Source organism: Lycorma delicatula, chromosome 13 (assembly GCF_047948215.1).
Source record: "Lycorma delicatula isolate Av1 chromosome 13, ASM4794821v1, whole genome shotgun sequence".
Lineage (NCBI taxonomy): Eukaryota > Metazoa > Arthropoda > Insecta > Hemiptera > Fulgoridae > Lycorma > Lycorma delicatula.
In genome coordinates this window covers 23,253,156-23,397,334 of record NC_134467.1, presented here as the reverse complement: position 1 = coordinate 23,397,334, position 144,179 = coordinate 23,253,156, and the positions used below count along the sequence as shown (strand labels likewise).

The following is a 144,179-nucleotide window of genomic DNA, read 5'->3' as shown; positions in this document are numbered from 1 at the left end:
AGACATGTTGCAGAAATGCTAAAGTAATCATACTGACAGTCATCTGATGCAAAATGTTATCAATGACTTCACTTTTTTTGTGAACGTTCACCTTCAGTTATTGTTAGTGCAATTTTAAAAATACGGTAGTGTAGAGGGTTTTATATTTGTACAGCATTAAACGTTATAAAAAATGTATGTTTAAAAATGTTCATTTAAAGGTTTTTTAATTTCTGTATAAAAAACCCATGATCCTCTCTAACTTGGTTGCCTAAATAGGGATTAAGCACATGTTAGGTCTCGTATAAAATACCAAGCTGTCTAACCAGAATCTAGACCCTTCAGGGCTCAGATAAACCCAGGTGAATCTTAGCCTACCCCATGGCTGCAGATGTCGCTTCGCTAGCCATTCCCAATTTACCTGGACTGGCACCCTGGAGACCGCAAAGTTTGCTTAGGTTGTCATCCACTCAGAGGGCTACACCTTCTAGTCCTTCGCATTGTATGTTATCCTCATGGTTGTGAGAATAATACTGATAAATAATAATTATATTATTCTTGCTTTACAGAAACCTGAAAAAGAAACTAAATTACAAAATAGAGAATAATAAAAATTGGTAACTAAAGTACACATACCTTTGACGACAAAAAATTCATAACTTATTTCTTTGCAATGGCAACAGAAATATAGTAATGAAGTAAAAGGATTAATCTATATTTTCCTTAATGAATATCTTTAATCCACAACTTCACCCACCCTGGGAGCTACAGACTCGGTTGAAGGATTAAAACCTTCTCTGGGATAACACGAGTTTATCCTGCAAATTCGAAAATAATCGGTCATTTGGTTCTTGCATGATGCGTTAACAAACGAACTATTTATATATATATATATATATAAATATGTAGTACATTTCCAAATAATCATGATCTGGAGAGTGTACCATGCAAAAAGTTGAGTGATTCATGCAAAAGTTAGCTTTTAACCTTCTAAAAAATACCCTGTTTGAATTTTGAAAATCGAACAATTGTTTGCAGAGATGTTACAAGAGCACCACATTGCACCTCCCAAAACAGCGCCGTAGGGGCACCCTGATTGTTACCCGTTAATGTTAATGATCGGTCTAGTTTCCCACGAGGTGCACGTATAACTCACCACTCTAGCCTCATACGCAGTCTCCACAGGAAGCCTATTATTGTTAAACAGAAATTTTTTTAATTATTTAATATTATTCGTATTTGTAATGTTATTCAGTTGACTGATACGAATCATCAGTTCAAACCCAGCTCAAACAGTGATACAGAGTCACAGTTCATTAATTCAATTCATTAAAGTTTGTGCTTCAACTGGCAAATCTCCAATACTACATACATATACTCATATGCATATTTTTTCTACAACAGAAAGATATCAAAAAACCTCAATATGCTGAGAAACACGGGTAAAAATTTGGTTGCAATTGATAGAGTAGTTTTTCTGTTTATCCTGAACAAACAAAAACGCTCTTCCTCTTTGTATAATAGTATTGATATAGATAGGAAGTGTTATCAACAAGTACTGCTTTGTTGGGGTGAATTAATTTGAAGTTCTTCCAAAAAATCTTTTAATTTGAAAGTTGTTTAAAAAAATTACAGATAGCTAGCATGAGTATATAAATGTAAATGTAAATATATAAATAAGAAATACGAGTGGGAATCTCATAAACAACCCAACAGCTGTTTTTAATGCGAATAGATTTTTTTAACAACTTTATGTATTCATTCAGAACAAATATATTTTGCTGCTTTGTAAAATTAGATGCTAACATTTTTATAATTAAACTATTAATATCCCCCAATATCTTCATCTTTTGCATACCATCTAATTCATAAACTACATACAATGGTGACTTCACTTGTCATAAAGTACTTGTGTAGCTATTTATAATTATTATTGCTTTACATCTATTCTCAAACTTGAATATTTTCTGGATCTATGGAAAATAGCTGAAACCAACCAAACTAGGTAAACCACCTAATGATATAACATCATATCGGCCAATTAGCATGCGAGTTGTGTGGTGGTAACAGGCCCACTAGACACAAACAACATAGTGCTTTCTAGAGTCGTGAAGTAGACTATCATCGTGAAGGCAATCATCTATATCGTCTGTCATCTGGTGGGTGGTTGTTTTTTTTCATGTTGCTGGATTTTGGAATTGAAATCTTACCTCGAAATTGTGGTAATTTAATAATCTTTTGATGTACTTCTATAATTTTTCAATTGTCTTTGGCGTTAAGGCTAATTTTCCATTTTTATCCTCAAGCAAAGGGCTGGGTAATTTGTATTTTGAATCGTTGGATAAAGATTTCTCAACGAAACAGTATAATTAAAAAATAAATCTTTGTGACTAACAATATTACATATACTTTGTTCTTAAATAATTCTTAATTATAAGTAGATCTATATTGTTTTTGAATCTTATGGAAGTTTTTATTATTAATAATTGTGATAATAAGTTATCCGCTGTGATAACCACTTTGAAAATTAAGTTTTTTTATAAATATTTTTGGTACATGATAATCAACAATATTGTTAATACATAACTGCAATTCCTTAAAAAAATTTGTTTATCTGTGGTTAATATCAAATCCCTTTCAGGCATGGCATTTCTTTTATGCTACAAAATTCAGTTTCCATGTTCCATGTACAAACTTCAAGGTTATGTAGCAATATAAAAAAATAAGTATTATTTACAATCAAACTCTCATTTAGTAAATCTTGAATGTTACAAAATTAATATTTTTATATCTGGTAAGATTTTATGAGGTATAAAATTAGAATTCAAAATCTTAGATGACGTTATCTCTAAGGTAAATGATATTTATCATGATAAAAAAATTTCAGCATAGGCAATATTAACATTAATATGAGTAAGATTAGAAAAAACAAAATCATGAGAATTACCTCAAGAGTTTTATCAATTATTTGATTGTAAAAGATTACTATTTTTAAAGAATCTGTAAGGTGAGTAGCAGTATTTTTTGATAACACGTAGCAAAACCCGGCATCTTAACGTCACCTAATAATAATACTAATAATGTAACTGTGGCTGCACTATTTATGTAAGTATTAAGCGATTTAAAGGTGTGATTTATTTTTATTTCATAAATTATATAAACAGTCATAAACATATTTACTTTCAAGCATTCATATTTTGCTTTTTGTTACAGCAAGTAGATTTACTGCAGCTGGAAGAGGAACTGCTTGATGTTAGTAACTGTGATATTGACAAAGATCCTTTAGCAGTTGAAGAGACTGACTTAGTAAAATCAGAAAATTTTAAAGTTGAAAATAAAGCGGTAAGAGTGTGAGATTTTACATACAGTGGAACACCAATTATCCAGATAGACCTGGCAAAGCCAAATCTTGATAATTTAAAAGAGTTTTATCATATAAACTGCATATATAATTTTATATTTAATGGGTAAGACATAAGCAAAAAAAAAAAATTAAATGAAAAAGTAAACATATTTAAGAAGAAATTTGGAAAATGAAAGTACAGTGTTCTACGTAAGAAAAAAGATGTATAGTAATATGGTACAAAAAATAGTATAAAAATTTACTTTTATAATTAGTTCTACAAAGGCCAGTTATATATTTTTGCTAAATTAATTGCAAAAAAGGCAGTTAAAAAATCCAGTATAAATATTGATAAAAATAAGTGGTATTAAAGCAAGGATTTGCTTGAATAGTAATTAAATTTTTCAAATAATGTACTAGTTTTAAGTTCCTTTGTCTGGATTTTAAGCAGTCCAGTTATTATCTGGAAAATTGGTGTCCCAATGTATTATCTTTTCATTACTATTATTATTATCTAGTATGTAAATTTTGGATTACATCCGATCCATTTCTTAACTCATATGTATTATTATTATTATTATTATTTCTGATTATTACCTCTTAGGAAAGCATGTGAACTTAACCATCATGGCTCTACTTCCTTCTCTTTATAAAACCTCTTCATCTGTTCACTATGTTTCTTCTTCCTCTCCTCAGTCTATCTTCCTATTGCTTGTCGTTTTTGCTGTTGTTCAATTTTCCTATTTCTAATTTCATCCCTAAATTTTTTACCTTCTCGACTGCGGTCACTTCGTAAGCATTAGTAGTAGATTAAGTGACCCCCCCTCCACCGTTATAAATGAAAATACATTGTGGTCGTGATTGGTGTTGCGGGTGGTTATGAAAATTTAACATTATCGATTTTTTAATTTATAATTTATACTACACTAAATTTCTTCATAATTCACCCATCCTGAAAAAAAATTGGGTAACATTTTATTGATTGTAAATTTTTCAGAGGAGTTTATCAATGTCTTCCATTCAACAAAGTTAATAAAGAAAAACCATTAACGTTTCTTGGAAACTGATTTTTGAGAACGGAGGGCAGAAAAAAATAATAAAACTGATTATTTAATTTTTTAACTCTTATTTGGTTTATTTAAACTTGTAATAATAACTTAACCTTAAACCATTATGATAAATTACCCTCATCCCAAAAAATATATTTTAGGTAACTTATTTCATGTATAATTATTTTTCCACAATGTAATAACCGTTGCTAGGAAAGAATAAAAGCTTTCTTTTCAAGCACTTTGCTACTGCAATTAATGGCGTTAATTTTAAATTTAATGCGTTTAAGATGAATAATTTTATTTTGTTTATGTATAGTTTTTAATAAAATGTTGGGAAATTTGTATTTATTATATCTTTTTTTTTTTGTCTTCATTCATTTGACTGGTTTGATGCAGCTCTCCAAGATTCCCTATCTAGTGCTAGTCGTTTCATTTCAGTATACCCTCTACATCCTACATCCCTAACAATTTGTTTTACATATTACAAACGTGGCCTGCCTACACAATTTTTTCCTTCTACCTGTCCTTCCAATATTAAAGCGACTATTCCAGGATGCCTTAGTATGTGGCCTATAAGTCTGTCTCTTATTTTAACTACATTTTTCCAAATGCTTCTTTCTTCATCTATTTGCCGCAATACCTCTTCATTTGTCACTTTATCCACCCATCTGATTTTTAACATTCTCCTATAGCACCGCATTTCAAAAGCTTCTAATCTTTTCTTCTCAGATACTCCGATCGTCCAAGTTTCACTTCCATATAAAGCGATGCTCCAAACATACACTTTCAAAAATCTTTTCCTGACATTTAAATTAATTTTTGATGTAAACAAATTTTATTTCTTACTAAAGGCTCGTTTCGCTTGTGCTATTCGGCATTTTATATCGCTCCTGCTTCGTCCATCTTTAGTAATTCTACTTCCCAAATAACAAAATTCTTCTACCTCCATAATCTTTTCTCCTCCTATTTTCACACTCAGTGGTCCATCTTTGTTATTTCTACTACATTTCATTACTTTTGTTTTCTTCTTGCTTATTTTCATGCGATAGTTCTTGCGTAGGACTTCATCTATGCCGTTCATTGTTTCTTCTAAATCCTTTTTATTCTCGGCTAGAATTACTATATCATCAGCAAATCGTAGTATCTTTATCTTTTCACCTTGTACTGTTACTCCGAATCTAAATTGTTCGTTAACATCATTAACTGCTAGATCCATGTAAAGATTAAAAAGTAACGGAGATAGGGAACATCCTTGTCAGACTCCCTTTCTTATTACGGCTTCTTTCTTATGTTCTTCAATCGGTTCATCGGTTCGAATCCGACTTCATTCCCTTTTTAAAAAAAAAAAAAAATGGAAATTAAGAAGTTATTAATGAAATAAAATTTTATATACTTTCAATTAAAAAAAAATATGGATATGTAATTTAACAGACGTACAAGGATGTCTTGTAATGTCCACATCAGTTATTATTTGTTGAAAATGTAACGATAAAGAAACTAATTACTGTATAAACTTGGGGACATACTTTTCTGCTTGATTTCATCTACGTCGTTTATAAAAAATATAATAAATTAATATATTAAAAATAATTTAATAGATAAATAAATTTATCTAATGTTATTATTTATTATTTTTATGTATTTAAACAAAATAGTACACGATAGGTTTAATACATTGCGTTTGTCAATATAATTATTTAAAAAGTATTTTAATTATGCACTTGAAAAAATATACAACTATTTGATTTTGAAATATGTAGCATAGAATAAAAATATTATTTATTGGTTATTACGAAGAATTATTAGAAAACAATAATCAATTATTGATCTAAACAATACTAATTAATGAAAAAGAGTTAAAAGAACCATACCATTTAAAGATAGAAAATTCCTTCAAAATATTAAAAGTCCAGCATAATAAAATAAATGCCGTGACGAATTGGGAAGGATTTTTTTATATAAAGAAAAAATATATGGAATATATATATGTGTATAAGTTATGTCTATTCATAAAAATGAATATTATTGGAAAACTACTTTTAATTTATTATACTTATAAATTTTACTAAATATAAACTTATATACAACTTATAAACTTTATATACAACGGATCGTGTACTACGAAAAGATGTACAATAATTGTGCAAAGGTCAGAAATTACACTAAGACAATTAATAGAATTAATGTATTTCAAGGAACAATACACCTAATTCCCAAATAAAACATTCGGCGGCTGCTGATTTGCAGTCTCAAGTATTTCTCAATTAAGTATTTTACAATACGATACATATATAACAATAATCAGTAAAAGTAACTATAATTATAAAACCCGTATAGATATTTGTTTAGCAACAGCATTCTGATTTTTAAAGGGTGACAAATTATTAAAATTCATTTTATCTAAGGGTGACAAATTATTAAAATTCATTTTATCTAAATCTAATCTTTTTTTTGAAGTTTATAAACAATTCTGACTGTTCAGACTTGTCAAAAATGAATTCATTAATATCTAAAAATTTGGGATGCCCGAAACTTTAGGACATATTAGGATTTTAGGGTTATCCCTAGAATTAATCTATACTATTATTTAAGAGAAAGATATTTTTTTTGTTCCGGATAAAAAAAACTACATGATCAATATCAACCAAATTTTTACCCCTGTTTGTCATTATTGAGAAGCTTTTTAGATATATTTCCTCTAAAAAATTTGGAAAAAGTATATATATTTTTTAGCAGTGGGAATTTTCCGATTGAAGAACAAACTTCAATGAATTGAATTAATAAATTGTGAACTGTAAATGTGTATCCTTGTATGAGCTGGGTTTGAACACAATGATTGATTATGAGTATCTAAAACCCAATTTCAAGATTATTTGAAATTCCAAGTTCGAAGGGTTAAAATAATTTTTTTTTGAAATTCGAATTTAAAAGGATTAAAAATAGATTTTTGAATTTTTTTCGAAAACCTGGTATTTTTTAATTTCAATGGTGAGTGCAATCTTCATATCAGAGCTGAAGAAGGTAAAAAAAAATTTGAGGAATGAATCTAATTTTTCCCAATCACGACTACAGTAAACGAGATATTAAGTAGATTTGGTCTTGGAAATACTCTGCAAATAAATATTTAAAAACCAATTTTGGGTTTTTTAAATTCCGGTTTTTTTTAAGGGGTGGAAAGGGCTGTGTCCCAACACAGTCGTTGCCACCGTTACTGTATGTGTGACAGGCTGCAGTTACATACCGTTACTTGATTAATAAACATAAAATTAAAAGATTGACCGCTACGGCAAACGAAAGAAATAACACATCGCGGGCGAAGCTGCGATGAAGAATAGTAATATATTGTCCTTGAAGCGTTTTCACTATTTTTATCTTCTAATTTACTATTTTTATTTTTCCTTTTGCGGTAGAATCGCTAAAAGATATTATATTACTGGGATCCACCGAATCAAATTTTAATTAACTTCTAAAAGTACATAATTACAATTCTTATCTGTATTACTAGATTTAATAAATTTTTGATAATTTATTTCTGGATTAGATATTAATTTAGTGTAATATCAATATATTAACTACTTAGACCTATAATTTTTTACCTTTCTGCTTCTAATTTTTTCTGTAACATGTACGTATTTCAATTCTGATATAATTATGATGTATTCTACATCTATTTTTGTTGGAACAGAAAAAAGTTATACAAATATAGTCTATTTCTTCTACGTTTGGCGATTTAAGAAAATAAATTATATCCTTAAAACTATTTTTAATAAATTCTAAAATTCAACAATTTTCACCAATTTTTTTTTTTGTTTCAATGAAAATCCATTTACATATTATTTGGAATCTTTTTCTATTTCACTCATTTACTCCTAACCGATTGAATACTAGGTTTCAGCGTTGCTAGTCTACTAAAAGAAGTTTAAAATATTATTACACAAATTATTTCACCGATTAGTAAAATCTATTAAATTTCCTAATACAGTAAAAAAAAATTATTTTATTCGTTTTTAGGTTTGATGATTTATTGCTAGATTTGAGTGTACAAATATATATATAAATGAACACAATCGGAACTTTGATAAAACATTAACAGAATGAACATTACGGATCTTCACAAAATTTAACTAAATTTTCACAATCCATTTACCCTTCTTCAATTTCCAAATTATCATTTTTAACATATTCCTTTCTCACGTTTACCCTCTTCTTCACCCTTTCATTCCCCCATTTCTCTTTACAATTTCCTTTTCTCACCTTTCCGCTTTTATTTTTTCTCTTCCTCCTTTCCATTTTGTTTTCCTTGTTTTCCCTTTTTTTTCTTTCCCATTTTTTTTCTTCTCTATTTACCTTCTTCCCGTTTACTTTTTTTATGCCTTTATGTCTTAAAAATAGCACTGTTTTTAAAAAAAAAGCATATGTTTACCTGTTTCGGATGTATTAGCTTAGGTATATAAATAGTAGGCACATAAAAACACGCGCGTATTTGAATACAACCTTGTTTAAAAATTTCAATACAGTTGGTGAAGAGTTTTTGGAGTTTTAAATTTTGAACAAACGAATATTTATATTTTTATTTATATAGATGAACAACTTATCACTGAATTCTTTAAAACTTTCTTGTATTAAAATTAACTGCTTTATTGATCTAATTAATAATATCTATATTAACAAAGTATTGATTATTAATTTCACTTAAAATATCATGCTGTTTATAATTATTTATTACGATTAATAATTTATGCGGTTGTTTAGCGGCAGTTTATACTTTATACCGAATCGCTTTATCTTTTCTCGAAGAAACGGTAAATCTATGAGCATACGTATCTTAGTTTAATTTATGTTACAGTTATATACATTAAAAGATTATAAAAACAAAAATAAAATACAAAATGTCTGTTTTTTGTGTTTTTAGATTTTTAAACGAAGAGATAATGGTTCAAATTAAATTGGTGTTAATAATATTACGATTCCTTAGTATTATATATTGGGAAGCTTTCTGTAGACAAAAATGAAGATGATGCGTCTTCATCTTACATATAATCATATATTCCTTATATACATATATCTTCATATTTGCAATATAAATACCGGCAGAGATAAATCGGGTATTTATGAGTTAAAGACAAAACTCAAAAAGAGCTTTTATTTAAATAAAAATCAAAATGGTAAAACCTAAGCGCATCAAATTTCAAGTATATTTTGTTGAATTTTTTAAACCGCTTTTGCTATCTACTCGGGAAGAAAATATTTAAAAATGTATGTATTTTTGTAATTTTAAGCGCCATAACTTTAACAGTTTGTAAGTTAATCGTACAAGAGTCACACACCATAATAATTTAGCCTTCTGTAAGAATAACAAACATCGTTTCAGGTTTAATAGCAAAAGCGACGAATGAATTCATTCAAGTATATAATTACATTTCAGAATTCTAAGGCAATCGAAATGCAATTAATATTTACCATTACAAACCTTAATTCGGTTCACCAATAATGTCAAAGGAAGCCATCCTAACTTTTACTTCAACTGACTTTATTTGCTTCACATTCATAAGAATGAATGGGGTAGATAATGTAAGGGAGGAAAAAATTCTTTTTTTCATGATTCAGCAATATAAGTTCGAAGTTTGTCCATACGGATTAGAAATGGAAAAAAAATTGAAAATTTTCCGTAAAGTGATTGTTGAAAGAAATACTAAGTTTTCTTTTCTGTGTGTCACAATTGAGTAATATAGTATAATAAAATATTTGGGGTTTTTTTAAAATAATAAAAAAAAATATTTTTTTTTAAATTGCACAATATTGCGACATTTAAATGTTGGTTTCATCATACGTCTGTTTGCAATTTTTAATGCAGGTAAAGTAAATACATATGTATTTATCTTTTACGTAAGAAACATACTTTATTTTCACAAAATTCAGTATAAAAGGAGGTGCTGCAATGATTAAATTACGATTTGCATCTGCTCCGGCTTACTACTGAAGTGTATTGTAGTTCACGTAATTATTATTTTTATTATGTAACTGCTAATATTCAACATATTTAATTTACAAAATTTATTAACATTATTACAATAATAAATTAATATTTAAGTTAATATTATAATTTAATATTTAAGTTAACATGATTTATTATTATTTAATTTATAACTTATAATTTTTTAATGTTTGATGTACATTGAAACGAATAAATAAACTTATATATATATATATATATATATATATATATATGAAGTGAATTTTGCTATTCCTTAAGCAGACTATACAAGTCAAAACGTACGATGTTCATTCATTTATAGGGTTTTCTTCGGCTTCATTTTTATTGTCATTAAATGTTTCTTTTTTTCAAAGTTAAAATTAATAATCGGTTAGGATTAACTCCTAACCGATATAATATTAGGTTTCAGCGTTGCTAGTATACAAAAAAAAAGAAGTTTAAAATATTATTACACAAATTATTTCACCGATTAATAAAATGTATTAAATTTCCTAATTCAGTAAAAAAATTATTCAAATTTTTATTCGTTTCTAGATTTGAAGATTTATTGCTAGATTTGAGTATATAAATATATATATAAATGAACACAATTGGAAGTTTGATAAAACATTAACAGAATGAACATTACGGAACTTCACAACATTTAAGCACCTTTTCAATTTCCATTTACCCCTTTACAATTTCCCAGTTTTCATTTTTACCATATTCCTTTACCACGTTTTCCCTTTTCTTCCCCCTTTCATTCCCCCGTTTCTCTTTATCATTTCCTCTTTCCCACCTTTCCGCTTTTCTTTTGTTTCTTCCTCCTTTCCATTTCGTTTTCCTTTTTCCTCTTTCCCATTTTTCCTTCTTCTCTTTTTACCTTCTCCCGTTTACTTTTTTTTTGCCTTTACGTCTTACAGATAGCACTGTTTTTTTCAATAAAAGCATGTGTTTACCTGTCTTGTATTTATTAGCTTAGGTATATAAATAGTTGGCATATAAAAACACGCGCGTATTCGAATACAACGTTGTTTAAAAATTTCAATACAGTTGGTGAAGAGCTTTCGGAGATTTAAGTTTTTGAACAAACGAATATTTATATAGATGCACAACTTATTACTTAATTCTTTAAAACTATCTTGTATTAAAATTAACTGCTTTATTGATTAATTAATAATATCTATATTAACAAAGTATTGATTATTAATTTCACTTAAAATATCTTGCTGTTTATAATTATTTATTACGATTAATGATTTATGCGGTTGTTTAATGGCAGTTTATACTTTATACCGAATCGCTTTATCTTTTCATGAAGAAACGGTAAATCTATGAGCATTAGTATCTTAGTTTAATTTATGCTACAGTTATATAAATTAAAAGATTATAAAAACGAAAATAAAATACAAAATGTTTTTTGTTTTTAGATTTTTAAACGAAGAAAAAATGGTTCAAATTAAATTGGTGTTAATAATATTACTTTCTGTCGTTTACTATAATGAAGGTAAATAATTCTAATTCATATTACAAAAATTTAAACAGTAGTAAAGAAAACCTTTAATCCCGTAACACAAAATCAAACGAACGGAACAATTATTATTTCCTGCTATCATAGTTCTAGAAGAGCGATCTCAGAACGATTTTGATCGCGAACCCCAAAAACGCAAATAATTAATAATTTTACCCCATATAATGTAATATAAATATATATATATATATATTTATATATATATATATAGATTTTTTTAAATTTGTTGTCAAGATCCGACTTATTTTTTTATTTGAAACAATATAGGTACATTGAAATTACATTTAAAATTTATATTTTGCACCATTTGAAATTTAATGTGAGCATTTGATTGCATTTGTTTAGCAACATCAAAAAATCTGGTTTGATGTCCTCTGTTACTGCAATTTGAAGATCTGGTTTTAAATTTAATTTATTTCTGTGTTTGGTTTTCATTGCTGTTATTACAAAAAAAGCTACTTTATACACGTATGTAGGAACAAAAAGTAAGATTACATTCGTCGCTATGTTTACGAAATCTGGATATTCGGTTTGCAATTCCACCCAACAATTAGAAATAAATTTTTCTTTAAAATTTAGATAATGAATAATGAAAATTGAAATATTTTAAAGATCTATTCAAGAAGTAAAAATTTTCAATAAGAGAACCGGATTAGCACAAATAAAACCGGTACATTGTGCTTTTCAGATAGACATAACATTAATGATCTCAAGGGTAGAAATTTCGTTAATGATAACGATAGAATTTCTGTTCCATGTACTATGAAATTTCTGGGTGTTTTATACGATGGTAAATTCTCTTCAGATGAAAAAGTTGACGTAATAATCTGATAAGAAAATCAAACCGTACTGTTTTGCCTTGAAATGCCATAATACAAAACTATGCCTTAATATCTGTTTTAAATATGTAATATGCTTACGTGTTTCCTGTCTGAAGTGTATATCACCTCATTCATGCCTTCAAAAATACAGAAACATTTCAAAAACGGAATACAGGCTGCCAGAATATTGTTACTTACATAATAAAAAAAAAATATTATTTTTACTTGTCAACTATATAATTACAAATTGTTTTTTGTATGTAAAGCAAACTAGTCCAATCCATTCTCAATTTCTGCAGGATTTGGTTATTCCTGACTTCCTTGTAATAAAAAAAAGAAGGTTTTAGCGCTGAAACAATGTTGAAGGATGTATGATGGTTTTACTTATTTCTTTGTGTTTTCAGAGTAACCGTATTATGATTTATGTATACGGTCGTAATGGCCGTATACATTAATCGTATAGTCTTATATATAAAGGGTTTAGTTTTGGCTGGGATTGAGGAAGAGGCTTTATATTTTTGAATTTTATCTAACGGAAAATGATTATCTCATTTAATTTGATTTCTCTTAGTTATAAAATATATTTTCTCATTTTCACCTTACTCTAATTCCCATAAAATTTTTTTTTCGTTTCTTTATTCATATTCTATTCCTTGTAATTCGATTATTTCATTACATTAAAATTAACCATTGGTTTTGCATTTAGGAAATTTCATTTAATAGTGAGAAATAATAAGCTCAATTTTTTTAGTTTTTCTTCGTCAGTATTCTTTTATTTTAATACCTACGGTTTAGTTTAACCGATTTGTATTGAACGTTGAATGATTACTTTTGATTACGATGCATTGCTTTTATTTAATTTCGGTTATAATTTGTCAACCCGGACACCATATGTTCCGTATCTCATATTTTTATTTTGATAGAATAATATATTACACAACTGTTTTTTGTACGCATACATACTCTATTGATGCATTTAATTTTCCACCTAAATTATAATCTGTAGAGGGTCAAACCGTCATTAGCCAGTTAGTTACATATTTTTCTCGGCAAACCCGGGTTGGTGGTAGATACAATCGAAGAATCTAATAGTTTTTTCTCAGCGAAATGAATTTATTGATGTATTTTGTTTGGTTTCAGCTGAAGACCAACTTGCTATCGATAAAAAAGATTGGGAGACCTATTATTCAACAAAAAAAGAATATATTACTGACATTATTTACACAAAGGATTTATATGATACGCAGTTAAGCTGTTATCTTTGTATCCTTAGAGAAATAAATATACAATTAGAAACAATTAAATATATATACGCTGGAAATAAAAATCACATTTCAGATTTTAAAAGTAACATTGAAAACATTAAGAAAGATTTCGGAGATATCGTATTAGCATGTGAAAATGGAATGCCGACTGATACCACAGAAACATATTTTGAAAAATTTGTTACAACACATTATAATCAATTTAAAATTTATTACGGTTTTCAATTATGCACAGACAAATTTTCTAGAAATAATGGTAAGTATTCTTTTTGTATAACTGTATTTCTATTATTAAGCATATTATTTTATTAATATCATCCTATCAACAGGAAATTTCTTCCTAATTTACTTACAGAACCCGTTGATTAATATATATGTTATGGTGATTTTGATTAATTTTGGTGTTTATGCGTAAAAACGGATGAACTTGATTAATCATAATCCAATTTTGGAGAATTTAATAAACATACCGGTCACTTTACATACTCTCCATACTAATATATTTTACATATTAAAATAACAACTATAAGTAGTAATTCCTGAATTTTATATTTAAATAATCAAAACATTATTGTTAAGTAGTTGAGGTAAGCGAGCGGCGGGTTATATTATGTTAGATAATCATAATCTAAACAAACAGAACCTACGAAAGCTAATATCGGCTAATTAATGTTAATTATACAAATTATATATATATTATTCTCAAAAATTGGTGGTGATTGATCATATTCAACAGTAATTATGCGTAATCAGCGGATTAATCAAATATATCGTAACGTATACACGTGTGAAGTCGTTACATTCAGATGTATGTATAATTTTAATATTTACAGAAAGGTTTAGGATAGAATAGAAAAAATAAAACATGAACAATGTATTACGTAAAATTTTGTTGGGGTTTTAAACGGATGATTTTCACGTACGGCTAAAAAACATAAATTCTCTCTGTTGAAAATTCTATTTCGTTTTACTAAAGGGGACCGGGTTGATTTGTATTTAACGGCTGTTTTTAAATAAATAACAAAAAACATAAATAAATTAAAAACAAATGATTAAAACGTCAGGAAAAAGGCAAATATTTATATTAGGAATCACAAAAAAAAGAAGGAATAATTGCAATATTTACCCCAGTAATATTACAAAAGAAGGTTGAACTAATATACAAATCCAAACAACGCCGGTACAAGCATGGAAATAGTTGTTGAAGAAAAAAAATTCGGCTGTATGAAATATCGAAATGACATTTACCGTCGTAATCATAAAAACATTTCCTTGGGGTTTAACGAGTGTTAAGCGTCCAGATTTTTGGGTAACACAGGAAATACGTGGATATTCAATATTTTATGATTCTTTGTAATCTTGTCTTACTTAAAAGGAACAAATTCTACCCACAGTAAAAATGAGAAAATCTCATCCTTTCGTTTCCCAACCAAATATTATTAATAGGATGTTCGTATGTCTTTTCAGGCGTTCATTCAAAGAATCATAGTCGCATCAGTTAATCGTCGTTTTTACGTTTCTAGATGATGCACTAATCATGAGAAATGCAATGTAAATCTAGTGAATATGTTTGAGCACTCCCCCCAGATCAGTGGACGTTCCGCCTAATGACCAATTCAACTCTGTGGACTTTTTGAAACCACAGCTTTAACATTTTCAATATTTTATGGAATACCTATTCATCTTTCAACGTCTGTGATATTTTTTTTTAACCTATATCTTCATAATTTCCTACCCACGATATTATTGCAAACATCTTATTATTACGATTACACGAAACTGAACGTCACCCGGGTAGGTGTTCGTTTATAAATGTAAGGCTATTATAATCTATTTCCAAGCGTACCGACATTCTTTTCAAAATTTCCTATTTCTTGGGAACATCTTGATCACCGATTCCAAAATCCCAAATCGATCAGATCTTCAGAGTAACGCAGGAAATACCTGAATGTTCAATCTTTTATAATTCTTTATAATCGTGTCGTTTCAAAACATTCTTCTATTTATTGAAAAGAAACAACTTCTACCCACACATATAAAAATTGTCGACAACGTTTAATATTCTGATGGGTACTTCTTACATGAGAAGGATTATTATCGCTTATAATAGTTTATTCTCAAGTCGATAATCGATTACATCACTCGTTCTAATGAGATAAATAAAGAATTTTATGTTTTACAGTTTTGTGCAACTATATATTTATGTTGACATAATTTAAACATATATAGAAATTTACTGAAACAGAAAAAAAACAACGTAATAGCTTTCTATTAATCCTAACTACTGGTTTTCTTATTCTTTACCGTAGGAAAAGAATACAACAATTCTTCTTCTAGAAAAAAGGAAATAATTTTACAGCACCTATAATATCATCATAAGACCATATCTTCTAAAAATTTCGTTGAATCCACGATTATACAAAGAAAGATTTTTTCTTCCGTCTACAAACATCTGAATTTCCAACTAAATTATTCCATAACTGTAGCAGATCCTTTTCCTTCTTATAGTGGATGTTTTGTATTATAAAGGCGTCTCCTTTTTTAATTCTTCGAAATTAAAAATGATCAGATTTCCTTTTTTATGCTCGAGTAAGAGGAAATATGTTCAGTTAAGATAATCTATATGCAATTTACTGGTTAAAACAATACTAAAGAACATAAAATTTACCGTGAAAATGGCAAACTATATATGAATAATGGAAGTATAATGGAGCATAATCTAGAAAAAAGTTTTCTGCCGGTATCGAACGATGAATTCTTTGTTAGGTTCCTCTACAATGACCTCTTTAAACATGTGAATCTGTGAAAGTAACAAATTCACAAATGAATCTAATTTATCATCCTCCGAACGAAGTCAGAGATGTTACTTGTTGCGATCGGTAGGATCCATTGTGAGTTCGCAATGGGTGAACTTTTTAGGAAACAGATTGTCATTAAATTGTTATTAAAAATATTAATATTAATTAATATTAAATAATATATATAATATATTAATATATATATATATTATATATTAATATTAAATAATATTAATTGTTATTAATATTATTATAAGTCATAATATTATTATGACTTCTCAAAGAGCACCTAAAGCGTCTAAAAGGAGGGTTGTTGCGTTTTCGGTTTTGTCGTCGATATTATATGCTGTTCTGGTATGGTGGCCTTCAGTACGGATAAAGAAGAACTTGGCACGCTTAGTTAGGACCCATAGGAGACTGTTGCTTGGCGTGGTTTCCGAGTACAGGACAGTCTCCTATGAGGCGTTATGCGTTTTATCAGGAGTGCCTCCAATCGACCTTATGGCTCATTTCAGTGTCGAAAGAGATCAAGGCGTTGAAGTTCATGAAGCGAGGCATAGGCTAATAGAGAGATGGCAGGAGAGATGGAGGACAGCAGGCCCTGGAGACAGGACCAGAAGGCTAATCCCCGATCTAAGGAACTGGATATATAGAAAACACGGTGAAATAAACTTTTACACGTCACAGTATTTTACAGGACACGGTAGTTTTAATTACTATCTGCATAGAGTCGGTAGAAGGGAAACTGCAGCCTGCATGTACTGTGACTGTGATGATGATGTCGAACATACTTTCACTGTATGTCATAAGTGGAGGTAAGAGACAGACGGTATTGACCTGTCATCTGATGGAACTGGGAGACTAAGCAATAGCATGTTAAACAGTGAAGAAACTTGGAAAAAAGTTGAGTTGGTCATCAAAAGAATACTTACGCAGAAAAACAACGATGAGAGGAGACTAGGATTTTAAACTTTAGCATAGGGCAGGGTGGACAGCCTCAGTGGTGAGGGCTGACATGCCGAGGTGTGTCGGTTCCGATGATCCACTGGGGACTCCTAAGGGTTTTTTTCGTTAGGTTAATATCAAGATCTGAGAAGTCCCAATCGCCACGTCACGACAGTACATGGTATTGACGTGGCGATATACGGATGGGGCAAAAGAACTCAAAAGAACTGACCGGTGGGCCGACCTGCCATGCCGGACTTATAGCCGGTAAGTGGGAAAGCCCATTAGAGTAGAACAGGCACTCCTCTGGTGGCGCAATACCAACCAGTCGGACCGGCCCAGGGGAGTAGATTTAAAAAAGAAAAAAGAAAAAAAAAAAAAAGATTGTTTCTCCTCTGAAAGGGCCTATCTAAGTTGTCTGCATCGTCGTTGAATCTATCTCCTAGATGCCGTCAAAGTTTACTTTTTCATTTAGTTTTATTTATTCAAAATACGTATTTTGTTTAAAAAAAATCATTGATAATAACTATTTCAGGTTATATTGGAAAGGAAAATGGAATTTCTAATTTTCCCCCTATGTAAAAAAATGTTTATTACAGTTTTATAGGCATCAAAGATGAATGATACGCATAATCCCTGTTATGTCAGTAATGTTTTTTGTCAAAAAAGAAGAAGAATTTACAGATAAATAAAATAGTTTTAGTTTTTCCACTATCGCCTCTTTGTTCTAAGTTACTTACCACTGAAATGATTGACGATTATAAGTCTCGTTTAAAATGTTAGATGTTATTGTACTTTATATATATATATATATACATATTATTTATTTTGCAGCCAAATATGATGAATTTGATAATATAAGATATCGTTATGAAGATGATTATCTTAGTTACATGATTATTCAAAAAAGACCTGAATTAAATGAACAGAATAAAAATTGTTTGATTTGTATACGAGATTTTGTAGATTTTGAAGTAGGAAGGTGGATAGAAATTGAAACATACCTACGTCCTAAGGTTGCGACTGACACGATATCAATGGGACAATATTGGCCCGTATTGACAGATATATATAGAAATTACAAAAGGTATATTAATAAAGTGCAGACATGGATTACTACATGTTTAAGTAATTCAACAAAGGATGTTAAGGAAACATTTGAAACAGGACCTGAAATTCAAAAAAAAAAACCATTAATATCAAAGGGAAAAAGTGACGGAATGGAGGAATGCATAAATTATTATATTCCTAAAGGTAAGTAAAATTAAACGTAACGTTAAGATTATATATCAAAGAATAGAGAGTTCATTTGGTCCGCAGATGTTGACTGATCTCGACAGGCGACTGAAACGACCTGTCTACCCAGTTCATTCTTCCGTTGACTAAACCATAAGCGGTGTCGATCGTACTTTAGACGCTGTAGGAAGTACTACATCGCATTTGTATTTCTGTTTATTCATTCTTAGCTTTACCGTGTAACAACAAAGCGATACGCACAATTTACTTAGCTACCTGAACTTCAGTTTAATGTTTCGGATCTCAGCCCTTAGATAAGGTTCAATCTGAATTTATATTCTTATAATATTTTCCAGTTACACCAGTAAATATCTAAAATTGATAAATTGTGATAATTTTCATGATTTCTGTCCTTTTTACACCCTACTTATTAATAAAATCGGTTCTAAATTTACGGATTCGCGTCGTGCAAAAATTCAAATAATTAAATTAATATTTAAGAAATATTAAAATTAAAATTCTATAATACATTATCGGATAGTACTTCAGCAAAGCTATTGACGCTTAGTCAAAAACAAAATCTGGTTTTAAGATATCTAAATAAGAAGACCGAACTTCAAATTCGTTAACTGAACTATCACTTAAAATATTAGAATTTATTTTCAGCTAAGAGTAGTAATTAATAATGTAAAAAACCATCCCGTTTTGGAAGTCGTTGGCATTCTAATACTACTGATAAATAACATTTTGGATGGATTTCGAGGCTTGGAGGATAATTTAGGTTTGAGAGTGACGTCATCGTTTTTATCTACAAAATTGTTGATTATGAAAAAGTACATTGAACGGTGAATTCGTACTCTGAATATTTGACCCGTAAACAGGATTTTAATAAGTTTCATTAGCGATCAAGTAATAAATTCCGCTCCAGAATATTTATATAACAGAAATTCTAACCTACACTAGAAAGATGCTACTAGTAAAATATTAAATAAAAAAGAATCCTGGGTTCCGTTTTTAGTGCTGTGATTAATTATTGGGCATCCTGACCCCCGTAGGGTAACACATTCGCCTTGTGAAAATCCCCGTCGTCACTTTACCCACTCAGTTACTAGCTGTAACGGACTTTATGAAAGATCATAACAAGGCAGTATTGCTTGTTAAAAAAAAATTTTCTATTGATATTGATTAACCAGTTATTAAACTTGTCTCAATGCGGTCGTGGAAATGGGAAAATTTACATTAAGGAGACCTCTAAGAATATAGTATGTAGTAAAGAATTAGCGATTTTAAAATTATTATACAGAAAAATTGAATGGTGTAGTGTAAATTATAGTGTGTCCTTAATAACTGCAACGCATTTTTTAAAATTTAATCGGAATGTATGTACATTTGAAAATTTTTTAACATTTTCTACTTATATCGATGTCACGATAGAACATTTTTTAATTATTTGCGAGATCGGTTCTGATGAATTTTCTTTAGTTATTTTTTTAATTATTTTAGAATGAGTTTTTTTTAGTTTTTCTCTTTATATATTTACGTGTACTGATTTAGAAATCCATACGTAAAATAGAATAATAACTCGGTTTGACTCTTTGAGCGCATTACGAAATACCACTGGTTCGATTTTAATTTAACTTTGCAGATTTGTTCCTTAAATCTGTTTGGTTATTAATTCCGATTAGAATTATCGTGATGTTGTTAATGGGGTTTACGATATTAAAGAAATTTAACTCATTAAATCTTTGTTACCTTGGTAACAGGAAAACAATGATGTAAAATGATTGATTTTGTTTTTTAATACTTATAAGTAAAATATTTAATATTTTATTTTTATTAATATTAACATAGCATATTTAGCCAATATTTAAGCATGTTGATCAATTATTTTTATTGTAGAGATAAGAATATTATAAAGTATCAAATATTAAAAAAAAATGCCTTCACAAAATTAAACTATTTTTCCTTATAATTTAATTTCTGCTTAAAAAATACTTTATCTCGATCCTCTAAGTGCTTCATTTAGTGATTCCCAGTCAACAATGAACGAGATCGCTTCAAGTTTTGCTGCGTCTACAGTAGGAGTATATTATCTACAGAATGGGGGAAACGTTGCAGGAAAGAGATCCTTTCATGCTTTAATAGTTACTTAGCAATATTATTCTTATAATAATCAGAATAACGAACAAAGCGTGGTGCAGTGGTGGAGGGCCTTGACAAGACGGTGTAGAGCTGATGTAGGTATCGAACATCGGTTATCCTGTAACAATTTAACACCAGATAAATGTTTAAATTTATATCCTGTTCGTTCTTTTTTATGTAATATTAATTCGTTTTACGCATTGTTGAAATGTTTTCCTTCTCTTTAATAAACTGTTACGTTAATTTTACCAAATTACGTTATGTTGGTGTGAACAAATGTTATCGATCATCGATAATCTCCAGGTAATCATCTATCGAGGAAAACATGAAAATAAAATTAGTATTTCTCTATTTAACATAATTAGTGTCTTTAAATTTTATTTATATTTTTTTTTATAAATTATATTTTTCTTTGCTTTTCAGTAAAGTACAGTAATTTATTAGCTTCTACAGGGAACACAGAAAGGGCTGGTGATCAAGTTAAATTTAAGCCAACTGACCTCATTAAGCTAATGAATGATTTATAAGTAACTTTACGTGGAATCTCGATTACATGAAAAATACGAATTAAATATTTAATTAGGAATTCGAATTTCTTGTTGAATGTGTAATTTGAAACTGATAATAAATAAAAAGCAAAAAAGAAATTTTCTAATTTAATGTATTTATCAACTTTCCTGATTATTAATTATATACCTTTCAATCTGTTTTGTTTACATTTTCTTCTGCTCTTAAAAAAAAAAATAAGATCCTGTTTTTAATTATTTATTTTTACAATAAAGATATTTAGAAATGTAAGTTTTTAAAATTAAGAAATTGAATAATTTTGTTGATTTTCCTAAACATGCGACCGATCAAAGCGCCGCTTTAGATTTAATTTCAACAATCGATACGATTTTAAAACAGGATCATATAAAAATAATCGCAACCGGCATTGCTATATTACTGCCTAAATAATATAGAGCGCAAATAAGACCTAGATTGCGTATGGCGATCAGCATCGACTGTACCTGGTGAATTCACCAGGTACAGTCGATGCTGATTACCGAAGTGATATTAAAGTCGGACTTATTAATTTGTGCGTTAAGGATTTTACAGTGCAGAGGGGAATGAGAATCGCGCAAACGATAATATCTAAATAGAAACGCATATTCCGGACGGAAAGTGAAATACTAGATGAAACTGAACGTAATGATAAGGGTTTTGGTTTGACTGCTGTGACCTATACTGATAAACTTATCATCAAGGCGGCGTCGAATACAATGTTTATTAATGTAAAAACCAAGATCTTGATTTTTATTTTATTTAACATTAACAACAATTATAATATTTATTTATAAAAAATGATTAATATATTTTATTTGCAAATGTTTATATAATAAAGAATCATTAATGGCGCTCGGGAAAGCGGGCTAAATATGGGAAGTTTGCTTGTAAAAGGCTATCTATTAGAGTGAGTGATCGGGGTTTAGAACACGTGATCAGAATGCTGCTCTCTGCACACTGACAAAAGTGGTTTGGTGCGCTTTGGTGTCTACTAGCACTGGCACGTCAATCAAGCTCATACATTCACTCAAGTAAGAATACCGCCGGGTGCGGTCATGTACATTTAGTCTAAGGTGACTTATTGGTCTAATGTGACCATTCTAGAGTCGGATCCCACTTGGATCGGTCATGATTTGTTTAATGTAACATTTCATTCCAGTGCAGAATAGTTTTATTTTGTAGTCTGAAGTCTAATGTGGCTTACAGTATTTATTGATAATCTTCAATTGTATAATTTTGACTAATGTGTCATATTATTCGTTAATAGAATGTGACTTTTATTTTCCATATTCAAAAAATGTCTTATGTTACAAATTAAACCAAATATGAAAAATTTTGCGAAATACAGGAATCAATAAAGCCTATATTTAGAAATAAAGATGACGAATTTTGTGAAAATAATTCCCATGAAAACATTTTTTTAAAAAATCAGGTCGAGTAGTCGTAAGAAATCGATCCGTTTATATCGCGAGGCGTTGGAAAAGTCACTATCACACGTTGATTCGTGGCTTCTAAACTAGGAAAGTAAGTTAAAGAAAAGCAAAGGTCTAACGTAAAAATATGTCAGATTCATGAAATAATAAACTGGTCTTGGTCATATACCAGGCACTGGAGATTTACAATCGACCGGGTGGAAACCATGATAACCACCCAATCATCTCCACAGAACTGGAATATATATATATATATATATATATATTGTAAAGGTTTCCTAAACAAGGTCAAGGAATTATTATCCATGATGGAATGAAAGATTTAAAGGAAAACGGCTCTCTTTCTCGGAATAGTCCAGTTTCTTCATTGTATCTGCTTCATGATAATAACGCTCGCAACACGTTCGGTGGTCGTCTTAATTATGATTTTAAAGATGAATTGATTTTTCTACTGAAGGCAAATTTAATAGAACTTATATTCAAGAAAGAATATGAGCGGCTACAACATGGCGGGCTTCAACCGATACGTTCATCTTGTTTTGACAATGACACTGTATTGTCATTGTAATAACGACAGTTAGATCGGTTCTTATCGATGCTTAAAGTTATTTTCTTAAGGTTAACGTATCCAAACAACTGATGATCCGATTACCTAGGAAATTTGTTCTTGTAACTCGTATCTTTGTTAATGTGATTGTTGATTAAACAGAGCCGTTTACTGTTCACTGTTGACATAGTAGATGACCAAGTAAGATGACAGCTACTGCTTACGAAGCAATAATTATTAGTCTAGAAATCAACATTCATATAGATTTAGCCGGGGCCTTAAGCGGAAAATTCATATGGTAGTTCTGTGACAATATATTTCAAAGTGATGTTTGTTTTTAAATATATAAGGTGAACATCATCATGAAATGATAATGGTTAATATTGTGTCGAACCTTTTGCCGTAATATGATCAAATTTCGATAAATTATTAAGATAAATGAGATATCCTATGTTTTGTTTCTAGTGAGGAAATTTATTGGTTCTTTATTCCATCTTCCTCCCTCATTTTGGAGGGCTTCAGAGGAAGACTCGATTAAAATTCGTGAAATATCATTTGTGTAGAATTGCTACAAAATCTTCCTATCGTTTGAAGAACTAAATACGATTCTTGGACAAATAAACTCTTGGTTAAATTGTCGTCCTAACTATAGGTTTTTCTTTGACTTACGCTCATTTCATATATTTTTCATGTAACTTGCTGTTACACCACTTTTCCTTATACTTGATCCGTTTTTTCAATTATTTTAGTTAATAAAAGATTAACTATGACAATATTCGGGGTTACATGTAAGTATAATGGATCCTGAAGCGATTCCTTAGTACGATATATTTGGTAGCTTTCTGTAGACAATAATGAAGACGGCTTCGTTTTATATATAATCATATATTGCTTATATACATATATCTTCATATTTGTAAAATAAATCTACCGACAGAGGTAAATCGGGTATTTTCGAGTTAAAGTTAAAACTCAAAAAGAGTTTTTATTTAAATAGAAATCAAAATGGTAAAACCTTAACCCATGAAATTTCAAGTATATTGTGTTGAGTTTTTTAAACGGCTTTTGCCATCTACTCGGGAAGAAAATATTTAAAAATGTATATATTTTTCTAATTTCAAGCGATATTACTTTAAAAGTTTGTAAGTTAATCGTACAAGAGTCACACACCATAATAATATAGCTTTCTTTAAGATTAACAAACATCGTTCCAGGTTTACTAGCAAAATCGACAAATGAATTCATTCAAATATATAATTATATAATTATCGAAATGCAGGTAATATTTAGCACTACAAGCCTTAATTCGGTTCACCAATAATGTCAAACGAAGCCACCCTAACTTTTACTTCACCTGACTTTATTTGCTTCACATTCATAAGAATGAACGGGATAGATAATGTAAGGGAAGAAAACATTTTTTTTTAATGATTCAACAATACAAGTTCGAAGTTTGTCCATGCGGATTAGAAATGGAAAATAACTGAAAATTTTCTGTAAAGTGATTGTTGAAACAAATACTAAGTTTTCTTTCCTGTGTGTCACAATTGAGTAATATAATATAATAAAATATTTGGGGTTTTTTTTTTAAATAAGAAAAAATTATTGTTTTTAAAATTGCACAATATAGCGAAATTTAAACGATATACGTTGTTTTCATCAAACGTCTATTTTTATCTTCTTTAATGCAGGCAAAGTAAGTACCTTTTTAATTATGCGAAATACACGTCAGTATATACATTCTGACGTCGCACAGAAACTATTCAAAATGGATATAGGGATATTTAATATGTATCTATCTTTTACGTAAGAAACGTACTTTATTTTCACAAAAATCAGTATAAAAGGAGGTGCTGCAATGATTAATTTACGATTTGCATCTTCTCCGGCTAACTAGTGAAGCCTATTGGAGTTCACGTAATTATTATTTTTATTATGTTACTGCTAATATTCAACATATTTAATTTACAAATTCTATTAACATTATTGCAATAATAAAATAAATTTTAATTTAATAATAATTTAATATTTAAGTTAACATGATTTACTATTATTTAATTTATATCTTATTATTTTTTAATGTTTGATGTACATTGAAACGAATAAATAAACTTTTATATTCATATATATGTATATATATATGTACGTATATATGTACATACATATATATATATATATATATGTATGTATATATATATATATATATATATATATATATATATATATATACATACATACAAAGTTTCTATATTAAAGAAAACAATTAAGCGGAATATACACAAGAGTAAAAAAATTAAAATGGCTGACACGTCGATATTTTAATCTTAAATTTTTTATTATTCCTCAGTTTTATCAAACGATATTTTATTTCCTAAAATGTGTAGTCGTCACACTTCCTGTGACGAGTTGGAAAGGATTTTTTTTTGGACATAGAATATATATTTATAAGTTATGTCTATTCATAAAAATGAATATTATTAAAAAATTACTTTTAATTTATTATACTTCTAAATTTTATTAAAATAGATATATATGGTTATATATTAATAATAATTAATATTGGATATGTCTTCCAAGAAACTTTATATACAACGGATCGTGTACTACAAAGAGACGAACAATAATTGTGCTAAGGACAAAAATTACACTAAGACAATTATTAGAATTAATGTATGTATTTCAAGGAACAATACACCTAATACCCCAAATAAAATATTCGGCGGCTGCTGATTTGCAGTCACAGGTATTTCTTAATTGAGTATTTTACAATACGATAACTAAAACTAAATGGTGAAAACTTATTCAAATCCATTTATCTATATCTAATGTTTTTTTTTTTGAAGTTTGTAAACAATTTGACTGACTGACTTACTGTTTTTTTATGAAAAGGAAGGATTTTTTTATGTAAAAAAAATATATGGAATATATATATGTATATATATATGTATAAGTTATGTCTATTCATAAAAATGAATAATATTAAAAAACTACTTTTAATTTATTATACATTAAAAGCCGTATAGATACTTCATTACAACAGCATTCCGTTTTTTAACCAGTGACAAATTATTCAAATCCATTTTATCTAAATCTAATGTTTTTAAGTTTATAAACAATTCTTGTCAAAAATGAATTCATTAATATCTAAAAATTTGGGATGCCCGAAAATTTAGGACATATTAGGATTTTACGGTTATCCCTACAATTAATCTACACTATTATTTAAGAGAAAGATGTTTTTTTTTATTCCCGATAAAAAAAAATTACATGGTCAATAGCAACCTAATATTTACCCCTGTTTGTCATTATTGAGAAGGTTTTTAGATATATTTCCTCTAAAAAATTTGGAAAAAGTATATATATTTTTTAGCAGTGGGAATTTTCCGATTGAAGAACAAACTTCAATGAATTGAATTAATAAATTGTGAACTGTAGGTGTGTATCCTTGTATGAGCTGGGTTTGAACACAATGATTGATTATGAGTATCTAAAACCCAATTTCTAGATTATTTGAAATTCCATGTTCGAAGGGTTAAAATAATTTTTTTTTTAAATTCGAATTTAAAAGGATTAAAAATAGATTTTTGAATTTTTTTCGAAAACCTTATATTTTTAATTTCAATGGTGAGTGCAATCTTCATATCAGAGCTGAAGAAGGTAAAAAATATTTGAAGAGTGAATGTAATTTATCCCAATCCCGACTTCAGTAAACGAATTATTCAGTAGATTTGGTCTTGGAAATACTCTGCAGATAAATATTTAACGGCAATGCCGCAATACTTTTGCGGCAGAATCGCTAAAAGATATTACATTATTGGTATTCACTTAATGAAATTTTGATTAACTTCAAAAAGTACATAATTACAATTATTATCTGTATTACTAGATTGAATAAATTTTTGATAATTTATTTCTTGATGTGATATTAATTTAGTATGTTACTATCAATATATTTACTACTTAGACCTATAATTTTTGACTTTTGTAATTCTAATATTTGCCGTAACATGTTCGTATTTAAATTTTGATATAATTTTAATATATTCTGCATTTCTTTTTGCCGGAACACAAAACAAATTATAAAAAAGTATAGTCTTTTTGTTCTACAATTGGCGATTTAAAAAACAATTACAATCTTAAAACTATTTTTAATAAATTCTAAAAATCACCAATTTTTTTTTTGTTCCTGTGAAAATCCATTTTCATACTATTTGGAATATTTTTCTATTTCACTAATTAACTTCTAACCGATATCATGCTAGGTTTCAGCGTTACTAGTCTACAAAATTTGATCGAATTCTCAATACCTTAAACGAAGTTTAAAATATTATTACACAAATTATTTCACTGATTAATCTATTAAGTTTCCTAATACAGTAAAAAAAAAAATTTATTTTACTCCTTTTTAGATTTGATGATTTATTGCTAGATTTGAGTGTATAAATATATATATAAATGAACACAATTGGATGTTTGATAAAACATTAACAGAATGAACATTACGGAACTTCACAAAATTTAACTAACTTTTTACATTCCATTTACCCATTTCAATTTCCAATTTGAATTTCCAAAATAAAAGAAGTTTAAAATATTATTACACAAATTATTTCAACGATTAATAAAATCTATTAAATTTTCTAATTCGGTAAAAAAATTCTTCAAATTTTTATTTGTTTCTGGCTGACCAAACAATGCTTCGATATTGCTAGAATCGAATATATAAATGAACAAAATTGAAAGGTTTGATAAAACATTAACAAAATGAACATTACGGACTTCACAAAATTTAACCACCTTTTCATTTCCCATTCCCTTTCCGCTTTTCTTTTTTCTCCATTTCGTTTTCCTTGTTTTCCCATTTTTCCTTCTTCTCTTTTTACCTTCTTAATCTTCTAAATACCTTCTTAAACATGTGTTTACCTGTCTCGGATGTATTAGCTTAACTATATAAATAGTAGGCATATAAAAACACGCGCGTATTCAAATAAAACGTTGTATAAAAATTTCAATACAGTTGGTTAAGAACTTTCAGAGATTTAAGTTTTTCAACAAAAGAACATTTATATATTTATTTAGGTAATTACTTAAAACTATCTTTTATTAAAATTAACTGCTTTATTGAATTAATTAATAATATCTATATTACCAAAGTATTTGTTATTTATTTGACTTAAAATATCATCCTATTTATAATTATTTATTACGATTAATGGTTTATATGGTTGTTTAGCGGCAGTTCATATTTTCAACCGAATCGCTGTCGTTTACTATAATGAAGGTAAATATTTCTTATTTATATTACAAAAATTTAAACAGTAGTAAAGTAAACGTTTAACCCCGTAACACAAAATCTGAACGGAACAATTATTACTTTCCTGCTATCATAGATCATAGATTTTTCGATTGCCGTAGAATTGTGAAATGTAATTATATATTTGAATGAATTCATTCGTCGCTTTTGCTAGTAAACCTGGAACGATGTTTGTTATTCTAACAGAAAGCTATATTATTATGGTGTGTGAATCTTGTACGATTAACTTACAAATTGTTATACTTATGGCGCTTAAAATTACAAAAATATGTACATTTTTAAATATTTTCTTCCCGGAAAAGCGGTTTAATAAACTCAACACAATGTACTTGAAATTTCATGCGCTTAGGTTTTACCATTTTGATTTCTATTTAAATAAAACTCTTTTTGAGTATTGTCTTTAACTCGAAAATACCCGATTTATCCGTAAAACCCTCTACCGTTAGGTTTATTTTACAAATATGAAGATATATGTATATAACCAATATATGATTATATGTAAGATCATCTTCATTTTTGCCTACAGAAAACTTCCCAATATATAGTACAAAGGAATCGCTTCAGGATCCATTATTCTTACATGTAACCCCTAATAGTGTCATAGTTAATCTTTTATTAATTAAAATAATTGAAAAAAACGAATCAAGTATAACGAAAAGTACTGTAATAACAATTTATAGGAAAAATATATGGGACAGCGGAACATATTATAGAATGAGCGTAAGTCAAAGCAAAACCTACAGTTAGGACGATAATTTAATCAAGATTTTATTTGTCCAAGAATCGTATTTAGTTCTTCAAAGGATAGGAAGATTATTAAGCAATTCTACACAAATGATATTATACGAATTTTAATCGACCGTCCCTCTGAAGCTTTCCAAAATGAGGGAGGAAGATGGAATAAAGAAGCAATAAATTTCCTTACTAGAAACAAAACGTACGATATCTCATTTATCTTCACTTAATAATTTATCAAAATTTGAACGTATTACGGCAAACCGATCGACACAATATTAAGCATTATCATTTCATGATCATTATCACCTTATATATTTAAAAACAAACATCACTTTCAAATATGTGTCTTTTCCAACGCCTCGTGATATAAACGGGACGATTTTTTACGACTACTCGACCTGATTTTTTTAAAAAATATTTTCATGGAAATTATTTTCACAAAATTCGTCATCTTTATTTCTAAATATAGGCTTTATTGATTCCTGTATTTCGTAAATTTTTCATGTTTAGTTTAATTTGTAACATAAGACTTTTTTAAATATCGAAAATAAAGTTCACATTCGACTGATGAATAAATTGACACATTAATCAAATTTATACAATTGTATTATTATCATCAATAGTGTAATCATCAAAAGTATTATTATCAATAAATACTGTAAGCCACATTAGACTTCAGGCTACAAAATAAAACTATTCTGCACTAGAACGAAATGTTACATTAAACAAATCATGACCGCTCCAAGTGGGATCCGACTCTAGAACGGTCACATTAGACCAGTAAGTCGCCTTCGACTAAATGTGCATGAGCGCACCCAGCGGCATTCTTACTTGAGTGAATGTATGAGCTTGACCCTCGTGCCAGTGCTAGTAGACAGCAAAACGGATCATAAATCGCCTCAATTAGACACGGAACAGAGATAATCTTACGTAAATGAGAATAATTTACATACATATAACATAAATTTAATTAAAATTATTTCAATTGTGTTCCTGGCAATATAACGCAAATTGGGTTAGTGGTAAAGATATCGACAGCTATCGGACAAGAGATAACCTGAACAGCGTCTCGTGAAACAATTCATTAATCACAGGTGACGAATGAATAAAAAGAAGACACTGGTTTCATAAAAAAGTATTACTGTAATGTTTAAAATGAATAATGGCATAGAAAATACCTTCATAAATGAGTGCATGGTTCTAAAATTCCCTCCTGCTACCATATGGATAACCCACACACCAAAGAACGCATTAAACGTCTTCTTTGCATTATACTGAGAGTACTACTCGATTCAAAGATTCTCATCAGAATAAAACCCCGATATGTCAGAAAGGACATATTAATGGAAAGACTTATTATCGCGCAGGAACTTTTCTTTTTATTGTTGGCGGTTATTACGTGTGGAATCCACAAATTAAATAGTTTCCGCACCCGAAAAATGGTTACCATTCCACAACTCGATCTGTTTCCTTGAGTTTCATTCGACCATAAAATCCATAAGCAGTGATTTTACAACGAGTGAGCAATTGCAACCGCATCAGCAATTTGAATTGGAATATTCAGAGAAGGATCGATAATACACTGCACTGCAGACAATGTTTAGACCGTGTGTTTTCTATTCCTGCGTCACTGCAAAGAAAAACGACTTTGTGTCTGAAATTACTTTAGAATACCTCGATCATAATCCGCATGCAACCTGGCCTCTATAATTGAAATAAAGCTTATGGCCTCCGTAAATATTTTAAAGCTCCTGATATATGCAAAAAATACCTTGCGCATATAGTAGCACCCTCTTTGCCCATGGCAGAACCAAAGCCAAACTGATAGTCAATCAGCAACGCTCATTCAAACGGAATTACATTACCTTATCTAAAACATTACCAACTACTGGCAAGAGGGTCACAAGCATATCAAAACTCAGAACTAGGTTCTTGTCACCTACTTTGAAGAAAATTTTTAGGTTAACACGATCCAACAAACAGTTAAAAAATAGGCAAAAACCACTTTTGTCAGTATGCGGACACAAACACCCTAACAACCGGACAGACAAGAATCAAATCCAGGGACAGTAGATATAGATGACGGCTAGATGCACAGCAGCCAATCAGAGACCAGTATTCTGAACAGGTGACCTAAGCCCCGCTCAGTCCCTCTAAATCTTAAAATCTTACCGATTGTTGAAATTATCTCTAAACCGGCGTTTTGATCGGTCGCATGTTTAGGAAAACCAACGAAATTATTCAATTTCTTAATTTTAAAAACTTACATTTCTAAATATCTATATTTAAAAAAAATAATAAAAAATAAACCCAAAAAACCTTCATTTTTTTTAAGAGCAGAAGTAAATGCAAACAAAATAGATTGAAAGCTATTTTATGATAAATCAGGAAAGGTGAAAAATACATTAAATTAGAAAATTTCGTTTTATTTTTTTTACTTTTTATTTATTTTCAGTTTCATATTACATATTTAACAAGAAATTCGAATTATTAATAAAATATTTAATTCGAATTTTTCATATAATCGAGTTTCCACGTAGAGTTACTTATTAATAAGTAATTTGGTGTATGAGCTCAGTTACCTTAGTTTCAACTTCATTTTCAGCGTTTACCTTTTTCCCTGTAGAAGCTAATAAATTTCTGTATCTCTCTGAAAAGGAAAACAAAAATATTATTTATAAAAAAAAAAAAAAACACTAATAAAATTGAAAGACACTAATTATGCTAAATAGAGAGAAACCAATTTTATTTTCATATCTCGACGATAGAAGATTATCTGGAGATTATCAATTTCCGATAACACTTGTTCACACCAACATGATGAAATTTGGTAAAATTAACGTAACTGTTTATTAAAGAGAAGTAAAACATTTAATCAATGCTACGACGAATAAAAAAAAACTATAAGGAATAATACTTTTCTTTTGTGAAGGCATTTTTTTTCTTCTCGTTACAATAACAATAAATAAAAAAACATGCCTAAATATTGGCTAAATATGCTAAGTTAAAAGAATATTATTAAAAGTAATATATTAAATATTTTACTTATAAGCGTTAAAAAACAAAATCCATCATTTTACGTCATTGTTTTCCTGTTACCGACTAGCAGTTGTTTGATAGAAATGAAAAATTTTGTTAGTTTGGCGGTAGTACAAGTTTTAATGACTGTAATGGTTTTAATCTAACCGACTACCCGTTTGGCTAGGGGTCTGGTTGGGCGCTTGCTTCCCCAAGATAGGCGTTTTGGCATCTAGACCCGACTAGTTTAACTATTAGTTTTCAGAATAGAAGTAGATTGTATTAAGAACTGTGTGATAGAGCTGCGGTGTGTAGATGGAATCACTAGATTGTTTTTGACATAGTACGAATGAATTTGTAAATCCGCAGGATAAAACTTACGTGTTTACGAAAAACACTTTTTTAATGGATAAGAAAATAGAATTTGTATATTTTCAGTAGACTCAATTAAATAAATATTTGATATTGCAGTTTAGTTTAAAATGTTGTTAAGGAAAATAACTATTTTCGAGTAATTTGATTTTATAGATAGACAAGAGGAACGCGCTTCCGCGAAAGGATTAGCGAGTTAGGTGCGAGTGCCACATATTAAACTAGTTGAGCGAAATTGCAAGAAGCCTAAAACAAAGGCGGCAGTAAAGGGGAAAGAACAAACTGATGGAAATACCTGTCCAGACATCTGCATCTTTGGCATCGTGTAAGATGCCAGATTGATGACTCTGGTAGCTAATGAGGTTTGGCAGTCGAAAAGTCGATCTTTCATAAAGTCTGTTACAGCTAGTAACTGAGTGGGTAAAGTGAAGACGGGGATTTTCAGAAGGCAGATATGTTGCCTTACCGGGGTCAGGATGACCAATAATTAATCACAGCACTGAAAACGCAGCCGAGGATTCTTTTTTATTTAATATTTTACTAGTAGCATCTTTCTAGTATAGGTTAGAATAATATTCTATGAATATTCTGGGCGGACATTATTAATTTATCGCTAATGAAACTTATTCAAATCCTGTTTTTCACGTCAATTATTCACAGTATTAATTCACCCTTCAATGTATCCGATAATGTATTACAGAATTTTAATTTTAATTTTTATTAAATGAATTTAATACTTTGTAATTTTGTACGACACGAGTCCGTAACCTTTGATATGATTTTGTTAATCAGTATGGTTTAATTAATCCGAATCATGAAATTTAACACAATTTATCAATTTTAGATATTTACTGGTGTAATTGGAAAATATTATATGAATATAAATTCAGTTTGAGCCTTCTCTTATGGCTGAGATCTAAAACATTAAACTGAAGTTCATGTAGCTAAATAAACTGTGCGTATCGCTTTGTTGTTACACGGTAAAGCTAAGAATGAGTAAACAGAAATACAAACGCGCTGTATTACTGCCTGCAGCGTCTAAAGTACAGCGCTTATAGTATAGTTAACGGAAGAATGAACTGGGTAGAAAGGACTTTTCAGTCGCCTGTCAAGATCAGTCAACATCTGCGAACCAAATGAACTCTCTATGCTTTGACAATTATATTAATATTCATTAATACAATGATATATACATTCCTCCATTCTTTCACTTTTTCCGTATGATATTAACGGGTTTATTTTTTGAAATTTTGGTCCTGATTGAAAATTTTTCGTAACATCGTATGTTGAAGTACTCGAACATGTAGTGATCCATGACTGCACTGCATCAATATACCTGTTATAGTTTTTAAATATATCTCTTATGGTGTCCCGGAGTTCACCTGTTATATTTTTACCGGAAAATATAGAATAACGTACTGTTGGTTCAATTTCATTCCAACTTTGTAGTTCATAATTTACAAAATCTTTAATACAATTCATACAATTTTTATTCGAAACATTTGCATCAAGTTGATTTTGAAAAATCATGTGACTAAGATAATCATCTTCATAACGCTAGAGGACAAAAAACTTGTTTCCTAAAAAGGGCCGTTTGTGAACACACAGTGGTACATGCTACCGATCGCAGCAAGTAACATATTTGACTTCATTCGGAGGATGATAAATTAGATTTATTTCTGAATTTCTTACTTTTACAGATTCACATGTTTAAAGAGGCCATTGTAGAGGAACCTAACAACGAATTCATCGTTCGATACCGGCAGAAAATTTTTTTTCTAGAAAATGCTTTCCATTATTCATATATAGTCTGCCATTTTTACAGCACATTCTTCATTATTGTTTTAAAAGTATATCCTGGTTTTATATATACTTTGGAAAAGAGTTTTACCTTCCATATCTAGCATTCTGCATTACGTTCTCTTCTCCTGTAAACCAGTAAATTGCATACAGGTTAACTGAACGGATTTCCTCTTACAGGAGCATAAAAACGGAAATCTGATCATTTTTAATTTCGAAGAATCAAAAAAGGCGACGCCTTTATAATACAAAACATTCACTATAAGAAGGAAAAGAATCTACTCAGTAATTTGCATAATGTCGTCAAATTAAAAGCCGAGGTAAAACCCCAAGTAAGCATTAAAAATATGAAATGTTGAAGATTCAATAATGTGCTGTAGAGAAACAAACAGTAAACAGGGAGTTTTTAAATCATTTACAGAAAGAATATATCTGAGGTGCATTTATGGAATAATTTTGTTGGAAATTCAGTATTTTGTACAAATATCTTTCCTCGTTTGCTCGTTGATTCAGTTCAAATATACGAAATTTTAAGAAGGCATGGTCTTCTTTCGGAGTGATTCTTCTTCAGTCCATCCGCTGGTGTACTTTCGGTACCACGACCTATGGGCTAGCAGGAGTGCGCCTACCAGAGCTCTAGTTATTTGCAGGGAGAAATGCGGCCCGTTCTGCGTAGGGAGTCTCATATGCTTATGGTCTCTTCGTGGGACGGTGTGGGGTGATGTCTGCTAATTTCTTTTGAAGGGTGCAGTTCAACAAAGATCGCTATGCCGGGTAAGCATATGTTAAAATTGGCAGGACGTATAGCCGAAAAATGAGCAATTTGGTCGCCAGTGGATATGGGCTGGCACTGTTCATTACTGGGTTTAGTTAGACCCTGACGGCCTTTACCCTTTGGGTCACATATTTAACATGTCCTCCTAAGGTAAGCCGTTTGTCCAGGACTGTTCCCAGGTACTTAACTGTTTTCCCAAAGAGGATTTTCTCTCCTGAGTTTTCCAGCTGCCTGGCTGGAGCACATGTCTTGTACGTGAACATCACTGCCACCGATTTTTTACCGTTGACCTTGATTCTCCACATATCGAGCCCACATACCTAATAGATCCAGTTGCCGTTGGAGTCTCTCGATCGCGTTAACTACACTTCCGGATTCAGATAATATGCCGTGTTGTCTGCGTGTAGAGCTGTATTGACTCTTTCCGACAGCGGCATATCGTTGACGTAGGCCGTGTACAAGAACGGCGAAAGCACTGCTCCTTGGGGGACTACAGCGACTACGTCTGTGGTGGAGAAGACTGTCCCCCCTACGAGTACAACAAATTGTCGGTCTATTAAATAAGACATTATCAATCTTTCGTAGCGGCAGGGAATCGTTGTATGTGGGAGTTTATATAGCAAGCCGCTATGCCAAACTTTATCAAGGCTGTAGCCACATCTAGAATACGGTTGCAGTTACCGCTTTTCTATTTAGGCCTCCGACAAGATTGTCGATTATTTTAACCAGTTGGAGGGTCACGAGTGGCCCTCCCTCAACCAAAATTGCTCAGGCCGTACTCGTTTTCCAAAATGTCGCCTATGTCTCTCCAGAAAAATCCTTTCGAATAGGCTTTGACAACACCGGTAATAAGGGAATCGGCCTGCAACTCTGGGAAAAGAGCAGACTTTTCCCAGGTTTGGGTACGCATACTACCTTTCCAGTTTTCCAGCAATTCGGAATATATCCATCGTAGAAAATTGACGTGAATATTATTCGGGGTAGGTGATTGTCCTTTATCCACCGTCATCGTGGCCCTTCGCCCTTTTGCTCGTTCAGCTGCTCCTTATAATAAGGATAGCCCCTGTATTTTGCCGGGTGCGGCCTTTTACAGTTTGCATACGAGGCATGCTCTTCGCGCGGCTTCAAACACGTCGTCGTGTCGTGGTCTCGCCCACATTTCACGCAGAGCTGTGCTCTGCGGCAATAGTTCAACGAGTGGCCGAACTTATGACATCTGTGGCATTTGGGGCGGACCCCCGCGAGACACAAATGCGGTCATCTTAATTCTACGATAGAATAAGTTTTTCAAGTGATAAATGCCTCTAGTGGCATCGTTCATTTTAAGGCGACGAGGCACGTGGTGGTCTCCCTTCCGTCCCTCGTCATCAGGTTTTTAATTGAAACAGCCTCGTAACTGAACGAGGTCAGCTCCTCTTTTACCTCTTCCGGGGTGGCCCCATAAGGGATGCCCCGGATAACCACTTTGAGCTACCTATCTTTTGGGAGCTGAAAGGAGTGAAAGGCGACTCCCTTAGAATGCAGAAAACGCTGTACTTGTCTGATGTCGCCTTCGCTGCTTAGCTGCAGCCTTACAGAGAGCCCGGTACTTTTGGCTACTAGGCGCCCTCTTATGGCGGAGATTGCTCTCGGCAGCGTTGCCCACTCCTTGCAGCAGTCTAAAATTATAGGTGGGATTTTCTCCCGCCTAGTACCGGCGGTTGCGAGGAACTTCCATCGCTAACCTCCATGTGGCAACTGTCGTTTCAGAGCTGGCCCTCGTAGTGTTCGGCTCCTCGGAGGGCTGATCACCCGTGGTTACCGACCTACGCTTAAAAGTGTTCTTGTTTTCACACCGTAATCCTCTCCTCCATCAGAAAACTCCGGGCGGGAGAACGAGAGAGAGAAGGACAAGTTCGGATTAGATAGCTTTCAATTAAGAAAGAATCGTCTGAAGAGTACTGCTAAAATTTAAATTAATATTAAGTTAATTAACTATTTTTGACTTCGATGAAAGATCTGTCGTAGAAAATTTAAAATAAAAGTAAAAAGGTTAATCTAGCAGTAAAATTACTTGTAAAAGTTCAATTATATTCACCAATAAAATATTAATTTATAAATAATAAACAAGTATTACAAGTATTAACTTATAGATACAAATAAAAGTAGAAAGTTATTAAACCATTGTTTAAAACTTACGCGGTCGTTGGGAATAGCTTTGTTATGTGGTTGAGGGCGTGGTTAGATGTCCTAAAGGGATGTTGATAAAGTCACATGGTGAAGGACACAGGTGGCGGGAAACGAAGCAGAACACTAACACACAAGCACTATTAACACACATTAACGCAGGAGCACTATTTAACACAACCTTTCACGTTCACTTCTCAACAGAGTCTTCAGAGTATGTAAAGTGACCGGTATGTTTATTAAATTCTCCAAAATTTGATTATGATTAATCAAATTCATCCGTGTTTATGCATAAACACCAAAATTAATCAAATTTTCCATACCATATATATTAATTAATGGGTTCTGTAGGTAAATTAAGAAGAAAGTTTTGATCGATAGGATAATAGTAATATAAAAATATGCTTAATAAATAATTCCCGTTATACAAAAAGAATACTTACATTATGCTCTACTAAATAAACTCATGCATTCTTCAACATCGAATGGTTTATTTGGTTGAAGTGATGCTTTGTAATGTGTTGTAGTATAAATCTCATAAAATGTCTTTCTGGTATTAGTCGGCATGCCTTTATCACATAAATTGTGCCAATCTTCGAATCTCTCCTTAAAAAATTTCATGTCAGATTTAAATTTCTTAACTTTTTCTCTCTGATCATTTGATAAAATATTAATTAATTCTAATTTTTTGTTTATTTCAGCATCTATACAAAGATAACAGCTTATCTGTGTATGATATAAATGCGACCTGTTTAATAAGTCAGTTATATGTTGTTTTACATATAAAAAATATAACTTCCACTGGGCTTTATCGATAGGAGATAGGACTATAGCTGAAAGCAAACAAAATACATCAATAAATTCATTTCGCTGAGAAAAACTATTAGATTCTTCGGTTGTAACTACCGTCAACCCGTGTTTGCCGAGAAAAATGTATAACTAACCGTCTAATTACAATTTGGCCCTCTACCGATTATAATTTACGTGGAAAATTAAATTAATCAATACAGTATGTTAGCGTGCAAAAAAGAATCGTGTAAAATATTATTTTATTAAAATAAAAATATGAGATTCGGAACATATGATGTTTATGTCCGGATTGACAAATTACAACCGAAATTAAATAAAATCAATGCATCGTAATTAAAACGTAATCATTCAACGTTCCATAGCTTATTATTTCTCACTATTAAATGACATATCCTAAATGCAAAACCAATGGTTAATTTAAATGTAATGAAGTAATCTAATTACAAGGAAATGAGTTTGAATAAAGAAACAAAAAAAATATATTTTTTGGGAATAAGAGTAAGGTGAAAATGAGAAAATATATTTTAAAACTAAGAGAAATCAAATTAACTGAGGAAATCATTTTCCCTTTGATAAAATTCAAAAATATAAAGTCTCTTCCTCAATCCCAGCCAAAAACGAAACCCATTATGTATACGATTTATGTATACGGCCGTAATGGCTATATACATATATCATAATTCGGTTACTCTGAAAACACAAAGAAAATAAGTAAAACCGTCATAGATCCTTCCACTCTGTTTTAGCGCTAAAACTTTTTTTTATTACAAGGAACTATGGAATAATCAAGGCAGCAGAAATGGAGATTGGATTGGACTAGTTTACTTTATATACAAAGAACAATTTATAATTATATAGTTGACAAAGTAAAAATAATATTTTTTTTTTATTATAAAAGTAAAAATATTCTGGCAGCCTGTTTCCCGTTTTGAAATATCTCTTTGACGGCTTGAATGAGGTGGTACACACTTTGGACGGAATTCACGTAAGCATAATTCATATTTAAAAAAAAAATATTAAGGCATAGTTTTGTATTATGATGATTCAAGGGAAAACAGTACGGTTTGAATTTCTTATAAGATTATTACGTCAATTTTTTCATCTTAGAGCATTTACCATGGTATAAAACACCCAGAAATTTCGGAGTACATGGAACAGAAATTCTATCGTTATCATTACCGAAAATTCTACCCATTTCTACTTCTTGAATAGATCTTTAAAATGTCTCAATTTTCATTATTACTTATTGTAGTAATTCCATTTTCATGTAAAACGCAACCCAACAAAAATAACCCATTTAAACAAAACTGATGTGCTATATTTAGTGCAATTTATTATAAATATTACCACTATTTGTGCAAAACAATATTTTCATCAAGTATTTTTATAACAATTTTTGAAAGTGTCCACGATCTTCAGCAATGCATGCCTTTAAATATATATAAAGAAGACAGGAAAGTCAACTTTTGAACCGTACACATTCCGTTTTCTCGTAATTCTTGATTTATATTGGCTTTCAGTTCTTTAATTTTGTGTTGATTATATTTGATAACACAACTATCAGATTAATTCACAAAAAAATTTGGTTTTATTTATGAAAATTTCTCCTTAGGTCCTTATCGGCTTGAAATATATCAAAATGTTCAATATCAGTCGACGCAGTAATTTCATTTTCATTTGAAACGCAACCCAAAAAAAGAAACCAATTTAAAGAAAAACAATGTTTAATGTGTATTCAATGCAGTTATTAATAAATACTACATCTATTTGTAAAAGACAATGTTGAGGTCAAATTATTTTATAACAAGCATTGAAATAACCACCATTTTCAGCATTACAAGCTCTTAACATTTTTCATATTTCGTGTAACCGTTCCAAGTGTAACTCTTCTAATTTCTGGGAATTCTTTAGTTATGCTGGATTCAGTTCTTCAACGGGGCGTGGAGTATGTTTCAATACACAAACGTTTAGATATGCCAAAAAAAAAATCTGCAGGAGAAAGATCGGATGACGTAGCTCTCCATATGTACATATTTCTCTTTCTCAGAACGTCCATCGTTGCTCTTTCCGTCTTCCATGCGACTCCCTCTTGTTGAATCAACAAATTTATCATTTAATTTTAAATTGTTAATAAGTTGGTTAACAATTTTTTCGTAGAGGACTGCTGTAAGTGTATTTTTAAAGAATATGGGGCCGATTAATCTTCGCCTGGAAATTGCATATCACTCACCAATTTTCTGTGGTTGTACTGATCGTAAATAGAAGGTGTGAGGATTTTTGGATTACCATTAGGCATCGTTCCAACTATTAACTACTCAAATTAAACGAAGTTTCATCTACAAAAAAATGCTCCCCTTAATAAACAGATTAAACAACTGACAGTAGTAGAGACTAAGAGTATAATCAACCGGGTGCCATTCATGTGGTACTTGAATTAGGTACGACGTAAGTTAACAAGTAAGTGTAGCGAAGTATGTAACCTTTCTTTTTGATCCTACATACGTGTATAAATAGTCTTTTCTGTAATAACAGCAATTAAAACCAAATACAGAAATAAATTAGATTTAAAACCACATCATTAATTTGCAGTAACAGAGGACATCAAACCTGATTTTTTGATGTTGCTAAACAAATACAATCAAATTCTCTCGTTAAATTCCAATGCAAAAAATAAATTTGAAATGTAATTTGAATGAAGCTATATTGTTTCAAATAAATAAATAGCTGGATTATATATATATATATATTTATATTATATTTTATGGGGTAAAATGAATAATTTTTGCGTCTTTGGGGTTCGCGATCAAAATCGTACTGAGATCGCTCTTCTAGATCTATGATAGCAGGAAAGTAATAATTGTTCCGTTCAGATTTTGTGTTACGGGGTTAAACGTTTTCTTTACTACTGTTTTAATTATTGTAATATAAATTAGAAATATTTACCTTCATTATAGTAAACGACACAAAGTAATATTATTGACACCAATTTAATGTGAAACATTTTCTCTTCGTTTAAAATCTAAAAAAAAATAACAGACGTTTTATATATATATATATTTTTTTTTTTTATAATCTTTTAATTTATATAACTGTAGCGTAAATTATACTACGATACAGATTTACCGTTTCTTCGAGAAAAAATAAAGCGATTTGGTTGAAAGTATGAACTGCCGCTAAACAACCGCATAAATTATTATTCGTAATAAATAATTATAAACAGCATGATATTTTAAGTCAAATAAATACAAATACTTTGTTAATATAGATATTATTAATTAATTCAATAAAGCAGTTAATTTTAATAGAAGGTAGTTTTAAAGAAATACATAAATAAAAATATAAATGTTCGTTTGTTCAAAAACTTAAATCTCCGAAAGTTCTTCACCAACTGTATTGAAATTTTTAAGCAATGGTGTATTTTAATACACGCGTGTTTTTATATGCCTACTATTTATATAGTGAAGTTAATTCATCCGAGACAGGTAAACAGATGCTTAAGAAGTTATTAAGAAGATTAAGAAGGTAAAAAAGAGAAGAAGGAAAAATGGGAAAACAAGGAAAACGAAATGGAAAGAAGAAAGAGAAAAAAGAAAAGCAGAAAGGTGGGAAAAGGAAATGGTAAAGAGAAATAATAGAAGGAGAAATAGGGGAATATGGGGGAAAACGTGGGAAAGGAGGAAGGTAAAGATGAAAATTGGGAAATTGAAAAGTGTGAATGGGAAAGTGAAAAGGTGGTTAAATTTTGTGAAGTCCGTAATATTCATTTTGTTAATGTTTTATCAAACTTTCAATTGTGTTCATTTATATATTCAATTCTAGCAATATCGAAGCATTGTTTGGTCAGCCAGAAACAAATAAAAATTTGAAGAATTTTTTTACCGAATTAGGAAATTTAATAGATTTTATTAATCGGTGAAGTAATTTGTGTAATAATATTTTAAACTTCGTTTAAGATATTGAGAATTCGATCAAATTTTGTAGACTAGTAACACTGAAACCTAGTATGATATCGGTTAGGAGTTAATCAGTGAAATAGATAAAGATTCCAAATAATATGTAAATGGATTTTCACTGGAACAAAGAAAAAATTGGTGAAAATTGGTGAATTTTAGAATTTATTAAAAATAGTTTTAAGGACATAATTTATTTACTTAAATCGCCAGTCGTAGAACAAATAGACAATACTTTTTTATAACTTATTTTCTGTTCCGGGAAAAAGAGATGCAGAATATATTAATATTATATCAAAAGTGAACGACGAACATGTTACAGCAAATATTAGAATTACAAAAGTCAAAAATTATTGGTCTAAGTAGTAAATATATTGATAATATCTATACTAAATTAATATCGCATCAAGAAATAAATTATCAAAAATTTATTCAATCTAGTAATACTGATAATATTTGAAATTATGTACTTTTAGAAGTTAATCAAAATTTGATTAAGTGAATACCAGTAGTATAATATCTTTTGATAATTTTGCCCCAAAAAGAAAAAAGAAAAATTGTAAATTAGAAGAAAAAAATAGCGAAAACGTTTCAAGGACAATATATTACTACTCTTTGTGGCAGTTTCGCGACGAAATTTCAATGGTGAATGCAACCATTGAAATTAAAAAAATATCAGGTTTTCGGAAAAATTCAAAAATCTATTTTTAATCCTTTTAAATCGGAATTTCAAAAAAAAATTATTTTAACACTTCGAACTTGGAATTTCAAATAATCTAGAAATTGGGTTTTAGATACTCATATTCAGTCATTCTGTTCAAACCCAGCTCACACAAGGATAGACACTTACAGTACACAATTTATTAATTCAATTCATTGAAGTTATATATATACTTTTTTCCAAATTTTTAAGATGAAATATATCTACAACAGGGGTGACAAACAGGGGTAAAAATTAGGTTGCTATTGACCATGTAATTTTTTTTTATCCGGAACAAAAAAAACATTTCTCTTAAATAATAGTATAGATTAATTGTACGGATAACCCTAAAATCCTAATATGTCCTAATGTTTCGGGTATCCAAAATTTTTAGATATTAATGAGTTAATTTTTGACAAGGATCAACAGTCAGAATTGTTTACAAACTTCAAAAAAAATTAGATTTAGATAAAATGGATTTGAATAATTTGTCACCCGTTAAAAAACAAAATGCTGTTCCTAATCAAAAATATACGGCATTTATAATTGTATTTACTTTTAGTAATCGTATTGTAAAATACTCAATTAAGAAATACCAGTGACTGCAAATCAGCAGCCGCCGAATATTTTATTTGGGGTATTAGGTGTATTGTTCCTTGAAATACATTAATTCTAATAATTGTCTTAGTGTAATTTTTGTCCTTAGCACAATTATTGTTCGTCTCTTTGTAGTACACGATCCGTTGTATATAAAGTTTTTTGGAAGACATATCCAATATTAATTATTATTAATATATAACCATATATATCTATTTTAGTAAAATTTAGAAGTATAATAAATTAAAAGTAAGTTTTTAATAATATTCATTTTTATGAATAGACATAACTTATAAATCACGGCATTTATTTTATTATGCTAGAATTTTTATATTTTGAAGGAATTTTCTAACGAATAACATATAAATATATATATTCTATATACAAAAAAAATCCTTTCCACCTCGTCACAGGAAGGTGCACAATTAGATATTACAGCAGCCCTGAATACAAAATTTCAACATTCTACGGCTAATTGTTTTTTAATTATGCGAGATACACCCAGTCATGCGAGATACACGTCAGTACATACGTTTTGACGTCATACCGAAACTATTCAAAATGGATATAGGGATGGTCAAAACGCATATTACCGTTGAATTCTGAAAACCTAAATTTTTCCGATCGCAATACTTCTTTTACTTCGTATAAAGAAGTAATATAAGAAGTCATTTTGTTTTCAAAGAAATACTTCACATTTTAGGAAATAAAATATCGTTTGATAAAACTAAGGAATAATAAAATATTTAAGATTAAAATATTGACGTGTCAACCATTTTAATGTTTACTCTCTTGTGTATATTCCGCTTAATTGTTTTCTTTAATATATAAACTTTGTATGTATATATATATATAAGTTTATATATTCGTTTCAATGTTCATCAAACATTTAAAAAAATAATAAGATATAAATTAAATAATCATGTTTACTTAAATATTAAATTATTATGAAATAAAATCATATTTTATTATTGCAATAATATTAATAAATTTTATAAATTAAATATGTTGAATATTAGCAGTAACATAATAAAAATAATAATTACGTGAAATCCAATACACTTCAGTAGTTAGCCGGAACAGATTCAAATCGTAAATTAATCATTGCAGCACCTCCTTTTATACTGAATTTTGTGAAAATAAAGTACGTTTCTTACGTAAAAGATAGGACATATTAAATATCCCTATATCCATTTTGAATAGTTTCTGTGCGACGTCAGAACGTATATACTGACGTGTATTTCGCATAATTAAAAAGGTACTTACTTTGCCTGCATTAAAGAAGATAAAAATAGACGTTTGATGAAAACAACGTATTTCGTTTAAATGTGTTATATTGTGCAATTTTAAAAAGAATAACTTTTTCTTTTTATTTAAAAAAAACCCAAATTTTTTATTATATTATATTATTCAATTGTGACACACAGGAAAGAAAATTTAGTAATTGTTTTAACAATCACTTTACGGAAAATTTTCAATACTTTTCCATTTCTAATCAGCATGGACGTCGAACTTGTGTTGTTGAATCATCGAAAAAAAATTTTCTTCCCTTCATTATCTACCCCGTTCATTCTTATGAATGTGGAGCAAATAAATTCAGTTGAAGTAAAAGTTAGTGTGCCTTCCTTTGACATTATTGGTGATCCGAATTAAGGCTTGTAGTGCTAAATATTAACTGCATTTCGATTGCTGTAGAATTGTGAAATGTAATTATATATTTGAATGAATTCATTCGTCGCTTTTGCTAGTAAACCTGAAACGATGTTTGTTATTCTTACAGATGGCTAAATTATTATGGTGTGTGACTCTTGTACGATTAACTTACAAACTGTTAAAGTTATGGCGCTTAAAATTACAAAAATATATACATTTTTAAATATTTTCTTCCCGAGTAGATAGCAAAATCGGTTTATAAAACTCAACACAATATACTTGAAATTTGATGCGCCTAGGTGTTACCATTTTGATTTCTATTTAAATAAAACACTTTTTGAGTATTGTCTTTAACTCGAAAATACCCGATTTATCCGTAAAACCCTCTACCGGTAGATTTATTTTACAAATATGAAGATATATGTATATAACCCATATATGATTATATGTAAGATCATCTTCATTTTTGCCTACAGAAAGCTTCCCAATATATAATACTAAGGAATCGCTTCAGGATCTATTATACTTACATGTAACACCGAATAGTGTCATAGTTAATCTTTTATTAATTAAAATAATTGAAAAAACGAATAAAGTATAACGAAAAGTACTGTAATAACAATTTATAGGAAAAATATATGGGACAGCGAACATATTATAGAATGAGCGTAAGTCAAAGAAAAACCTATAGTTAGGACGATAATTTAACCAACAGTTTATTTGTCCGAGAATCGTATTTAGTTCTTCAAAGGATAGGATTTTGTAGCAATTCTACACAAATGATATTTCACGAATTTTAATTGAGCCTCCCTCTGAAGACCTCCAAAATGAGGGAGGAAGATGGAATAAAGAACCAATAAATTTCCTCACTAGAAGCAAAACATAGGTTATCTCATTTATCTTCACTTTATAATTTATCGAAATTTGATCATATTACTGCAAAAAGTTAGACACAATATTAACCATTATAATTTCATGATCATTATCACCTTATATAATTAAAAAGAAACATCACTTTGAAATATATTGTCACAGAACAGGCATATGAATTTTCCGCTCAAGGCCCCGGCTAAATCTATATGAATGTTGATTTCTAGACTAATAAATATTGCTTTGTAAGCATTATCTGTCATCTTACTAGGTCGTCTACTATGTCAACAGTAAACAGTAAACGGATCAGTTTAATCAACAACCACATAACAAAGATGCGAGTAACAAGAACAAACATCCTAGGTAATCGGATCATCAGTTGTTTGGAACAATGGAACATATCAGTTGTTTGTAAGAAAATAACTTCAAGCATCGATAAAAACCGATCTACCTGTCGTTATTACAATGTACAGTGTCATTGTCAAAACAAGATGAACGTATCGGTTGAAGGCCGCCATGTTGTAGCCGCTCATATTCTTTCTTGAATATAAATTCTATTAAATTTTCATTCATTAGAAAATCAATTCATCTTTAAAATCATAATAAAGGCGACCACCTAACGGGAGCGTTATTATCATGAAGCAGATACAATGAAGAAACTGGACTATTCCGAGAAAGAGAGCCGTTCTCCTTTAAATCCTTCATTCCATCATGGATATTAATTCCTTGACCTTGTTTAGGAAAGCTTTACAATATATATATATATATTCCAGTTCTGTGGAGATGATTGGGCGGTTATCATGGTTTCCACCCGGTCGATTGTAAATCTCCAGTGCGTCATATATGACCAAGACCAGTTTATTATTTCATAAATCTGACATATTTTTACGTTAGACCTTTGCTTTTCTTTAACTTACTTTCCTAGTTTAGAAGCCGCGAATCAACGTTTGATAGTGACTTTTCCAACGCCTCGTGATATAAACGGATCGATTTCTTACGACTACTCTACCTGATTTTAAAAAAAAAATGTTTTCATGGGAATTATTTTCACAAAATTCGTCATCTTTATTTCTAAATATAGACTTTATTGATTCCTGTATTTCGCAAAATTTTTCATATTTGGTTTAATTTGTAACATAAGACATTTTTTGAATATGGAAAATAAAAGTCACATTCTATTAACGAATAATATGACACATTAGTCAAAATTATACAATTGAAGATTATCAATAAATACTGTAAGCCACATTAGACTTCAGACTAAAAAATAAAACTATTCTGCACTGGAATGAAATGTTACATTAAACAAATCATGACCGATCCAAGTGGGATCCGACTCTAGAATGGTCACATTAGACCAAGAAGTCACCTTAGACTAAATGTACATGACCGCACCCGGCGGTATTCTTACTTGAGTGAATGTATGAGCTTGACTGACGTGCCAGTGCTAGTAGACACCAAAGCGCACCAAACCACTTTTGTCAGTGTGCAGAGAGCAGCATTCTGATCACGTTTCTATACCCCGATCACTCACTCTAATAGATAGCCTTTTACAAGGAAACTTCCCATATTTAGCCCGCTTTCCCGAGCGCCATTAATGATTCTTTATTATATAAACATTTGCAAATAAAATATATTAATCAATTTTTATAAATAAATATTATAATAGTTGTTAATGTTAAATAAAATAAAAATCAAGATCTTGGTTTTACATTAATAAACATTGTATTCGACGCCGCCTTGATTATAAATTTATCAGTATAGGTCACAGCAGTCGAACCAAAACCCTTATCATTACGTTCAGTTTCATCTAGTATTTCACTTTCCGTCCGGAATATGCGTTTCTATTTAGATATTATCGTTTGCGCGAATCTCATTCCCCTCTGCACTGTAAAATCCTTACCGGCCCAATTAATAAGTCCGACTTTAATTTCACCTCGGTAATCAGCATCGACTGTACCTGGTGAATTCACATCTGTAAAGCCATAGCTTATCGCCATACGCAATCTAGGTCTTATTTGCGTTCTATATTTTTTAGGCAGTAATATAGCAATGCCGGTTGCGATTATTTTTATATGATCCTGTTTTAAAATCGTATCGATTGTTGAAATTAAATCTAAAGCGGCGCTTTGATCGGTCGCATGTTTAGGAAAATCAACGAAATTATTCAATTTCTTAATTTTAAAAACTTACATTTCTAAATATCATTATTGTAAAAATAAATAATTAAAAACAGGTTCTTATTTTTTTTTTTAAGAGCAGAAGAAAATGTCAACAAAATAAATTGAAATCTATATTATTAATAATAAGGAAAGTTGATAAATACATTAAATTAGACATTTCTTTTTTACTTTTTATTTATTATCAATTACATATTACACATTCAACAAGAAATTTGAATTCCTAATTAAATATTTAATTCGTATTTTTCATGTAATCGAGATTCCACGTAAAGTTACTTATAAATCATTCATTAGCTTAATGAGGTCAGTTGGCTTAAATTCATCTTGATCACCAGCCGTTACTGTTTTCCCTGTAGAAGCTAATAAATTACTGTACTTTACTGAAAAGCAAAGAAAAATATAATTTATAAAAAAAAAAAATAAATACAATTTAAAGACACTAATTATGTTAAATAGAGAAATACTAATTTTATTTTCTTGTTTTCGACGATAGATGATTGTCTGGAGATTATCGATGTTCGATAACACTTGTTCACACCGACATAATGTAATTTGGTTAAATTAACGAAACTGTTTTTTAAAGAGTAGTTAAACATTTCAACAATGCGTAAAACGAATTACTATTACATTAAAAAAAACGAACAGGATATAAATTTAAACATTTATCTGGTGTTAAATTGTTACACGGTGATCGATGATCGATACCTACATCAGCTCTACACCGTCTTGTCAAGGCCCTCCACCACTGGACCACGCTTTGTTCGTTATTCTCAATATTATAAGAATAATATTGCTAAGTAACTATTAAAGCATCAAAGGATCTCTTTCCTGCAACGCTTCTTGAGATAATACACCCCTACTGTAGACGCAGATACAGCTGAAGCGATTCGTTCAGTGTTGAGTGACAATCACTCATTTAAGCAGTTAGAGGATCGAGATAAATTCTTTTTTTAAGCAGAAATTAAATAATAAGGAAAAATATTTTAATTTTGTGATGGCAATATTTTTAATATTTGATACTTTATAATATTCTTATCTCTAAAATAAAAATGAATAATCAACATCCTTAAATATTGGCTAAATATGCTAAGTTAAGTTAATATTAATAAAAATAAAATATTTTACTTATAAGCATTAAAAAACAAAATAAATCATTTTACATCATTGTTTTCCTGTTACCAAGGTAACAAAGATTTAATGAGTTAAATTGCTTTAATATCATAAACCTCATTAACAACATCGTTATAATTCTAATCGGAATTAATAACCAAACAGATTTAAGTAACAAATCTGCAAAGTTTAATTAAAATCGATCCAGTGGTATTTCTTAATGCACTCAAAGGGTCAAACCGAGTTATTATTTTATTATACGTATCGATTTCTAAATCAGTACACGTAAATATAACCGATCTCGTCTCATCAGAATCGATCATGACATCGATATTAGTAGAGAATGTTAAAAAATTATCAAATGTACATATATTCCGATAAATAAAAAAAAGACGTTGCCGTTTTTAAGGATGCACTATAATTTTCACTCTAATATTCAATTATTCTGTATAATAATTTTAAAATCACTAAACGTTTAGATATTGCTTAGAAGGATGAGATGAATTATTTGTAGAGCGTGCAAAAATGCCGTGCCTGACCGGGATTCGAACCCCAGATCGCCGGATTGAAAGCCCGACGCTACCACTCGCGCTAAAGAGAATCAATATACCTGAACAATATATTCAAGATAGGTAACCGTAATTAAATCGGGTATGAAAAGTATGTCGTTATAAATTCATTTTATTGATAATAATTTAATTAAGTTCAATCGTGAAAATAACGGTTTCATGCCGAATAAAATTTGTACACGCAAAATTTTTTATAATTTAAAAATTTAAGTTAGTTGAGTTAGTTGAGAGAGCCACAAATTAAAGTAGATGTTCGAAATTCCAAGAAGCTTAAAACAAGGGGGGCAGTAAAGGGGAAAGAATACACTGATGGAAATACTTGTCCAGACATTTGCATCTTTGGCATCGTGAAAGATGCTAGATTGATGTCTGCGGTAGGTAATCAGGTTTGGTAATCGAAAAGTCGATCTTTCATAAAGTCTGTTACAGCTAGTAACTGAGTGGGTAAAGTGAAGACGAGGATTTTCAGAATGCGGATATGTTCCGTTACGGTGGTCAGGATGAGCAATAATTAATCACAGTACTAAAAACGCAACCCACGATTCTTTTAAAATTAATATTTTACTAGTAGCATCTTTCTAGTGTAGGTTGGAATTTTTGTTATATAAATATTCTGGGACGGAATTTATTGATTGATCGCTAATGAAACTTATTAAAATCCTGTTTACCCGTAAAATATTCACAGTACGAATTCACCGTACAATGTACTTTTTCATAATCAACAAATTTGAAGATAAAAACGATGACGTCTCTCTCAAACCTAAATTGTCTTCCTAGCCTCGAAATCCATCCAAAATGTTATTTACCAGTAGTATTAGAATGCCAACGACTTCCAAAATGGGATGGTCTTTTACATTATTAATTACTCTTAGCTGAAAATAAATTCTAATATTTTAAGTGATAGTTCAATCAACGAATTTGAAGTTCAGGATTCTTATTTAGGTAATTTTTAAACCAGATTTTTTTTTTGACGAGATGGCTCTGACAAATTATTTCTTTTTCTGATTAAGCGTCAATAGCTTTGCTGAAGTACTATCCGATAATGTATTATAGAATTTTAATTTTAATATTTGTTAAATGAATTTAATTATTTGTATTTTTGCACGACACGAGTCCAAAACTTTAGATCCGATTTTATTAATAAGTACGGTGTATAAAGTACCGAAATCATGAAAATATTCAGAATTTATCAATTTTAGATATTTACTGGTGTAACTGGAAAATATTAAAAGAACATAAATTCAGATTGAACCTTATCTAAGGGCTGAGATCCAAAACATTAAACTGAAGTTCAGGTAGCTAAGTAAATTGTGCGTATCGCTTTGTTGTTACACGGTAAAGCTAAGAATGAATAAACAGAAATACAAATGCGATGTAGTACTTCCTACAGCGTCTAAAGTACGATCGACACCGCTTATGGTTTAGTTAACGGAATAATGAACTGGGTAGACAGGTCGTTTCAGTCGCCTATCGAGATCAGTCAACATCTGCGGACCAAATGATCTCTCTATTCTTTGACAAATAATCTTAACGTTACGTTTAATTTTACTTACCTTTAGCAATATAATAATATATACATTCCTCCATTCTTTCACTTTTTCCGTGTGATATTAATGGTTTTTCTTTTTGAAATGAAGGTCCTGATTCAAATTCTTTCGTAACATCGTTTGTTGAATTACTCAAACATGTTGTGATCCATGTCTGCACTTTTTTAGTATACCTTTGATAATTTGTATATATATCTGTCAATACGGCCCAATACTCTACTTTTGATGTAATGTCACCCTCATACCTAGGAGGTAGTTTTGCCTCAATTTCTATCCACCTTCCTATTTCATACTCTACAAAATCTCGAATACAAATCAAACAATTTTTATTCAATTTATTTACTTCAGGTTGAGTTTGAAAAATCATGTAACTAAGATAATGATCTTCATAACGTTGTCTTATTTTTTCAAATTGTATATATGTGGCTGCAAAATAAAAAATATGTATTTACATAAAGTACAATAACATCTAAAATTTTAAACAGACTTATAATCCTCAGTCATTTCAGTGGTAAGTAACTTAGAACAAAAAGGCGGTAAGGGAAAAACTAAAACTATTTTATTAATCTGTAAATTTTTCTTCTTTTTTGACAAAAAACATTATTGACATAACAAGGATAATGTGTCCGGTTTATCTTTAATGCGGATAAAACTGCAATAAACTTTGTTTTTACATAGGGGAAAAATTAGAAATGTCATTTTCTATTCAAAATTACCTGAAATAGTTATTACCAATGACTTTTTTAAGCAAAATACGGTTCTTTTCATTTCATTTCAAACTGAAAATCTTTTCTAAATAAACGATCAGATTTTCAGTCATGTGATCGTTTTTGTAGTCTTTTCGCGAGCGGTCCTATGAATAAATAACAATAAATGAAAAAGTACACTTTGACGGCATCTAGGAGATAGATTCAACGACGCCGCAGCCACCTTAGATAGGCCCTGCTACAGGAGAAACAATCTGTTTCCTAAAAAGAGCTGTTTGTGAACACATAGTGATATATCCTATCGATCACAGCAAGTAACATATTTGATATCATTCAGAGGATGATAAATTAGATTCATTTCTGAATTTAATATTTTTACAGATTCACATGTTTAAAGAGGCCATTGTAGAAGAACCTAACAAAGAATTCATCGTTCGATACCGGCAGAAAATTGTTTTTCTAGAAAATGGTTTCCATTATTCATATATAGCCTACCATTTTCGCGGTAAATTTTATGTTCTTTAGTTATTGTTTTATGCATATAGATTATCTTAACTGAACAGATTTCCTCTAACTCGAGCTTAAAAAAGGAAATCTAATCATTTTTAATTTCGAAGAATTAAAAAAGGCGAAGCCATTACAATACAAAACATCCACTATAAGAAGGAAAAAAATCTGCTCAGTAATTTGCATAATGTCGTCAAATTAAAACCCGAGGTAAAACCCAAAGTAAGCATTAAAAATATGAAATGATGAAGATTAAAAAATGTGCTAAAGAGAAACAAACAGTAAACAAGTTGTTTTTAAATAATTTATCAGAAGGAATAAATGTGAGGTGCAATTATGGATTAATTTAGTTGGAAATTCAGAATTTTGTACACGGAAGAAAAAATCTTTCCTCGTATGCTCGTGGATTCAATTCAAATATACGAAATTTTAAAAAGACATGGTCTTAAAATTATTTTAAAGATTTACTTTTTTCTAGAAGAAGAATTGTTGCAATCTTTTCCCACGTTAAAGAATAAGAATTCCAGTAGCTTTATTAATTAAAAACTATTCATTTTATTGTTTTATCTGGTACAGTAAATTTATTTATATGTTTAGATTATGTCAACATAAATATATAGTTGCACGAAACTGTAAAATATAAAGTTCGTTATTTATCTCATTAGAACGAGTGATGTAATCGATTAGCGACTTGACACTATACTATTATAAGCGATAATACTCTTTCTCGTGTAAGAAGTACCCGTCAGAATATTAAATGTTTTCGACAATTTTTGTTTGTTAGGGTAGAAGTTGTTTCTTTTCAATAAGTAGGAGAATGTTTTGAAACGACACGATTATAAAGAATTATAAAAGATTGAACATCCAGGTATTTCCTGCGTTACTCTGAAGATCTGATCGCTTTGATTTTGGAATCGGAGATCAAGATGTTCCCATGAAATAGGAAATTTTGAAAAGAATGTTGGTCACTTGGAAATAGATTATAATAGCCTTTTTTTTATAAACGAACACCTACCCGGGTGACGTTCATTATCGTATAATCGTGATAATACGACGTTTGCAATAATATCGTGGGTAGGCAATTATGAAGATATAGGTAAAAAAAAATATTACAGACGTTGTAAGGTGAATAGGTATTCCATAAAATATTGAAGATGTTCGAGCTGCGGTTTCAAAAAGTCCACACAGTTGAATTCGTCATCAAGCGGAACGTCCACAGATCTGGCGGGAGTGCTCACACATATTCACTAGATTTACATTACATTTCGCACGAGTAGTTCATCGTCTAGAAAAATAAACTCGACGATTACTTGATGCCACTACTGATTCTTTGAATGAACGCCTGAAAAGATTCTATTAACAATATTTGGTTGGGAAACGAAAGGACGAGATTTTCTCATTTTTACTGTGGGTAGAAGTTGTTCCTTTTAAATAAGACAAGATTACAAAGAATTATAAAATATTGAATATCCACGTATTTCCTGTGTTTCCCAAAAATCTGGTCGCTTAACACTCGTTAAACCCCACGGCAATGTTTTCATGATTATGACGGTAAATCTCATTTCGATATTTGATACAGCCGAATTTTTTTTCTGCAACAACTATTTCCATGCTTGTACCGGCGTTGTTTGGATTTGTATATTAGTTCAACCTTCTTTTGTAATATTACTGGTGTAAATATTGCAATTATTACTTTTTTTTGTGATTCCTAATAACAATATTTGCCTTTTTCCTGACGTTTTTATCATTTGTTTTTAATTTATTTATGTTCTTTATTTATTTTTTTGTTGTTTATTTAAAAACAGCCGGTAAATACAAATCAACCCGGCCCCTTTTAGTAAAACGAAATAGAATTTTTAACATAGAGAATTTATCATTTTTAGCCGTACGTGAAAATCATCTGTTTGAAACCCAAATAAAATTTTACGTAATGCATCATTCATGTTTTATTTTTTTAATTCTATCCTAAATCTATCTTTATATATTAAAATTATATATACATCTGAATGTAACGACTTCCAGGTGTACACGTTACGATATATTTGATTATTGATCCGCTGATTACGCGTAATTAATGTTGAATATAATCAATCACCTCCTATTTTTGAGAATAATATATATATATATATATATATATATATATATATATATATATATAATTGTATATGTAACATTAATTAGCCGATATTAGCTTTCGTAGGTTCTGTTTGTTTAGATTATGATTATCTAACATAATATAACCCGCCGCTCGCTTACCTCAACTACTTAACAATAATGTTTTGATTATTTAAATATAAAATTCAGGAATTACTACTTATAGTTGTTATTTTAATATGTAAAATATATTAGTATGGAGAGTATGTAAAGAGACCGGTATTAAATTCTCCAAAATTTGTTTATGATTAATCAAATTCATCCTTTTTTACGCATAAACACCAAAATTAATCAAAATCACCATAACATATATATTATTTAATTGGTTCTGTAGGTAAATAAAGAAGGAATTTCCTGTTGATAGGATAATAGTAATAAAATAATATGCTTAATAATAGAAATACAGTTATAGAAAAAGAATACTTACTTATTTTACTAGAAAATGTTTTTATGCATGAATAAACAAGGAACCCGTAATGGTTTTGTAATGATGCTTTGTAATGTGCTGTAGAATAAATTTCAAAAAATGTTAGTGTAATATCAGTCGGCATGCCTTTTTCACATGATAATACAAAACCTTCGTAATTATTCTTAACGTATTCCATGTCAGCTTTAATATTTTCAACAGTTTCTGATTTTCCATAATATAAAATTTTAATTAATTCTAACTGTCTATTTATTTCATTGAGTAGACAAAGATAACAGCTTCTCCGTGTGTGATATAAATCCTGTGTGTAAATTATGTCAGTAATATCTTTTTTTTTGGTTAAAAAATAGGTCTTCCAATCGTCTTTATTGGTAGAAAATTTGTCTTCAGCTAAAAGCAAAAAAATACATCAATAAGTTCATTTCGCTAAGAAAAAACTATTAGATTCTTCAATGGTAACTACCATAGACTCCAGTTTGCCGAGAAAAAATATGTAACTAACTGGCTAAAGACGGTTTGGCTCTCTACAGACCATAATTTAGGTGGAAAATTAAATGCATCAATAGAGTATGTATGCGTACAAAAAAGAGTTGTGTAAAATATTATTCTATCAAAATAAATATATGAGATACGGAACATATGGTGTCCGGGTTGACAAATTATAACCGAAATTAACTAAAATCAATGCATCATAATCAATAGTAATCATTCAACGTTCTATACAAATCGGTTAAACTAAGCCGTAGGTATTAAAAAAAAAAGAATACTGAAGAAGAAAATATAAAGAAATTGAGCTTATTATTTCTCATTATTAAATGAAATTTCCTAAATGCAAAACCAATGGTTAATTTTAATGTAATGAAAACATCGAATACAAGGAATAGAGTGAATAAAGAAACGAAAAAAAAACATTTTATGGGAATTAGAGTATGGTGAAAATGAGAAAATATAATTTATGACTAAGAGAAATCAAATTAATTGAGGAAATCATTTTCCCTTAAATAAAATTTAAAAATATAAAAACTCTTCCTCAATCCCAGCCAAAACTAAACCCATTACGTATATTAGTATACGATTTATGTATACGGCCGTAATGGTCGTATATAATCGACACGAAAGAAAAAACAATATTAGAATCTGAATTTTAAAGGAAAATGTCTTTCTAATTGGTGGGTAGAATTGCAAATAGCTTTCTTTGTGATAACAGCAATTAAAACCAAATACAAAAAATAAATTAAATTTAAAACCAGATCTTCAAATTGCAGTAACAGAGGACATCAAACCACATTTTTTGATGTTGCCAAACAAATACAATCAAATGGTCACATTAAATTTCAAATGGCGCAAAATATAAATTTGAAATGTAATTTCAATGTTGCTATATTGTTTCAAATAATTAAATAGCTTTGTTCTTGACAACACATTTAAATATATATATATTTATATTATATTATATAGGGTAAAATTAATAAATATTTGCATGTTTGGGGTTCGCGATCAAAATCGTTATGAGATCGCTCTTCTAGAACTATGATAGAAGAAATTAATAATTGTTCCGTTCCTTTGATTTTGTGTTGCGGGATTAAAGGTTTTCTTTCCTACTGTTTAAATTTTTGTAATATAAATTAGAATTATTTACCTTCATTATAGTAAACGACAGAAAGTAATATTATTAACACAAATTTAATGTAAACCATTTTCTCTTCGTTTAAAAATCTAAAAAAAAAACAAAAAAACAGACATTTTGTATTTTATTTTCGTTTTTATAATCTTTTAATTTATATAATTGTAGCATAAATTAAACTAGATACGTATGCTCATAGATTTACCGTTACTTCGAGAAAAAATAAAGCGATTCCGGTATAAAGTATAAACTGCCGCTAAACAACCGCATAAATCATTAATCGTAATAAATAATTATAAACAGCATGATATTTTAAGTGAAATTAATAATCAATACTTTGTTAATATAGATATAATTAATTAATCAATAAAGCAGTTAATTTTAATACAAGAAAGTTTTAAAGAATTCAGTGATAAGTTGATCATCTACATAAATAAAAATAAAAATATTCGTTTGTCAAAATTTAAATCTCCGAACGTTCTTCACGAACTGTATTGAAATTTTTGAACAAAGTTGTATTCGAATACGCGCGTGTTTTTATATGCCTACTATTTGCATACCTAAGTTAATACATCCGAGACAGGTAAGCTTATGCTTTTTTTTTTGAAAAACAGTGCTATTTGTAAGACGTAAATGCAATAAAAAAAGTAAACGGGTAGAAGGTAAAAAGAGAAGAAGGAAAAATGGGAAAGAAAAAAAAAGGGAAAACAAGGAAAACGAAATGGAAAGGAGGAAGAGAAAAAGAAAAGCGGATAGGTGGGAAAAGGAAATGTTAAAAAGAAATAATAGAATGAGATATGTTGGAATGAAATGGGCCGGAAGAGGGAAAATGTGGGAAAGGAATATGGTAAATCTGAAAATTGGGAAATTGAAAAGGGGTAAATGGAAAGTAAGAAGTTAGTTAAATTTTTTGAAGTTCCGTAATGTTCATTTTGTTAATGTTTTTTCATTGTTAATATTAGGGTAATTTCTGTCCTTTGTACAATTATTGTTCGTCTCTTTGTAGTACACGACCCGTTGTATATAAAGTTTATTGGAAGGCATTTCCAGTAATAATAATTATTAATATAAAACCATGTACATCTATTTTAGTAAAATTTAGAAGTACAATAAATTAAAAGTATTTTTTTAATAATATTCATTTTTATGAATAGACATAACTTAAATATATATAAATCGTTTCCAACTCATCAAGGCATTTATTTTATTATGCTCAAAGGAATTTTCTATCTTTAAATGGTATGTTTCTTTTAACTCTTTTTCAATAATTAGTATTGTTTAGATCAATAATTGTTTATTGTTTTCTCATAATTCTTCGTAATAACCAATAAATAATATTTGTATTATATACTACATATTTCAAAATCAAATAGTTGTATATTTTTTCAAGTGTATAATTAAAATATGTTTTAAATAATTATATTGAGAAAAGCAATGTATAAAACCTATATTATACTATTTTATTTAAATAAATAATAATATTAGATAAATTTATTTATCTATTAAAATATTTTAAAAATATTAATAAAATAAATTTTTTTTAAAAATATTAATTATATTTTTTATAAACGACGTAGGTGAAATCCGGCAGAATAATATGTTCTTTTCAGTAATTCGTTTCTTTATCGATAGATTTTCAACAAATAATGTATATATATATTTATTTTTTTTAACGAAACTACATAACATTTTATTTTATTATGTTTATATATATATATATATTTTTTTTTAATTTATTTTATTATTAAGTGGTTAATACAATAACCAATTTTTATGTAACAACTAAAGATATTATTAGGTTTTTTTTTCTAATAGTTATAATAGTAGTACAATTATAAAAATTAATTTAACAAATTTAAACTATATATTTAAAAAACTAATGAACAAATTATTTCTTAAATATTTGTTATTTATCAGGTTTAGTAACTAAAACTATATTTAAGAAACAAAACTAAACTTAATTACAACAACTAATAACACAATTAATATCTTGTTGCAACAATTACATGCAGAAAATAAATAACTAAGCTTTAACCATTCAACTATACATTTATATTGATTTATAATAATTATCAACATTAAAATAACTACAATTTATACTGGCAGTCCAGACAATTATGATTTAATTATCTGGACTGCCAGTATAAATCCAACATGAATCCTATTAGTACGTAATTACGGTATAGTTAATATCCACTCAAGGAGAAGTTTTTTAAATGATTTTTTCATTTTTACTTTATTGAGGTGATTCGGTAAAGAATTAAGTAATGCAGGAACAACATACTTCTTTAATCGTTTACCATTGTATCCACTTTCTACATTTACTCTGTATTCGCGGTTGTAAAAGTTTTAAAAATAATTAAGAATTTAAATAGACCTCTAGCTAACAGAAACCTTGTAAGATTATTTAAATTGGTGTCATAATTTTTATCAGAATAATAACGAGCAATATCTTTTAGGGTCCTATTTTGTATTAATTTTATTTTATTTATGAGATATTCGGCGGCTGATCTCCTTGTTGTCAAGCCGTATCGAATAACAGATTCAAACAAAGATGAATAAAGTAAGCGTTTACAGTTAATTGGTAATAGGGGTGAGATGTGGTGGAATTTCATAGCAACCACCATAAAAATTTCATAAATAACTTCTTAATTTTCCATCTAAAAAAAAAGTTAAAGGAAAAAAAATGAAGTCGGAGACAAACCGATGTGCCTTCCCTTTCTAAAATCCAAATATTTCATTAATTAAATTTTTCATTTGGTTATAACTCCGGAAGCAATTATCGTTGAAAAGCATTACTGCAGTTACGAAAAATTCTAAAATCCAATTTTTTTTAGTTTTGCCTTTATTGGAAACTTTTTGTGCACTCGATTGCAATCAAAAAAGATAAGTGCAGATCTAGATTTTACAGCAGCCCTAAATACAACATTTCAACATTCTACGGCTAATCCTTTTTTAATTATGTGAGATACACACAGTCATGCGAGATACACGTCAGTACATACGTTCTGAAGTCATACCGAAACTATTCAAAATGGATATAGGGATGGTCAAAACGCATATTACCGTTGAATTCTGAAAACCGAAATTATTCCGATCACATACTTTTTTACTTCGTATAAGGAAATAAAATAAGAAGTAATTTTACTTTCAAAGAACTACTTCATATTTCATGAAATAAAATATCGTTTGATAAAACTAAGAACTAATAAAAAATTTAAGATTCCAATATTGACGTGTCAGCCATTTTAATTTTTTTACTCTTGTGTATATTGCGCTTCATTGTTTTCTTTAATATATAAACTTTGTATGTATATATATATATATATATATAAGTTTATATATTCGTTTCAATGTTCATCAAACATTTAAAAAAATAATAAGATATAAATTAAATAATCATGTTAACTTAAATATTAAATTATTATGAAATAAAATCATATTTTATTATTGCAATAATATTAATAAATTTTGTATATTAAATATGTTTAATATTAGCAGTAACATAATAAAAATAATAATTACGTGAAATCCAATACACTTCAGTAGTAAGCCGGAGCAGATGCAAATCGTAAATTAATCATTGCAGCACCTCCTTTTATACTGATTTTTGTGAAAATAAAGTACGTTTCTTACGTAAAAGATAGGTACATATTAAATATCCCTATATCCATTTTGAATAGTTTCTGTGCGACGTCAGAACGTATATACTGACGTGTATTTCGCATAATTAAAAAGGTACTTACTTTGCCTGCATTAAAGAAGATAAAAATAGAAAGTTTGATGAAAACAACGTATATCGGTTAAATTTCGCTATATTGTGCAATTTAAAAAAAAAAAATTTCTTATTATTTAAAAAACCCCAAATATTTTATTATACTATATTACTCAATTGTGACACACACGAAAGAAAACTTAGTTATTTGTCTCAACAATCACTTTACGGAAAATTTTCACTTTTTTCCATTTCTAATCCGCATGGACTAACTTCGAACTTGTATTGTTGAATCGTCGAAAAATATTTTTCTTCCCTTACAACGTTCATTCTTATGAATGTGAAGCAAATAAAGTAATGTGAAGTAAAAGTTAAGTGGCTTCCTTTGATATTATTGGTGAACCGAATTAAGGTTTGTAAAGGTAAATATTATCTGCCTTTCGATTGCCTTAGAATTCTGAAATGTAATTATATATTTGAATGAATTCATTAGTCGCGATTGCTAGTAAACCTGGAACGATGTTTGTTATTCTTACAGAAACCTATATTATTATGGTGTGTGACTCTTGTACGATTAACTTACAAACTTGTAAAGTTATGGCGCTTAAAATTACAAAAATATATACATTTTAAAAATATTTTCTTCCCGAGTAGAGAGCAAAAGTGATTTAAAAAGCTCAACACAATATACTTGAAATTTTATGCGCTTAGGTTTTACTCTATAATAAAAGCTCTTTTTGAGTTTTGTCTTTAACTCGAAAATACCCGATTTACCCGTAAAAACCTCTGCTGGTAGATTTATTTTACAATTATGAAGATATAACCAATATATTATTATATGTAAGATGAAGACGCAGCATCTTCAGTTTTGTCTACAGAAAGCTTCCCAATATATAGTACAAAGGAATCGCTTCAGGATCCATTATACTTACATGTAACCCCTAATAGTGTCATAGTTAATCGTTTATTAATTAAAATAATTGAAAATACGGATCATGCATAAGGAAAAGTACTGTAATAGCAACTTACAGGAAAAATATATGATATGATCGTAAGTCAAAGAAAAACCTACAGTTAGGACGACAATTTAATCAAGAGTTCATTTGTCCAAGAATCGTATTTAATTCTTCAAAGGATAGGAAGATTTTATAGCAATTCTACACAAATGATATTTCACGAATTTTATCTCGTCTTCCTATGAAGCCCTACAAAATGAGGGAGGAAATTGGAATAAAGAACCAATAAATTTCCTCACTAGAAACAAAACATACAAAATCTCATTTATCTTCACTTAAGAAACAAATAGTATCCAGTTTTCTACGTAATAATCACAAATAAATAGTATCATCTTGAAGTCGTGGCCGAGTGGTACCTTTATCTTGTGTCGATAAAGATGGAAAGAATATTATAGTCGACGGTAATGCTTAGAAATTAGCGATGAAAAAATTTACAACCGTACAGCAAACAAAAATACGAAACTTCTATTTTGAAAATCACCACCCGTTAATTGAAAAGAACCATGCATACCATCATCATTTCTGATTACGATAAAGTCCTTCGGAAACAGTGATTCACCCATCTGCTGGTAGATCGCGTTCAGCCGGGACAGATGCAAACATTCTACGGGTGCAAGAAAGTGTCGAGGAGGCACCGACAATGTCGACTCGAAGACGATCCTATCAAATCAGAGTACCTCGCACGTCATTGCAGCACATTTTGCAAGGTTTTCATACCATTTATCAAGATTTTTACACATACCATTTGACCAGGAGAGGCACTAACACCTGCCGATTATCAACAAAGACTACACTATTCGATACGATTTCAACAATTGTCTCGGGAAGAATAGACACTTATTCACAAGACTATAATATCTGATTATTTCTCGTTTTCATCTAAACAGGATTTTCAACAGACACATTTGCAGAATTTAGAGCATCGAAAATCCAAGAACTGTACACCAACGCGAGTTCCATTCTCTAAGTTTTTTTCTTCCTGTACCACTGCACTTGATCAACAGTTAAGCATGGCTCAGTGCTGGGCACGTCCTAGAAACTCAAACAAGGAACGCCGGTTGGATCTCTTTTTTTTGTTTTTTGACAAAAGAAGAGATTTTTTTTGTTTTTTGTTTTTTGACTAGCGGGTGTACACCATTTCTGGCTTATCCCCGTCCGTTTCCGGTCTTATCTATGCCCACTCAAGCGGGGGTACAGCATAATTGGCTTTCCCACACCGACTCGGGTCTTTTCTTTAATCATTTAACCAAGTGAGGTAACACCAGTACTGGTTTCCCCCACCAACTCGAATCTTTCATTTCCCAGTAATCCCCAACGTTCAAGTGATCTCGGAAGGACAGGGCATCCGGAGTCAACCCACTTCACCGCTGCCTACCATCGAAGCAAGGTCAGACGAACGGCGACTCCATGAGAGGCTCTCGTCTTGGAGAACTGGAAGGGATTGAGCCCACTCTCCCCTGATTTGACCAGCTCCTGGCTTATTCTGGTCGAGATATCTAGAAGAACAGTGTACTTAAATAAGGCGCAAGCTATCCATCAATTGAATCACAATATTCATGAAGAACTTAACGTACTACAATCAGCGACACCTACGGCTTCTATGTAAATTGCCGTGAAAACAGCTTGTCTTTGAGAGTCTAGTAAAGGATATCAATTAAACGATATGATTTTCCAGATATCATAAATACAAATTGCCCAACATTTTATTAAAAACTATACATAAAAAAATAAAATTATTTATCTTAAACGCATTGAAGATAAAATTAACGCCGTTAATTGCAGTAGCAAAGGACTTAAAAAGAAAGCTTTTATTCTTTTCTAACAACAGTTATTACATTTTGGAAAAAATATTATACATGAAATAAGTTACCTAAAAAATATATTTTTAGGGATGAGGATAATTTATGATAATGTTTAAAGGTAAAGTTATTATTACAAGTTTAAATAAACCAAATAACAGTTAAAAAATTAAATAATCACTTTTATTTATTTTTTTCTGATCTCCGTCCTCAAAAATCAGTTTCCAAGAAAAGTTAATGGTTTTTCTTTATTAACTTTGTTGAATGAAAAACATTGATAACTCCCCTGAAAAGTACAATCAATAAAATATAACCTATTTTTTTTTTTTTCAGGATGGGTGAATTATGAAGAAATTTTATTGTAATACAAATTAAAAAATCGATGTTGTTAATTTTTCATACCCCCCCCCCCAATCACATTCTTGACTACAACGTATTTTCTTTTGTAAGGGGGGGCTATTTACTTTACTACTAATGCTTACGTAGATATTACATAATAGGCTAAAAAATATATAAAAATATAATTATTTGCTTTTTCGATTTTTGGAGAAGGGGAAATTTAGGGCTAAATTTTTTTAAATGGTTAAATATGGAGCCCAAATCCATGTACTAAGCTTAATATAAAACGGGATCATATTGGCAAGATTAAAAGATAAACGATATGAACTATATCCCTTGAAGGAAAAATTATGGTGCTCATTTAAAAATTGGGAATCGGGTGTTTTGCAGATATTTAAATTTTAGGATCCACCTAGTTCATCTAGAGCATTAATTCTCAAATTTTTTCGCCCACTGCAAATATTGAGAATCAATAATATTTTTGCGCCCCCCTAATTTTTAAAATTACTATCTGTTTAAAATAATAATTGCAATTTCTTTTTTAAAATTCCTTTTTTTAAAACAAACTACAGTTATTGTTTGTAAAAGTAGCATACGACACTTCTACAAGCAATATTTCTGAGTTGAAACTTACATTATTAAAATATATTTAATCATATATAATCACATTTAAACACATTTGGATTTAAACATATTATCTTGCACTTGGACTCTGTATATGCGATTCATTGTACGGAAATTTTCAGTCTACTTTTGAAGCAGTTCCTCTAATCCATTCGCTCAGAAATTTTTCATACAGGTTTGCTCTTGATAGTAACACATGATACCGACATTTTCAAGTCGCTAAGTTGCGATAATTAGAGAAAACAATGACCCTTAATAAAATTAAAAATTCGCCCTTTGAATTTGTTTGACCTCGTTTACATGCATATTTTGTTAGTTAAAGAATTATTCATATTTGTGAAATTGTGGTTTCAATCGATTAATTGGAACGAAAGTATTTTTTCTACGGCTGAAACAAAATTTCAAATTTCATAGAACAGTTACATTCAATATTTATGTCTGTTGATTTAAGATACTTATGAGCTGGTAAAAAATGTAATTATTCCTATTCGATCAAAAGTGAAAAGTGTGCATTTTCCCTGCGTATTAACAATCTAAGATCAAAATCACTTTAAAATTACAAAAAAAAAAACATCAAAAAGATACAAAAAAAATCTAAAAATTAATTTTCCTGCCGACAAAACTTAAATCCATGAGGGCACAGAAGGTGAAAAAAAAAATTGCCAGCAACTTTTGTTAAATTATGGCTGGAGTTTGGAAATCTGGGTATTTATTTGTTGCATTGAGTGCCATTACTGACTGGTTGAGTGAATAATTGCATGAGATTTTAATTTGTGAGACCACAGACCTAATATTTGTGCTGCTTGTGATGTTTGAAGTGTATATGATAACACACAGTAATATTTAATATATATGATCTTTTGTAAGCGCTTATACTCTTCTCTGCGGTATTGGAAAGTAGAAAGAAGCATGAAAACTTTGATTACCACTCTAACCCTTGCTAGCACAGTTGTAATGTATAACCTTATGAATACTAAAAAGTAAAAAATATAGTAAATTGGTGAAATAAATTTAAAAACACCATTCTTAAATTAAAACTATTAAAAGGATAAATAAATTAAGCACGGTACCTCAGAATGAGTTTGACAACTAGCTTTGATAGTAATATTAAGTTTTGTTGTGAGATTTTGATTTATTTGCTAATTTTTTCATATTCGTGATGAATGATCTACAGTGGGAGACAAAGATTTGTATGTTGATATGAGCACGCCACTGTTTGTCCATTTATCAATCATATGAAAGAATTGGAAAATATCAAATCTTTAATTTGAAGCTATGAAATTAATTTTTACGTTTAAGTGCGTTGAATATAAGAGTGGTTCTTAAAGTGTTTTTTTTTATATATTTTTTTTTTATTTGATTGATATTAGGTTGTAAGTAAACCTTTCTTTAAAAATCGAATTTCTTAATCGCTTTACTCTACATCCATTATATTCATAATTCATTTTAAATTCATTTTGCATAGCAGTTTACGTATTTGTTTCAAATATTTTTTCTATGTAATCTCTTGATACTTCGATTTAACTTGCAAATGTAATAATTATGATGTATTCGCTTAATATTATGAAGTAATCTAAAAACAAATTCTGAATGTATAACTTTAAAAACGCCAATGACAAAATTGATATACTTTCCTGGCGTTGGTTATTTATTCTTATACAGTAGAAAAATAAATATACGTGAAACAGTCACCTAGGATTATGATTTTGTTGTAGGGGTAATTAATGATGAAATTTTATTATAAAATTAGTTGTGAGTTAATATAACATTATTTTTTTATAAATACAACCAGTATTTTTCAATTTTTATCGTCTCCCTCATACCTTGCATTACCTGAGGTAGCTTCCTGAGACAATAGACAGCGTGGATAGGTAGATTTCTGGACGGCTCAGTGGTTGCAGCGTCATAGGTCATTCGGGGTTTACATCTGTCCCATCAGAAAGGTCGCGACGCCAGTGCGAGACAGCAGAAGCATTACGCTGATGTAACAGACAAGCGTGAGACTAGTCAAGCTTCGAACCAGCTTGAGTTTATTTTCGTAAACAAGCCTGAGGGATCTACTAAGACTAGTAGACAATTCATTGAGGATTTCCAGGTCGCTCTTCGTAGAGACAGGAAAATTTACAAGATCAGAAAAATTAAAGATACAAGCAAGGGTCATGTAGTGGTTGAGAATGACAAGGAGACAGTCCAAGTCATCTAGAAGTCTGCTGAGGTAAAGAAGCTCGAGGTTAAGTTCGACCCGAAACGAAAGCGTTGGCCCCGGGTCATTGTCTCCGACATTGAGAGCAGGCTATCCGATGAGGAGGTTCTATCTCTAGTGAGGGAGCAGAACACCGAAATGGATGAGGCTTAATTCAGAAGCGAGTGTAGGATCCTCTTCAAGACTGGTAGGCTTGATGCCCAACGGTATAACGGCGGTTTTGAAATTGGCGCTGATCTCTTTAAGAAGTTTGTGTCTGAGGGTAGTTTGCACGTTGATCTTATGTCTTCTAGTGTTAAGGAGTACGAGGATGTGCTTCAAGTGCTGTCGTTTTAGTCGCAAAGCCAAATTCTGAGTGTATGCGTCAGTCTGTGCGCATTGTGGCGCAGTCTATGTCATTATGTCCGTCATGCGTCAACTCTAAACCGTTGCGCAGAGAGTGCATGCATTCGGTCAAAAATAAGGACTGTGGCTGTCACTTACGTGGGATAGAATTGTATTTCAATTCCTTGGATAGTTAGTATCCTTCGTTGAAGTTTGGTGTGTACGCAGAGTTAGCAAATTTGTTCTTGTGAGTCTCGGGGTTGTTTTCAACTACGCCTATCTCAAGCTGGGTGATCTTCCAGGTCATTTATTGGGTATTCTGTGAATTGTAATCCATCTCTTCTCTGATGGGGAACGCTGTAGGTTTACCTGTACGACATCAAATCGCTTTTTTGGCAACATAAAATTTTGACCTCGGACTTTTAGTGGTAAAACTCTGTTAGCAGAGATTTTACCGCTTTGGACAAGAGTGGATCTGTCCTTGTTTTGCTAGTCTCATTCTGAGAATGAGATGCCGTTCTTACTGATGGTGTGGTTCTGGTAGAGTTTAGATTTCCTTGCGGTTTCTGCGGTTGTTGTTACATGACTAGTCTTCTGCTTCTCTAACCAGTGTCGGCGTTAGTGTATACGTTTTACTGTTTAGGATCTCGGGTAGCTAGGGCTCCGCCCAGGCAATTAAACTGGCAAGAGATAGGCGTGCTAGACACCGGCCTCAGTTAGATTTTTAGTTTCAATGGAGGTTGTGCGCGGAGAGCTTACTCCCGACCATGATTTACTAACTTAGCATGGCGATTGGTCGAAATCGAGTGCACACTTATTAAAGGGATATTAAGTTAAATGCTGGTTGCGATCAACCTAGTGTTAATCGGAAACGGTCCTCAAAAGTCGAGCTGTAGTGGGAAACTAGAAATAGTACTCAGCTCCGGACGGACCAGACCTGAGGTCCCATAATTCCCATAATTAACAATATCTTGTTGCTGTTAGACTGAATTTTGCTGTTTGATATGCTTTCCTGGTATACTTGTTGCTTCTATACGAATTGGGTATTAATAATTTAAGCCTTTAAAGTGGTAGTAGGCGCGGGGTCTTCGATTTCCGCGGGTAGACTTCTAGCGTTGTTCCTGAGGGCTGCGTTGTAATATTGGGTGTCTGTTGCTTTCTTCAGAAGGCAAAAAAACGTTTACTGGAGCGAAATTACTGATGTAGATATACCTCGGGCCATTTGGATCGGTGTCATCTCAAGAGGCCGGACTGAGCGCTGTGGAATATGATCAGTTTGTGGGCAAGAAGGTGTCCTCCGTTAGCCACAACTAGTAAGATACGGCCGGGGTGGTGTAGCGACTAGACACGCTACGAGGCGGTATCTTATCCCCTCAGGGCGCAATCGAGATGTAAGATCAGAAAGAGGAACACAGAACTGTGCCAGTATTGTGATGACTCCCAATACTGAATACAGAACCATGAAGAAGAGTTGAAAAATATCAGTTTAAATTTTGTAGAATCAAAATGAATATTTCATACCAGAATTTAATAACCTAAATGTCATCGTTTTCATACGTCATGGATAAGGCTCACTGGCCTGTTCCTGCATCACCGCTTTCTTGGGCATTTTATATCTCTTCTACCCCTCGGTGTGTATCTCCCAATACTGAATACAGAACCATGAAGAAGAGTTGAAAAATATCAGTTTAAATTTTGTAGAATCAAAATGAATATTTCATACCAGAATTTAATAACCTAAATGTCATTGTTTTCATACGTCATGGATAAGGCTCACTGGCCTGTTCCTGCATCACCGCTTTCTTGGGCATTTTATATCTCTTCTACCCCTCGGTGTGTATCTCCCAATACTGAATACAGAACCATGAAGAAGAGTTGAAAAATATCAGTTTAAATTTTGTAGAATCAAAATGATTATTTCGTACCAGAATTTAATAACCTAAATGTCATCGTTTTCATACGTCATGGATTAGGCTCACTGGCTTGTTCCTGCATCATCGCTTTCTTGGGCATTTTATATCTCTTCTACCACTCGGTTTGTATCTCCATACTTGAGAAGGAAGTTGCAAAGAGGCATACGAATCAAAAGATCACTCAATCATTTATGATATTTCTTATTTATAATATTGCCGTATTCGGTCTACTCGAGTACATTTTTTGACCGCTCTCAAAAACGTCATCTCAGGAGCCTGAATACGTGACTCATCCCAACTTAGCAGAATTCACACTTAACTACTTTAGGTAAGAATAGACACGGCCATTGTTTTTTTAGAATCATAACTGCGTATCCTCTTTGGCCTGTTTCCCGAACATTCTGCGTACTGAACCACAGACTCACTCAAATCGGCTCACCTTCTTATCGACATTTGTATTTCTGTCGTATAAGATATCAAAAACAAGATTATTAAAAACTCGTACTTGTTCCGAGAACTGTCCTTCCAAGATTATTTTCGAGCGTACGGGCCATTTACCTTTAAATGTCATTATTAAGTTGTAGAACGAGTACGGAAAGTATTAAGGAATCGTGTGGTGCAGATGATGAAATGAACTATAACATTTTCTTCTTGAACCGTTAAATTTTAATTTGTTACATAAGAAATTTTTTGAATATCGAAAATAAAAGTCACATTCGACTAACGAATAATATGACACATTAGTCAAAATTATACAATTGAACATTATCAATAAATACTGTAAGCCACATGAGACTTCATACTACAAAATAAAACTATTCTGCATAAGAATGAAATGTTACATTAAACAAATCATGACCGCTCCAAGTGGGATCCGACTCTAGAACGGTCACATTAGACCAGTAAGTCGCCTTCGACTAAATGTGCATGAGCGCACCCAGCGGTATTCTTACTTGAATGAATGTATTAGCCTGACTCTCGTGCCAGCGCTAGTAGACACCAAAGAGCATCATAAGTCGCCTCAAATAGGAACGGAACAGTGATAATCTTACGCAAATGAGAATAATTTACGTACATATTACATAAATGTAATTAAAATTATTTCAATTGTGTTTCTGGCAATATAACTCAAATTGGGTTAGTGGTAAAGATATCGACAGCTATAGGAGAAGAAATAACCTGAACAGCGTCTCGTGAAACAGTTCATTAATCACAGGTGACGAATGAACAAAAAGAAGACACTGGTTTCATAAAAAAGTATTACTGTAATGTTTAAAATGAATTATGGTCTCGAAAATACCTTCATATATGGTTCTAAAATTCACGCCTGCTACCATATGGATAACCCCTACACCAAAGAACGCATTAAACGTCTTCTTTGCATTATACTGAGAGTACTACTCGAATCAAAGATTCTCATCAGAATAAAACCCCGATATGTCAGAAAGTTCATATTAAGGGAAAGACTTAATATCGCGCCGGAACTTTTATTTTTTTGCTGGTGGTTATTACGTGTGGAATCCAAAAATTAGATAGTTTCCGTTCATCCCCTGAAGAATTATATAAACGGTAGTTACCGGAGGCTAAACAAGAAAAAGAAAAGATAGTTTCCGTACCCGAAAAATTGTTACCTTTTCATAACTCGATCTGTTTCCTTGAGTTTCATTCGACCAGAAAATCTATAAGCTGTGATTTTACAACGACTGAGCAATCTCAACCGCATCAGCGATTTGAATTGGAATATCCAGAGGTGGATTGATAATACACTGCACTGCAGACATGTTTACACTGAGTGTTTTCTATTCCAGCGTCACTCCCAAGAAGAACGACTTTGTTTCCGAAATAACTTTCGAGTACCTCGATCTTAATTCCCATGCAACCTGGCCTTTGTAATTGAAAAAAAGGAGTTGGCATCGAAAAATTTTTAAAGACCCTGATATATCCAAAATATACCTTGCACATATAATAGCACCCTCTGTGCCCATGGCTGAACCAAATCCATACTGATAGTCAATCAGCAAATTTTTTTTTTTTTTTAAACGCTCATTCAAACAGAAGTACAGTACCTTATCTAAAACATTACCAACTACTGGCAAGAGCGTCAATGGCATGTAAAAAATCAGAACGAGGTTCTTGTCACCAACTTTGAAGAGAATTTTGAGATTTACACGTTCCAACAAACAGTTAAAAAAGTAGGCAAAAACCACTTTCGTCAGTATGCGGACACAAACAGCCTAACAACTGGACAGAACAAGAATCAAATCCAGGGACAACAGATGCAGATGACCGCTTGACGCACAGCAGCCAATCAGAGACCAGTATTCTGATCAGGTGACCTAAGCCCCGCTCACTCCCTCTAAATATAAAATCAGTCGAACCAAAACCATTGTTATTACGTTCAGTTTCATCTAGTGTTTCACTTTTCCGTCAACGATAGGCGTTTTTATTTAGATATTATCATTTGCGCGATTCTCATTCCCAACTGCACTGTAAAATCCTTATAGCCCAAATTAATAAGACGACTTTAATTTCGCCATGGTAATCAGCATCGACTGTACCTGGTGAATTGACATCTGTAAAGCTATAGCTTATCGCCATAACCAATCTAGGTATTATTTGCGCTTTATATTTTTTATGCAGTGAAATAGCAATGCCGGTTGCGATTATTTTTCTTTCACCCGGTTTTAAAATCTTAACCAACTCTTTGATCGGTCGTATATTTAGGATAATCAACGAAATTATTCAATTTCTTAATTTTAAAAACTTACATTTCTAAATATCATATACTTCTAAAAAATTAAAAAAACAAATCCGAAAAACCTTCATTTTTTTAAGAGCAGTAGAAAATGCAAACAAAACAGATTGAAAGCTATTTTATGATAAATCAGGAAAGGTGAAAAATACATTAAATTAGAAAATTTCGTTTTATTTTTTTTTACTTTTTATTTATTATCGATTTCATATTATTTATTTAACAAGAAATTCGAATTACTAATAAAATATTTATTTCGAATTTTTCATATAATCGAGTTTCCACGTAGAGTTACTTATTAATAAGTAATTTGGCGTATGAGCTCAGTTACCTTAGTTTCAACTTCATTTTCAGAGTTTACCTTTTTCCCTGTAGAAGCTAATAAATTTCTGTATCTCTCTGAAAAGTAAAGAAAAATATTATTTATAAAAAAAAAAAAAAAAAAAACATTAATAAAATTGAAAGACACTAATGATGCTAAATAGAGAGATACTAATTTTATTTTCATATCTCGACGATAGAAGATTATCTGCAGATTATCAATTTCCGATAACACTTGTTCACACCAACATGATGAAATTTGGTAAAATTAACGTAACTGTTTATTAAAGAGAAGTAAAAAATTTAATCAATGCTAAGACGAATTACTATAACATAAAAAAAACTATAAGGAACAATACTTTTCTTTTGTGAAGGCATTTTTTTTCTTATCTTTGCAATAAAAATAAATAAAAAACATAAATATTGGCAAAATATGCTAAGTAAAAAAAAAATATTATTAAAACTAAAATATTAAATATTTTACTTATAAGCGTTAAAAAACAAAATCCATCATTTTACGTCATTGTTTTCCTGTTACCGACTAGCAGTTGTTTGATAGAAATGAAAAATTGTGTTAGATTGGCGGAAGTACTAGTTTTAATGACTGTAATGGTTTTAATCTAACCGACTACCCGTTTGACTAGGGGCCTGGTTGGGCGCTTCCTTCCCAAAGATAGGCGTTTTGGCATCTAGACCCGACTAGTTTAGCTATTAGTTTTAAGAATAGAAGTAGATTGTATTAAGAACTGTGTGATAGAGCTGCGGTGTGTCGATGGAATCACTAGATTGTTTTTGACAAAGTACGAATAAATTTGGAAATCCGCAGGATAAAACTTACGTGTTTACGAAAAACACTTTTTTAATGGATGAGAGAATAGAATTTGCATTTTTTCAGTATACTCAATTAAATAAATATTTGATATTGCAGTTTAGTTTAAAATGTTGTTAAGGAAAATAACTATTTTCGAGTAATTTGATTTTATAGATAGACAAGGGGAACGCGCTTCCGCGAAAGGATTAGCGAGTTAGATGCGAGTGCCACATATTAAACTAGTTGAGCGAAATTGCAAGAAGCCTAAAACAAAGGCGGCAGTAAAGGGGAAAGAACAAACTGATGGAAATACCTGTCCAGACATCTGCATCTTTGGCATCGTGTAAGATGCCAGATTGATGACTCTGGTAGCTAATGAGGTTTGGCAGTCGAAAAGTCGATCTTTCATAAAGTCTGTTACAGCTAGTAATTGAGTGGGTAAAGTGAAGACGGGGATTTTCAGAAGGCGGATATGTTGCCTTACGGGGGTCAGGATGACCAATAATTAATCACAGCACTGAAAACGCAGCCGAGGATTCTTTTTTATTTAATATTTTACTAGTAGCATCTTTCTAGTATAGGTTAGAATAATATTCTATGAATATTCTGGGCGGACATTATTAATTTATCGCTAATGAAACTTATTCAAATCCTGTTTTTCACGTCAAATATTCACAGTATTAATTCACCCATCAATGTATCCGATAATGTATTATAGAATTTTAATTTTAATTTTTATTAAATGAATTTAATAATTTGTAATTTTGTACGACACGAGTCCGTAACCTTTGATATGATTTTGTTAATTAGTATGGTTTAATTAATCCGAATCATGAAATTTATCACAATTTCTCAATTTTAGATATTTACTGGTGTAACTGGAAAATATTATAAGAATATTAATTCAGTTTGAGCCTTCTCTTATGGCTGAGATCTAAAACATTAAACTGAAGTTCAGGTAGCTAAGTAAACTGTGAGTATCGCTTTGTTGTTACACGGTATAGCTAAGAATGTGTAAACAGAAATATAAACGCGCTGTATTACTGCCTACAGCGTCTAAAGTACAGCGCTTGTGGTATAGTTAACGGAAGAATGAACTGGGTAGACAGGACGTTTCAGTCGCCTGTCAAGATCAGTCAACATCTGCGATGTTGACTCTCTATGCTTTGACAAATAATCTTACATTACGTTTAATTTTACTTACTTTCATTAATATAATGATATATACATTCCTCCATTCTTTCACTTTTTCCGTGTGATATTAATGGGTTTATTTTTTGAAATTCAAGTCCTGATTGAAAATTTTTCATAATATCGTTTGTTGAAGTACTCGAACATGTAGTGATCCATGACTGCACTGCATCAATATACCTGTTATAGTTTATAAATATATCTCTCATAGTGTCCTGGTGTTCAGCTGTTATCATTTTACCGTAATTCAAAGAAGAACGTACTGTTGGTTCAATTTGATACCACCTATGTTGTTCATAATTTACAAAATCTTTAATACAATTCATACAATTTTTATTCGAAACATTTGCATCAACTTGATTTTGAAAAATCTCGTGACTCAGATAATCATCTTGATAACGTTGTTTTATTTTATCAAAATCCGTAATACTGGCTGCAAAATAAAAAAAAAAAATAATGTATATATATATAGAAGTACAATAACATCTAAAATTTTAAACGAGACTTATAATCCTCAGTCATTTGTGTGGTAAATTACAACAAAGAAACGATAAGGGAAAAACTATAACTATTTTATTTATCTGTAAATTTTTCTTCTTTATTGACAAAAAACAGTATTGGCATAACGGGTATTATGCGTCCCGTTCATCTTTGATGCCGATAAAACTGTAATAAATTTTTTTACATTGGGGAAAAATTTGAAATTGCATTTTCCTTTTCAATATAACCTGAAATAGTTATTATCAATGAATTTTTTAAGAAAAATACGAGTATTTTCATTTCTTTTCATAGTAAAAATGTTTTCTGAATAAACGATCAGATTTTCAGTCATCTGATCGTTTTTGTAGTCTTTTCGCGAGCCGTATTTTGAATAAATAACAATAAATGAAAAAGGAAACTTTGACGGCATGTAGGAGATAGATTCAACGACGCCGCAGCCACCTTAGATTGGCCCTGCCAGAGGAGAAACAATCTGTTTCCTAAAACTGTTTCCTAAGGGCCGTTTGTGAACTCACATTGGTATATCCTACCGATCGCAGCAATTAACATATTTGTTAATTGCTACGATCGGTATTCATTTCGGAATTTGTTACTTTCACAGATTCACATGTTTAAAGAGGCCATTGTAGAGGAACCTAACAAAGAATTCATCGATCGATACCGGCAGAAAATTTTCTTTTCTTGAAACACCTTTCCATTATTCATATATAGTCTGCCATTTTCACAGTACATTTTGCGTTCTTCAGTATTGTTTTAACCGTATGTCCTGGTGTTACGTGTACACTGGAAAAGAGTTTTAGCGTCCATGTCTAGCATTCTGCATTACGTTCTCTTCTCCTGTAAACCAGTAAATTGCATAACGATTATGTTAACTGAACAGATTTCCTCTTACACGAGCATAAAAAAGAAAATCTGATCATTTTTAATTTCGAAGAATTAAAAAAGGCGACGCCATTACAATACAAAACATCCACTATAAGAAGGAAAAGAATCTGCTCAGTAATTTGCATAATGTCCTCAAATTAAAACCCGAGATAAAACCCCAAGTAAGCATTAAAAATATGAAATGTTGAAGATTCAAAAATGTGCTAAAGAGAAACAAACAGTAAACAGGAAGTTTTTAAATCATTTATCAGAAATAATAAATCTGAGGTGCATTTATGGAATAATTTAGTTGGAAATTCAGAATTTTGTACACGGAACTAAAATTCTTTCCTCGTATGCTCGTGGATTCAGTTCAAATATACGAAATTTTAAGAAGGCATGGTTTTCTTCCGGCGTGATTCCCCTTTAGTTCATCTGCTGGAGTACTTTCGGTACCAGGACCTATGGGCTAGCAGGAGTGCGCCAGAGCTCTAGTTATTTGGAGGGAGAAATGCGCCCGGTTCTCCGTAGGGAGTCGCATATGCTGACTAAATAGAATTATGGTCTCTTCGTCGGACAGTGTGGGGTGATGTCTGTTAATTTCTTTTGAAGCGTGGAGTTCAACAAAACTCAACAAAAAGCGGATAGTTCAAGCGGAAGTTCAACAAAAGCGGATATGGGCTTGCACTGTTCATTATTGGGTATAGTGAGGTCCTGACGACCTTTGCCCTTTGGGTCACATATTTAACATGTTCTGCTATGGTAAGCCGTTTGTCCAGGACTACTACTAGATACTTGACTGTTTTCTCAAAGGGGATTTCCTCTCCTGAGATTTCCAGTTGCCTGGCTGGAGCACATGTCTTGTACGTGAACATCACTGCCACCAATTTTTCACCGTTGACCTTGATTCTCCACATATCGAGCCAAGGCTCTAATAGATCAAAGTTGCCGTTGGAGTCCCTCGATCGAGTAATCTACACTTCCGGATTCATAATAATATGCCGTGTTGTCTGCGTATAGAGCTGTTTTGACTTCTTCCGTCAGAGGTATATCGTTGACGTAGGCCGTCTACAAAAACGGCGAAAGCACTGCTCCTTTAGGGAACCCAGCGACTACGTCTCTGGTGGAGGAGATTGTTCTCCCTACGCGTACAACAAATTATCGGTCTAGTAAATAAGACCGTATCAATCTGACATAGCAGCAGGGAATCGTCATATGTGCGAGTTTATACAGCAAGCCGCTATGCTATTCCAGCAATTCGGAAAATATCCAACGTACAAAATTGACGTGAATATTACGGTTATGGTCTCTATAAGAGCCGGCGGATCATTCCGAAATGCGCGGGCAGCGATCCCGTCAACAATTGGAGTCTAGTCGGGGCGTGTGGCTTTGATTGCAGCGGAAACCTCCGCCTCAGTGACTTTGTCTAATTCTAGTGGGGCGTCCTCCACCTGTACTAAGTAATCTACGAGAAAGTACTCCACCTCGGTTGTGTGGTCGTCGTTCGTGGCCGGAGGAGGGTTTAGAATAAGTTGGTTCTCCAGTGTGTCGGCGAAAACTTCCGCCCTGTCCGCCTCCGAATATGCCAAAAAGCCTTGTTGCCCCACAACCGGGTGGCGGGGCTTCTTTCCTTCTCGTAGTTTTTTGTTTAGCCTAAACACCGAGGAGTGATCGTCTGAGAGCGAAGCGAGGTATTCATTCCATGAATCCTCTCGATGTTGTGCCAGTAGCTGTTTCACTCTCTCCGTTTGAATATAAAAAGCCCTTTTATCATCGGGGGACAGGATGATTCGGTATCTCCTCCTCAGTTGGCGCTTTTCTCCTATAGCATCAGAGACGTGAGGTGGAAGATTATTACGGATAGGCCTCGTGGTCTTTTCCGTAGAGCTGTTTGGCAGAGCCTCGGTCATTGACGATGTGACGCGTTCGACCGTGTCGTCGATTTCCTCCGGTGTATCAAGAGTTCAGTATTCGCTGGTTTGTAATCCCGTTGGAGAGTTACATACAACCTTTTCCAACTTACTGATCTTCGGCGTATAGTTGGGGGGTCTCGGCCGCGCCCTACTTGGCCTAACTCCAATAATAGAGGAGAGTGGTCCGAGCTGAGTTCTTTTATCGATTCAGTCATGACCGAAGTTGTTACCGCCTTCATGATTGCGATTTCGAGTACATCAGGTCTCGATCTGCCCGTTTGATGAACGAAGGAGGGCACCTCGGGGCCTATGATGACTAGCCAGCGTGCTCGTGCCCTTCCGTATAGCAATCTGTCATTTGCACTTGTCAGATTGTTATTCCAAGACTCGTGCTTAGCGTCGCCCATGAATATCATGGGCCCATCCCAATTTTCTAGCACGGCATCTAGATCTGCACCGGGTATTGCTGAGTTTGGCTTCTTATAAGCTGAAATCAGCCGATACACCGTGGCTAGATAATCCACATGTACACGTCTGCTCCATTACGTTAGTGTTGAAGTCAACCCGCGTGTGTATACGGCGTCTGCAGACTTAAATTTCGGTTCCGCCGCTGGCAGGTCGTCCGGGTCGTACTGGCCTATCCGTCCTATACGTAAAGTAATTCCGAATGGTCAGTTATTTGTTTGCGTTCAGACACGTTTTAGACAACAGTATCACGTCTGTTAGTGGATCCTCGGCCAGACGGCATAGTTCTGCCGTTTAGCCTACTACTGGATTGGCGTTCCACTGTAGCAATCTGAGAGTTTGCCTAACCATGCCTAGATAGCAGGTTCATGAGGCACTCTATAATGGACTGATTGCAGTCCTTAAGAGATTTTGCTTGCACCAGGCGGGGCAATATTGCTATAATTTCCGGTAGGACATATTTAATTGTCACTTGTGACAAGAAATCCTTGCCGGAACTCTCCTTCGGGAGTGCGGTTATATTTATTTTGCCGCTGCAGGGGCCGGGAGTCGTTAACGCCTTTTTGGTGGGGCGTGGGCATCTGGGACCTTGGTGTGTTTTCAAGACGTCGTACGTTTGGCACCCGCCCTCTTTGATTTTGCCGATTGTTCGCCTGCCTTTTTTCCCTGCGGAGCACGCTTATTTGGCTTTTTTGCTTCCACCTTTCTCGTAACTATTGCCGGTTTAGGTTTGTTGGTGTCGGGGTAAGTGATTGTCCTTTATCCACCGTCATCGTTGCCGTCGGTAAAACTACCTGTGTCTGGGGGCTCGGTTTTCTCCTTCCGGCAACTCGTGTCCAGCTACGTCCGTCAGTAACAGCGCACGTTTTCTGAGTGTCCTTTTGCTCGTTCAGCTGCTCCTTATAATAAAAACAGCCCCTGTAATTGGCCGGGTGCAGCCTTTTACATTTTGCACACGAGACAGGCTCTTCGCGCGGCTACAAACACGTCGCCGTGTCGTGGTCTCCACCACATTTCACACAGACCTGTGCCGTGCGGCAATAGTTCAACGAGTGTCCGAACTTTTGGCATCTGTGGCATTTTGGGCGGACGCCGCGAGACACAAATGTGGTTATCTTAATTCTACAATAGAATAAGTTTTTCACGTCATAAATGCCTCTGGTGGCAGCGTTCGTTTTAAGGTGACGAGGCACATGGTGGTTTTCCTTCTGTCCCTCGTCGTCAGCTTATTAACTGAAAGTGCCTCGTAACCAAGCGAGGTCAACTCCTCTTTTACCTCTTCCGGGTTGGCCCCATAAGGGATGCCCCGGATAACCACTTTGAGCTACCTATCGTTTGGGAGTTGAAAGGAGTGAAAGGCGACTCGCTTAGAATGCAGAAAACGCTGTACTTCTCTGAAGTCGCCTTCGCTGCTTAGCTGCAGCCTTACAGAAAGCCCGCTCTGTAGTTTTGGCTACCAGGCGCCCTCTGATAATGGCGGAGATTGCTCTCGCCAGCGTTGGCCACTCCTTGGGGCAGTCCAACATGATAGGTGGGATTTTCTCCCGCCTAGTACCGGTGATTGCAAGGAATTACCATCGCTAACCTCCATGGTCCAGAAAGGCTCCTGGAATAGACGGAATACCTGTAGAATTGCTGCGCAGTGCAGGTGAGGAAGCGATTGATAGATTATACAAACTGGTGTGTAATATTTATGAAAATGGGGAATTTCCATCAGACTTCAAAAAAAGTGTTATAGTTATGATACCAAAGAAAGCAGGGACAGATAAATGTGAAGAATACAGAACAATTAGTTTAACTAGTCATGCATCAAAAATCTTAACTAGAATTTTATACAGAAGAATTGAGAGGAGAGTGGAAGAAGTGTTAGGAGAAGACCAATTTGGTTTCAGGAAAAGTATAGGGACAAGGGAAGCAATTTTAGGCCTCAGATTAATAGTAGAAGGAAGATTAAAGAAAAACAAACCAACATACTTGGCGTTTATAGACCTAGAAAAGGCTTTCGATAACGTAGACTGGAATAAAATGTTCAGCATTTTAAAAAAATTAGGGTTCAAATACAGAGATAGAAGAACAATTGCTAACATGTACAGGAACCAAACAGCAACAATAACAATTGAAGAACATAAGAAAGAAGCCCTAATAAGAAAGGGAGTCCGACAAGGATGTTCCCTATCGCCGTTACTTTTTAATCTTTACATGGAACTAGCAGTTAATGATGTTAAAGAACAATTTAGATTCGGAGTAACAGTACAAGGTGAAAAGATAAAGATGCTACGATTTGCTGATGATATAGTAATTCTAGCCGAGAGTAAAAAGGATTTAGAAGAAACAATGAACGGCATAGATGAAGTCCTACGCAAAAACTATCGCATGAAAATAAACAAGAACAAAACAAAAGTAATGAAATGTAGTAGAAATAACAAAGATGGACCCCTGAATGTGAAAATAGGAGGAGAAAAGATTATGGAGGTAGAAGAATTTTGTTATTTGGGAAGTAAAATTACTAAAGATGGACGAAGCAGGAGCGATATAAAATGCCGAATAGCACAAGCTAAACGAGCCTTCAGTAAGAAATATAATTTGTTTACATCAAAAATGAAGTTAAATGTCAGGAAAAGATTTTTGAAAGTGTATGTTTGGAGTGTCGCTTTATATGGAAGTGAAACTTGGACAATCGGAGTATCTGAGAAGAAAAGATTAGAAGCTTTTGAAATGTGGTGCTATAGGAGAATGTTAAAAATCAGATGGGTGGATAAAGTGACAAATGAAGAGGTATTGCGGCAAATAGATGAAGAAAGTAGCATTTGGAAAAATATAGTTAAAAGAAGAGACAGACTTATAGGCCACATACTAAGGCATCCTGGAATAGTCGCTTTAGTATTGGAAGGACAGGTAGAAGGGAAAAATTGTGTAGGCAGGCCACGTTTGGAGTATGTAAAACAAATTGTTGGGGATGTAGGATGTAGAGGGTATACTGAAATGAAACGTCTAGCACTAGATAGGGAATCTTGGAGAGCTGCATCAAACCAGTCAAATGACTGAAGACAAAAAAAAAAAAACCTCCATGGTGGCAGCTGCCGTTTCAGAGCTGCCCCTCGTAGTGTTTGGCTTCTCGGAGGGTTTATCACCCGTGGTTACCGACCTACGCTTAAACGTTTTCTTGCTCCCACACCGTTATCCTCTCCACCATCAGAAAACTCCGGGCGGGATAACGAGGGAGAAGGACAAGTTCGGATTAGATAGCTTTCAATTAAGAAAGAATCGTCTGAAGAGTACTGCTAAAATTTAAATTAATATTAAGTTAATTAACTATTTTTGACTTCGATGAAAGACCTGTCGTAGAAAATTAAAAATACAATTAAAAAGGTTAATCTAGAAGTCAAATTACTTGTAAAAGTTAAATTGTATTCACTAATAAAATATTAACATGTAGATAATAAACAAGTATTAACAAGAGCTATACAAGTATTAACTTATAGATATAAATAAAATTAGAAAGTTTTTAAAGAAAGGTTTAAAACTTATCCGGTCGTTGGGAATAGCTTTGTTATGGGCCTGGCTTGACGTCCTAATGGGAAGTTGACAAGGTCACATGGTGAAGGACACTGGTGGCCGGAAACGAAGCAGAACACTAACGCTCAAGCACTAGTAACACACACTAACGCAGGAGCACTATTTAACACAACCTTCTCAACAGAGACTCCAGAGTATGTAAAGTGACCGTATGTTTATTAAATTCTCCAAAATTTGATTACGATTAATAAATTTCATTCGTGTTTATGCATAAACACCAAAATTAATCAAATTTACCATAACATTTATATTAATTAGCGGGTTCTGTAGGTAAATTAAGAAGAAATTTTTGGTCGATAGGAGAATAGTAATATCAAAATATGCTTTATAAAAAAAAAATCCCGTTATACAAAAAGAATACTTACATTCTCCTCTAGTAAATAATTTTATGCAGTCAGAAATAACGAACGCCTTTTTTCTTGGAAGTGATGTTTTGTAATGTACTGTAGTATAAATATCAAAAAATGACTTTCTGGTATCAGTCGGCATGCCTTTTTCACAGTAATTTTTCCAATTTTCAGATTTATCCTTATATATTTCTATACGAAATTTACTTGATTTATCGTTTTTTGGTGAACGTTGTATTAATTCTAATTGTTCATTAATTTCAGCAAGTATACAAAGATAACAGCTTATCTGTGTATGATATAAATGCGGCCTGTTAAATAAGTCAGTTATACTTTGTTTTTCTTTTAAAAAATAATTCAACCCATTGGTTTTATCGATAGCAGATTGGCCATTAGCTGAAAGCAAACAAAATACATCAATACTTACATTTAGCTGAGAAAAACTACTAGATTCTTCGGTTGTAACTCCCATCAACCCGATGTTGCCAAGAAAAATGTGTAAGTAACCGGCTCTCTAGAGATTGGCTCTCTACAGATTATAATTTGCGTGGAAAATTAAATGAATCAATAGAGTATGTAAGCGTGCAAAAAAGAGTTGTGTAAAATATTATTCTATCAAAATAAATATATGAGATACGGAACATATGGTGTCCGGGTTGACAAATTATAACCGAAATTAAATAAAATCAATGCGTCGTAATCAAAAGTAATCATTCAACGTTCCATAAAAATCGGTTAAACTAAACCGTAAGTATTAAAAAAAAAGAATACTGACGAAGAAAAACTAAAAAAATAGAAGCTTATTATTTCTCACTATTAAATGAAATTTCCTAAATGCAAAACCGACGGTTAATTTTAATGTAATGAAATCATCGACGTACAAGGATATGAGTTTGAATAAAGAAACGAAAAAAAAATATTTTTTTGGGAATAAGAGTAAGGTGAAAATGAGAAAATATATTTTTTATGGACTCCGGGGCATGCTGGTATTACAGGTAATGAAATCGCAGACGAAGCTGCCAGAAAGGCAACAGTCTGCGATGATTTGGATGCATTTCCTGTAAGAGTGGCAGATGTTAAAAACCGTCTTAACAAACATAGTAAGAAACAAGTGGAACGCTGAATGGAGAAGTTTAAATACAAAATTAAACTCAGTTAAAACTTCTCCTTATAAATGGAAAAGCGACTTTAAGTTGACTCGCCGTGAACAAGTAGCGGTGACCAGACTTAGAATCGGTCACATGCGATTAACAAATTTATATTTGTTAACCGGCGAAGTGAGACCAATGTGCGGTGTTTGTAATAAAACACTGACAATCAAGCATCTAATAGAAGAGTGTACCATATATGAGGACCTCAGAAAGAGGTTCCGTCTTAGAAATAATATTAGTGCTGATCTGGATAATGGAAATGAAGAAAATATAGTTGCATTTTTACACGCCAGTGGAATTCTTAAAAGTCTATAAAATGAAAGTTTAAAGCTGTGACAAAAGAAACTCTAAGCGGTAGTTTATATATATATATATATATATATAAAGAAAAAATGGTATTGATAAGTTTAATTTTAATTTCAAATGCATGCATATATATATATAAGGGAGTCTCGAAACGTGGCACGTATAGTGACGGGAGGTAGCCCTCTTGCCTAGGCCATTTTGGCTCACTTGCATTCAAGAGCAGTGAGTCGGGGTGTGTCCGATGATGGCATGGGGAACCCTCATGGGTGGATTGAGGGCGCGAGGCTATGGGTGTACGCTGTGCATGCGTATAGCCTGTTTATAAGAAGGATTCAACTGCCACGGCACCCTGGCGCGACTGATATACTGCTCAACGGCGGTTCTGGTCGCCCCGAGGGTGGTTAAACAAACTATAAATGAGACTCGTAGAAGAAAGAAAGAAAGAAATGGTATCGATAAGTTTAATTTTAATTTTAATTTAATGGTCTTTTGAGAACCTATCTCAAAAACCCATTATGTATACGATTTATGTATACGGCCGTAATGGCCGTGTACATATATCATAATTCGGTTACTCTGAAAACACAAAGAAAATAAGTAAAACCATCATAGATCCTTCCAAATTGTATCTCCGCTAAAACTGTTTTTTTATTACAAGGAAGTAACCAATTTTTATTACAATGAATAACCAATTCCTGCAGAAATCGAGAATGAATTAGACTAGTTTACTTTGTATACAAAGAACAATTTGTAATTATGTAGTTGACAAAGTAAAAATAATATTTTTTATTATTATGTAATTAACAATTTTCTGGTGGCCTGTCTTCCGTTTCTGAAATATCTTTCTGTCTTTTTACGGCTTGAATTAGGTGATATACACTTTGGACGGGAATCACGTTAGCATAATTCATATTTAAAAAAAAAAAATATTGAGGCATAGTTTTGTATTATGATGTTTCAAGGAAAAACAGTACGGTTTGATTTTCTTATAAAATTATTACATTAATTTTTTCATCCGAAGAGCATTTACCATCGTATGAAACACCCAGAAATTTCGGAGCACATAGAACAGAAATTCTATCGTTATCATTACCGAAAATTCTACCCGTGAGATCATTATTAGTATGTCTTTATGAAAAGCGCAACGCACCCGTTTTATTTTTGCCAATCCGGTTATCTTTCTGAAAATTTTTATTTCTTGAATAGTTCTTTAAAATGTCTCAATTTTCATTATTACTTGTTGCAGTAATTCCATTTTCATGTATAAAGCAACCCAACAAAAACAACCCACTTAAACAAAACTGATGTGCTATATTTAGTGCAATTAATTATAATTATTACCACTATTTGTGCAAAACAATATTTACATGTAATATATTTATAACAATTTTTGTAAGTGTCCATGATCTTCAGCAATGCATGCCTTTGAATATATATGAAGAAAACAGGAAAGTCAACTTTTGAAGCGTACATCTACCGTTTCTCGTAATTCTTGATTTATATTGGCTTTCAGTTCTTTAATTTTGTGTGGATTATGTTTGAATACACAAAATTTTAGATATCCCACAAAAAATATCTGCAGAAGAAAGATCGGATGACGTAGGTCTCCATATGTAGATATTTCTCTTTCTCAGAACGTCCATCGTTGCCCTTTCCGTCTTCCATGTGACCCCCTCTTGTTGAATAAACAAATTTATCATTTAATTATAAATTGTTAATTAGTTGGTTAACAACTTTTTGGTAGAGGACTGCAGTAAGAGTATTTTTAAATTATATGAGACCGATTAATCTTCGCCTGGAAACTGCATATCACTCAACAATTTTCTGTGAGTGTACTGATCGTAAATAGAAAGTGTGAGGATTTTTGGATCACCATAGTCATCGTTTCAACTATTAACTACTCAAATTAAACGGAGTTTCATCTACAAAAAAATATACCATCGTACACTTTAATGCTCCCTTTAATAAAGCGAATAAACCACTGACAATAATAGAGACTAACAGCATAATCAACCAAGTGTGATTCATGAGGTACTTGAATTCGGTACAGTGTAAGTTAACTAATAAGAATAGCGACGAATGTAATCTTTTTTTTAATCCAACATACGAGTATATATAATCTTTTCTTTAATAACAGCAATTAAAACAAATACAGAAATAAATTAGATTTAAATTCAAATCATCAAATTTCAGTAACAGAGGACATCAAACCAGATTTTTTGATGTTGCTAAACAAATACAATCAAATGCCCATATTAAATTCCAGTGTAAAAAATGAATTTAAAATAAATTGAGTGAAGCTATATTGTTTCAAATAAATAAACAGCTGGATTATATATATATATATATATATATATATATATATATATTTATATTATATTTTATGGGAAAAAATAATAATTATTTGCGTCTTTGGGGTACGTAATCAAAGTCGTTGTGAGATTGCTCTTCTATAACTATGATACCAGGAAAGTAATAATTGTTCCTTTCAAAATTTTGTGTTACGAGGTTAAACGTTTTCTTTACTACGGTTTAAATTTTTGTAATATAAATAAGAAATATTTACCTTCATTATAGTACACCACAGAAAGGAAAAGTATTAATACCAATTTAATGTGAATCATTTTCTCTTCGTTGAAAAATCTAAAAAAAAAAACAGACGTTTTATATATATTTTTTTTGTTTTTATAATCTTTTAATTTGTATAACTGTAGCGTAAATTAAACTACGATACAGATTTACCGTTACTTCGAGAAAAAATAAAGCGATTTGGTTGAAAGTATGAACTGCCGCTAAACAACCGCATAAACCATTAATCGTAATAAATAATTATAAACAGCATGATTGTTTACGTCAAATTAATAATTAATATTTTGTTAATATAGATATTATTAATTAATTCAATAAAGCTGTTAATTTTAATAGAAGATAGTTTTAAATAATATCATAAATAAAAATATAAATGTTTTTTTGTTCAAAACTTAAATCTCCGAAATTTCTTCACCAATTGGTTTGAAATTTTGACATAACGTTGGATTCGAATACGCGGGTGCTTTTATATACTTACTATTTATATACCTAAGCTAATACTTCTGTAAAAAGTAAAATCATGCTTTTTTTTAAAAAACAGTGCTATCTGTAAGACGTAAAGGCAAAAGAAAATAGTAAACGAGAAGAAGGTAAAGAGAGAAGAAGAAAAAAATGGGAAATAGGGAAAACAAGGAAAACGAAATGGAAAGGAGAAAGAGAAAAAAAGGGGAAAGGTGGGAATAGGAAATGGTAAAGAGAAATAATAGAAGGAGAAATGGTGGAAAACGTGGGAAAGGAATATTGTAAAAATAAAAATTGGGAAATTGAAAAGGGAGAATGGAAAGTGAAAAGGTGGTTGAATTTTGTGAAGTCTGTAATGTTCATTTTGTTAATGTTTTATCAAACTTTCAATTGTGTTCATTTATATACTCAAATGTAGCAATATCGAAGCATTGTTTGGTCTGCCAGAAACGAATAAAAATTTGAAGAATTTTTTTTCCGAATTAGGAAATTTAATAAATTTTATTAATCGGTGAAATAATTTGTGAAATAATATTATAAACTTCGTTTTTTTTTTGTATACTAGCAACGCTGAAACCTAGTATTATATCGGTTAGGAGTTAATCAGTGAAATAGAATAAGATTCCAAATAATATGTAAATGGATTTTCACTGGAACAAAGAAAAAATTGGTGAAAATTGGTGAATTTTAGAATTTATTAAAAATAATTTTAAGGATGTAATTTATTTTCTTAAATCGCCAATCGTAGAACAAATAGACAATACTTTTTTATAATTTGTTTTCTGTTCGGCAAAAAGAGATGCAGAATATATTAATATTATATCAAAAGTTAAATACGAACATGTTACAGCAAATATTAGAATTACAAAAGTCTAAATTTATAGGTCTAAGTAGTAAATATATTGATAATATCTATACTAAATTAATATCGCATCAAGAAATAAATTATCAAAAATTGATTCAATCTAGTAATACTGATAATATTTGAAATTATGTACTTTTAGAAGTTAATCAAAATTTGATTAAGTGAATACCAGTAGTATAATATCTTTTGATAATTTTGCCCCAAAAAGAAAAAAGAAAAATTGTAAATTAGAAGAAAAAAATAGCGAAAACGTTTCAAGGACAATATATTACTACTCTTCGGCGCAGTTTCGCACGCGCTGTGTTGTTTCTTTGGTTTTCCGTAGGGGTCAATTTTTTAATTTTGTATTTGTTAAACAAGTAACGGGATGTAACTGCAGCCTGTCACACATACAAAAACGGTGGCAACGACTGTGTGGGTCACAACACTTTCCCACCCCTTAAAAAAAAACCGGAATTTAAAAAACCCAAAAATGGTTTTTAATTATCTGGAGAATATTTGCAAGACCAAATCTACTGAATATCTCGTTTACTGTTGTCTGGGTTGGGAAAAATTACATTCTTTCGTCAAATTTGTTTTTACCTTTTTCAGCACTGATATGAAGATTGCACTCATCATTGAAATTAAAAAATATCAGGTTTTCGGAAAAAAATCAAAAATCTATTTTTAATCCTTTTAAATCGCAATTTCAAAAAAAATTATTTTAACCTTTCGAACTTGGATTCGAAATTGGGTTTTAAATACTCATAATCAATCATTCTGTTCAAACCCAGCTCACACAAGGATAGACACTAACAGTTCACAATTTATTAATTCAATTCATTGAAGTTTTTCCTTCAATTGGAAAATTTCCACTACTAAAAAATATATATACTTTTTCCAAATTTTTCAAGAAGAAATATATCTAAAAACCTTCTCAATAATGGCAAAAAACAGGGGTAAAAATTAAGTTGCTATTGATCATGTAGTTTTTTTTATCCGGAACAAAAAAAATAACTTTCTCTTAAATAATAGTATAGATTAATTGTAGGGATAACCCTAAAATCCTAATATGTCCTAAAGTTTCGGGCATCCCAAATTTTAAGATATATAATGAATTAATTTTTGACAGAATTGTTTATAAACTTCAAAAAAAAAAAACGTTAGATTTAGATAAAATGGATTTGAATAATTTGTCACCCGTTAAAAAACAGAATGCTGTTGCTCATCAAATATCTATACGACTTTTATATTTGTATTTACTTTTAATAATCAATCGTATTGTAAAATACTTAATTAAGAAATACCTGAGACTGCAAATCAGCAGCCGCCGAATGTTTTATTTGGTGAATTAGGTGTATTGTTTCTGGAAATACATTATTAAAATAATCTATTGTATATCGTGTATATCTAATTTAGTAAAATTTGGAAGTATAATAAATTAAAAGTAGATTTTTAATAATATTCATTTTTGTGAATAGACATAACATATATATGTATATATAAAAATCCTTTCCAACTCATCACGGCATTTATTTTATTATGCTGGACTTTTAATATTTTGAAGGAATTTTCTATCTTTAAATGGTATGTTTCTTTTAACTCTTTTTCAATAATTAGTATTGTTTAGATCAATAATTGTTTATTGTTTTCTCGTAATTCTTCGTAATAACTAATAAATAATATTTGTATTATATACTACATATTTCAAAATCATATAGATGTATATTTTTTCAAGTGTATAATTAAAATACTTTTTAAATAATTATATTGAGAAAGGCAATGTATTAAACCTATATTGTACTATTTTGTTTAAATAAATAATAATATTAGATAAATTGATTTATCTATTAAATTATTTTTAAATATTAATTTATTATATTTTTTATAAACGACGTAGATGAAATCAGGCAGAAAAGTATGTCCCCCAAGTTTATACAGTAATTAGTTTCTTTATCGTTAGATTTTCAACAAATAATATCTGATGTGGACATTACAAGACATCCTTGTACGTCTTTTAAATTATATATGCTCATAATTTTCATTTTTTTCTTTTTAATGAAAGCATATAAAATTTTATTTCATTAATCACATCTTAATTTCCCATTTTTAAAAAAAAAATGTTAAAAAAATTAAGAAATGAATTCGGATACGAACCGATGTGCCTTCCCTTTGTATAATCCAAATATTTCATTAATTAAATTTTTATTTGGTTATAACTCCGGAATTATATATCGTTGAAAAGAATTACTGCAGTTATGAAAAATTTTAAAATCTTCTTTTTTTTAGTTTTGACTTTTTTGGACACTTATTGTGCAGTCGATTGTAATCAAAGCTGCAGAACTAGATGTTACAGCAGTCCTATATACAAAATTTCAACATTCTACGGCTAATCGTTTTTTTAATTACGCGAGATACACCCAGTCATGCGAGATACACGTCAGTACGTACGTTTCGAAGTCACACCGAAGCTATTCAAAATGGATATAGGGATGGTCAAAACGCATATTTCCGTTGAATTCTGAAAACCTAAATTTTTCCGATCACAATACTTCTTTTACTTCGTATAAGGAAGTAAAATAAGAAGTAGTTTTGCTTTCAAAGAAATACTTCACATTTCATGAAATAAAATATCGTTTGATAAAAATAAGGACTAATAAAAAATTTAAGATTAGAATATTAACGTGTCAGCCATTTTAATTTGTTTACTCTTGTGTATACATCGCTTAATTATTTCCTTTAATATAGAAACTTTGTATGTATGTATATATATAATATATATATATATGTATTCAAATTCAGAAGTGAACTCTCTCAACCCTTCCACATATAACTGGATTGTGGCAAGGAGACGGCCTCTCACCACTCTATTTTAACTGCGCCCTCGAATATGTCTTGAGAAAATGGTATGAAATAAATCCCAAAAGTATAAAAATGGGTACTAAGAAAAACTCCATCACACTAAATTGCCTAGGATTTGCAGATGACCTCGCTCTTTTAGCAAATAATATTCAAGAAGCCAAAACACAAATCATGAGAAACACAAAACCTAGCACAAAAGATAGGGCTTCATATCTTTTTCGAAAAAACTGAACTAATAGCCATAAATCTTCTGGTAATAGAGCACATTACGGTAAACAATCAAGAAATATCATTGAAAAGCTGTGGTTCCAAAAGCTAGAAGTAGGATGGATCAAAGAAAATTAGAGAAGATATGAAAGAATTGAGAATTTCCCTGACTGACCTACAGAATAAAACTGGAAAAATTACAAAGCTAAAAGAACAAAAGCATTAAATTTAAACAAAAGACAGACAAATAAACGACAAAATACAACGAACAGAATGTTTACGGATGAAGAAAAGAAAGCAAGGTCTGAATTGATGAAGAAATACCTGGCAGCTCGGAAGAGTAAAATAACACGATTTTCTCAGAAAAGATCCAACTAAAATTGACTTAAGTGGTCCCATGTTGGCCGTTAAAGCATAATATATAATATATATATATATATATATATATATATATATATATATATAAAAGTTTATTTATTCGTTTCAATTTACATCAAACATTAAAAAATAATAAGATATAAATTAAATAATAATAAACATGTTAACTTAAATATTAAATTATTATGAAATAAAAACTAATTTTATTATTGCAATAATGTTAATAAATTTTGTAAATTAAATATGTTGAATATTAGCAGTAACATAATAAAAATAATAATTACGTGAACTACAATACATTTCAGTAGTAAGCCGGAGCAGATGCAAATCGTAATTTAATCATTGCAGCACCTCCTTTTATACTGAATTTTGTGAAAATAAAGTACGTTTCTTACGTAAAAGGTATGTACATATTAAATATCCCTATATCCATTTTGAATAGTTTCTGTGTGACATCAGAACGTATATACTGACGTGTATTTCGCATAATTAAAAAGGTACTTACTTAACCAGCATTAAAGAAGATAAAAATAGACGTTTGATGAAAACAACGTATTTCATTTAAATGTCGCTATATTGTGCAATTTTTAAAAAAATAGTTTTTCTTATTATTAAAAAAAACCCCCAAATATTTTATTATACTATATTATTCAATTGTGACACACAGGAAAGAAAATTTAGTAATTGTTTCAACAATCACTTTACGGAAAATTTTCACTTTTTTCCATTTCTAATCCGCATGGACAAACTTCGAACTTGTATTGTTGAATGATCGAAAAATTGTTTTTTCCCTTACATTATCGACAACGTTCATTCTTATGAATGTGAAGCAAATAAAGGCAGGTGTATTAAAAGTTAGCGTGGGTTCTTTTGACATTATTGGTGAACCGAATTATTGTTTGTAATGCTAAATATTAACTGCATTTCGATTGCTTTAGAATTCTGAAATGTAATTATATATTTGAATGAAGTCATTCTTCGCTTTTGCTAGTAAACCTGGAACGATGTTTGTTATTCTTACAGAAGGCTTAATTATTATGGTGTGTGAATCTTGTACGATTAACTTACAAATTGTTATACTTATAGCACGCTTAAAATTACAAAAATACATACATTTTTAAATATTTTCTTCTCGAGTAGATAGCAAAAGCGGTTTAAAAAACTCAACACATTATACTTGAAATTTGATGCGATTAGGTTTTACCATTTTAATTTCCATTTAAATAAAAGCTCTTTTTGAGTTTTGTCTTTAACTCGAAAATACCCGATTTACCCGTAAAACCCTCTACCGGTAGATTTATTTTACATAAATGAAGATATATATATATATAACAAATATATGATTATATGTAAGATGAAGACGCATCATCTTCATTTTTGTCTCCAAAAAGCTTCCCAATACATAATACTAAGGAATCGTTTCAGGATCCATTATACACATGTAACACCGAATCTTTTATGAACTAAAATAATTTTAAAAAACGAATAAAGTATAACGAAAAGTACTGTAATAGCAACTTGCAGGAAAAATATATTGGACAGCGGAACATAATATAGAATGGGTGTAAGTCAAAGAAAAGCCTACAGTTAGGACGACAATTTAACCAAGAGTTTATTTGTCCAAGAATCGTATTTAGTTGTTCAAACGGTAGAAAGATTTTATAGCAATTCTACACAAATAATATTTCACGAATTTTAATCGAGCCTTCCTCTGAAGCCCTCCAAAATGAATTAGGAAGATGGAATAAAGAACCAATAAATTTCCTTACTAGAAAAAAATATTGGATATATCATTTATCTTCACTTAATAATTTATCGAAATTTGATCATATGAAGGCAAAAAGTACGACACAATATTAAGCATTATCATTTCATGATCATTATCACCTTATATATTTAAAATCAAACATCACTTTGAAGTATATTGTCACAGAAAAGCCATATGAATTTTCCGCTTAAGGCCCCGGCTAAATCTATATGAATGTTGATTTCTAAACTAATAAATATTGCTTCGTAAGCATTAGCTGTCACCTTACTAGGTCGTCTACTATGTCAACAGTAAACAGTAAACGGATCACTTTAATCAACAACGACTTTAACAAAGATGCGAGTAACAAGAACAAACCTCCTAGGTAATCGGATCATCAGTTGTTTGGAACAATGGAACATATCAGTTGTTTGTAAGAAAATAACTTTAAGCATCGATAAAAACCGATCTACCTGTCGTTATTACAATGACAATACAGTATCATTGTCAAAACAAGATGAACGTATCGGTTGAAGCCCGCCATGTTGTAGCCGCTGATATTCTTCCTTTAATATAAATTCTATTAAATTTTCCTTCAGTAGAAAATCAATTCGTCTTTAAAATCATAATAAAGGCGACCACCGAACGTAATGCGAGCGTTATTATCATGAAGCAGATACAATGAAGAAACTGGACTATTCCGAGAAAGAGAGCCGTTCTCCTTTAAATCCTTCATTCCATCATGGATATTAATTAATTTTTTTGAACTTAGTTGAATGGAAGATATTGTTTAACCGACTTTCATACCCACCCGCAACACCAATCACGACCACAATGTATTTTCTTTTTTAAGGAGGGAGGTCACTTTATCTATTACTAATGCTTACGAAGATATTTCAATAATACGCTAAAAAATATACAAAAATAAAATATTTATATTTCCAAAATTTTGAAGAAGGGGGAATTTATGGCCATTTTTTTTAATGGTTAGATAAGGAGCACAAATCCATGTACTTAGCTTAATTTAAATGGGGTTATATTGGCAAAATTAAAGATAAACGATATGAACTATATAGCTTGATGGAAAAATTCTGATGCCCATTTAAAAATTGGGAATCGGGTGTTTTGCAAATATTTAAATTTTAGGGTCCACCTAGTTCATCTAGAGTATTAATTCTCAAATTTATTTACCAACTGCAAATATTGAGAATCAAAAATATTTTTGCACCCCCTATAATTTTTAAACTTACTATCTGTTTAAAATAATAATTGCAATTTCTTCTTTAAATTTCGTACTTTAAAACAGAAACTACAGTTCTTGTTTGTAAAAGTGGTATACTTCACTTTTAAAAGATATATTTCTGAGTTGAAACATCCATTTTAAATGAGAGAAATTAAAATATATTTAATCATATATAATCACATTTAATCATATTTGGAAGTATTTATTAGCACTCTTATATTAACTTGCATTTGGACTCTGTATATGCGATTCATTGCACGGAAACTTTCAGTCTAATTTTGCAGTTCCGCTAATCCATTCGCTCTGAAATTTTTCAAACAGGATTTCTCTTGATAATAACACATTTTCAAGTCGCTAAGCTGCGTTAATTAGATAACAATGACCCTTAATATAATGAAAAATACGCCCTTTGAACTTATTTGACCTTGTTTACATGCATATTTTCTTAGTGAAGGAATTATTCATATTTGTGAAATTGTGGTTTCATTCGATTAATTGGAACGATAGTATTGTTTCTACAGCCGAAACAAAATTTATAATTTCATATAACCGTTACATTCAATATTTATGTCTGATGACTTATGATACTTATGAGCTAGTAAAAAAATTCATTATTCCTATTCGATCGTAAGTGAAAAGTGCGCATTTTCCCTGCGTAGATTACAAACTAAGATGAAAATCACCGTGAAATTACAAAAAAATAATAAAAATCAAACAAATTCATATAAATTACAAAAAAAATCATAAAATTAATTTGGCTGCCGACAAAACATAAATCCATGACGGCAGACAAGGTGAAAAAGAAATTGCCGGCAACTTTTGTTAAATTATGGATGGGGTTTGGAAATCCGGAATTTTAGTTCGTGCATTGATTGTCATTACTGACTGGTTTAGTGTATACTTGCATGACAGATTTTAATGAGTGTGACCACAGACCTAAGATTTGTGCTGCTTGTGATGTTTGAAGTGTATATGATTACACACTGTAATATTTTACGATATATAATTTTTTGTAGCTGCTTATACTTTTGTCTGCGGTTTTGTAAAGTAGAAAGAAGCATGAAAACTTTGATGATCGCTCTAATCTGTGCGCTAGCGCAGCTGTAATGTATAACGTTATGAATACTAAAAAGTAGAAAATATAGTAAATTTGTTAAAAAATATATAACACCATTCTTAAGATAAATGCATTAAAAGGGAAAAATAATTTAAGCACGGTACCTCAGAATGAGTTTGACAACTAGCTTTCATTGTATTATTAAGATTTGTTGTGAGATTTTGATATTTTTGCTAATTTTTTCATATGCGTGATGAATGTTCTGATGTGGGGGACAAAGATTATTTGTAGGTTGATTCAAGCACGCCAATCTTTGGCCATTTATCAATCATATGGAAGAATTGGAAAACATCAAATCTTTAATTTGAAGCTAGGTAATGAATTTTTACGTTTTAGTGTGTATAATATAAGAGTGGTTCTTAAAGAGTTTTATATTACATATATATTTTTTTATTTGATTGACATTAGGTTTTAGGTAAACCTTTCTTTAAAATACGAATTTCTTAATCGCTTGACTCTAGATCCATTATATTCATAAATCTATCGGAAAATTATAATTTTCCATAGCTGTTTACGTATTTGTTTCAAATATTTTTTCAATGTAATCTCTTGATTCTTCGATTTAACTTGCAAATGTAATAATTATGATGTATTCGCTTAATATTATGAAGTAATCTAAAAACAAATTCTCAATGTATAACTTTAAAAACGCCGATGGCAAAATTGATATACTTTCCTGGCATTGGTTATTTATTCTTATATAGTAGAGAAATAAATATACGTGAAAAAGTTACCTAGTGTTACGATTTTGTGGTGAGGGTAATTAATGATGAAATTTTAATATTACATTAGTTGTGAGGTAATATAAAATTTTTTTATAACAAAAACAGTATTTTTCAATTTTTATCGGCCCCCTCATCCCCTGTATTACCTGGAGGTGGCTGCCAGTGTCAACAGACAGCATGGATAAATGGATTTCTGGACGGCTCAGTGGTTGTAGCGTCATAGGTCATTCGGGGATTACCTCTGTCGGATCGGAAAGGTCTCGCTTAGAAACTGGAACATATATATTGTAAGAGACAAGCGTGAGACTAGTCAAACTTCGAAACAGCCCGTGTTTATTCATAAAAAAGCCTGAGAGGTCGACTAAGACTAGTAGACAACTCAAGGAGTATTTCCAGGTCGCTCTTCGCAGAGACAGGAAAATCTTCAAGATTAGAAAAATTAAAGATACCAGCGAGGGTCACGTTGTGGTTGCGAATGACAAAGGAGACAGTCCAAGTCATCTCGTAGTCTCCTGAGGTAAAGAAGCTCGAGGTTAAGTTCGACCCGAAGCGAAAGCGTAGGCTCCGGGTTATTTTCTACGACATTGACAAGTGGCGGCTATTCGATGAGGAGGTTTTGTCTCTCGAGAGGGAGCAGAACACTGAAATGGATGATGCCGAATTCGGAAAAGAGTGTATAGGCTACTCTTCAAGAATGGCAGGCGTGATGCCCAGCGGTATCACGGCGTTTTTGAACTTGGCGCTTGTCTCTTTAAGAAGTTGTGTCTGAGGGTAGGTTGTACGTTGTTCTCATGTCCTGTTGGGTTAAGTAGTACGTGGATGTACAAAGATGCTTTAAGTGCAGTCGTTTTGGTCACAGAGCCAAATTGTGTAAGTACGCGTCAACTGTAAAACGTTGCGCAGAGAGTGCATGCATTCGGTCAACAGTAAGGTCTGTGGCTGTTACTTAGGTGTGGTATATTTGTATTTCAATTCCTTCGATAGTTAGTATCCTTCGTTGAAGCTTGGTTTTTGTACGCAGAGTTAAGAAATTTGATCTTGTGAATCTCGGACTTTTATTCAACACCGACTCCCTTTTAATGCATTCTTCCCTTTTAATGCATTTATCTTAAGAATGGTGTTATATATTTTTTCACAAATTTACTATATTTTCAACTTTTTAGTATTCATAACGTTATACATTACAGCTGCGCTAGCGCACAGATTAGAGCGATCATCAAAGTTTTCAAGCTTCTTTCTACTTTACAAAACCGCAGACAAAAGTATAAGCAGCTACAAAAAATTATATATCGTAAAATATTACAGTGTGTAATCATATACACTTCAAACATCACAAGCAGCACAAATCTTAGGTCTGTGGTCACACTCATTATAATCTGTCATGCAATTTTACACTCAACCAGTCAGTAATGGCACTCAATGCACGAAATAAAATTCCGGATTTCCAAACCCCATCCATAATTTAACAAAAGTTGCCGGCAATTTCTTTTTCACCTTGTCTGCCGTCATGGATTTAAGTTTTGTCGGCAGCCAAATTAATTTTATGATTTTTTTTGTAATTTATATGAATTTGTTTGATTTTTATTATTTTTTTGTAATTTCACGGTGATTTTCATCTTAGTTTGTAATCTACGCAGGGAAAATGCTCACTTTTCACTTACGATCGAATAGGAATAATGAAAATTTTTACTAGCTCATAAGTATCATAAGTCATCAGACATAAATATTGAATGTAACGGTTATATGAAACTATAAATTTTGTTTCGGCTGTAGAAATAATGCTATCGTTCCAATTATTCGAATGAAACCACAATTTCACAAATATGAATAATTCTTTCCCTAAGAAAATATGCATGTAAACAAGGTCAAATAAGTTCAAAGGGCGTATTTTTCATTATATTAAGGGTCATTGTTATCTCTAATTAACGCAGCTTAGCGACTTGAAAATGTGTTATTATCAAGAGAAATCCCGTTTGAAAAATTTGGAGCTGCTTCAAAATTAGACTGAAAGTTTCCGTACAATGAATCGCATATACAGAGTCCAAATGCAAGTTAATATAAGAGTGCTAATAAATACTTCCAAATATGATTAAATGTGATTATATATGATTAAATATATTTTAATTTCTCTCATTTAAAATGGATGTTTCAACTCAGAAATATTGTTTTTAAAAGTGAAGTATGCCACTTTTACAAACAAGAACTGTAGTTTCTGTTTTAAAGTACGAAATTTAAAGAAGAAATTGCAATTATTATTTTAAACAGATAGTAAGTTAAAAATTATGGGGGTTGCAAAAATATTTTTTATTCTCAATATATGCAGTGGGTGAATAAATTTGTTAATAATACTCTAGATGAACTAGGTGGACCCTTAAATTTAAATATTTGCAAAACACCCGATTCCCAATTTTTAAATGGGCATCATAATTGTTCCATCAAGATATATAGTTCATATCGTTTATCTTTTAATCTTGCCTATATAACCCCATTTAAATTAAGCTATGTACATGGATTTGTGCTCCTTATTATTTTATTTTTTTATATTTTTTAGCGTATTACTGAAATATCATCGTAAGCATTAGTAGTAGATAAGTACTCCTTAAAAAAGAAAATGCATTGTGGTTGTGATTGGTGTTGCGGGTGGGTACATCGCATTAAATAACAAAAAATAAATAAAAAAGTAGATCAACAATCTAAGAATTTAAACATATTTTTCCTGAAATGCTAACGCAATTTTCTCTTAGAAATACGCGCAAAATACATTGAGACATGATAACGGGATACAACATTATTAACATTATAAATGATATTCATTTATTAGTAAACAAAACTGCGAAAATTACTTTTGTGAAAATTAATAATATTTATCTCTTCTCTGGTTATACGTATTCTCTGCATGCCTAATTTTGTATCCATAATTTATGGTTCTCAAAATTAAAAATACGAGTAAAACATGGAAATTGATAGTTATGTCACTATAAATTCTTTTCATCTTTATCGACACAAGATGATACTATTTATTGTGATTATTACGTAGAAAATCGGATACTACTCGATCAGCAGGCTTAGAATTGCTATAAAATCTTCCTAAGTTTGAACAACTAAATACGTTTCTTGGACAAATAAACTCTTGGTTTAATTGTAACTGTAGGTTTTTCTTTAACTTACGCTCATTCTATAATATGTTCCGCTGTCCCATATTTTTTTCCCGTAAGTTGCTATTACAGTACTTTTCCTTATACTTGATCAGTTTTTTGAAATACTTTATTTAATGAAAGATTAACTATGACACTATTCGTCGTTACATCTAAGTATAATGGATCCTGAAGCGATTCCTTAGTATTATATATCGGGAAGCTTTCTGTAGACAAAAATGAAGATGATGCGTCTTCATCTTACGTATAATCATATATTGGATATATACATATATCTTCATACTTATCAAATAAATCTACCGGCAGAGGTTTATACGGGTAAATCGGTATTTTCGAGTTAAAGACAAAACTCAAAAAGTGCTTTTATTTAAATGGAAATTAAAATGGTAAAACCTAAGCGCATCAAATTTCAAGTATTATGTGTTGAAATTTTTAAACCGCTTTTGCTATCTAATCGGGAAGAAAATATTTTAAAATGTATATATTTTTGTAATTTTAAGCGCCATAACTTTAATAGTTTGTAAGTCAATCGTACAAGATTCACACACCATAATAATATAGGTTTCTGTAAGAATAACAAACATCGTTCCAGGTTTACTAGCAAAATCGACGAATGAATTCATTCAAATATATAATTACATTTCACAATTCTAAGGCAATCGAAATGCAGTTAATATTTACCATTACAAACCTTAATTCGGTTCACCAACAATGTCAAGGAAGCCACTTAACTTTTACTTCACCTGACATTATTTGTTTCACATTCATAAGAATGAATGGGGTAGATAATGTAAGGGAAGAAACATTTTTTTTCGATTATTCAATAATACAAGTTCGAAGTTTGTCTATACGGTTTAGAAATGGAAAAGAATTGAAAATTTTCAGTCAAGTGATTGTTGAAACTAATACTAAGTTTTCTTTTCTGTGTGTCAGTGTTGAGTAATATAGAATAATAAAATATTTGGGTTTTTTAAAAATAATAAGAAAAACTATTTTTTTTTAAATTGCACAATATTGCGAAATTTAAATGTTGGTTTCATCATACGTCTGTTTGCAATTTTTAATGCAGGTAAAGTAAATACATATGTATTTATCTTTTACGTAAGAAACATACTTTATTTTCACAAAATTCAGTATAAAAGGAGGTGCTGCAATAATTAATTTACGATTTGCATCTCCTCCTAATAACTACTGAAGAGTATTGGAGTTCACGTAATTATTATTTTTATTATGTAACTGCTAATATTCAACATATTTAATTTACAAAATTTATTAATATTATTGCAATAATAAAATATGTTTTTATTTCATAATAATTTAATATTTAAGTTAACATGATTTATTATAATTTAATTTATATCTTATTATTTTTTAATATTTGATGTACATTGAAGTCAATAAATAAACTTTTATATATATATATGAATGAATTTTGCTACTCGTTATCAGACTCTACAAGTCAAAACGTTCATTTATAGGGTTTTCTTCGGCTTTATTTTTATTATCATTTAATGTTTCTTTTTTTCGAAGTTAAAATTATATGTCATAAAATGAAAATATTGAATAGTTATAATGAAAGGCACACATACATGTACAAATACACTCACACATAAATATATATATATATATATATATATATGTTACACATATATAAATTTTCTATATTAAAGAAAACAATTAAGCGGAATATACACAACAGTAAAAAAATTAAAACGGCTGACACGTCAACATTTTAATCTTAAATTTTTTATTAGTCCTTAGTTTTATCAAACGATATTTTATTTCATGAAATGTGAAGTATTTCTTTGAAAGCAAACTGACTACTTATTTTACTTCGTTATACGAAGTAAAAGGGTATTGTGATCGGAAAAATTTCGGTTTTCAGAATTTAACGGAAATGTGCATTTTGACCATCCCTATATCAATTTTGAATAAATTCGGTGTGGCGTCTGTGGGTACGTACGGGTGTATCTCGCATAATTCAAAATCGATTAGCAGTATAATGTTGAAATTTTGTATTTAGGGCTGCTGTAACATCTAGTTTTGCACCTTCCTTTTGAATTGCAATAGACTTGAGAAAAAGAGTCCAAATAAGTCAAAAATAAAAAATAATGGATTTTAGAATTTTTTGTAATTTCAGTAATGCTTTTCAAAGATATCTGGTTCCGGAGTTATAACCAAATAACAATTTAATTATGGAATATTTGGATTTTACAAACGGAAGGCCCATCGGTTCGAAGCCGACTTCATTTTCTTTTTTGTAAAAAAAATTGAAAATTAAGAATTTATTAAAGAAATAAAGTTTTATGTATTTAATAGGACGTACAAGGATGTCTTGTAATGTCCACATCAGATTTTATTTGTTGAAAATCTATCGATAAATAAACGAATTACTGTAAAAACTTGGGGACATACTTTTTTGCCGGATTTCATCTACGTCGTTTATAAAAAATATAATAAATTAATATATTAAAAATAATTTAATAGATAAATAAATTTATCTAATGTTATTATTTATTATCTTTATGTATTTAAACAAAATAGTACACGATAGGTTTAATACATTGCGTTTGTCAATATAATTATTTAAAACATATTTTATTTATAAACTTTAAAAAATATACAACTACATTATTTTGAAATATATAGTATAGAATACAAATATTATTTATTGCTGATTACGAAGAATTATGAGAAAACACTAAACAATTATTGATCTAAACAATACTAATTAATGAAAACGAGAAAAAAGAACCATAACATTTAAAGATAGAAAATTCCTTCAAAATATTAAAAGTCCAGCATAATAAAATAAATGCCGCGATGAGACGGGAAGGATTTTTTTATACAAAGAAAAATATATGGAATATATATATATATATATATATATATATATATATATATATATATATTTATATATGTATAAGTTATGTTTATTCATAAAAAAGAATATTATTAAAAAAGTACTTTTAATTTATTATACTTTAAAAGCCGTATAGATACTTCATTAGCAACACATTCCGTTTTTTAACCAGTGACAAATTATTCAAATCCATTTTATCTAAATCTAATGTTTTTAAGTTTATAAACAATTCTGAGGGTTGAGCCTTGTCAAAAATTATGACAATTATATAAAAAAATTTGGATGCCCGAAACTTTAGAACATATTGGGATTTTAGGGTTATTCCTTCAATCAATCTATACTATTAATTAAGAGAAAGAGTTTTTTTTGGTCCGGATAAAAAGATAAACTACATGGTCAATAGCAACCGAATTTTTACCCCTTTTTTTGTTTTTATTGAGAAGGGTTTTAGTTATATTTCATCTTGAAAAATTAGAAAGAAATATATATATTTTGTAGTGGAGATTTGCCGATTGAAGCCCAAACTTCAATGAATTGAATTAATAAAATGTGATCTGTGAGTGTCTATCCTTGTATGAGCTGGGTTTGAACAGAATGATTGATTATGAGTATTTAAAACCCAATTTCTAGTTTATTTGAAATTCCAAGTTCGAAGGGGTAAATTTTTTTTAAATACCTATTTAAAAGGATTAAAATCCTATTTAAAAAATTTTTGAATTTTTCCGAATACCTGATATTTTTTAATTTCAATGGTGAGTGCAATCTTCATTTCAGTGCTGAAAAAGGTAAAAAAAAATTTGAAGAATGACTGTAATTTTTCCTAATCACGACTACAGTAATCCAGATATTCAGTAGATTTGGCCTTGCAAATACTCTGCAGATAAATATTTAAAAACCATTTTTGGGTTTTTTAAATTCCGATTTTTTTTTAAGGGGTGGGAAAGTGTTGTGACCAACACAGCCGTTGCCATCGTTACTGTACGTGTGGCAGGCTGCAGTTACATCCCGTTACTTGATTAATAAAGATAAAATTAAAAGATTGACTGCTACGGATAACGAAAGAAACAACACAGCACGTGCGAAGGTGCGACGAAAAGTAGTAGTATATTGTCCTTGAAGCGTTTTCGGTATTTTTGTTTTATAATTTACAATTTTTATTTTTTCCTTTTGCGGTAGAATCGCAAAAAGATATTATTATATTACTGGGATGGACCTAATCAAATTTTGATTAATTCTAAAAGTACATAATTACGATTATGATCTGTATTATTAGGTGGAATAAATTTTTGATAATTTATTTCTTGATACGATATTAATTCAAATGAAAATAATTATTTAGTATAGATAATATCAATGTATTTAATACTTAGATCTATAATTTTTTACTTTTCTGTTTCTAATTTATGCTGTAACATGTACGTATTTCACTTTTGATATAATTATAATATATTCTGCATCTCTTTTTGTCGGAACAGAAAACAAATTATAAAAAAGTATTGTCTATTTGTTCTACGATTGGCGATTTATGAAAATAAATTATATCCTTAGAACTACTCTTTAAAATAAATTGTAATAAATTCTAAAATTCACCATTTTTTTTTGCTTCCAGTCACAATCGATTTACACACTATTTGGAATATTTTTCTATTTCACTGATTAATTCTTAACCGATATAATACTAGGTTTCAGCGTTTCTAGTATACAATAAAAAACAAGTTTAAAATATTTTTCACAAATTATTTCACCGATTAATAAAATCTATTAAATTTCCTAATTCGGTAAAATATTATTCAAATTTTTATTCGTTTCTAGCAGACGAAACAATGGTTCGATATTGATAAATTTGAGTATAAAAATATATACTCGTATTTACAAATGAACACAACTGAAAGTTTGATAAAACATTAACAAAATGAACATTACGGAACTTCACAAAATTTAACCACCTTTTCACTTTCACATTCTCCATTTTAAATTTCCCAATTTTCATTTCTACAATAATCCTTTCCCACGTTTTACCTCTTCTGCCCCATTTCATTCCCCCATTTCTCCTTCTATAATTTCTTTTTAACATTTCCTTTTCCCACCTTTCCGCTTTTCTCTTCCTCTTCCTCCTTTCCATTTCGTTTTCCTTGTTTCCCTTTTTTTTCTTTCCCATTTTTCCTTCTTCTCTTTTTACCTTCTTCCCGTTTACTTATTTTTGCATTAACGTCTTACAGATAGCGCTGTTTTTTTAAAAAAAGCATGATTTTTATCTTTTTCAGATGTATTAGCTTAGGTATATAAATAATAGACATATAAAAACACGCGCGTATTCGAATACAACGTTGTTTAAAAATTTCAATAACTTTCGGAGAATTAAGTTATTGAACAAACGAATATTTATATTTGTATTTATGTAGATGCACAACTTATTACTTAATTCTTTAAAACTATCTTCTATTAAAATTAACTGCTTTATTGAATTAATTAATAATATCTATATTAACAACGTATTGATTATTAATTTCACTTAAAATATCATCTTATTTATAATTAATTATTACGATTAATGCATAAACCGGATGTTTAGAAGCAATTTTTATTTAAAACCGAATCGCTCCATTTTTTCATGACGAAACGGTAAATCTATGAGCATACGTATCTTAGTTTAGTTTATGCTACAGTTATATAAATTAAAAGATTATAAAAACGAAAATAAAATACTAAATGTCTGTTTTTTTGGTTTTTTTTTAGATTTTTAAACGAAGTGAAAATGGTTTATATTAAATTGGTGTTAATAATATTGGTTTCTGTCGTTTACTATAATGAAGGTAAATAATTCTAATTCATATTACAAAAATTTAAACAGTAGGAAAGAAAACGTTTTATCCCGTAACACAAAATCTAAGGAACGGAACAATTATTATTTCATGCTCTCATAGTTCTAGAAGAGCGATCTCAGAACGAGTTTGATCGCGTACCCCAAACACGCAAATAATTATTAATTTTACCCCATATAATTTAATATTTATATATAACTGTACTTGAACTGCGATCGAAAGATTATTGATTTTTACGTTTTCAGTAAATAGGTTGATGACCCGTTGAAAATCTGGTTTAATATTTTGAAGAACTTTAAATATGATACAAAATTTTTTCTTCAAAACGTGAAACCAGAAACTTACGTCTGAAAAGCTAAACATCATAAATGCGTCGGCTTTAAAACGCTTGCGTACGAAGATAGCGGTTTCAGGTGGAACGTTCTGCAGTATCTTCCCTCCAAAGACAGAGCGTTTTTCATTCCCTTATGCTTCGTGCGTATGCGCTTTAAATCCGTTGCATTTATGATGTTAAGCTCCCTAGACGCTAGTTAAACCAGACACAGTGACTGATAAGAAATGATAAGAGAACCTTGTACTCAGTTGATACACGATGGTATATTCGCAAGGGATCATGAACAACTTCTTTGGCGTACCCCCAAGTATCACTGTGGGTAACCCCTGGTTGTACGCTGAATTAAACTTACTTAACTCACTTTTAAAATCATTTTTAATGATTTTTTAAAGTGTGCAACTTGTGCACAAAAATTAATATTTCTGGTTTTTTGCTATAATATTTGCGAAATGAATTTATTGATGTATTTTGTTTCCTTGCAGCTAGAGACCAATTGGATATCGATAAAAACGAATGGGAGAAATATTATTACACAGAAAAACAAGATATTATTAAATTAGTTCATAGCATGCCATTACATCATACACAGATAAGCTGTTATCTTTGTTTACTTACTGAAATAAATAAACAATTGGATTTAATTTCTATTATATCAAATGTGAAATATGAGAAGGAAAAAATTGTTGACAAATTTAAATCTGACATGACATTATTTAAGGAGAAAATCGATTATTGGTATGATTTATGTTATAAAGGCATGCCGACTAATACCAGAAAGACATTTTATGAGATTTATACTACAACACATTACAAAGCATTACTTCAACCACATAACCCTTTCGATGTTGTAGGATGCATGCAAAGATTTACTAGAGCAGAATGTAAGTATTCTTTTTGTATAACGGGAATTATATATTAATCATATTTTTATATTACTATTATCCTATCGACCAGAAATTTCTCCTTAATTTACCTACAGAACCCATTAATTTTATTACCGTACGTTATGGTAATTTTGATTAATTTTGGTGTTGCGTAAACACGGATGAATTTGATTAATCATAATAGAATTTTGCAGAATTTAATAAACATACCGGTCAATTTACATAATCTCCATATTAACATATTTTACATATTAAAATAACAACTCGACTATAAGTAGTAATTAACGAATTTATTATTTAACTAATCAAAACATTACTGTTTATTAGTTGAGGTAAGCGAGCGAATTTAGGCGGGTTATGTTTTGCTAGATAATCATAATCTAAACAAACAGAACCTAAGAAGGCTAATCTTGGCTAATTAATGTTAAATATACAAATTTTATATATATATATATATATATATATATATATATATATATTATTCTCAAAAATTGGAGGAGATAGATCATATTCAAGGGTAATTATGCATAATCAACGGATTAATCAAATTTTTCGTAACGTATGCAGGTGTAAAGTCGTTACCTTCAGATGTAGCTGAATTTTAATATTTAAACATGATTTAGTTTGGAATTGAAAAATTAAAACATGACTAACGCATTATTTAAAAATCATTTGTTGTGGTTGTAAACGGATGATTTTCACGTAAGACTAAAATTCATAAATCTGTTAAAAATTCTATTTTGTTTTTTTATAGGTGACCGTGTTGATTTGTATTTAACGGGTATTTTTATATAAATAACAAAAAAAGAAAAAAGGAACATAAATAAATTAAAAACAAATGATTAAAACGTCCGGAAATGATTTCCAAGATTACTGACATTCTTTTCAAATTCATCTTGATTTCCGATACCGAAATTCCAAAGCGATCAGATCTGAGTAACGCAGGAAATACCTGGATGTTCAATCTTTAATAATTCTTTATAATCGTCTCGTTTCAAAACATTCTCCTACTTATTGAAGAGAAACAACTTCTACCCAACAAATGAAAATTGTGGATAATTTTTAATATGCTGATGCGTACTTGTTACATGAGAAAGAGTAGTGACGCTTATAATAGTGTAATCTCAAGTCGCTAATCGATTACATCACCCGTTCTAAAGAGAGTAATAACGATCTTTATATTATGCTGTTTCTTGCAACTATATATTTATGTTGACATAATCTAAACATATAAAGAAATTTACTGAACCAGAAAAAAACAACGTAATAGCTTTCTATTAATCCTAACTACTGGTTTTCTTATTCTTTAACGTGGGAAAAGATTGCAATATTTCTTTTTCTAGAAAAAAGTAAATCTTTAATAGGGTGCTGAAAATAATTTTACATTACCCTATAATATCATCTTTCGACCATGTCTTGTTAAAATTTCGTATATTTGAACTGAATCCACGAGCAGACGAGGAAAATTTTTCCTTCGTGTACAAAATTCTGAATTTCTAATTAAATTATTCTATAACTGCACCTCAGATTTGATCCTTCCGATAAATGATTTAAAAACTCCCATTTTAATGTTTGTTTCTCTTTAGCAGATTTTGGGATCTTCATCATTTCATATTTTTAATATGTTTTGTGGTTTAAAGGCGTAGCCTTTTTAATTTTTCGAAATTAAAGATTCCTAAAAAAGTGAATTTGATACTTTTTTAGGCTCAATTAAGAGGAAATCTGTTCAGATAAATATTTTGTATGGATTTTACTGGTTTACAGGAGAAGAGGACGAAGCGCAGAATGCTAGACATGGACGCTAAAACTCTTTTCCAGTGTACACGTAACACCAGGACATACGGTTAAAACAATACTGAAGAACGCAAAATGTACTGTGAAAATGGCAGACTATATATGAATAATGGAAAGGTTTTTCAAGAAAAGAAAATTTTCTGCCGGTATCGATCGATGAATTCTTTGTTAGGTTCCTCTACAATGGCCTCTTTAAACATGTGAATCTGCGAAAGTAAAAAATTCCGAAATGAATTCCTCCTAATGAAGTCAAATACGTTACTTGCTGCGATCGGTAGGATAAACCATTGTGAGTTCACAAACGGCCCTTTTTAGGAAACAGATTGTTTGGCCTATCTAAGGTCGTTGAGGCGTCGTTGAATCTATCTCCTACATTCCGTCAAAGTTTATTTTTTCATTTATTGATATTTTTCAAAATACGGCTCGCGAAAATACTACAAAAATGATCAGATGACTGAAATTCTGATCGTTTATTTATAAAAAATTTTCAGTATTAAATAAAATGAAAATACTCGTATTTTTCTTAAAAAATCATTAATAATAACTATTTCAGGTTAAATTGAAAAGGAAAATGGAATTTAAAATTTTCCATGTAAAAAAAAAATTTATTCCAGTTTTATCGGCATCAAAGATGAACGGGACGCATAATACCCGTTATGCCAATACTGTTTTTTGTCAATAAAGAAAGAGAATTTACAGATAAATAAAATAGTTTTAGTTTTTCCCTGAACGCCTCTTTGTTCTAAGTTCCTTACCACTTCAATGACTGAGGATTATAAGTCTTGTTTATATTTTTAGATGTTATTGTACTTCTTTATATATACATACATATTTTTTTTTTTATTTTGCAGTCAGTATTACGGATTTTTATAAAATAAAATATCGTTATGAAGATGATGATCTTAGTTACAAGATTTTTTTTAGTAATAATGGTATAAATGATTTGAATGAAAAATGTTTTTCATGTATACAAAACTTTGTACAATTTGAATTAAAAAGGTGGAATGATATTGAGTCAGCAGTACGTCTTACTATAAATTCCAATAATATGATAAATGATGGTGAACATTGGGACACCATGAAAGATATATTTTTAAACCATGAGAGATACATGGATGCAATTCAGACTTGGATCACTACTTGTGCTTCGAGAACTTTCCCGAAGGAGAAAAAGTCACAATTTGATATAGATCAAACAAAAAAACCATTAATTTCACACGGAAAAAGTAAAAATATGGAGGAATGCATATATTATTATATTGATAAAGGTAAGTAAAATTAAAAGTAAAGTTAAAGTTATTTGTCAAAGAATAGAGAGTTCATTTGGTCCGAAGATGTTGACTGATCCCGACAGGCGACTGAAACGTCCTGTCTACCCAGTTCATTCTTCCGTTAACTGTACCATTAGCGGTGTCAATCATACTTTAGACGCTGTAGGAAGTACTACATCGCATTTGTATTTCTGTTTATTCATTCTTAGCTTTACCGTGTAACAACAAAGCGATACGCACAGTTTAATTAGTTACCTAAACTTCAGTTTAATTTTTGTAATCTCAGCCCTTAGATAAGGTTCAATCTGAATTTATATTCTTCTAATATTTTCCAGTTATACCAGTAAATATCTAAAACTGATAAATTGTGTTAATTTTCATTATTTCGGTCCTTTTTATACCGTACTTATTAATAAAATTGGATGTACGGTTACGGACTCGTGTCGTACAAAAATACAAATAATTAAATTCATTTAACAAGAAGTAAATTATAATTCTATAATACATATCGGATACACGGTACGGTAAATTCGTACCGTGAATATTTGACCTGAAAAACAGGATTTTAATAAGTTTCATTAGCGATCAATTAATAATGTCCGCCCAGAATATTCATAAAATATTATTCTAACCTATACTAGAAAGATGCTTCTAGTAAAATATTAAATAAAAAAGAATCCTGGGCTGCGTTTTCTATGCTGTGATTAATTATTGGGCATCCTGACTCCTGTTACTTATTTTATGAAAGACCGTCTTTTCCACTGTCAAACCTGATTAGCTACCGCAGACAACAATCTGGCATCTGTCACGATGCCAAAGAAGCAAATGTCTGGGCTGGTATTTCCATCAGTGCGTTCTTTCGCCTTTACTGCCTCCTTTGTTTAGGCTTCTTACAATTTCACTCATGTACTTTTTAATTTGTGGCTCTCTCGACTAACTCACTGATCCTTTAGCGGAAGCGCATTCGCCTTGTCTGTCTATAAAATAAAATTATTCAAAAGTAGTTATTTTCCTTAACTACATTTCAAACTAAACTGTAATGTCAAATATTTTTTTATTTGAGTCTACTGTATACATGAAAATTCTATTCTCTTATCCATTAAAAAATTGTTGTTCGCAAACACGAAAGTTTTATCCTGCCGATTTCTTCTATTCTGAAAACTAATAGCTAAACTAGTCGGGACTAGATGCTGAAACTCTTATCTTGGCGTTGACCAAGTCCTTAGCCAAACGGGTAGCCGGTAATATTAAAACTATTACAGTCATTAAAACTAGTACTTCCGCCAAAGGAAATAAATTTTTCATTTCTATCAAACAACTGTTAATCCGATATCGGATTTTTATTCAGCCGTTTCGAATTATATTTCCGTGATTACAAATTTGAAAGTAGATTTCCAAAAGAAATTTTTTTGAATTTTATTCTATCGACAAGTTAGTATGCAATAAGTGGCTTTACCAGCAAAATCTAACCAAGTGGGGAATTGTGACCTTAGATTCGAAATGGAAAGGGCACAATGTGTTACCATTGATTAAAATTATGCCCACACTTATTGACGTCGACATCTCCGGTAAACGCAATATATTGTTCAGATTTATCGAATCTCTTTGGCGCGAGTGGTAGCTATTTAACTCAATAATCTTTTTACATTGGTGAAAGGAAAACAATGACGTAAAATGATTGATTTTGTTTTTTAATGCTTATAAGTAAAATATTTAATTTTTTATTTTTTTGTTAATATTAACGTAGCATATTTAGCCAATATTTACGCATGTTGATTAATTATTTTTATTAATTATTCAGTACTATTTCATTATCTCAGTCGTTTAACTGCTTAAATGAGTGATTTTCGGTCAACACTGGCCGAGATCGCTTCAGTTGTACCTGCGTCAAAAGTAGGAGTGTATTATCTCAAGAACGAGTAAAACGGTGCAGAAAAGAGATCGTGGTCCAGGGTCGGAGGGCCTTGACTAGACGGAAAGAGCGATGGAAGTGTGCTCTGACCGGCACGTAATTCGTTTTACGCATTGTTGAAATGTTTTACTTCTCTGTAATAAACAGTTACGTTAATTTTACCAAATTACATTATGTTGGTGTGAACAAATGTTATCGATCATCGATAATCTCCAGGTAATCATCTATCGAGGAAAACATGAAAATAAAATTAGTATCTCTCTCTTTAGCATAATTAGAGTCTTTCAATTTCATTTATGTTTTTTTTTTTTTTAAATTATATTTTTCTTTACTTTTCAGTCAGGTACGAAAATGAAATAGTTTCTACAGGGAAAACAGTAACGGATGATAATACAGTTGAAACTAAGGTATCTGAGCTCTTAAAGCAAATCATTTATTAATAAGTAACTCTACGTGGAAACTCGATTATATGAAAAATTCGAATTAGATATTTTATTTAGAATTAGAATTTCTTATTAAATATGTAATATGAAACTGATAATAAATAAAAAGTAAAAAAAAAATTGTCTAATTTAATATATTAATCACCTTTCCTGGTTATACATAATATAGCTTTCAATCTATTTTGTTTACATTTACTTCTGCTTTAAAAAAAAAAAATGAGAACCTTTTTGCTGATATTTTTCATTATTTCCTTTCAATATATATATATATATATATATATATATATGTAGAAATGGAAGTTTTTAACATTAAGAAAATGAATAATTTCGTTGATTTTCCTAAATATGCGACCGATCAAATCGCCTGTTTAAATTTAATTTCAAAAATCGATACGATTTTAAAACACGGTGAATTAAAAATAATCGCAACTGGCATTGCTATTTCACTGCCTAAAAAATATGAAGCGCAAATAAGACCTAGATTGCGTATGGGGATAAGCTATGGCTTTACAGATGTGAATTCACCAGGTTCAGTCGATGCTGATTACCGAAGTGATATTAAAGTCGGCCTTATTAATATGGCCGATAAGGATTTTACAGTGCAGAGGGGAATGAGATTCGCGCATATGATAATATATAAATACAAACGCATACAGTTGACGGAAAGCGAAAAACTAGATGAAACTGAACGTAATGGTAACTATTATGGTTCGACTGATCTGTGACCTATAAACAGATGAATTTATCATCAAGGCAGCGTCGAATATAATGATTATTTATATTAAAAAAATAATATATTTTCTTTGGAAATATTTATACAATAAAGATTAATTAATGGCACTCAAGAATGACGGCAAAATATGTGAATCTTGTTTGTGTAGTGCATGAATTTTATATATTAGAGGGAGTGAGCGGGGCTTAGGTCACCTGATCAGAATACTGGTCTCTGATTGGCTGCCGTGCGTCAAGCGGTCATCTACATCTGCTGTCCCTGGATTTAATTCTTGTTCTGTCCGGTTGTTACGGTGTTTGTGTCCGCATACTGACAAAAGTGGTTTTTGCCTATTTTTTAACTATTTGTTGGAACGTAAAAATTCTCTTCGAAGTTAGTGACAAGAACCTAGTTCTGAGTTTTTATATGCTTTTGACCCTCTTGCCAGTAGTTGGTAATGTTTTAGATAAGGTTCTGTACTTCCGTTTGAATGAGCGATTATAAGCAAAAAAAAGTTGCCGATAGACTATCAGTATGGGTTTTGTTCAGGCAAGGGCACAGAAGTTTCTATTTTCAAACTTATTATTAACGTCTCTTCCAGAACATTTATATATGTGTAAGGTATTTTTTGGATATATCAGAGGCTTTAAAATATTTGCAATGGCCATCTGCTTTTATGTAATTACAGAAGACAGGATGCATGCGGAATAAGATCGAGGTACTTTCAAGTTATTTCAGAAAGAGGTCTTTGTTCTTCTTCGGAATGACGCTGGAATAGACAATACTCAGTCTAAACATTGTCTGCAGTGCAGTGTATTATCAATCCTCTTCTGGATTTTCCAATTCAAATCGCTGATGCGGTTGAGATTGCTTAGTCGTTGTAAAATCACTGCTTATGTATTTTCTGGTCGAATGGAACTCAAGGAAACAGATGGAGTTATGAAAAGGTAACAATTTTTCGGGCACGGATTCTATCTAATTTGTGGAGTCCCCACGTAATGGCGTGTTTTTTTTTTCAAAAAAACAGCCACCAGCAAATATAGAGAAATTCCGGCGCAATAGTAAGTCTTCCCATTAATATCTCTCTTTTCAGACATATCTGGGTTTTATCCTAGATGAAAATCTTTGATTCGAGTAGTACTCTCAGTATATTGCAAAGAAGACGTATAATGCCTTCTTTGGTGTAGGAGTTATCCATTATGGTAGGAGTATTGAATTTTGACAAATACATACATAAATGGTTGTAGGTATTTGGGAAGCTATAATGGTGAGCGTTGAGCACGTCTCGGATTACAGTATTCATTTTAAACATTATAGTAATACCAATTTATGAAACCAGTGTCTTCTTTTTGTTCATTCGTCATCTGTGATTAAAGAACTATTCCACGAGAAGCAGTTAAGGTTATCTCTTTTCCGCTTTGGTGTCTACTAGCACTAGCACGGAGTCAAGCTCATACATTCGTTCTAGTTTAGAATAGGTTTTTTTTTAAGTCTGAAGTCGTATGTAGTTCATAGTATTTCTTGATAACGTTCAATTGTACAATTTTGACTAGTGCGTCAATTTATTCATCAGTCTAATGTGACTTGCATTTTCGATATTCAAAAAATTTGAAAGTCCGTACTCGCTCTACAACTTAACAATAAATTTTAAAGTTAAATGGCCCGTACGCTCGAAAATAATCTTGGAAGGACAGATCTTGGAACAAGTACGAGTTTTCAATAATCTAGATTTTGATCTAATATAGGACAGAAATACAGATGTCGATAAGAAGGTGAGCCGATTTGAGTGAGTCTGCGGTTTAGTACGCAGGATAATAGGGAAACTCGGTAAAGAGGAGACTCAGTTAAGATTCTATAAACAATGGCCGTGTCTATTCTTACCTAAAGAAGTGAAGTGTGGGTTCACTAGCACGCCTACCTCTCGCCATTTTAAATGCCTGGGCGGAGTCCTAGCCACACGAGATCCTACACAGGACAATGTACCCACAAACGCCAACACAGGTTGCAGAAGCTGTAGACTAGTCAAGTAACAACAACGGCAGAAACCGCAAGGAAATCAAATTATGCCAGAGTCACACCATCAGTAAGTACGGCTACTCAGTCTAAGAATGAGACTAGCGAAAAAAAGGACAGATCCACTCTTGTCCGATACGGAAACAACTCTGGTAACAGAGTGTTACCACGAGAAGCCTACGGTCGAAATTTTTATGTTGCCCAAGAAGCTGTTTTGTAATGTAAAAATAAACTTACAGCCTTACCCATCAGAGAGGAGTAGGACCACAATTCACAGAACAGACAATGAATGACCTAGAAGATCACCCAGCTTGAGATGGGCGTTGTTGAATAAAAGTCCGAGATTCACAAGATCAAATTCATCAAGATCATCTAGTGTTTCGCTTTCCGTCAACTGTATGCGTTTGTATTTATATATTATCATATGCGCGAATCTCATTCCCCTCTGCAGTGTAAAATCCTTATCCGCCAAATTAATAAGGCCGACTTTAATATCACTTCGGTAATCAGCATCGACTGAACCTGGTGAATTCACATCTGTAAAGCCATAGCTTATCGTCATACGCAATCTAGGTCTTATTTGCGCTTCATATTTTTTAGGCAGTGAAATAGCAATGCCAGTTGCGATTATTTTTATTTCACCGTGTTTTAAAATCGTATCGATTTTTGAAATTAAATTTAAACAGGCGCTTTGATCGGTCGCATATTTAGGAAAATCAACGAAATTATTCATTTTCTTAATGTTAAAAACTTCCATTTCTACGTATATATATATATATATATATATATATATATATATATATATGTAGAAAGGAAATAATGAAAAAATCAGAAAAAAGGTTCTCATTTTTTTTTTTAAAGCAGAAGTAAATGTAAACAAAATAGATTGAAAGCTATATTATGTATAACTAGGAAAGGTGATTAATATATTAAATTAGACAATTTTTTTTTACTTTTTATTTATTATCAGTTTCATATTACATATTTAATAAGAAATTCTAATTCTAAATAAAATATCTAATTCGAATTTTTCATATAATCGAGTTTCCACGTAGAGTTACTTATTAATAAATGATTTGCTTTAAGAGCTCAGATACCTTAGTTTCAACTTCATCACCAGCCGTTACTGTTTTCCCTGTAGAAACTATTTCATTTTCGTACCTGACTGAAAAGTAAAGAAAAATATAATTTAAAAAAAAAAACCATAAATGAAATTGAAAGACTCTAATTATGCTAAAGAGAGAGATACTAATTTTATTTTCATGTTTTCCTCGATAGATGATTACCTGGAGATTATCGATGATCGATAACATTTGTTCACACCAACATAATGTAATTTGGTAAAATTAACGTAACTGTTTATTACAGAGAAGTAAAACATTTCAACAATGCGTAAAACGAATTACGTGCCGGTCAGAGCACACTTCCATCGCTCTTTCCGTCTAGTCAAGGCCCTCCGACCCTGGACCACGATCTCTTTTCTGCACCGTTTTACTCGTTCTTGAGATAATACACTCCTATTTTTGACGCAGGTACAACTGAAGCGATCTCGGCCAGTGTTGACCGAAAATCACTCATTTAAGCAGTTAAATGACTGAGATAATGAAATAGTACTGAATAATTAATAAAAATAATTAATCAACATGCGTAAATATTGGCTAAATATGCTACGTTAATATTAACAAAAAAATTAAAAATTAAATATTTTACTTATAAGCATTAAAAAACAAAATCAATCATTTTACATCATTGTTTTCCTTTCACCAATGTAAAAAGGTTATTGAGTTAAATATCTACCACTCGCGCCAAAGAGATAAATCTGAACAATATATTGCCGTTACCAGAGATGTCGATGTCAATAAGTGTGGGCATTATTTTAATCAATGGTAAAACATTGTGCCCTTTTCATTTTGATTCTAAGATCATAATTCCCTACTTGGTTACATTTTGCTACTAAAAGACACTTATTGCAAACTTACCCCTCGCTGCAACAAAATTCAAAAAAAATATTATTTTGGAAATCTACTTTCAAATTTGTAATCACGGAAATATAATTCGAAATCGGTGAATAAAAATCCCATATCGGACTAACAGTTGTTTGATTGAAATGAAAAATTTATTTACTTTGGCGGAAGTACTAGTTTTAACGACTGTAATAGTTTTAACGACTGTAATAGTTTTAATATTACCGGCTACCCGGTTGGCTTGTTTGGGCGCTTGCTTCGCCAAGATAAGAGTTTCGGCATCTAGTCCCGACTAGTTTAGCTATTAGTTTTCAGAATAGAAAAAATCGTCAGGATAAAACTTTCGTGTTTGCGAACAACAATTTTTTAATGGATAAGAGAATAGAATTTTCATGTATTCAGTAGACTCAAATAAAAAAATATTTGACATTACAGTTTAGTTTGAAATGTAGTTAAGGAAAATAACTACTTTTGAATAATTTTATTTTATAGACAGACAAGGCGAATGCGCTTCCGCTAAAGGATCAGTGAGTTAGTCGAGAGAGCCACAAATTAAAAAGTACATGAGTGAAATTGTAAGAAGCCTAAACAAAGGAGGCAGTAAAGGCGAAAGAACGCACTGATGGAAATACCAGCCCAGACATTTGCTTCTTTGGATCGTGACAGATGCCAGATTGTTGTCTGCGGTAGCTAATCAGGTTTGACAGTGGAAAAGACGGTCTTTCATAAAATAAGTAACAGGAGTCAGGATGCCCAATAATTAATCACAGCACAGAAAACGCAGCCCAGGATTCTTTTTTATTTAATATTTTTCTAGAAGCATCTTTCTAGTATAGGTTAGAATAATATTTTATGAATATTCTGGGCGGACATTATTAATTGATCGCTAATGAAACTTATTAAAATCCTGTTTTTCAGGTCAAATATTCACGGTACGAATTTACCCTACCGTGTATCCGATATGTATTATAGAATTATAATTTACTTCTTGTTAAATGAATTTAATTATTTGTATTTTTGTACGACACGAGTCCGTAACCATAGATCCTATTTTATTAATAAGTACGGTATAAAAAGGACCGAAATAATGAAAATTAACACAATTTATCAGTTTTAGATATTTACTGGTATAACTGGAAAATATTAGAAGAATATAAATTCAGATTGAACCTTATCTAAGGGCTGAGATTATAAAAATTAAACTGAAGTTCAGGTAACTAATTAAACTGTGCGTATCGCTTTGTTGTTACACGGTAAAGCTAAGAATGAATATACAGAAATACAAATGCGATGCAGTACTTCCTACAGCGTGTAAAGTATGATTTACACCGCTAATGGTACAGTTAACGGAAGAATGAACTGGGTAGACAGGACGTTTCAGTCGCCTGTCGGGATCAGTCAACATCTTCGGACCAAATGAACTCTCTATTCTTTGACAAATAACTTTAACTTTACTTTTAATTTTACTTACCTTTATCAATATAATAATATATGCATTCCTCCATATTTTTACTTTTTCCGTGTGAAATTAATGGGTTTTTTGTTTGATCTATATCAAATTGTGACTTTTTCTCCTTCGGGAAAGTACTCGAAGCACAAGTAGTGATCCAAGTCTGAATTGCATCCATGTATCTCTCATGGTTTAAAAATATATCTTTCATGGTGTCCCAATGTTCACCATCATTTATCATATTAGAGGAATTTATAGTAAGACGTACTGCTGACTCAATATCATTCCACCTTTGTAATTCAAATTGTACAAATTTTTGTATACATGAAAAACATTTTTCATTCAAATCATTTATACCATTATTACTAAAAAAAATATTGTAACTAAGATCATCATCTTCATAACGATATTTTATTTTATAAAAATCCGTAATACTGACTGCAAAATAAAAAAATAATATGTATGTATATATAAAGAAGTACAATAACATCTAAAAATATAAACAAGACTTATAATCCTCAGTCATTGAAGTGGTAAGGAACGTAGAATAAAGAGGCGTTCAGGGAAAAACTAAAACTATTTTATTTATCTGTAAATTCTCTTTCTTTATTGACAAAAAACAGTATTGGCATAACGGGTATTATGCGTCCCGTTCATCTTTGATGCCGATAAAACAGGAATAAATTTTTTTTTACATGGAAAATTTGAAATTCCATTTTCCTTTTCAATATAAACTGAAATAGTTATTATAATGATTTTTTAAGCAAAATACGAGTATTTTCATTTCATTTAATACTGAAAATGTTTTATAAATAAACGATCAGATTTTCAGTCATCTGATCGTTTTTGTAGTATTTTCGCGAGCCGTATTTTGAAAAATATCAATAAATGAAAAAATAAACTTTGACGGAATGTAGGAGATAGATTCAACGACGCCGCAACGACCTTAGATAGTCCAAACAATCTGTTTCCTAAAAAGGGCCGTTTGTGAACTCACAATGGTTTATCCTACCGATCGCAGCAAGTAACGTATTTGACTTCATTAGGAGGAATTCATTTCGGAATTTTTTACTTTCGCAGATTCACATGTTTAAAGAGGCCATTGTAGAGGAACCTAACAAAGAATTCATCGATCGATATCGGCAGAAAATTTTCTTTTCTTGAAAAACCTTTCCATTATTCATATATAGTCTGCCATTTTCACAGTATATTTTGCGTTCTTCAGTATTGTTTTAACCGTATGTCCTGGTGTTACGTGTACACTGGAAAAGAGTTTTAGCGTCCATGTCTAGCATTCTGCGCTTCGTCCTCTTCTCCTGTAAACCAGTAAAATCCATACAAAATATTTATCTGAACAGATTTCCTCTTAATTGAGCCTAAAAAAGTATCAAATTCACTTTTTTAGGAATCTTTAATTTCGAAAAATTAAAAAGGCTACGCCTTTAAACCACAAAACATATTAAAAATATGAAATGATGAAGATCCCAAAATCTGCTAAAGAGAAACAAACATTAAACAGGGAGTTTTTAAATCATTTATCGGAAGGATCAAATCTGAGGTGCACTTATAGAATAATTTAATTAGAAATTCAGAATTTTGTACACGAAGGGAAAATTTCTCCTCGTGTGCTCGTGGATTCAGTTCAAATATACGAAATTTTAAGAACACATGGTCGTAAGATGATATTATAGGGTAATGTAAAATTATTTTCAGCACCCTATTAAAGATTTACTTTTTTCTAGAAAAAGAAATATTGCAATCTTTTCCCACGGTAAAGATTAAGAAAACCAGTAGTTAGAATTAATAGAAAGCTATTATAATAAACAGTAATGTTTTGATTAGTTAAATAATAAATTCGTTAATTACTACTTATAGTCGAGTTGTTATTTTAATATGTAACATATGTTAATATGGAGATTATGTAAATTGACCGGTATGTTTATTACATTCTCCAAAATTCTATTATGATTAATTTAATTCATCCGTGTTTACGCAACACCAAAATTAATCAAAATTACCATAACGTACGGTAATAAAATTAATGGGTTCTGTAGGTAAATTAAGGAGAAATTTCTGGTCGATAGGATAATAGTAATATAAAAATATGATTAATATATAATTCCGGTTATACAAAAAGAATACTTACATTCTGCTCTAGTAAATATTTGCATGCATCGTGTAACATCGAAAAAGTTATATTCTAGAATTAATTCTTTGTAATGTGTTGTAGTATAAATCTCATAAAATGTCTTTCTGGTATTAGTCGGCATGCCTTTATCACATACATCTTGCCAATAATAGTTTTTCTCCTTAAATAATGTCATGTCAGATTTAAATTTGTTAACAAATTTTTCCTTCTCATACACATTTGACATAATTGCAATTGAATCTAATTGCTTATTTATTTCAGTAACTAAACAAAGATAACAGCTTATCTGTGTATGATGTAATTGCATGCTGTGAACTAATTTAATAATATTTTGCTTTTGTGTGTAATAATATTCCTCCCAATCGTATTTATCGATATCCAATTGGTCTCTAGCTGCAAGCAAACCAGAAATATTCATTTTTGTGCACAAGTTTTCGAAATGATTTTAAAAGTGAGTTAAGTAAGTTTAATTCAGCGTACAACTAGGGGTTACCCACAGTGATACTTGGGGGTACGCCAAAGAAGTTGTTCATGATCCCTTGCGAATATACCATCGTGTATCAACTGAGTACAAGGTTCTCTTATCAGTCACTGTGTCTGGTTTAACTAGCGTCTAGGGAGCTTAACATCATAAATGCAACGGATTTAAAGCGCATACGCACGAAGCCTAAGGGAATGAAAAACGCTCTGTCTTTGGAGAGAAGATACTGCAAAACGTTCCACCTGAAACCGCTATCTTCGTACGCAAGCGTTTTTAAGCCGACGCATTTATGATGTTTAGCTTTCTGGTTTCACGTTTTGAAGAAAAAATGTTGTATCATATTTAAAGTTCTTCGAAATATTAAACCAGATTTTCAACGGGTCATCAACCTATTTACTGAAAACGTAAAAATCAATAATCTTTCGATCGCAGTTCAAGTACAGTTATATATAAATATTAAATTATATGGGGTAAAATTAATAATTATTTGCGTGTTTGGGGTACGCGATCAAACTCCTTCTGAGATCGCTCTTCTAGAACTATGATAGCATGAAATAATAATTGTTCCGTTCCTTAGATTTTGTGTTACGGGATAAAAAGTTTTCTTTCCTACTGTTTAAATTTTTGTAATATGAATTAGAATTATTTACCTTCATTATAGTAAACGACAGAAACCAATATTATTAACACCAATTTAATGTAAACCATTTTCACTTCGTTTAAAAATCTAAAAAAAAACCAAAAAAACAGACATTTAGTATTTTATTTTCGTTTTTATAATCTTTTAATTTATATAACTGTAGCATAAACTAAACTAAGATACGTTTGCTCATAGATTTACCGTTTCGTCATGAAAAAATGGAGCGATTCGGTTTTAAATAAAAATTGCTTCTAAACAACCGGTTTATGCATTAATCGTAGTAAATAATTATAAACAGCATAATATTTCAAGTGAAATTAATAATCAATACTTTGTTAATATAGATATTATTAATTAATTCAATAAAGCAGTTAATTTTAATAGAATATAGTTTTAAAGAATTAAGTAATAAGTTGTGCATCTACATAAATACAAATATAAATATTCATTTGTTCAATAACTTAATTCTCCGAAAGTTATTGAAATTTTTAAACAACGTTGTATTCGAATACGCGCGTGTTTTTATATGCCTACTATTTATATACCTAAGCTAATACATTTGAGAAAGATAAAAATCATGCTTTTTTTAAAAAACAGCGCTATCTGTAAGACGTTAATGCAAAAATAAGTAAACGGGAAGAAGGTAAAAAGAGAAGAAGGAAAAATGGGAAAGAAAAAAAAGGGAAACAAGGAAAACGAAATGGAAAGGAGGAAGAGAAAGAGAAAAGCGGAAAGGTGGGAAAAGGAAATGTTAAAAAAAAATTATGGAAGGAGAAATGGGGGAATGAAATGGGGCAGAAGGGGTAAAACGTGGGAAAGGAATATTGTAAAAATGAAAATTGGGAAATTTAAAATGGAGAATGTGAAAGTGAAAAGGTGGTTAAATTTTGTGAAGTTCCGTAATGTTCATTTTGTTAATGTTTTATCAAACTTTCAGTTGTGTTCATTTGTAAATACGAGTATATATTTTTATACTCAAATTTATCAATATCGAACCATTGTTTCGTCTGCTAGAAACGAATAAAAATTTGAATAATATTTTACCGAATTAGGAAATTTAGTAGATTTTATTAATCGGTGAAATAATTTGTGAAAAATATTTTAAACTTGTTTTTTATTGTATACTAGAAACGCTGAAACCTAGTATTATATCGGTTAAGAGTTAATCAGTGAAATAGAAAAATATTCCAAATAGTGTGTAAATCGATTGTGACTAGAAGCAAAAAAAAAATGGTGAATTTTAGAATTTATTAAAATTTATTTTAAAGAGTAGTTCTAAGGATATAATTTATTTTCATAAATCGCCAATCGTAGAACAAATAGACAATACTTTTTTATAATTTGTTTTCTGTTCCGACAAAAAGAGATGCAGAATATATTATAATTATATCAAAAGTGAAATACGTACATGTTACAGCATAAATTAGAAACAGAAAAGTAAAAAATTATAGATCTAAGTATTAAATACATTGATATTATCTATACTAAATAATTATTTTCATTTGAATTAATATCGTATCAAGAAATAAATTATCAAATATATTCCATCTAATAATACAGATAATAATCGTAATTATGTACTTTTAGAATTAATCAAAATTTGATTAGGTCCATCCCAGTAATATAATAATATCTTTTTGCGATTCTACCGCAAAAGGAAAAAATAAAAATTGTAAATTATAAAACAAAAATACCGAAAACGCTTCAAGGACAATATACTACTACTTTTTTCGCACCTTCGCACGTGCTGTGTTGTTTCTTTCGTTATCCGTAGCAGTCAATCTTTTAATTTTATGTTTATTAATCAAGTAACGGTATGTAACTGCAGCCTGTCACACATACAATAACGATGGCAACGGCTGTGTTGGTCACAACACTTTCCCACCCCTTAAAATAAAATCGGAATTTAAAAAACCCAAAAATGGTTTTTAAATATTTATCTGCAGAGTATTTGCAAGGTCAAATCTACTGAATATGTGGATTACTGTAGTCGTGATTAGGAAAAATTACAGTCATTCTTCAAATTTTTTTTTACCTTTTTCAGCACTGAAATGAAGATTGCACTCACTATTGAATTTTAATCCTTTTAAATAGGTATTTAAAAAAAAAAAATTACCCCTTCGAACTTGGAATTTCAAATAAACTAGAAATTGGGTTTTAAATACTCATAATCAATCATTCTGTTCAAACCCAGCTCATACAAGGATAGACACTCACAGATCACATTTTATTAATTCAATTCATTGAAGTTTGGGCTTCAATCGGCAAATCTCCACTACAAAATATATATATTTCTTTCTAATTTTTCAAGATGAAATATAACTAAAACCCTTCTCAATAAAAACAAAAAAAAGGGGTAAAAATTCGGTTGCTATTGATCATGTAGTTTATCTTTTTATCCGGACCAAAAAAAACTCTTTCTCTTAATTAATAGTATAGATTGATTGAAGGAATAACCCTAAAATCCCAATATGTCCTAAAGTTTCGGGCATCCAAATTTTTTTATATAATTGTCATAATTTTTGACAAGGCTCAACCCTCAGAATTGTTTATAAACTTAAAAACATTAGATTTAGATAAAATGGATTTGAATAATTTTTCACTGGTTAAAAAACGGAATGCTGTTGCTAATGAAGTATCTATACGGCTTTTAAAGTATAATAAATTAAAAGTACTTTTTTAATAATATTCTTATTTATGAATAAACATAACTTATACATATATAAATATATATATATATATATATATATTCCATATATTTTTCTTTGTATAGAAAAATCCTTCCCGTCTCATCGCGGCATTTATTTTATTATGCTGGACTTTATTTTGAAGGAATTTTCTATCTTTAAATGGTATGGTTCTTTTAACTCTTTTTCATTAATTAGTATTGTTTAGATCAATAATTGATTATTGTTTTCTAATAATTCTTCGTAATAACCAATAAATAATATTTTTATTCTATGCTACATATTTCAAAATCATATAGTTGCATATTTTTTCAAGTGCATAATTAAAATACTTTTTAAATAATTATATTGACAAACGCAATGTATTAAACCTATCGTGTACTATTTTGTTTAAATACATAAAGATAATAAATAATAACATTAGATAAATTTATTTATCTATTAAATTATTTTTAATATATTAATTTATTATATTTTTTATAAACGACGTAGATGAAATCCGGCAAAAAAGTATGTCCCCCAAATTTTTACAGTAATTCGTTTATTTATCGATAGATTTTCAACAAATAAAATCTGATGTGGACATTACAAGACATCCTTGTACGTCTATTAAATACATAAAACTTTATTTCTTTAATAAAATCTTAATTTTCAATTTTTTTTACAAAAAAGAAAATGAAGTCGGCTTCGAACCGATGTGCCTTCCGTTGGTAAAATCCAAATATTCCATAATTAAATTGTTATTTGGTTATAACTCCGGAACCAGATATCTTTGAAAAGCATTACTGAAATTACAAAAAATTCTAAAATCCATTATTTTTTATTTTTGACTTATTTGGACTTTTTTCTCAAGTCTATTGCAATTCAAAAGGAAGGTGCAAAACTAGATGTTACCGCAGCCCTAAATACAAAATTTCAACATTATACTGCTAATCGATTTTGAATTATGCGAGATACACCCGTACGTACCCACAGACGCCACACCGAATTTATTCAAAATTGATATAGGGATGGTCAAAATGCACATTTCCGTTGAATTCTGAAAACCGAAATTTTTCCGATCACAATACCATTTTACTTCGTATAACGAAGTAAAATAAGTAGTCAGTTTGCTTTCAAAGAAATACTTCACATTTCATGAAATAAAATATCCTTTGATAAAACTAAGGACTAATAAAAAATTTAAGATTAAAATGTTGACGTGTCAGCCATTTTAATTTTTTTACTCTTGTGTATATTCCGCTTAATTGTTTTCTTTAATATATAAACTTTGTATGTATATATATATATATATTTATGTGTGAGTGTATTTGTACATGTATGTGTGCCTTTCATTATAACTATTCATTATTTTCATTTTATGACATATAATTTTAAGTTCGAAAAAAAGAAACATTAAATGATAATAAAAATAAAGCCGAAGAAAACCCTATAAATGAACGTTTTGACTTGTAGAGTCTGATAACGAGTAGCAAAATTCATTCATATATATATATATATATATATATATATATATATATATAAAAGTTTATTTATTGACTTCAATGTACATCAAATATTAAAAAATAATAAGATATAAATTAAATAATAATAAATCATCTTAACTTAAATATTAAATTATTATGAAATAAAAACATATTTTATTATTGCAATAATATTAATAAATTTTGTAAATTAAATATGTTTAATATTAGCAATAATAATAATAATAATAATTACGTGAACTCTAATACACTTCAGTAGTTAGCAGGAGTAGATGCAAATCGTAAATTAATCATTGCGGCACCCCCTTTTATACTGAATTTTGTGAAAATAAAGTATGTTTCTTACGTAAAAGATAAATACATATGTATTTACTTTACCTGCATTAAAAATTGCAAACAGACGTATGATGAAACCAACATTTAAATTTCGCAATATTGTGCAATTTAAAAAAAAATAGTTTTTCTTATTATTTTAAAAAACCCAAATATTTTATTATTCTATATTACTCAACACTGACACACAGAAAAGAAAACTTAGTATTTGTTTTAACAATCACTTGACTGAAAATTTTCAATTCTTTTCCATTTCTAAACCGTATAGACAAACTTCGAACTTGTATTATTGAATAATCGAAAAAAAATGTTTCTTCCCTTACATTATCTACCCCATTCATTCTTATGAATGTGAAACAAATAATGTCAGGTGAAGTAAAAGTTAAGTGGCTTCCTTGACATTGTTGGTGAACCGAATTAAGGTTTGTAATGGTAAATATTAACTGCATTTCGATTGCCGTAGAATTGTGAAATGTAATTATATATTTGAATGAATTCATTCGTCGCTTTTGCTAGTAAACCTGGAACGATGTTTGTTATTCTTACAGAAACCTATATTATTATGGTGTGTGAATCTTGTACGATTAACATACAAACTATTAAAGTTATGGCGCTTAAAATTACAAAAATATATACATTTTAAAATATTTTCTTCCCGATTAGATAGCAAAAGCGGTTTAAAAATTTCAACACATAATACTTGAAATTTGATGCGCTTAGGTTTTACCATTTTGATTTTTATTTAAATAAAAGCACTTTTTGAGTTTTGTCTTTAACTCGAAAATACCGATTTACCCGTATAAACCTCTGCCGGTAGATTTATTTGATAAGTATGAAGATATATGTATATATCCAATATATGATTATACGTAAGATGAAGACGCATCATCTTCATTTTTGTCTACAGAAAACTTCCCGATATATAATACTAAGGAATCGCTTCAGGATCCATTATACTTAGATGTAACGACGAATAGTGTCATAGTTAATCTTTCATTAAATAAAGTATTTCAAAAAACTGATCAAGTATGAGGAAAAGTACTGTAATAGCAACTTACGGGAAAAAAATGTGGGACAGCGGAACATATTATAGAATGAGCGTAAGTTAAAGAAAAACCTACAGTTACAATTAAACCAAGAGTTTATTTGTCCAAGAAACGTATTTAGTTGTTCAAACTTTAGGAAGATTTTATAGCAATTCTAAGCCTGCTGATCGAGTAGTATCCGATGTTCTACGTAATAATCACAATAAATAGTATCATCTTGTGTCGATAAAGATGAAAAGAATTTATAGTGACATAACTATCAATTTCCATGTTTTACTCGTATTTTTAATTTTGAGAACCATAAATTATGGATACAAAATTAGGCATGCAGAGAATACGTATAACCAGAGAAGAGATAAATATTATTAATTTTCACAAAAGTAATTTTCGCAGTTTTGTTTACTAATAAATGAATATCATTTATAATGTTAATAATGTTGTATCCCGTTATCATGTCTCAATGTATTTTGCGCATATTTCTAAGAGAAAATTGCGTTAGCATTTCAGGAAAAATATGTTTAAATTCTTAGATTGTTGATCTACTTTTTTATTTATTTTTTGTTATTTAATGCGATGTACCCACCCGCAACACCAATCACAACTACAATGCATTTTCTTTTTTAAGGAGTGAGGTCACTTATCTACTACTAATGCTTACGATGATATTTCAATAATACGCTAAAAAATATAAAAAAATAAAATATTAAGGAGCACAAATCCATGTACATAGCTTAATTTAAATGGGGTTATATAGGCAAGATTAAAAGATAAACAATATGAACTATATATTTGATGGAACAATTATGATGCCCATTTAAAAATTGGGAATCGGGTGTTTTGCAAATATTTAAATTTAAGGGTCCACCTAGTTCATCTAGAGTATTATTAACAAATTTATTCACCCACTGCATATATTGAAAATAAAAAATATTTTTGCAACCCCCATAATTTTTAACTTACTATCTGTTTAAAATAATAATTGCAATTTCTTCTTTAAATTTCGTACTTTAAAACAGAAACTACAGTTCTTGTTTGTAAAAGTGGCATACTTCACTTTTTAAAAAAATATTTCTGAGTTGAAACATCCATTTTAAATGAAAGAAAGTAAAATATATTTAATCATATATAATCACATTTAATCATATTTGGAAGTATTTATTAGCACTCTTATATTAACTTGCATTTGGACTCTGTATATGCGATTCATTGCACGGAAACTTTCAGTCTAATTTTGCAGTTCCGCTAATACATTCGCTCTGAAATTTTTCAAACAGGATTTCTCTTGATAATAACACATTTTCAAGTCGCTAAGCTGCGTGAATTAGATAACAATGACCCTTAATATAATGAAAAATACGCCCTTTGAACTTATTTGACCTTGTTTACATGCATATTTTCTTAGTGAAAGAATTATTCATATTTGTGAAATTGTGGTTTCATTCGATTAATTGGAACGATAGTATTGTTTCTACAGCCGAAACAAAATTGGTTAGGCATTGGTTATTTATTCTTATATAGTAGAGAAATAAATATACGTGAAAAAGTTACCTAGTGTTACGTTTTTGTGGTGAGGGTAATTAATGATGAAATTTTAATATTACATTAGTTGTGAGTTAATATAAAATTTTTTTATAAGAAAAACAGTATTTTTCAATTTTTATCAGCCCCCTCATCCCCTGTATTACCTGGAGGTAGCTGCCTGTGTCAACAGACAGCATGGATAAATGGATTTCTGGACGGCTCAGTGGTTGTAGCGTCATAGGTCATTCGGGGATTACCTCTGTCGGATCGGAAAGGTCTCGCTTAGAGACTGGAACATATATATTGTAAGAGACAAGCGTGAGACCGTGTTTATTCATAAACAAGCCTGAGAGGTCGACTAAGACTAGTAGACAACTCAAGGAGTATTTCCAGGTCGCTCTTCGCAGAGACAGGAAAATCTTCAAGATTAGAAAAATTAAAGATACCAGCGAGGGTCACGTTGTGGTTGCGAATGACAAAGGAGACAGTCCAAGTCATCTCGTAGTCTCCTGAGATAAAGAAGCTCGAGGTTAAGTTCGACCCGAAGCGAAAGCGTAGGCTCCGGGTTATTGTCTTCGACATTGACAGGCGGCGGCTATTCGATGAGGAGGTTTTGTCTCTCGTGAGGGAGCAGAACACCGAAATGGATGATGCCGAATTCGGAAAAGAGTGTATAGGCTACTCTTCAAGAATGGCAGGCGTGATGCCCAGCGGTATCACGGCGTTTTTGAACTTGGCGCTTGTCTCTTTAAGAAGTTATGTCTGAGGGTAGGTTGTATGTTGTTCTCATGTCCTGTTGGGTTAAGTAGTACGTGGATGTACAAAGATGCTTTAAGTGCAGTCGTTTTGGTCACAGAGCCAAATTGTGTAAGTACGCGTCAACTGTAAAACGTTGCGCAGAGAGTGCATGCATTCGGTCAACAGTAAGGACTGTGGCTGTTACTTAGGTGTGGTAGAATTGTATTTCAATTCCTTGGATAGTTAGTATCCTTCGTTGAAGCTTGGTCTTTGTACGCAGAGTTAAGAAATTTGATCTTGTGAATCTCGGACTTTTATTCAACAACGCCCATATCAAGCTGGGTGATCTTCCAGGTCATTTATTGTCTGTTCTGTGAATTGTGGTCCTACTCCTCTCTGATGGGTAAGGCTGTACGTTTTACATTACCAAACAGCTTCTTGGGCAACATAAAAATTTCGACCGTGGGCTTCTCGTGGTAACACTCTGTTACCAGAGTTGTTTCCGTATCGGACAAGAGTGGATCTGTCCTTTTTTTCGCTAGTCTCATTCTTAGACTGAGTTGCCGTAATTACTGATGGTGTGGCTCTTGCAGAATTTGATTTCGTTGCGGTTTCTGCCGTTGTTGTTACTTGACTAGTCTACAGCTTCTGTAACCTGTGTTGGCGTTTGTGGGTACATTGTCCTGTGTAGGATCTCGTGTGGCTAGGACTCCGCCCAGGCAATTAAAATGGCGAGAGGTAGGCGTGCTAGTGAACCCACACTTCACTTCTTTAGGTAAGAATAGACACGGCCATTGTTTATAGATTCTTAACTGAGTCTCCTCTTTACCGAGTTTCCCTATTATCCTGCGTACTAAACCGCAGACTCACTCAAATCGGCTCACCTTCTTATCGACATTTGTATTTCTGTCTTATATTAGATCATAATCTAGATTATTGATAACTCGTACTTGTTCCAAGATCTGTCCTTCCAAGATTATTTTCGAGCGTACGGGCCATTTAACTTTAAAATTTATTGTTAAGTTGTACAGCGAGTACGGACTTTCAAATTTTTTGGAATATCGAAAATGAAAGTCACATTAGACTGATGAATAAATTGACGCACTAGTCAAAATTGTACAATTGAACGTTATCAAGAAATACTATGAACTACATACGACTTCAGACTTAAAAAAAAACCTATTCTAAACTAGAACGAAATGTTACATTAGACAAATCATGGCCGCTCCAAGTGGGATCCGACTCTAGACTACCTAACCTAAGGTGACTCTATTCACCTAAGACGAAATGTACATGAACGCACCCGGCGGCATTCTCTACTTGAATGAATGTATGAGCTTGACTCACGTGCTAGTGCTAGTAGACATGAAAGCGGAAAAGAGATAACCTTAACTGCTTCTCGTGAAATAGTTATTTAATCACAGATGACGAATGAACAAAAAGAAGACACTGGTTTCATAAAACAGTATTACTATAATGTTTAAAATGAATACTGTAATCCGAGACGTGCTCAACGCTCACCATTATGGCTTCCCAAATACCTACAACCATTTATGTATGTATTTGTCAAAATTCAATACTCCTACCATAATGGATAACCCCTACACCAAAGAAGGCATTAAACGTCTTCTTTGCAATATACTGAGATTTCTACTCGAATCAAAGATTTTCATCTAGGATAAAACCCAGATATGTCTGAAAAGAGAGATATTAATGGGAAGACTTACTATTGCGCCGGAATTTCTCTATATTTGCTGGTGGCTGTTTTTTTGAAAAAAAAAACACGCCATTACGTGGGGACTCCACAAATTAGATAGAATCCGTGCCCGAAAAATTGTTACCTTTTCATAACTGCATCTGTTTCCTTGGGTTCCATTCGACCAGAAAATACATAAGCAGTGATTTTACAACGACTAAGCAATCTCAACCGCATCAGCGATTTGAATTGGAAAATCCAGAAGAGGATTGATAATACACTGCACTGCAGACAATGTTTAGACTGAGTATTGTCACCAAATTCCAGCGTCATTCTGAAGAAGAACAAAGACCTCTTTCTGAAATAACTTGAAAGTACCTCGATCTTATTCCGCATGCATCCTGTCTTCTGTAATTACATAAAAGCAGATGGCCATTGCAAATATTTTAAAGCCTCTGATATATCCAAAAAATACCTTACACATATATAAATGTTCTGGAAGAGACGTTAATAATAACTTTGAAAATAGAAACCTCTGTGCCCTTGCCTGAACAAAACCCATACTGATAGTCTATCGGCAACTTTTTTTTGCTTATAATCGCTCGTTCAAACGGAAGTACAGAACCTTATCTAAAACATTACCAACTACTGGCAAGAGGGTCAAAAGCATATAAAAACTCAGAACTAGGTTCTTGTCACTAACTTCGAAGAGAATTTTTACGTTCCAACAAACAATTAAAAAATAGGCAAAAACCACTTTTGTCAGTATGCGGACACAAACACCCTAACAACCGGACAGAACAAGAATTAAATCCAGGGACAGCAGATGTAGATGACCGCTTGACGCACAGCAGCCAATCAGAGACCAGTATTCTGAACAGGTGACCTAAGCCCCGCTTACTCAATCTAATATATAAAATTCATGCACTACACAAACAAGATTCACATATTTTGCCGTCATTCTTGAGCGCCATTAATTATTCTTTATTGTATAAATATTTCCAAAGAAAATATATTATTTTTTTAATATAAATAATCATTATATTCGACGCTGCCTTGATGATAAATTTATCTGTACATAGCTCACAGACCAGTTGAACCAAAACCCTTACCATTACGTTTAGTTTCATCTAGTGTTTCGCTTTCCGTCAACTGTATGCGTTTGTATTTATATATTATCATATGCGCGAATCTCATTCCCCTCTGCACTGTAAAATCCTTATCCGCCAAATTAATAAGGCCGACTTTAATATCACTTCGGTAATCAGCATCGACTGAACCTGGTGAATTCACATCTGTAAAGCCATAGCTTATCGTCATACGCAATCTAGGTCTTATTTGCGCTTCATATTTTTTAGGCAGTGAAATAGCAATGCCAGTTGCGATTATTTTTATTTCACCGTGTTTTAAAATCGTATCGATTTTTGAAATTAAATTTAAACAGGCGCTTTGATCGGTCGCATATTTAGGAAAATCAACGAAATTATTCATTTTCTTAATGTTAAAAACTTCCATTTCTACATATATATATATATATATATATATATTGAAAGGAAATAATGAAAAATATCAGCAAAAAGGTTCTCATTTTTTTTTTTTTTTAAAGCAGAAGTAAATGTAAACAAAATAGATTGAAAGCTATTTCATTATTATGTATAACCAGGAAAAGTGATTAATATATTAAATTAGACAATTTTTTTTTTTACTTTTTATTTATTATCAGTTTCATATTACATATTTAATAAGAAATTCTAATTCTAAATAAAATATCTAATTCGAATTTTTCATATAATCGAGTTTCCACGTAGAGTTACTTATTAATAAATGATTTGCTTTACGAGCTCAGATACCTTAGTTTCAACTGTATTATCATTCGTTACTGTTTTCCCTGTAGAAACTAATGCATTTTGGTACTTGACTGAAAAGTAAAGAAAAATATAATTTATAAAAAAAAACATAAATGAAATTGAAAGACTCTAATTATGTTAAAGATAGAGATACTAATTTTATTTTCTATTTTCCTCGATAGATGATTACCTGGAGATTATCGATGATCGATAACATTTGTTCACACCAATATAACGTAATTTGGTAAAATTAACTTAACTGTTTATTGCAGAAAAGTAAAACATTTCAACAATGCGTAAAACGAATGACGTGCCGGTCAGAGCACACTTCCATCGCTCTTTTTGTCTAGTCAAGGCCCTCCGACCCTGGACCACGATCTCTTTTCTGCACCGTTTTACTCGTTCTTGAGATAATACACTCCTACTTTTGACGCAGGTACAACTGAAGCGATCACGGCCAGTGTTGACCGAAAATCACTCATTTAAGCAGTTAAATGACTGAGATAATGAAATAGTACTGAATAATTAAGAAAAATAATTAATCAACATGCGTAAATATTGGCTAAATATGCTACGTTAATATTAACAAAAAAATAAAAAATTAAATATTTTACTTATAAGCATTAAAAAACAAAATCAATCATTTTACATCATTGTTTTCCTTTCACTAATGTAAAAAGGTTATTGAGTTAAATATCTACCACTCGCGCCAAAGAGATAAATCTGAACAATATATTGCCTTTACCGGAGATGTCGACGTCAATAAGTGTGGGCATAATTTTAATCAATGGTAACACATTGTGCCCTTTCCATTTCGAATCTAAGGTCACAATTCCCCACTTGGTTAGATGTTGCTGGTAAAGCCACTTATTGCATACTAACTTGTCGATAGAATAAAATTCAAAAAATTTTCTTTTGGAAATCTACTTTCAAATTTGTAATCACGGAAATATAATTCGAAACGGCTGAATAAAAATCCGATATCGGATTAACAGTTGTTTGATAGAAATGAAAAATTTATTTCCTTTGGCGGAAGTACTAGTTTTAATGACTGTAATAGTTTTAATATTACCGGCTACCCGTTTGGCTAAGGACTTGGTTGGCGCTTGCAACGCCAAGATAACAGTTTCAGCATCTAGTCCCGACTAGTTTAGCTATTAGTTTTCAGAATAGAAGAAATCGGCAGGATAAAACTTTCGTGTTTGCGAACAACAATTTTTTAATGGATAAGAGAATAGAATTTTCATGTATACAGTAGACTCAAATAAAAAAATATTTGACATTACAGTTTAGTTTGAAATGTAGTTAAGGAAAATAACTACTTTTGAATAATTTTATTTTATAGACAGACAAGGCGAATGCGCTTCCGCTAAAGGATCAGTGAGTTAGTCGAGAGAGCCACAAATTAAAAAGTACATGAGTGAAATTGTAAGAAGCCTAAACAAAGGGGGCAGTAAAGGCGAAAGAACGCACTGATGGAAATACCAGCCCAGACATTTGCCTCTTTGGCATCGTGACAGATGCCAGATTGTTGTCTGCGGTAGCTAATCAGGTTTGACAGTGGAAAAGACGGTCTTTCATAAAATAAGTAACAGGAGTCAGGATGCCCAATAATTAATCACAGCACAGAAAACGCAGCCCAGGATTCTTTTTTATTTAATATTTTACTAGAAGCATCTTTCTAGTATAGGTTAGAATAATATTTTATGAATATTCGGGGCGGACATTATTAATTGATCGCTAATGAAACTTATTCAAATCATGTTTTTCAGGTCAAATATTCACGGTACGAATTTACCGTACCATGTATCCGATATGTATTATAGAATTATAATTTACTTCTTGTTAAATGAATTTAATTATTTGTATTTTTGTACGACACGAGTCCGTAACCGGAGATCCAATTTTATTAATAAGTACAGTATAAAAAGGACCCAAATCATGAAAATTACACAATTTATCAGTTTTAGATATTTACTGGTATAACTGGAAAATATTAGAAGAATATAAATTCAGATTGAACCTTATCTAAGGGCTGAGATTATAAAAATTAAACTGAAGTTCAGGTAACTAATTAAACTGTGCGTATCGCTTTGTTGTTACACGGTAAAGCTAAGAATGAATATACAGAAATACAAATGCGATGCAGTACTTCCTACAGCGTCTAAAGTATGATTGACACCGCTAATGGTACAGTTAACGGAAGAATGAACTGGGTAGACGGGACGTTTCAGTCACCTGTCCGGATCAGTCAACATCTTCGGACCAAATGAACTCTCTATTCTTTGACAAATAATTTTAACTTTACCTTTAAGTTTACTTACCTTTATCAATATAATAATATATACAGTTCTCCATATTTTTACTTTTTCCGTTTGAAATTAATGGTTTATTTGTTTGATCTATAGTCATTTGTGACTTACTACCGTTCGGGGATGTTCTCGAAGAACATGTAGTGATCCAAGTCTGAATTGCATCCATGTACCTCTCATGGTTTAAAAATATATCTTTCATGGTGTTCCAATGTTTATTATCTTTTATCATATTAGAGGAATTCATAGTAAGACGTACTGCTGACTCAATATCATTCCACCTTTTTAATTCAAATTGTACAAAGTTTTGTATACATGAAAAACATTTATCATTCAAATCATTTATATCATTATTTTTAAAAAAAATATAGTAACTAAGGTCATCTTCTTCATAACGATATTTTATTTTATCAAAATCCGTAATACTGACTGCAAAATAAAAAAAAATAATATGTATGTATATATAAAGAAGTACAATAACATCTAAAAATATAAACAAGACTTATAATCCTCAGTCATTGAAGTGGTAAGGAACTTAGAACAAAGAGGCGTTCAGGGAAAAACTAAAACTATTTTATTTATCTGTAAATTCTCTTTCTTTATTGACAAAAAACAGTATTGGCATAACGGGTATTATGCGTCCCGTTCATCTTTGATGCCGATAAAACTGGAATAAATTTTTTTTTACATGGAAAATTTGAAATTCCATTTTCCTTTTCAATATAACCTGAAATAGTTATTATAATGATTTTTTAAGCAAAATACGAGTATTTTCATTTCATTTAATACTGAAAATGTTTTATAAATAAACGATCAGATTTTCAGTCATCTGATCGTTTTTGTAGTATTTTCGCGAGCCGTATTTTGAAAAATATCAATAAATGAAAAAATAAACTTTGACGGAATGTAGGAGATAGATTCAACGACGCCGCAACCACCTTAAATAGGCCCTACCAGAGGAGAAACAATCTGTTTCCTAAAAAGGGCCGTTTGTGAATTCACAATGGTTTATCCTACCGATCGCAGCAAGTAACGTATTTGACTTCATTAGGAGGAATTCATTTCGGAATTTTTTACTTTCGCAGATTCACATGTTTAAAGAGGCCATTGTAGAGGAACCTAACAAAGAATTCATCGATCGATACCGGCAGAAAATTTTCTTTTCTAGAAAATGCTTTCCATTATTCATATATAGTCTGCCATTTTCACAGTACATTTTACGTTCTTCACTATTGTTTGAAGTGTATGTCCTGGTGTTATGTATACACTGGAAAAGAGTTTTAGCTTCCATGTCTAGCATTCTGCGCTTCGTCCTCTTCTCCTGTAAACCAGTAAAATGCATACAGAATATTTATCTGAACAGATTTCCTATTACATGAGCCTAAAAAAGTATGAAATTCACTTTTTGAGGCATCTTTAATTTCGAAGAATTAAAAAGGCTTTAAACCACAAAACATATTAAACATATGAAATGATGAAGATCCCAAAATCTGCTAAAGAGAAACAAACATTAAAATGGGAGTTTTTAAATCATTTATCGGAAGGATCAAATCTGAGGTGCAGTTATAGAATAATTTAATTAGAAATTCAGAATTTTGTACACGAAGGAAAAATTTTCCTCGTCTGCTCGTGGATTCAGTTCACATATACGAAATTTTAACAAGACATGGTCGAAAGATGATATTATAGGGTAATGTAAAATTATTTTCAGCACCCTATTAAAGATTTACTTTTTTCTAGAAAAAGAAATATTGCAATCTTTTCCCACGTTAAAGAATAAGAAAACCAGTAGTTATGATTAATAGAAAGCTATTACGTTGTTTTTTTCTGGTTCAGTAAATTTCTTTATATGTTTAGATTATGTCAACATAAATATATAGTTGCAAGAAACAGCATAATATAAAGATCGTTATTACTCTCTTTAGAACGGGTGATGTAATCGATTAGCGACTTGAGATTACACTATTATAAGCGTCACTACTCTTTCTCATGTAAGAAGTACGCATCAGCATTTTAAAAATTATCCACAATTTTCATTTGTTGGGTAGAAGTTGTTTCTCTTCAATAAGTAGGAGAATGTTTTGAAACGAGACGATTATAAAGAATTATTAAAGATTGAACATCCAGGTATTTCCTGCGTTACTCAGAAGATCTGATCGCTTTGGAATTTCGGTATCGGAAATCAAGATGAATTTGAAAAGAATGTCATTGGAAATCATTTCCGGGCGTTTTAATCATTTGTTTTTAATTTATTTATGTTCCTTTTTTCTTTTTTTGTTATTTATATAAAAATACCCGTTAAATACAAATCAACACGGTCACCTATAGAAAAACGAAATAGAATTTTAAACAGATTTATGAATTGTAGCCTTACGTGAAAATCATCCGTTTACAACCACAACAAATGATTTTTAAATAATGCGTTAGTCATGTTTTAATTTTTCAATTCCAAACTAAATCATGTTTAAATATTAAAATTCAGCTACATCTGAAGGTAACGACTTTACACCTGCATACGTTACGAAAAATTTGATTAATTCGATGATTATGCATAATTACCCTTGAATATGATCAATCACCTCCAATTTTTGAGAATAATATATATATATATATATATATATATATATATATATATATATATATATATAAAATTTGTATATTTAACATTAATTAGCCAAGATTAGCCTTCTTAGGTTCTGTTTGTTTAGATTATGATTATCTAGCAAAACATAACCCGCCTAAATTCGCTCGCTTACCTCAACTAATAAACAGTAATGTTTAGATTATTTAAATAATAAATTCGTTAATTACTACTTATAGTCGAGTTGTTATTTTAATATGTAAAATATGTTAATATGGAGATTATGTAAATTGACCGGTATGTTTATTAAATTCTCCAAAATTCTATTATGATTAATCAAATTCATCCGTGTTTACGCAACACCAAAATTAATCAAAATTACCATAACGTACGGTAATAAAATTAATGGGTTCTGTAGGTAAATTAAGAAGAAATTCTGGTCGATAGGATAATAGTAATATAAAAATATGATTAATATATAATTCCCGTTATACAAAAAGAATACTTACGTTCTGTTCTAGTAAATCTTTGCATGCATCCTGTAACATCTTGTTGTTCTAATGCTTTGTTATGTATTGTAGTATAAATTTCATAAAATGTCTTTCTGATATTAGTCGGCATGCCTTTATCACATACATTTTGCCAATAATCGATATTTTTCTTAAATATTACCAAATCAGATTTAAATTTGTTAACAATTTTTTCCTTCTCATAATTCACATTTGATATAATAGAAATTAAATCTAATTGTTTAGTTATTTCAGTAAGTATACAATAATAACAGCTTATCTGTGTATGATGCAATGGCATTCTTAGAACTAAGTTAATAATATTTTGTTTTTCTGTGTTATAATATTTCTCCCAATCGTTTTTATCGATATCCAATTGGTCCGTAGCTGCAAGCAAACAAAATACATCAATAAATTCATTTCGTAAATATTATAGCAAAAAACCAGAAATATTCATTTTTGTGCGCAAGTTGCACACTTTAAAAAATCATTAAAAATGATTTTAAAAGTGAGTTAAGTAAGTTTAATTCAGCGTACAACTAGGGGTTACCCACAGTGATACTTGGGGGTACGCCAAAGAAGTTGTTCATGATCCCTTGCGAATATACCATCGTGTATCAACTGAGTACAAGGTTCTCTTATCATTTCTTATCAGTCACTGTGTCTGGTTTAACTAGCGTCTAGGGAGCTTAACATCATAAATGCAACGGATTTAAAGCGCATACGCACGAAGCATAAGGGAATGAAAAACGCTCTGTCTTTGGAGGGAAGATACTGCAAAACGTTCCACCTGAAACCGCTATCTTCGTACGCAAGCGTTTTAAAGCCGACGCATTTATGATGTTTAGCTTTTCAGACGTTAGTTTCTGGTTTCACGTTTTGAAGAAAAAATTTTGTATCATATTTAAAGTTCTTCAAAATATTAAACCAGATTTTCAACGGGTCATCAACCTATTTACTGAAAACGTAAAAATCAATAATCTTTCGATCGCAGTTCAAGTACAGTTATATATAAATATTAAATTATATGGGGTAAAATTAATAATTATTTGCGTGTTTGGGGTACGCGATCAAACTCCTTCTGAGATCGCTCTTCTAGAACTATGATAGCATTAAATAATAATTGTTCCGTTCCTTAGATTTTGTGTTACGGGATAAAACGTTTTCTTTCCTACTGTTTAAATTTTTGTAATATGAATTAGAATTATTTACCTTCATTATAGTAAACGACAGAAAGTAATATTATTAACACCAATTTAATTTGAACCATTTTTTCTTCGTTTAAAAATCTAAAACCAAAAAAACAGACATTTAGTATTTTATTTTCGTGTTTATAATCTTTTAAATTATATAACTGTAGCATAAACTAAACTAAGATACGTATGCTCATAGATTTATCGTTTCGTCATGAAAAAATAGAGCGATTCGGTTTTAAATAAAAATTGCTTCTAAACATCCGGTTTATGCATTAATCGTAATAATTAATTATAAATAAGATGATATTTTAAGTGAAATTAATAATCAAGACGTTGTTAATATAGATATTATTAATTATTTTCAATAAAGCAGCTAATTTTAATAGAAGATAGTTTTAAAGAATTAAGTAATAAGTTGTGCATCTACATAAATACAAATATAAATATTCGTTTGTTCAAAAACCTAAATCTCCGAAAGTTCTTCAACAACTGTATTGAAATTTTTAAACAACGTTGTATTCGAATACGCGCGTGTTTTTATATACCTACTATTTATATACCTAAGCTAATACATTTGAGAAAGATAAAAATCATGCTTTTTTTGAAAAACAGCGCTATCTGTAAGACGTAAAGGCAAAAAAAAAAGTAAACGGAAACAAGTTAAAAAGAGAAGGAAAAATCGGAAAGAGAAAAAAGGGAAAACAAGTAAAGCGAAATGGGTAGGAGAAAGAGAAAAAAGAAAAGCGGAAAGGTGGGAAAGAGGAAATGGTAAAGAGAAATAATAGAAAAAAAATAGGGGAAGAAGGGGGACAACGTGGGACTGGAATATTGTAAAAATTAAAATTGGGAAATTTAAAATGGAGAATGGGAAAGTGAAAAGGTGGTTAAATTTTGTGAAGTTACGTAATGTTCATTTTGTTAATGTTTTATCAAACTTTCAGTTGTGTTCATTTATATAAGATAAAATAGATTTGAATAATTTGTCACTGGTTAAAAAACGGAATGCTGTTGCTAATGAAATATCTATACGGCTTTTAAAGTATAATAAATTAAAAGTATTTTTTTAATAATATTCATTTTTATGAATAGATATAACTTGTACATATATATATATATGTATATTCCATATATTTTTCTTTGTGTAAAAAAGTCCTTCCCGACTCATCGCGGCATTTATTTTATTATGCTGGACTTTTAATATTTTAAAGGAATTTTCTATCTTTAAATGGTATGGTTCCTTTTTACTCTTTTTCATTAATTAGTATTGTTTAGATCAGTAATTGTTTTTGTTTTCTCATAATTCTTCGTAATCAGCAAAAAATAATATTTGTATTTTATACTACATATTTCAAAATAATATATCTTATTTTTAATTGCATATTTTTTCAAAGGTATAATTAAAATATGTTTTAAATCATTATATTAACAAACGCAATGTATTAAACCTATATTGTACTATTTTGTTTAAATAAATAATAATTTTAGGTAAATTTATTTATCTATTAAATTATTTTTAATATATTATTACAATATAATTTTTTTTTTTAAATATTTATTTATTATATTTTTTATAAACGACGTAGATGAGTTAAGTATTTCCCCAAATTTTTACAGTAATTCGTTTATTTATCGATAGATTTTCAACAAATAAAATCTGATGTGGACATTACAAGACATTTTTGTACGTCTATTAAATACATAAAAGTTTTTTCATTAATAAATTCATGATTTTCAATTTTTTTTACAAAAAAAAAATGAAGTCGGCTTCGAACCGATCTGCCTTCCGTTTGTAAAATCCAAATATTCCATTAATTAAATTGTTATTTGGTTATAACTCCGGAACCATATATCTTTGAAAAGCATTACTGAAATTACAAAAAATTCTAAAATCCATTATTTTTTATTTTTGGCTTACTTGGACTCTTTTTCTCAAGTCGATTGCAATCCAAAAGGAAGGTGCAAAACTAGATGTTACAGCAGCCCTAAATACAAAATTTCAACATTCTACTACTAATCGTTTTTGAATTATGCGAGATACACACGTACGCCACACCGAAACTATTCAAAATGGATATAGGGATGGTCAAAATGCACATTTCCGTTGAATTATGAAAACCGAAATTTTTCCGATCACAATACCCTTTTACTTCGTATAACGAAGTAAAATAAGTAGTGAGTTTGCTTTCAAAGAAATACTTCACATTTAATGAAATAAAATATCGTTTGATAAAACTAAGGACTAATAAAAAATTTAAGATTAAAATGTTGATGTGTCAGCCGTTTTAATTTTTTTTACTCTTGTGTATATTCCGCTTAATTGTTTTCTTTAATATAGAAACTTTATATGTGTGTAACATACATATATATATATATGTGTGTCTGTGAGTGTATTTGTGTGTGTGTGTGTGTGTGTTATTTTCATTATAACTATACATTTATTTCATATTATGACATATAATTTTAACTTTGAAAAAAAGAAACATTAAATAATAATTAAAATCAAGCCGAAGAAAACCCTATAAATGAACGTTTTGACTTGCAGAGTCTGATAAAGAGTAGCAAAATTCATTCATATATATATAAAAATTGATTGATTCATTTCAATGCACATCAAACATTAAAAAATAATAAGTTATAAATTAAATAATAATAAATCTTGTTAACTTAAATATTAAATTATAATATTAACTTAAATATTAATTTATTATTGTAAAAATGTTAATAAATTTTGTAAATTAAATATGTTGAATATTAGCAGTTACATAATAAAAATAATAATTACGTGAACTACAATACACTTCAGTAGTAAGCCGGAGCAGATGCAAATCGTAATTTAATCATTGCAGCACCTCCTTTTATACTGAATTTTGTGAAAATAAAGTATGTTTCTTACGTAAAAGATAAATACATATGTATTTACTTTACCTGCATTAAAAATTGCAAACAGACGTATGATGAAACCAACATTTAAATTTCGCAATATTGTGCAATTTAAAAAAAAATAGTTTTTCTTATTATTAAAAAAAAACCCAAATATTTTATTATACTCAATTGTTACACACAGAAAAGAAAATTTAGTATTTGTTTCAAAATCACTTTACGGAAAATTTTCAATTTTTTTCCCATTTCTGATCCGTATGGACAAACTTCGAACTTGGATTGTTGATTCATCGAAAAAAAATATTTCTTCCCTTACATTATCTATCCCATTCATTCTTATGAATGTGAAGGAAATAAAGTCCGTTGAAGTAAAAGTTAGGATGGCTTCCTTTGACATTGGTGAACCGAATTAAGGTTTCTAGTGCTAAATATTAACTGCATTTCGATTGCCTTAGAATTGTGAAATGTAATTATATATTTGAATGAATTCATTCGTCGCTTTTGCTAGTAAACCTGGAACGATGTTTGTTATTTTAACAGAAAGCTATATTATTGTTGTGAGTGACTCTTGTACGATTATCTGACAAACTATTAAAGTTATGGCGCTTAAAATTACAAAAATAAATATATTTTTACATATTTTCTTCCCGAGTAGACAGCAGAGACGGTTTAATTAATTCAAAAAATATATACTACAAATTTGATGCGCTTAGGGTTTAACATTTTTATTTCTATCGAAAATACCCGATTTGCCTCTGCCGGTAGATTTATTTTACAAATATGAAGATATATGTATAAGTAATATATGATTATATGTAAGATGAAGACTCACCGTCTTCATTTTTGTCTACAGAAAGCTACCAAATATATCGTACTAAGGAATCGCTTCAGGATCCATTACACTTACATCTAACCTTGAATAGTGTCATAATTAATTTTTTATTAAATAAAATAATGGAAAAAACGGATCAAGTATAAGGAAAAGTGTAATAGCAACTTACAGGAAAAATATATAAAATGAGCGTAAGTCAAAGCAAAACCTATAGTTAGGATGAAAATTTAACCAAGCGTTTATTTGTTCAAGAATAGTATTTAGTTGCTCCAAGGATAAGAAGGTTTTATAGCGATTCCACACAGATGATATTTCATGAATTTTAGTCTCTATGAATCCCTCCAAAATGAGGGAGGAAGATGGAGTAAAAATTGACAGTGACTTTTCCAACCCCTCATGATGACAATTTAACCAAGCGTTTATTTGTCCAAAAATCGTATTTAGTTCTTCAAACGATAGGAAGATTTTATAGCAATTCTACACAAATTATATTTCACGAATTTTAATCGAGTCTCCTTCTGAGGCCCTCCAAAATGAGGGAGGAAGATGAAAAAAAGAACCAACAAATTTTATAGGGAGGAAGATGGAGTAAGAATTGACAGTATCTTTTCCAACGCCTCATGATATAAACGGAGCGATTTTTTACGACTATTCGACCTGATTTTTTTAAAAAAATGTTTTCATGGAAATGATTTTAACAAAATTCGTCATCTTTAGTTCTAATCATAGGCTTAATTGATTACTGTATTTCGCAAAATTTTTCATGTTGTTGATGAATGCTGGTGATTGTTTGCGGCTACTGTCGCAGTAACAAGAAGGTGAAATTGTTTACTTACATAATATTTAATAGCTAATCATCCAGACTTATCCTCCCTAATTTTGTTTCTTATGCAATAGGAATTTATATATAAGTAATTGTTTTTTATATTTTTTACTATATTTTATAATATTCTTCGGATCGTTTTGTATTTTCTCTGAATAGTATTTCTGGAGATAACCATTTAATTTTGGCTGTATCTCTAATAAAATTTTATTTTATGACATAAGCCTGCTGATCGAGTAGTATCCGGTTTTCTACGTAATAATCACAAATAAATAGGATTATCTTATGTCGCTAAAGATGAAAAGAATCTATAGTGATATAACTATAAGTTTCCATATTTTACTTGTATTTTAATCTTTGAGAAGCTAAAATTATGGATACAAAATTAGGCATGCAGAGAATACGTATAATCAGAGATAAGATAAACTTATTAATTTTCACACAAAAAATTTTGCAGTTTTGTTTACTAATAAATTAATATCACTTATAAAAATAATAAGGTTGTATCCCGTTATCTTGTCTCAATTTATTTTGCGCGTATTTCTAAGAGAAAATTGCGTTAGCATTTCAGGAAAAATATGTTTAAATTCTTAGATTGTTGATCTACTTTTTTATTTATTTTTTGTTATTTAATGCGATGTACCCACCCGCAACACCAATCACAACCACAATGCATTTTCTTTTTTAAGGAGGGAGGTCACTTATCTACTACTAATGCTTACGATGATATTTCAATAATACGCTAAAAAATATAAAAAAATAAAATATTAAGGAGCACAAATCCATGTACATAGCTTAATTTAAATGGGGTTATATAGGCAAGATTAAAAGATAAACGATATGAACTATATATCTTGATGGAACAATTACGATGCCCATTTAAAAATTGGGAATCGGGTGTTTTGCAAATATTTAAATTTAAGGGTCCACCTAGTTCATCTAGAGTATTATTAACAAATTTATTCACCCACTGCATATATTGAGAATAAAAAATATTTTTGCAACCCCCATAATTTTTAACTTACTATCTGTTTAAAATAATAATTGCAATTTCTTCTTTAAATTTCGTACTTTAAAACAGAAACTACAGTTCTTGTTTGTAAAAGTGGCATACTTCACTTTTAAAAACAATATTTCTGAGTTGAAACATCCATTTTAAATGAGAGAAATTAAAATATATTTAATCATATATAATCACATTTAATCATATTTGGAAGTATTTATTAGCACTCTTATATTAACTTGCATTTGGACTCTGTATATGCGATTCATTGTACGGAAACTTTCAGTCTAATTTTG

The 144,179-nt window shown here is 30.7% G+C and overlaps 7 protein-coding genes across 14 annotated transcripts in view; 3 read left to right on the top strand and 4 right to left on the bottom strand.

The window, feature by feature from the left end:
* The window catches only part of LOC142334040 (uncharacterized), a 23,639-nt gene extending 14,320 nt beyond the window's left edge, over window positions 1-9,319 (top strand). The window contains exons 5-6 of the mRNA XM_075381706.1: window positions 3,193-3,321; window positions 9,287-9,319. Of these exons, the coding sequence (XP_075237821.1) occupies window positions 3,193-3,321; window positions 9,287-9,319 (162 nt within the window). The remainder of the gene's footprint in view (window positions 1-3,192; window positions 3,322-9,286) is intronic.
* Window positions 9,320-10,368: 1,049 nt separating this feature from the next.
* On the top strand, window positions 10,369-21,750 carry LOC142334158 (uncharacterized). Its single transcript, XM_075381952.1, has 5 exons — window positions 10,369-10,391; window positions 11,779-11,855; window positions 13,841-14,221; window positions 18,543-18,962; window positions 21,510-21,750. The coding sequence occupies exons 2-5, from the start codon at window positions 11,798-11,800 to the stop codon at window positions 21,611-21,613; spliced, it is 963 nt and encodes a 320-aa protein (XP_075238067.1). The 5' UTR covers window positions 10,369-10,391; window positions 11,779-11,797; the 3' UTR covers window positions 21,614-21,750.
* A 10,332-nt stretch (window positions 21,751-32,082) lies between these two features.
* LOC142333911 (uncharacterized) lies at window positions 32,083-45,039 on the bottom strand. Of its 2 annotated transcripts, none has more exons than XM_075381522.1 (4): window positions 44,899-45,039; window positions 41,549-41,624; window positions 38,239-38,401; window positions 32,083-32,314 (listed from the first exon to the last, which is right to left on the bottom strand). In XM_075381522.1, the coding sequence occupies exons 2-3, from the start codon at window positions 41,552-41,554 to the stop codon at window positions 38,240-38,242; spliced, it is 168 nt and encodes a 55-aa protein (XP_075237637.1). In that variant the 5' UTR covers window positions 41,555-41,624; window positions 44,899-45,039; the 3' UTR covers window positions 32,083-32,314; window position 38,239. The 2 variants fall into 2 exon arrangements, with proteins under 2 accessions (XP_075237637.1, XP_075237636.1); XM_075381521.1 differs by having other exon boundaries at window positions 38,239-38,628; window positions 44,899-45,033.
* A 3,675-nt stretch (window positions 45,040-48,714) lies between these two features.
* LOC142334113 (uncharacterized) lies at window positions 48,715-60,855 on the bottom strand. Of its 2 annotated transcripts, XM_075381824.1 has the most exons (5): window positions 60,729-60,809; window positions 57,219-57,295; window positions 55,580-55,969; window positions 51,791-52,210; window positions 48,715-48,938 (listed from the first exon to the last, which is right to left on the bottom strand). In XM_075381824.1, the coding sequence occupies exons 2-5, from the start codon at window positions 57,274-57,276 to the stop codon at window positions 48,835-48,837; spliced, it is 972 nt and encodes a 323-aa protein (XP_075237939.1). In that variant the 5' UTR covers window positions 57,277-57,295; window positions 60,729-60,809; the 3' UTR covers window positions 48,715-48,834. The 2 variants fall into 2 exon arrangements, with proteins under 2 accessions (XP_075237939.1, XP_075237940.1); XM_075381825.1 differs by lacking the exon at window positions 57,219-57,295 and having other exon boundaries at window positions 60,729-60,855.
* Window positions 60,856-72,054: 11,199 nt separating this feature from the next.
* On the bottom strand, window positions 72,055-141,212 carry LOC142334114 (uncharacterized). 5 transcript variants are annotated; one of them, XM_075381828.1, is made up of 5 exons: window positions 141,128-141,197; window positions 85,901-85,977; window positions 81,896-82,273; window positions 74,225-74,644; window positions 72,055-72,287 (listed from the first exon to the last, which is right to left on the bottom strand). In XM_075381828.1, the coding sequence occupies exons 2-5, from the start codon at window positions 85,956-85,958 to the stop codon at window positions 72,187-72,189; spliced, it is 957 nt and encodes a 318-aa protein (XP_075237943.1). In that variant the 5' UTR covers window positions 85,959-85,977; window positions 141,128-141,197; the 3' UTR covers window positions 72,055-72,186. The 5 variants fall into 5 exon arrangements, with proteins under 5 accessions (XP_075237943.1, XP_075237945.1, XP_075237944.1 ...); XM_075381830.1 differs by lacking the exon at window positions 141,128-141,197 and adding an exon at window positions 90,975-91,053; XM_075381829.1 differs by lacking the exon at window positions 141,128-141,197 and adding an exon at window positions 90,961-91,040.
* LOC142334112 (uncharacterized) lies at window positions 99,857-111,106 on the top strand. Its single transcript, XM_075381823.1, has 5 exons — window positions 99,857-99,895; window positions 104,263-104,339; window positions 105,165-105,563; window positions 108,212-108,628; window positions 110,883-111,106. Exons 2-5 carry the CDS (start codon window positions 104,282-104,284, stop codon window positions 110,981-110,983), a joined length of 975 nt encoding a protein of 324 aa, XP_075237938.1. The 5' UTR covers window positions 99,857-99,895; window positions 104,263-104,281; the 3' UTR covers window positions 110,984-111,106.
* LOC142333650 (uncharacterized) lies at window positions 114,665-124,864 on the bottom strand. 2 transcript variants are annotated; one of them, XM_075381030.1, is made up of 5 exons: window positions 124,802-124,864; window positions 120,406-120,482; window positions 119,272-119,667; window positions 117,147-117,563; window positions 114,665-114,876 (listed from the first exon to the last, which is right to left on the bottom strand). In XM_075381030.1, the coding sequence occupies exons 2-5, from the start codon at window positions 120,461-120,463 to the stop codon at window positions 114,776-114,778; spliced, it is 972 nt and encodes a 323-aa protein (XP_075237145.1). In that variant the 5' UTR covers window positions 120,464-120,482; window positions 124,802-124,864; the 3' UTR covers window positions 114,665-114,775. The 2 variants fall into 2 exon arrangements, with proteins under 2 accessions (XP_075237145.1, XP_075237146.1); XM_075381031.1 differs by lacking the exon at window positions 124,802-124,864 and having other exon boundaries at window positions 120,406-121,646.
* Window positions 141,213-144,179: the final 2,967 nt, after the last annotated feature.

Excerpts from the sequence above, each read along its gene's own strand:
- LOC142333650 (XM_075381030.1), bottom strand. The coding sequence starts at position 120,463 with ATGGTTTACATTAAATTGGTGTTAATAATATTGGTTTCTGTCGTTTAC. Across the intron at positions 117,564-119,271 it reads AATATTTACTAGAGCAGAAT|TCAGTATTACGGATTTTTAT; the intron begins GTAAGTATTCTT and ends TTTATTTTGCAG. Across the intron at positions 114,877-117,146 it reads ATATTATTATATTGATAAAG|TCAGGTACGAAAATGAAATA; the intron begins GTAAGTAAAATT and ends TTTACTTTTCAG.
- LOC142334158 (XM_075381952.1), top strand. The coding sequence starts at position 11,798 with ATGGTTCAAATTAAATTGGTGTTAATAATATTACTTTCTGTCGTTTAC. Across the intron at positions 11,856-13,840 it reads TGTCGTTTACTATAATGAAG|CTGAAGACCAACTTGCTATC; the intron begins GTAAATAATTCT and ends GTTTGGTTTCAG. Across the intron at positions 18,963-21,509 it reads AAATTATTATATTCCTAAAG|TAAAGTACAGTAATTTATTA; the intron begins GTAAGTAAAATT and ends TTTGCTTTTCAG.
- LOC142334114 (XM_075381826.1), bottom strand. The coding sequence starts at position 138,419 with ATGGTTCAAATTAAATTGGTGTTAATAATATTACTTTCTGTCGTTTAC. Across the intron at positions 137,537-138,361 it reads TGTCGTTTACTATAATGAAG|CTACGGACCAATTGGATATC; the intron begins GTAAATAATTCT and ends GTTTGCTTGCAG. Across the intron at positions 134,489-137,149 it reads AAGATTTACTAGAACAGAAC|TCAGTATTACGGATTTTGAT; the intron begins GTAAGTATTCTT and ends TTTATTTTGCAG.
- LOC142333911 (XM_075381521.1), bottom strand. The coding sequence starts at position 41,606 with ATGTTTCACATTAAATTGGTGTCAATAATATTACTTTGTGTCGTTTAC. Across the intron at positions 38,629-41,548 it reads TGTCGTTTACTATAATGAAG|CTATAGTCCTATCTCCTATC; the intron begins GTAAATATTTCT and ends GTTTGCTTTCAG.
- LOC142334112 (XM_075381823.1), top strand. The coding sequence starts at position 104,282 with ATGGTTTATATTAAATTGGTGTTAATAATATTGGTTTCTGTCGTTTAC. Across the intron at positions 105,564-108,211 it reads AAGATTTACTAGAGCAGAAT|TCAGTATTACGGATTTTTAT; the intron begins GTAAGTATTCTT and ends TTTATTTTGCAG. Across the intron at positions 108,629-110,882 it reads ATATTATTATATTGATAAAG|TCAGGTACGAAAATGAAATA; the intron begins GTAAGTAAAATT and ends TTTACTTTTCAG.
- LOC142334113 (XM_075381824.1), bottom strand. The coding sequence starts at position 57,276 with ATGGTTTACATTAAATTTGTGTTAATAATATTACTTTCTGTCGTTTAC. Across the intron at positions 55,970-57,218 it reads TGTCGTTTACTATAATGAAG|CTGAAGACAAATTTTCTACC; the intron begins GTAAATAATTCT and ends TTTTGCTTTTAG. Across the intron at positions 52,211-55,579 it reads AACATTTTCTAGTAAAATAA|CCACATATATACAATTTGAA; the intron begins GTAAGTATTCTT and ends TTTATTTTGCAG.